At 44.9% G+C, this 143,022-nt stretch overlaps 3 protein-coding genes and 1 non-coding gene across 5 annotated transcripts; 1 reads left to right on the top strand and 3 right to left on the bottom strand.

Annotated features, from left to right (window-relative positions):
- The first annotated feature begins 214 nt into the window (after positions 1–214).
- CCDC60 (coiled-coil domain containing 60) lies at positions 215–65,094 on the top strand. Of its 2 annotated transcripts, XM_060249386.1 has the most exons (16): positions 215–555; positions 21,735–21,821; positions 24,883–24,962; positions 45,305–45,496; positions 46,582–46,701; positions 48,784–48,888; positions 49,657–49,747; positions 51,344–51,608; positions 53,254–53,341; positions 53,848–53,901; positions 55,141–55,221; positions 56,525–56,614; positions 58,896–59,006; positions 60,366–60,497; positions 62,764–62,953; positions 64,490–65,094. In XM_060249386.1, the coding sequence occupies exons 1-16, from the start codon at positions 271–273 to the stop codon at positions 64,592–64,594; spliced, it is 2,076 nt and encodes a 691-aa protein (XP_060105369.1). In that variant the 5' UTR covers positions 215–270; the 3' UTR covers positions 64,595–65,094. The 2 variants fall into 2 exon arrangements, with proteins under 2 accessions (XP_060105369.1, XP_060105370.1); XM_060249387.1 differs by lacking the exons at positions 58,896–59,006; positions 60,366–60,497.
- A 1,840-nt stretch (positions 65,095–66,934) lies between these two features.
- GCN1 (GCN1 activator of EIF2AK4) lies at positions 66,935–133,838 on the bottom strand. Its single transcript, XM_060250400.1, has 58 exons — positions 133,708–133,838; positions 131,032–131,134; positions 129,618–129,681; positions 128,844–128,975; positions 127,290–127,398; positions 126,639–126,737; positions 126,406–126,540; positions 126,130–126,198; positions 123,602–123,710; positions 123,208–123,282; positions 121,843–121,971; positions 120,392–120,442; positions 119,984–120,082; positions 119,680–119,853; positions 118,817–118,969; positions 116,115–116,207; positions 115,443–115,518; positions 113,930–114,089; positions 111,499–111,688; positions 111,259–111,383; positions 110,482–110,660; positions 110,000–110,093; positions 108,950–109,063; positions 106,676–106,874; positions 105,257–105,415; positions 104,016–104,197; positions 102,799–102,879; positions 100,922–101,065; positions 100,072–100,199; positions 99,206–99,395; positions 99,021–99,091; positions 98,737–98,902; positions 96,598–96,792; positions 93,362–93,608; positions 92,850–92,971; positions 91,787–91,901; positions 90,774–90,953; positions 89,183–89,403; positions 88,520–88,588; positions 87,995–88,133; positions 87,297–87,493; positions 86,987–87,129; positions 86,440–86,557; positions 86,066–86,281; positions 85,098–85,262; positions 84,335–84,496; positions 83,700–83,792; positions 82,525–82,668; positions 80,179–80,448; positions 78,496–78,609; positions 75,938–76,168; positions 74,625–74,818; positions 72,865–72,979; positions 72,071–72,167; positions 71,607–71,755; positions 70,310–70,417; positions 68,704–68,922; positions 66,935–67,582 (listed from the first exon to the last, which is right to left on the bottom strand). The coding sequence occupies exons 1-58, from the start codon at positions 133,723–133,725 to the stop codon at positions 67,457–67,459; spliced, it is 8,019 nt and encodes a 2,672-aa protein (XP_060106383.1). The 5' UTR covers positions 133,726–133,838; the 3' UTR covers positions 66,935–67,456.
- Positions 122,753–122,819, bottom strand: TRNAM-CAU (transfer RNA methionine (anticodon CAU)). The gene has a single exon. It is a non-coding gene; the product is annotated as a tRNA-Met (tRNA).
- A 3,219-nt stretch (positions 133,839–137,057) lies between the features above and the next one.
- On the bottom strand, positions 137,058–141,449 carry RPLP0 (ribosomal protein lateral stalk subunit P0). Its single transcript, XM_060250278.1, has 8 exons — positions 141,342–141,449; positions 141,101–141,208; positions 140,232–140,407; positions 139,801–139,888; positions 139,417–139,563; positions 139,024–139,209; positions 138,392–138,532; positions 137,058–137,282 (listed from the first exon to the last, which is right to left on the bottom strand). Exons 2-8 carry the CDS (start codon positions 141,152–141,154, stop codon positions 137,127–137,129), a joined length of 948 nt encoding a protein of 315 aa, XP_060106261.1. The 5' UTR covers positions 141,155–141,208; positions 141,342–141,449; the 3' UTR covers positions 137,058–137,126.
- Positions 141,450–143,022: the final 1,573 nt, after the last annotated feature.

The following is a 143,022-nucleotide window of genomic DNA, read 5'->3' as shown; positions in this document are numbered from 1 at the left end:
GATGATGTGGTTTTATTCCCCTCTTGCTTGTCAGAGCTAGGTGTGCAAAGAACATACATCTTTGCACTAATCCTTGTTGGCCAAAAGATATTATGAATGAAGTTTGCTTTTTAAAAAATGCTTTCCCCCTAGTTGTCTAAAGTAAGCAAAAAAAAAAAGAGAGAGCTATTCTGCCTTAGCAGCTGCATGGGGACAGGATTGGCAATAGCAACTGAAGCTGGGGCCTGTTGAAAGAGCTGTTTGACAAGACAGCTGAGCGGCGACGCAAAGATGCCAGCGAACCCAAAGACAGACCCTCGTTACTTTGTCCTGATCAAGCCTTTGCCCATCCCTACCCAGAAAGGTCTGAAAGTCCAGGCACGAAGCAGCACCGTCTACAATTGCTGGGACAACACAAGAGAGCATGTTTTCCGGGAGAACTATCACAGGAGGGTCAAGCAGGTCACGCAGCAAGGCTACTTTACCCCCAGCTGGAGACCTTATCAAGATTTTGGAGAGCCTCTTTACCTTGAACCTAAAAGACTCACTCTCCATGGCCTGGGACAACTGCCCCCGGTAGGTGTGCTGCTCTTCCAATATTTTTCCATTTGGAGGTGTTTTCTATTATAATTATTGGGCCTCCTTGTGGCAAGGATGTTTTGTTGGAAAGTCTCTGACCGTGATTATTAAAAGACAGAACAAAGGAAACAGGCCCTCTGTTGCTAAGATGGTGGTGATCGCACCTTTGTAGTATACTAGCATCCTCTGCTGGTAGCCACTTCCTCCTGTGAAGATGCTTTAGGAAGGGGGGAATTTCATACAAATGTTCCCTTGCACCCTGATTCCACTTACTTTTCCAGACTTCAACCTTATTGAGACCTCAAGGCTTCAGGGCAGAACCTGATGGCTTGAGGCTGTGACCTAGTCTGGTGAGTTGTCTGTGCGTGCTTGGGCCTCAAAGTTCTCTTTAGGTGTAGAGGAAGTAATAGCCTTAGCTACTGTGAGTAACAGGCAGTATGAAGCCTCTGGATTGGTCAACCCTGGAATAAATAGTAGGAGCATGGCCTTCTCTCGTCAATGGAACAGGACCTTCTGCTTCTAGCCTTGTGAATCTCTTGGGTGGCCCTTCAGCGAGGAAGGATGAACTTTGATATGGTTACCACTGGTGCCAGCTGGCCATGATCAGCAGAGTTGGAATGCTTTTCAGAACACAGCATTTCCAGTCTTTGAGTGTTTTCTTGGGCAATAACTTTCTGTTATACCTCCCTCCTTGCTATTCTGAGGCTGCCCCAAAATGGTCCAACTGAGCAATCTGCGCATTTGTTTAAGAAGTATGAAATGTCCCAGTTTAGTTTTGGTATCATGCCTCCTTCTCTGCAGAGATGTGCACATGTAAAGCAGGCAGTTCTGATTCATTGCAAGTCAACGAATGCTGCTTCTCAAACAGCATTTTGGTTACCTGATTGTTTCCAAGCGCTGTGTTAAAAAGGTCTGATCTGATTCCTTAGCAGACCTCTGTGTGTGTGTTTGGAGAGTTAATTGCCATGGCAAATTCATCTGCCAAACCCACAGGGGTGGCTTGTTGACTTAAAGAAAAGAGACCTTTTTATTTTGAACACTCAAAACAATTCTGTCCTTTCCAATGTGTACTTTCACCATTGCTCCTGCCCTGCTTTGTATTTATAATAGGATTCTCTTGGGTAATTATGTGCTGTACATAAAGCAGATGTGCAGTGAGATGGATAACTGCATCCACCCACAAAGAAACTGTAGAAGAAAACGAAGCCATTGCTGTTGTCAACATTAGCATTATGTGACTCCTGTAGTTAAAGAGCTACAGGGGCTGCTGTTAAAAATTGCATAGATATGTCCCTGAAGACTCCTTGCTGGCAGCTAATGTATGTGGAAGGGCCAGCAACAGGAGCTTCACTTCTTAGAAGCCCGTAAGACACTATTATTGATGTATGTCACCCAGAGCCCGGCACTAGCTGGGGTGGAGCGATTAATTAAATCAAATAAATAGTAAAAATGATAATAATAAAAAGACATTTTAACTCATTTCTCCCTAGTGCAATAGCAACAGAAGTGCCTCAATTGTGTTTTCTCTTAATGCACTTTAGGTGCTTGCACATCCCTTTACTTCCTTTTTACTTGCATAGGGAAGTGAGCAGCTAAGGTGCATATAATGCTGAGAGCTTTGCCCAAAGCTTTTGCTGCAGGTCCTTGGCCTCACTCTGAGCTCACACTGGAGAAAGATGGCAAGCTATTTAAGGGGTAGTGATCTAGGGGTCAAGTGCTTTGACAGGGGCCCTGATAAGAAGACCTTGTGGACAAGGAAATTAAAGTAGGTAGAAACTGGGTTTTAAAACTTTTGTTGGTTTCATGCACCTTTCTTGGTTACTGTTCTAGAGGGGGAGCTACCATGCATAGGAAAAAGGTCAGCCACCCAGAATTCTTCCCGAAAGACTGACACCGCTTTCACACGTTAGCTAATGCGCTTTAACTCTTGTTTGCAGCCACTTGCAAATGGTTGCTAAAGTGCATTTGAATGGAAAGCAGCTGAGTCACAGGGAGGAGTTGTGGCTTTTATCAGTGATAAAATGCCTGTTTTGCATGCAGTTCCCAACAGTTAAAAGCAGGCTGTGAGTGAAGTGCAAGATCTCTGTGTGATAATCTGGAGAGCCGCTGCCAGTCAGAGTGGACACTACTGACCTTGATAGACAGTGACCTGATTTGGTATAAGGGCACTTCATGTGGCTTAGAAGCTCACTTGTATTCTCCAAATGTCAGTTTTCAGCTTGGTGAGGGTTTTGCTTATATCTTTGTTATAAACCCACTGGCTGGCTTGGGCGTGTCTCCCTCAGGCTCAGTTTCCTGGTCTGTTGAGAGGAAATAACTGTGTTTCTCTCATATGTTTCTTATGTGGATTAATGCAACCCCCCCCACCTGTTAAGCACTTCTCTGAATATGGAGTTGAAGAACCCTTGTTCTATGGTAGACAAGCGCTCTGGGGATCCTTGGCTGTTGCCATGGCTCCATGGGAGATGTAACTGAGCATAGCTGCTGCAAATGTATCAGTTGGTTTTATATCAGTTTCACACTGCCTTATAAATGGACAAGTTCCTACTCTCCAGCATTGGATTCAGAATTCCTTCTGAGCAACCAGGCAGGGGGGGAAAGTTTCTGTGATTTCAAGGAGGTGTTTCTTTTTAACTTTCAGACCACCAATATATTCACAAATGTAATTTCAAGAGGATGCTTTTTTCTTTCAGGCCACTAATGTATCTCACGTAAGCATGTGGAAGGTGGGAGACAGACTGATTAAAAGCTACCCCCCCCCTTTTTTTTTGCAAGGCTAAGGATGACAGCTTTCTACAGAGAATTCTGGGGATGGTAGTTTGTTATGAGTGTTTAGACTAGTTCACTCTTGGCTAAATATAATCATCTGTACAGAACTGCAGTTCCTAGAGTTCCTTTGAAGAAGAGAGTGGCTGTTACACCAGCTTTAAATTAAGTACAGGGCTTTTTTTGTAGCAGGAACTCCTTTGCTTATTAGGCCATACACCCCTGATGTTGCCAATCCTCCAAGAATTTACAGGGTTCTTAGTACACCACCTACTGTAAGCTCCAGGAGGACTGGCTACATCAGAGGGGTTTGGCCTAATATGCAAGGGAGTTCCTGCTACAAAAAAAAAAAAAGCTTTGAGTACAGGTTATGATCAAAGGCCTTGTATTCAGCAGCACTAAATCCTAAATCAGAAGCACAGGAGGTTTTTTTTGGGGGGGGGAAGGGCTTATTTTCATTCACAGAGTCATTAGTCTCATGTTTCAGTGTCTTCTTATTATGACGTCTTCCGTGCTTTGTGATATGAGGCTAGAAATGTGATGCTTGGAGCTGGTGACCAGCCAACTGCCAGATCAGTGCTCTTTCAGTCACTCATTGCAGTTGAGCTCTGCACAACTGGCATAATTTTCCCCTTGACACTTTTGATCATTTGCCGTGTTTGATTAAAAGCCCACAGTTGTCTGTGGGTGAAGTTTAGAAGTGGACAGGGAAAATGAACTAATTTTTATACTATCACCAGAGCTATTTTTGTGGATGGCCTTGTCCTCCACTATTATCATGCAGCAAGCTAAGGAGTTAGCAATGACAGTTAATGATAAAAATGAGGAATCAGGGATTCCTTATCCAAGTTCACAAAATCCGTGCCTGGGTTTGCTTTTTTCTTCTTTGACCGTTTTTAAACTATTGCTCAGTATTTTCTACCATCTGACCTCTGATTAACTTTTCGTCTCAGTTCCAGCATTGTCATCTAAAGGCATGCAGGCCCTTTAGATCCTTCTGGATCTATCAATGGCCTTTGATACAGTTGACCATTTGCTGCTGATCAACCAACTTGCCTTTCTGGGGGAAAGGGGCACTGCACTTGGTTCTCCTTGTTCCTCCAGAGACTCTCTCCGAGAGTTCTGAATTGTGGGGCCCCTTAGGGTTTGATTCTCTTTCCGATGTTATTTAACACACACACACCCTCTTGCTGAGACTGTCATGAGGTTTGGAGCTGCTGATGACACTCAGTTCTTCCTCCTTCTGGATAAGCTGCTGGAGGCAGGACTCTTGGCACTATCCCAGTGCCTTGATGCAATAGTCCAGTAGTTAAGGGGGGAGCTGCCTGAAGTTGAATCTCTCCAAAACAGAGGTCACATGGCTGGGAAGGACTGAGAGGCTAGCTGGAAGCTCTCTCCCAAGATTCCATGCCAGCTGCACACTCTGTAAAGATCCTCGTGGTGTGGTTGGATTCTGCCTCATCTTTGGATAACAAAACAGGAGAGACCATGAGTGAATTGTAATTAAAGCTAATAGCAAAAGTAAATACAAACTTTAAATAACATCACACATAAATATACAGTAGAAACAATATAGCCAAACCATTTATAGTCCAATAGTCAAAAATCTTCCAAGGCATCCACTCCATCAGAGGTAAGTCTTCATAGATAAAGTCCTAGGTACAGTCTTCTAACAGTATTTCTTTAGGTACCCCAGGACTTCAACAGACTAGGAGACATGCATCCAGAAAAGCCAGAACTAAGACCATAAACCCAACCATCGTTTCAATTCAGATTATTTGTGGTCCTTGCTCTAGTATGGTGATAGCCATATATTTCAATATTATAATGTTATTTGTTTTTATATTGTTTTTATTTTATTAGTTTTAATGTTGTAAGTCACCACAAGACCCTTCGGGTGACTGGCAACTAAAAAAAGGCAATAAATGAATAAATATTGGGGAGAAATAACTTTTTCCCAAGTAGCCAGCCACTTATCAACTCATTAGAACTTTTAAAAAAGAATGTGTATTTTCAGGTGTCCACATATGTTTTTCTGGCCAGCTCTGCCCTTTGTTCTGTTGCACGGGTACAAGAGATTCTGGGTCTGTAACAGCACATGCAGTGTGACAAGCTGGAGCCATATTGAGTTGCTGACAACCTTCAGCTGCAGAAAGGATGATATCATCAGATCTCTGGCATGAACTGGGTAGCCCCAACTTTAGTCAGTTTTTCAAATGGAAAACTCAAGGGGAAGGTTTCTACAGCTTTCTCTTCTCCACCAGCAGATGGAATTCAGTCTCAGAATGGGTTCAGTTACATTCTGTTGGTATGTTTAAGTTATTTCAAAGGTTCCCGTTCTTGCTTTATCCCAGGCCAGACCATTTTGTCGCAACTGAGAAGTTAGAATGCCAGTTACAGCTGACACAAATTTTGTACTTGGAAATAGGTTTCTCAGTACAGAAAGTCATGTCTGACGCACAGAAACTTACCATTCTAAATTTCTTGCCTGTCCTTTATCTTCCCTGCCTAATTTACTTTAGGTGTTGGATTGTTTGCTGTTGCTTTTTGTCTCTTTATGTGGTTTCATAACCACCATCAGGTCTACTGTTCCGGTACTGAGTTTTCTGTCTTTTTTAAATGTGCAAATGAACACCTCAGAGTATAGATTTGTACATTCTATGGCTTTCTGGCAGTCCTTCTGCCTTGTCCTCAGTTCCTGTGATATTACTCAGTTGGTTTTCCCAGTATTGGCTTGTCAGTTCAGGGTCTGGGCCTATCCCGATTGTCCCTGCATAGCTCATGGAAGTGTTCAGGGCTGAGAACAACTTGCTCAAGGCTATGCAATAATCCTGTAGCAGAGTTGGGACTTACATCTCATTCTACCTGTGGGAGGGTGGCTTTTGCCCTAAGTTCCTGCTCCCTCTATTTTTGGCCTCCCCTGAAAGTATCTGCCTCCTCTTGTTTATTTATCTATCCCATCTGCATTTGTTATTTCCCCCAGGATGCTCAGGCAGGCGTATTTCCCAGCGGCCCTTGTTTAGGCTGGCAGCTAGTGACTTGCTGCCCATAATTTGCAGCTGAGTGGAGATTGGAACCAGTCCGTGCCCAGCACTCTGTCCACTGAACAAAACTGGCATAACGCTGCCCATTCCATTGCCTCCTTTCCCCTTGTTGTTCTTGCTGTGTCCTTAGTTTCCTTAGCAACTCAACAGGGAGGCAGCAATGCAGCATCTTCTTTGGGGGCTCCCTTCAGGCAACCGACCCTCTTCGCCAGCTCGAGGAGCCGCAGCCTGTCACTTTGAAGCCCATAGGGAACAAGTGGGAGCTGCCCAGTCATGGATGCCTGACATTGCAGTGCCACTTTTGAGCATGGCTGCATTAGAATGGCCAGTTGCCCCCACTGTGAATTTTAAGAAACTTGTAATTTTTTCCCCTTCCCTGCGGGGGTTTGCTAAAGATGATACTGTCAGTGAAAACAATGTTTTAATGGCTGTGTGACATGAAAGCCCTGAGACTAATGGAACACAGCCTAGAAATCGAAGCTGAGTGAATGTTTAAGGCTTCTAGACTGCAATTATGATATAGTCTCTGCCTGCAGCTGTCATTACAATCACCAAATGTCAGCAGCGATTAGTTCTCTTTCGGAAGGTCAAATAACAATGGCGAGGACGTCGGAACAACGATAGTGAGCTCTACTGGCAGGCAAAGCATGGGCAGCCCTTTGTTTCTCCCCTAATGCTTTAAACTTGAACTTAGTAAAAATATTGTTCTTTGAGTGTGTTGGTAGACCCTTTCCAGGTTCAAGAAGCAAGAAGTTACTTCCGGCAGAGTTCTTTGAGATTGTTCTCTACTGGAGCTCCACTTTCAGGACTGGCTCCAAATTCTTTCCCCCTGGGTCAAGATTTGTCAACAGGCTATGCTAATGAGCATGAAATGGAGATGGATGAAGCTTACAAACCAAAGGAGAGCTTTAAATTGCTCCCTGCCACCCCCAGCTCTTCAGTGTTCTCCTGGTACTTCACCACCACATGCATCAGGTCCTGGTCCCAGAACAGCATAGTGACTGATCCCACTGCTTCAGCTCACTACTGCTTGAATGGAGGTCTCTCCATCTGGCAAACTGGCCAAAGCTACAGGTGTCCCAACTCAAGAAGCTGACCTCTCTGAAGTAAGACTGGCAAAACCTGAGACAAAGTTTTCAGTCCGTGGCACTGAAACTAAGGAATATCTGTCACCTGAAATCCTTGTATCCCTTTCCATTTTGACGTTCTGGTGGAGAGTTAAGACCTTTGGATGGCCTTCTAGCTGCACATGAAGCTGTTTTATACTGAATCATATATATTATACTGATGGACTCTTGGTCCAGGAAGGTCAGTATTGTCTAAAACAGGCAGCAGCTTTCCAGAGCCTTAAGCAGAGGTCTTTCATATCACTGACTACCTGATCCTTTTAAGTGGTGGTGTCAAGTATTGAACCTGGGAGCCAGCGTGGGGTAGTGGTTAAAAGCAATAGACTGTTATCTGGAGAAATGAGTTTGATTCCCCACTCCTCCGCTTGAAACCAGCTGGGTAACCTTGGGCCAGTTACAGTTCTCTCAGAACTCTCTCAGTCCCACCTACCTCACAGGGTGTCTATTGTGGGGAGAGGAAGAGAAAGCAATTGTAAGCTGCTCTGAGACTCCTTCGGGTAGTGAAGGGCAAGGTATAAATCCAACTATTCTTTTTCTGCATGCAAAGTAAAGACTCTTCCATTAAGCCACAGGCCCTCCTCTAGGTTGATGGATTTTTACAATGATGTTATGCTGAGTTCATATTTATTTATCCCGCCCCTTCTTCACAGGCACTCAGAAAATACAAGAACTGCATTGCTGAATCAGACGAAAACACCATTATTCCAGCATCCTTTTATCAACAACAGCCAGCAAAGGAGCTTCTGGATGCCCACAAGCAGGAGAATAAGCATCTTCTCCTATGGTCTAATATTCAGAGGTGTACTTGGAGATTCCAGTTAACTGTCTTGACTGACTGCTGTTGATTAGGCCTCACAGTGAATTTATTTAATCTTTTTTTTTTCTCTAATACCATCTAAGCTAGTAGCCATCCTCACATTTTGTGGTGTGCGTGCTCCATAATCTCACAAACCCAAATATATGGTGCCGTCTCATGAATATTTCAGTGAAGTCAGTCCGTGTCCATAATCATTCCTACCATCCTCCCACTCTTCAATCCTTTCATTCAGTTTTGGTGAATTTCATATGTTTTCTGCCCTCTTTGCATTTGTCACTTGTGTACATGCTAAGGTTTTTCTTTGCATGAAAGGGTTCTTAAAATCTGCCAGAACCAATCTCCAGAAACCCATTTCCAAGAACCAAAATCAGGCAAACCTCTTTTTTCTTGGTTCAGTCTGCAAATCTCTGGCTCCTTGTTTTCTAAATATTTCAGGCAGTTGTTGTACCTGTCTGGGTGCCAACTTGCAAGTGGGCATAAAGTATGGCTTCTATGATTTGGCTCCTTGTGTGACATTTTAAAAAATCAGCAGGCCAATGTTTTTGTTCTTCTGAGGCTGGACCAGCTGTTGTGTGAGGAATTAGTGCCAAGAGGCTTGTCATGTTGCATTTTTCAAGTTGTCAGGATTTATAGTGTATTTATTTCTTACACTAGAAGCTAGTGTGACACTTGTACATTGAGGTTCTCAAAGTATTACATAACCCCCTTTGGGATGAATTTGGAGGTTGCTGGCCAAATGCTTTGTTCATGATTGCTTTTGAAATTCTCAGTGAAGGCTTAATTTGAGCAAGGTTTAGCCCCGGACCTGTCTGAATTCTACAGTTTAATCCTGGAATTCTAGGAGGAGAGGTTGTGGCTCAGTGATAGTGTTGCTATGAAGAAGATTTCAGGTTCAGTCCTTGACATCTGCAGCTAAAGAGATCAGGAAGAAGATATTGGCTTTATACCCCACCCTATACTCTGTAACCCACTCTGAGAATCAATCTCCTTTATCTTCCCCGCCACCCCACACAACAGACAGCCTGTGAGATAGGTGTGGCTGAGAGAGCTCTCCTGGAAGCTGCCCTTTCAAGGACAACTCTGCAATCGCTATGGCTGACCCAAGGCCATTCTAGCAGCTGCAAGTGGAGGAGTGGGGAATCAAACCTGGTTCTCCCAAATAAGAGTCCGCACGCTTAACCACTATGCCAAACTGGTAGGTAATGTGAAAGACCTGCCCCTAAGACCCTGGAGAGCCACTGTCGCATCTAAGGCCCTGAAGAGCCCTGGAGATAGGACTGACTTTGATGTGTCAGTGGTCTGATTCAGTATAAGGCAGCTTCATGTGTGTTCAGCATGTGAAGGGAATGGTCATCGATCACATGCATCTCAGCCCTTCCGCTGAGGAACTCACAACTACAACTGTTCCTTCAAGCAGTAGGTTGCATGTTTGAGTGGATGATCATAGATAAAATGTCTATCCCTCAAATAAGCTTTAAACACTTTTTTCAAATATCTATAGATCGAGAGCTAGAAAAGATCTCTCTTTTGTCCCAGAATATACTTTTATCTGAGAATCCCACTATATCCTGTTACCTGTTGCTATGGGTGAGGCCAATAAAAGGAGGGCATTGTCCAGCATTGCCTGGATCCAGCTTCTGCTGAGAATCCCTGTCCCAAGGAATGTCTTATATTAAATCGTAATTGTAGTTTGTAATAGATTTTGATTGCTGTGAGCTGTTTCAGGAGTCAAATTTTAGCAGAAAAGTTTTATAAAGAAATATTCCAAGACTTAAGTCTACGTGGGAATCATAACTTCTAACCTACTAACCCACTTCTTACAATCAGGTTTGGGTTAAGAACATAAGAGAAGCCATGTTGGATCAGGCCAATGGCCCATCCAGTCCAACACTCTGTGTCACACAGTGACCAAATATCTATATGTGTGTGTGTCTATGTATATAAATATATATACATAGACACACACACACACACACACTGTGACTAATAGCCACTGATGGACCTCTGCTCCATATTTTTATCCAATCCCCTCTTGAAGCTGGCTATGCTTATAGCTGCCACCACCTCCTGTGGCAGTGAATTCCACATGTTAATCACCCTTTGGGTGAAGAAGTACTTCCTTTTATCCATTTTAACCTGACTGCTCAGCAAGGGCTGGAGCACTTTCCCTATGAAGAAAGGTTGAAACGCTTGGGACTCTTTAGCTTGGAGAAACGTCGACTGCGGGGTGACATGATAGAGGTTTACAAGATAATGCATGGGATGGAGAAAGTAGAGAAAGAAGTACTTTTCTCCCTTTCTCACAATACAAGAACTCGTGGGCATTCGATGAAATTGCTGAGCAGACAGGTTAAAACGGATAAAAGGAAGTACTTCTTCACCCAAAGGGTGATTAACATGTGGAATTCACTGCCACAGGAGGAGGTGGCGGCCACAAGTATAGCAACCTTCAAGAAGGGTTTAGATAAAAATATGGAGCACAGGTCCATCAGTGGCTATTAGCCACAGTGTATGTGTGTATATAAAATTTTTGCCACTGTGTGACACAGAGTGTTGGACTTGATGGGCCGTTGGCCTGATCCAACATGGCTTCTCTTGTGTTCTTAAATCATTAATGAACAAGTTAAAGAGCATGGGACCCAGCACTGAGCCCTGCGGCACCCCACTGTTTACCGTCTTCCACTGCGAAGACTGCCCATTTATACCCACTCTCTGCTTCCTATTAATTAGCCAGTTTTTGATCCACAAGAGGACCTGTCCTTTTACTCCATGACTCTCAAGCTTACTAAGGAGCCTTTGATGAGAAAGTTTATCAAAAGCTTTCTGGAAGTGAAGGTAAACAACATCTATTTGGTCCCCTTTGTCCACATGTTTGTTCACCCCTTCAAAGAACTGTAACAGGTTAGTTGATTTCAAACAATTTTTATTAGTAACATATGGCAATATATTCAATTTCTTATATCATTAATAACTACTTTTTAAAATCCCATATATTACTTTCTACCTACCCCTCCCCCCTTTACTTGACCCCTGCTGGTGTACTAAATTCAAAACATCATTTTAAAAGGTACCCCTAATTAAAAAGAACCCAAGTTCATATCTTCCCCCCACTTATACTTAATCATTATCAAAGATTGTCCAATGTCCTTTTATTTTCCATTCTTTTTCTCCGTATCTTCTGAACTTCTTCCACTCCATCTTAAATACTTCTAAATCATAGTCTCTTAAAGTTCTTGTTAACTTATTCATTTCACTCCATGTCATAACTTTAACAATCCAATCCCAAGAACTGTAACAGGTTAGTGAGGCAAGATCTTCCCTTACAGAACCCATTCTGAGTCTTCCTCAACAACTTGTGTTCATCAATGCGCTTACTCATTCTGTCCTTGATAATGGTTTCTACCAACTTTCCTGAAGTCAGACTGACAGGCCTGTAATTCTCCTCTGGAGCCCTTTTTAAAGATGGGAGGGACATTTGCTACCTTCCAGTCCTCAGGAACGGAGGCAGATTTCAATGAAAGATTATATATTTTTGTCAGGAGATCCACAAGTTCAATTTTGAGTTCTTTCAGAACTCTTGGATGTATGCCATCCGGACCTGGTGACTTATGAGAGCCAGTTTGGTGTAGTGGTTAAGTGCATGGACTCATATCTGGGAAAACTGGGTTTGATTCCCCACTCCTCCACTTGCACCTGCTGGAATGGCCTTGGGTCAGCCATAGCTCTGGCAGAGGTTGTCCTTGAAAGGGCAGCTGCTGTGAGAGTCCTCTCAGCCCCACCCACCTCACAGGGTGTTTGTTTGGGAGGAAGATAAAGGAGATTGTGAGCCACTCTGAGTGGAGGGCGGAATATAAATCCAATGTCATCTTATTAGTTTTTAATTCGTCAATCAGTTGTAGGATCTCCTCTCTTGTCACCTCAATCTGACTCAGGTTTTTCAACACCCCTTCCAAAATTAGTGGTTCTGGAGTGGGCAAACCCTTCTCATCTTCCACAGTGAAGACGAGGCAAAAAATGCATTCAGATTCTCAGCCATTTTCCTATCCTCCTTCAGTAATCCTTTTACTCCTTGGTCATCCAAGGGCCCCACTGCCTCCCTGGCTGGTTTCCTGCTACTATTATATTTGAAGAAATTTTTATTGTTGGTCTTTATATTTTTTGCAATATGCTCCTCATAGTCCCTTTTTGCCTGCCTGATCACAGTCTTGCATTTGATTTGCCACAGCCTGTGTTCCCTTTTATTAATCTCACTTGGACTAGCTTTCCACCGCTTAAAGGAGTTCTTCTTACCTTTTACAGCTTCCATTACTTTGTTTGTTAACCATGCAGGCCTTTTCTTATACCTGTTTGTGCCTTTCCTAACTTGTGGTATATATTTTATCTGAGCTTCTAGGATTGTAGTTTTAAATAGCCTCCAAGCTTCCCCAAGAGTTTTGACTGTATTTACCTTTCCTTTCAGTTTCCTCTTCACATGCCTCCTCATCTCAGAGAATTTACCCCTTTTAAAGTTAAACATGGTTGTGCTGGTCTTTTGGGGCAACTCCCTATTTATACAAATGGTAAAATCAATAGTATTATGGTCACTGCTCCCAAGCAGTGCAATCACTTTTACATCTCTCACCAAGTTTTGGGCATTACTTAGGACCAAATCCAGGATCACCCCACCCCTGGTAGGTTCTATGACCATCTGCTCCATAGCACAGACATTGAGAGCATCTAGAAACTCAATCTCTTTCTTTCGACCTGAACACATATTGATCCAATCAATCTGCGGGTAGTTAAAATCACCTATTACAACACAGTTTTTACGTTTAGCCACCATCTTTAATCCTTCCATCATATTATAATCGTCTTCTATCTTTTGATTGGTGGGCGATAACAAACTCCCATAGTTAAATTTCCTTTTGGGCCCTCTATTTCGACACAAAGCATTTCTAGAAGGGAATCTAATTCTCTGACCTCAGTCTTACTGGACTGTATACCCTCTCTGACATACAGAGCCTCCCCACCTCCATCCCTTCCCTTCCCTATCCTTCCGATATAACTTGTATCCAGGAATCACCGTGTCCCAATGATTCTCCTCATTCCACCAAGTTTCTGAAATTCCCACAATGTCTATGTTTTTCCCCAGCACTAAATATTCCAACTCACCAATTTTACTTTGAACACTTGGTAAGCTTGGGTTGGTAAGCTGTGCTCAATACACACTCAGAGATGCCTTGTTCATAAGTTCTCTGAAGTAGTATAGTTTGGAGCTGGTGCAACTTAGTGGCTAAGCTTGTGAACCCTGAACTGGGAATTCTTATCCTTCCATCTACAATAGCGGGATAGTAAGACTGATCTACCTTAATGGCACATTATCTGAGAAAGTTAGTTTTTAAATACCTGGGCAATCAAAAAGGCTGGTTGCTTCCAAGGTTTGTTACATCTGATGAAGTGGACTGCGGCCTATTAAAGCTTCATGTTGCAGTACATTTGCTTTGCCTTTATAGTCCCACAAAAAACTTCTAGGTTTATTGAGATAATATCTAGTAAGTTACAAAAAGTTATTTGTAAATGATAAATATTGCTATATTATAGTTTCCAAATATATACTCATTATGTTTTATTCTGACCTAGGTTTTCCTCCCCCTTCAGCAGTCTCTCATCTAAGAGATCAGTCTGTTTGACACTTACCCAGCCTCATCAGTTCTGCAACACCAGATGTTCCCAAATGGGCACCATTATTAATGGCACTGAAAAAAGCTTATGGGGCCAAGGCCTGCCTGGAATTAAGTCCTTACTCTGGCTGTAGTTTACGTGGTCAACAGTGACTTTGTGAACATGTACCTGACATATTTTTATACTAACCATACTGTGGTGAGGGCTGATTACTTCTAGGTAAATACTTTGCAGAAAGGAAATATCTCCAGTTTCCTCTTGAATGGGGGTGGATGGAAAATGAAACACTGAATGGGATAGATAAAGACCCTAGGAATGGAACCGTTTTGTTGGCAATGTTCAACAAACAAGATTTGGGGAGGGTTGTGGGAAGCAAAAATCTTTGGCGTTCATTCTAACAGCCATGGAAATGGAATGAACAAAGCAAAAGGAATCTGAGAAGCAGAAATAGAGATACTGTGTACAATAGAATATTTTTTATAAAAAAAAATACAAAAAAGGAAAGCGTTAGCTCATGTGGCTACATTTGAAAAACGCTGTGCTTTTCAGATACCCTGGCTGGGAAGAGAACCAAGACTGACCAAAATAACACAGGGATTCTAAGGCTGTCTGTAAGAATGGCATTAATTGGATTTACATCAGAAATTGCTTTTGCATTTTAATTCCGAAAGGCAGCAATCCAGAACTAATTTACTGCAGAGCAGTCCTGTTAAAGCCATTTGGACTGCTCCGGAAGGAAGAGGGTTGTGGATTTATAGTGGATGGCGTGCAACATTTTCTCAAGAGGCAAGGAAATGGAAAAGGGACCTGGGTGGAAGTGAGAATATAATGGAAGAAAATGAGACCATTGGGTAGCTCTTTTATTTTTCCTAACAGGGGTCCCACCTGAAATTTCCATGCTTCGGCGGGGAGGGCGGGATATAAATACGAAAAATAAATAAATAAATAAGTGTACATAAGCTGAGAAAAGAAGCCTAATACAAGACATTAAGGGCACATGCCCACCAAAGTCAGCAGAGCCTGCTTTGGCAGGGAGGGCGGGATATAAATCAAATCAAATAAATAAAGTTAGGCACTTCAAAGTCCCAGTGATTTCACTGGGCAAGTTCAGCCAGAAAAATAAGAATGCGCTTATGTCTCTCATGCTTTCCAATGTTTCACAAGTGAAAACAGGGACAAATTTATAATACACTTATTTTTGTATCAAGGATTGCTGCCTGAATTGCCTCTCAACACACATCATTACCCCATGCAGAAGGTGCCTGTTATATGTCGATGTTGTAACTGGTTATTCTTCAGTAGCATCTGGATGGGGACCCGTGGTAGTCTGCAGCTACAAAATAAAACTAGTCCATTGGCACCTTAAAGATTAAACAAAATTTGTTTCAGCGGATGCTTTCATGAAACAGAGCTCACTTCATCAGATGCATAAGAGTGCAGATCCATCAGGTCCAATTTATATAGAAAACAGAAAGGGGAGGAGGTATGTTTCAGTTATCTGATAATGAATACTAGATTCGAGGCATCTTTGCTGTTAAAATTATACTACAAAATCATGATTCTTACAGTATGTTAGCTGTTTGAAATACATTTAAGCAACTTCAATGCATGAAATGGCAAACTGTGCTCAGCCTGGTGTCATGTTTTTACCCACATGGGCATTGGGACCAGTTGTGTCCAGTTCCCAGAGATTTAATTTCCAGAGATCCTTAGGGTGACTGGTGAACATTTAAGGAGGACAAACCTAAGTTTCTTGCATGAATAACATTTTAACATGGAATCCACAGAAGGCAAAAATAGGGGCAGCTTACAAAGATCAGATACCAGAAAACAGTAGCTGTCTATTGTGGATGGAAATAGCATGTGCTCTCTCCTACTGAAATCCATGGGATTTACAAAACACACCACTCAGATGTTATGTCTCACAGTCATTGTTGGAGCTTGTTCCCCAGTAAATGTGTTTAGGAGTTGTAACTGAGTTGGGTCTTGTTCCAACTCTTTAGCTGAAGACCATCAGGATTTTTTTTTTCCTTAAGATTAATTCATATCCTATTTGTTCTGCTTTAATTAAGATTCCTTATTTCCAGGGAGATGAGAATTTAGTAAAAATAAATGTGAAACTGAGGGGGAAATGAAAGGGAAACATTAGCAGTTCACATTAATAATGCATACATTAAAAGACTCTTGGGAAAACATGCAGTGTAAGTTTAAAACCTCTTTCTAAAATGGCAAAATATGAAGTGTTCCCCCATCCCAGTTAATAAGCCCCAGTGTGGAATAGTATCTGTGCTGTGGAATTAAGCTTCCTGAGAATTTCAGTCTTCATGTCTTTTAAGAAGACTGCAGATTTATACCCTGCCCTTCTCTCTGAATCAGAGACTCAGAGTGGCTTACAATCTCCTATATCTTCTCCCCCCACAACAGACACCCTGTGAGGTGGGTGGGGCTGAGAGGGTTCTCACGACAGCTGCCCTTTTAAAGACAACTCCTACGAGAGCTATGGCTAACCCAAGGCCATTCCAGCAGCTGTAAGTGGAGGAGTGGGGAATCAAATCCAGTTCTCCCAGATAAGAGTCCACACACTTAACCACTACACTAAATTGGCTCTTTAAAAAAAATTGCAGACTCTTAGTCTTCAAGGATGCATGGAGATTTGTTGCTGGTACAGAGACTCTAGTTTACACATGTGCAGAGGCTCCTTTGCACATCATAAGAACTTATTTGTTCACTTCAATGGAGGGGATGATATAATCCATGCACAGGGAAGCAAATTCATGGAAGTGAATGGGGAAACCACACCTGCACGAGAGTTCCATGTAGGTAACATGGTAAGATGAGGCCCTGAATCAAGATGAGCAAGCAGAAAAGCCTGTCTTGTTCTGAAGATGTAGCAGGGAAAGACTTCTGTGTGGGCTCAGGCATGGATGGATGAAGGCTCAGGATAAAGAGTTTGTATGCCATCTCTGCTGTGAGCCCTCAAGATACAAGTAGGAGAAAATTAAAATAAAGAAAATGGGCAACATTGGGTGCTGAACCTTACAGGTCCCTAATCATTCTGTTTTTACAGTCTGCTGTAACTGGACGAGCTATCTTATAGACACTCTGGACTTGCAATTCATAGCTGTTGTAGAGTTGCGGCGGGTATGTTCTAGGTTACACTCAGTGTGTAAGGGGCTGTGATGAGGCCCAACAATGCTGGTCAGGAACTTTTGCATACAGTGTATATTTAAAACACTTTAAAAGTCCTGCTCATCTTATCAAGTGTCTTGTTTCCCCATGGTCAGCTGGATGTGTCTCTGAATCCCACAAGGAGGGTATGAAAGCAGTAGCCATTTTTACTGATGCCTATACTCCAGAAGTGGTGTTCAGGTGTTTGCTGCCTCTGATTGTGGAAGTTCTGTTTAAATGGCTACTAACTACTGATAGGCTACTCTTCCATGAATCCCCTTTTCAATTAAGCCAGTTGCCATCACTGTGACCCATCGCAGCAAGTCTCACTTAACTATTTTTGTTTTGGGAAGGGGTACAATTCTCTGTCCCAAACCTACTTCCAGTCCCTCCCAGAATCCTCTGTATTCTGCAACAAGCAAAGCTTCGGGGGAGGAGGAGAGAGTTCAGTGTGCCAGAAGTTCCATGAAAGTAGAAAATTTGAAAGCCAACACACAACGGTAGAGAGAAGGATCTAGCTTTCCAGTTCTCCATGTGGAATCATGTTGCACATAATGACTTTTATGTTTGGTTCAGTTTTGTATTGATTTGTTGCAATTGCTTTGGGCAGTGGTGTCACTTTGCTTGAACTTGGCATTAGAATGGTAAAATACGGATGAATCAAGATAATATTTTAAACTGGGATTTCATCCCAACTTTGCATGCTTACTTTTTTGTGAATGTGCCAATGGACACAGGTGGATCCAGATGAATTTGGAGGGCACCCTCGGCCTCAGAGCATATCCCCAGTGTCCTGGTCACGAATGTTCCTGCTTATTGGGGGGAAAATGTTTTTGCTTGTGCAAGTTTGGCTTCATCTTCTGCAACCTTAATAGAGGTTTTGCTTTGATGAGTCGGAACATGAATCCTTTCTCCTGTTCTTTCTTGTTCAAGGCTGCATGAAAAAGGGCTGTACCTTAAGCAATTGCTGAGGGTGGGGGAGAGAAGGGAAGCGTAAAAACCAACGACTGCCCTGGGATTCCATCTAATGCCGCCTATAAAAAGCAGCGTTTCAATCGCAATCTGAGAAGACAAGCAGAGGTCTGCCAGACTCGAAGTGTTTCAAGAGAACTGATTGCTTGTATTTATAGAAAGACAATTCATTTTTACCAGGCAGATTGTTCGTTTGCTGCTGCCCTATTAAGTCTGTCGTACGGCTAATAACTACTCTGCAATGCACACTACCCAGATTCATTTTGATAGCACATTTTAATCTTTTGCGGCTAAGGCCTTTGCAACAGCTCAATTAGGAGGTTTCAGGCTCCCCCTAGTGCCGTTTCCCTGCTTCTGGTGTGGGCTCTATAGTAGATGCATTTGAGTCTGTACTGGATACCGGCAGCACGAGATTTGGCGGGCTGTTTTAGAACGCCGCCACTGGTGCCTGCTTTAGACCTCTTTGTCAAAATTCACTTCTTCTTAGTACAACACATGTACTGCACTGTCTCCCAGGGCTTACAAGCTTACCTTTAGGATTTCCAGGTTCAGGACTGGATATGGTGATCCACTTGTGCAAGGAGTATGGCTATTTTCTTCTGCCCTGGCAGCCCCTTCCAACTCTGGGGAAACTGATTTCTGGTGTCAGAGGACCCACATGGAGTGATAGTTGTCAAAATTGCTTTTCCTGCCTCTTCCATTGGCTGAGCTTCACGGAAGATGGGGAAGGAGGCAATTTTTCTCACTGACCCACATGGCTATTGTTCTTTGCAGGTCCCACAATGCTGGGAATCCACTTTTCTGGGGTTGGAAAGGACTGCTGGGGAGAGGGGAAGGCTGGGGAAAGTGTCTTCCACTGACATGTCATTGGATCCAACCTCCAGAGTTTGAGAGTCAGACTGATCTAACATGTACCCAGGACTTTTTTGTAGAAAAAGTCCAGCAGGAACTAATTTGCATATTAAGCCATGCCCCCAGAACCAGATTAACAATTAGGCCAAGTAGGCACTGGCCTATGGGCCCCCATACCTTTAGGGTCCCCGGACCAGCCCCCCCCCCGTTTCCCCCCTGCTTGCCATCCTCCCGGCCTGCACGCACAGCCAGCAACTGAGCTGCTCTTTGCCCAACTTGTTTGGTGCGGCTGCTGCTGGTGTTGTCAGCAAGTTTGCCCCTCTCTGCCTCTCCCTTGCAGCTTAGTAAAAGGGGCTTTTAAGAAGGTGGCTGCAGCGGGGTCTGTGGGTGGCATGATCAGCACTCAGACTCAAATAATTTGTGAGGGGGGGGGGCAAGATTTCAACTGCCTAGGGGCCTCCACAGGGTTTAATCCGGCACTGCATGTCCCCTGACACCAGGCCAGCCAGAACTGCATTTCTGTGTGTTCCTGCTAAAAAAAAAGCCCTCCATGTACCACTTAAAAGTGTTGTTGAGCCTGATTCCTGCTGTCTCTGTGAACATGTGGAAAACAGAGGTACAGATTTAAATGCATTTGGTCTGTTTTTTTTTTAAATCAACTTGATGGCCATAAAGAAGGTTTAAAATTGTATAATCTCAGCCTAGCTGTGGTTTCTGTGATACCTATGAAATATATAATTTGAGGATATATTTTTTATTTGCCCTTCCTCCAGGGTGATTAACTGGGGAAATCATATCTTGCATATGTTGGCTATAGGGACAATTCCCAAGTGCTTTGAAATGGCCCAAATGAGGAGACGAACCCCTCACTTCTGTTCTTGTGAGCAGTTCTCCATGTTCTCTTGCGCACAAAAGTGAAGCCTTTGAGTTATCGGTTGTTTGTGGAAATAGGCAGCTGATGGATTGTAAGAATCAGTTCTGAGAGAAAGGCGATAATGATTTGTTGCTCGTTTGGAGTCATATAGTGCCCTCTCCTAAGGTCTCAGGGCAACTTTCTGCAGTTTAGTTGTATGTGTGGATCTGTATTTCTTAAATGGCTTACTAAAAATTGACCACATAGACCTTGGGAGGGAGAGGAACAGCGAGGAAAGCATCAGCCATCCCATACATGGAGAATGCTGAATTCCCCTGTAAGTGGATGAGTGGATCTGCAGGAGCAATGGAGAAGTGATCCATGAGCAAGTGTGTCACTTTTCTTTGCCTTTGTCCCTCGTACAGGCAGGAAATATTGTCTCAACACCCCTGTTTTCCTCCTTCTATCTCTTGGCTGTCCTGTCTAAAGCGGTTAGTCTCATGTTCTTAGTTAAACCAGGCCAGAACACTTGCCATCCTGCCATGTTGCAACTTCAGCGTGCAAGCACAATGCCTGCCTTGGCTATGAATATCTGGGGTTTTCTCATGGCCACCCTTTATTGTTAGCCCTTCCCCCCCCCCCTCCTCTGCTCTCCTTTGCCTGAAGTAAGCTACACTTTCTTCATGTGGGTTTTCCTTTTCTGGTCCACAGCTTCCTCTGTCACCTTCCTCTAGCCTAGCTCTGGTTTGCTTCTTACTTCCTAGAACTCTTCATGCTGAGCTGATCAGCCTTCCTTTCCAGAAAAAGATAACATTTCGTATCCCTAGGGCAGGGGTGGGGAACCATTTTTCTGCCAAGGGCCATGTGGATATTTATAACATCATTTGCGGGCCATAAAAATTTATCAACTTAAAAAACAGTGCTCCGCTGAGGAAGAATGATTCAGGCCAGCAAAATTAATGCAAATAATTGTTTTTCTATTTGAAGTCATGTGAGGAGAGCGTAATCTGGCACACACCCACACGGCCCGCTACCCTAGGCAAATTCATAGGTCCAGGGCTTTTTTGTAGAAAAAGCCCAGCAGGAACTCAGTAGCATATTAGACCACATCCCCTAATATTAGCATATTAGGTAACACACTCATTAGCATATTAGGCTACACCATCTGGGATAATCAAGTGCAAACTGAACTGGGACAGTAACTTTTCCAGGTCCTGCAGCAATTTTGGCCGGCCAGCCAGGCCCCAGGGAGGCTACCACACAGTACATCTGGGCCCTGTGATTCCTTGCCTGGCCCTGGGGAGGCTGCCACATGACTCAGTTCAGCTCAGCAATCCTCGAGGGCCACACCAAGTGACTTCGAGTGCCGTATATGGCCCTCGGGATGGAGGTTCCCCACCCCTGCCCTAGGGCATTGTGTGGGTTTGCTCAAGCCAAGTTGACCCTTAGCTCTGGGCTTTTTCTGGCATTACCATTAGTGGCACAGGAGCAGCTGCACATTGGCCAGCTCAGAGGACCCCATATTGTGGCTCCCCCCCCCCACTTCAGTGTTGTTCCCGTTTATGGAAGGGGCAACACTGATGTGGGAAGGAGCCATGGCATGGATTCCTCCTATGTGACTGTAGACTTCTGGCTTGCCCATTAAAGGTAATACCAAAAAGGGCTCTTCAGTCCACGGTGGTAGAATTTTGCAAACATTCCATTGCTGACAGCTCCCCTCAGAAGATAGATGTTGATGAACGGCTTCAGCCAAACCAAAAGGTGAGAGAGGCTTCAGTCCCATTATATGCCTTAGCATATTGAAGCATACATATTAAAGGATGAACAAGCTACTCCTGGAAGTTTTCCCTCCCTGGATTCCATAGGTGCTTGGCAGTGGCACAATGTACTGATCACATGTTCTGCTCATTTTATAGGAGCTCCTCAGAGATGACGTCTGCTCTGCTCTGGAAGAAGTAGTGGAACTTGAGGAGCCATCAAGTGTTAAGCAGATTCCGACAAAGGTAAATGTAATGTCTCCACTAAGTACCTGTTACTCCCATCCCAATGCACTTAAATCAGTACCTCCCAGCATGGTGTTGCATGTTGGCATGGGAGCAGTGTATTTGTTGCTATGTTTCTTTGGAGTGTAGCTTGAATTTCCTGTGTTATGTCTTCTTGGCCCAAAGGCAGGGCTTAAGCCATATCTGCTATACTCGGTCCATTGGTCTGCAGTGGCTCTGTATGGAAAGCCTTCCTCCCATGTGATTTCTGTTAGAGGTATCTTCCTTTCCAAATTCCATATTGTGTTATTTGGAGCTTGTCAGGCCAATATTTTAATTTGATTTTGTTGGTATTTTGTATGTGCCCTGTAGCATATTAAGCTTGTGCAAATGAAGTGTCCAGTGCTTTGCTTTTTAAATATTTATATTATGGAATTTTAACTTTTCCCCTCATTCTGGACAAATTTCAAGAGAGGCATATTTGAAGATATTTATTCTGATTTTAATATTTGGTTGTAGTGGTGATGAAACAGGCAGGTCTAAAAGTTGAGAAGTATGAAGCTCCTTTGAGTAATTTACTGGATCTGTCCAGATGCTTTTGGCTTTCCTTCATCAGATATTTTTCTTGAGCAGTATCATCCCCAAATTTATTTTGGTGTTGACTTTACTGACAACCTTGGAATCTATAGAATGCCCTGTCAGAAAATCAATCAATTAAAACTTTTGGCCTCACTCAAAATCAATTAATCTCTGCCCAGAAATAGTTGCTAAACTCTTTTTGGCTTTTGGCTTTAGTTATTTGCTCTATCTATTACGAATAAAGCTTTGTTGCACTGTTTACAGCATATGGTGACTTTATGAGAGGGACCATGGTGATTGGTCCATTCACCAACAAATCTAAGTGTTGTAATAATGGCTTTCTTCAACTGCTCTCAGATTGGCCGGGAAAATGTGTGTTAAGGTGATGACTAAGGGACTGAATTCCTAGACACCATAAATGGGTGTGCCTTATAAGAGTTAAATCATGGAAGAGGTTAGATGGAGGATCCTGGACTGGGAGCATGACCTAATGCTAGATGTGAGTTTTGCTGGAACAATGACCCCAGTGCAGCTGTTCAGCATTTGTGTAAATGGAAAGGTGCCCAACACAACAAAGCCATGTTTGTAGAAAACTTCAACAGCCTTTTGGGGTTGATTGAGAGCATTTGCAAGCATGTGAATAAGGGTGGAAAAGCAGACATTATATTCTTGGAATTCCAAATGAGTTTTTGGCAAGGTCCCAAGTTTTTGCCAAAAGCTCCCAAGTAAGCAATCATGGAATAAGATAATAAGTCTTCTCATGTATTAGAAACTCATTAAATGGCAGGAAGCAGAGAGAGCTAAATAGTTCTTGCAGTGGAGGGAATAAGCAGTGAGGTTCTGCAAGTATCCATAAAGGATCGGTGCTATTTAATGAGTTTATAAATGTTCTAGTATCAAGTGTGAGCAGTGAAGGGGCCAAGTTTTCAGATGATACCGAATTATTCTGGGTGGTGAAAATCAAAAGGAAATGCAATATAAGGATTGCTCTAAACCGGGTGTGGACAATGAAGTTCAATGTAAATAAGTTTAGAATGACACCCAATGAGGCAAAAAAATCCTAGTTGTGTGAAATGTACTATTGGGGTCTAGACTGGCAATAGCTGACCATAAAAGAGATGTCCAAATTGTAGTACAGTAGACAGCTCAGTGAAGATGGGTGAACTTAATGTGTGGCAGCTGTGAAAAAGCAAATTCTATTCTAGGTCTTAGGTCCAAGATTGAAAACAAAACTGCCAGGATTGTAATGACATTGTATAGGTCTGTTCTGGTCCAGGTGGTAGCCTGCATCATGAAAGGGAAGAAAGGCAAGCCAAAATAGCTTATGCAGTCCTTAGTCAATTCCTTCCCTCAGTAGCCTTTACCACTGCTGCCAGGTCGTCTGTTTTTCTCTTCTTTGCTTCCAGCCAACAGCCTTTTCTTTATAATATTATAAGTTTCTTAAACAACCCAGTAATATTACAACTACCAGACAGCAAGGTGGCTTTAGGCATAGGGTATGAAAACAAAGCCTCAGAAACGTACTGATTTTTATTTTAAGCATGAAATAACACACACACACACACACACACACACACAAGTTCTTAAGCAACATATTCAAAACCACAGGAGCATTCAGGGTAAGAAAATTAGATTGTTCCCTGTGTTGCTAGATTCTAAAATAAAAAGTCTTTTAGCTCCATCTGGTTCACTCTTTGCTCTTCTTGCTGTAGCAATGTCCTTATTTCCATGCTTGCTTTGTGGCCTTTAGTTCTTCTTGTTGATATTAATATAGATCAGGGATCCTCAGCCTCTTGAAGCCTGCAGGCACCTTTGCAATTCTGGCACAAGGTGCTGAGCACGACCACAGAGTGGCTGCCGCAAGGAGGCGGAGCCAGCCACCAAATGTCAGAGAGTGAGGTTATGCATAATGGTAATAGTAATTCTCCAACATTTCAGGCAAAAACTTGGTTTAACAGGTTTAACGCATTATAAAATGAACATATTGTTGAAAATTATTTTATTGCATGGAGACATTTTACCTTCTTTGTGCTGTGGTGGCAGTGGCTGCCAAGGTAACTTTTAAAAAACAACACTTGCATAGCCAATCACCTCTTTAGTGGCCAAAAAAGAAGCCTTGCTGGGCAAAAGCCCCACCTGGCCCTATCCATCTTCCAAAAACATTTGGCAAGTGTCGGGGTGCCACAGTCCCTATAGATGCCACGTTGGCAACCCCTGACTTAGATCTTGTACTTCGTCCCAGATCTTGACAGTCAGTGAAGGTATCACTGAATGTCAGTTTCACTTCTCAAAAACTTGCTTTTTAAGTCACTGGGTGACCTTGGGCCAGTTTCTGTCAGACTATCTTGCCTCTTATGGTAATTGTAAGGATGAAACAGAGGAAAGGTGTCACATGTACACCAGCCCGAGCCCCTAGAAGAGAGGGCGAGATTAAATTGTGATTGATTGGTATTGATGACAGTCATTTCCTTTATGCCAGATCATTTCTGTTTTTTTCCTGCAGGAGCCTGAGAAGAAACCTGTACATTTTAGATACCTAGAAAAGGATCTGAGGAGCCTCCATAAAGACCTTGTACACACAAGGTAAGAACAATGATGTTGCAGCACGTGATAATAGGGAAAAGTCTGAAGGAACGCAATAAAGCATCCATTCTGAAGCTAAGTATGCTAAGTGTGGTCAGTTCTGAAATAGGAGGTACCATAGAAAGCCTGTGCCTTGAAAGCCAAAGAAATTTCTTTGACAGAAATAAACGGCTTTTGTGAAGAAAGTGAAGGAGTGTAGATGCCATTTAGAGTAGGTGATAACCCTGCTTCCTAGCCTTGATGATCCCATTATCAAGCCCACGGGCTGATTTTTTTTTTCCCCTTGATTGCAGCTTCTTTGTTCCATAGAACTCAGCATGAGCGTCCTGAAAACTGAGCCAGAAACTACCTATGTGGCCTCACCATTTGGGGGGGAAAGGCTGTGGTTCAGTAACAGCATATCTTTTTTGCTACATAGAAGGTCCCAGATTCAGTCTCTGGCAGCCTCACTTGAAAGATCTCAGGCATACTGACCAGATAACACTGAACTGAGTAGAACAATGGTCTGTTTTAGAAGAAGACCTCAGATTTATATCTCGTCCTTCTCTCTGAATCAGAGTCTCAAAGCGATTTACAATCTCCTTTATCTTCTCCCCCTCAACAGATACTCAGTGAGGTGGGTTGGGCTGAGAGAGCTGCTTGGCCCCTCCCTGGCTTATGTTTTTTTACATGTGATAATAGCATGTAATATCTTTCAAACTGCTGTTGCTCATTAATGTCATCTCAGTAGGAATAATTTCTTTCTACATAGGATCCTTTGAGCCTCCTGGTGTTTGGTTAGGTAGTGGGTTTGCCATAATAATATATGGAATAGCTTTTGTTGAATCAGGCCAAAGGTCCTAGACTTGTACACCAGACTGTCTTGAATCTGACCTCAGCCCAAGGTTAACTTTAAATAGAGCTCCTTCTAAGTAATACATCCCAAGCTACTTTTCCTCTGACCTGTCATGTTCCGTCCTAGAATCAGAGCACTGGTGTTGGAAAGAGCACCAGAAATGAAACTATCAACTAAGCAGCATGGAGCAAAACTGCTAAATCCTTGTTTAAAAATGTAGAGTAGATCTTTTTGTGTCCTGGGTCTTCTAGGGAATGCATAAGCTCCTTTGCAGCAGCCAGCAAGCTGTTGGTGGGCCATGAGCTACTGAATCCACTTACTCAAAGGTCTTCATAGCTGTTGGAATTTAAACCTATGGATATGGAAGTGCAGCAGACACTACGTATTCCCACTTTATTTATCTGTACTTTTCAGCCCAGTCTTCCCAGAGCTGCTTGCAGCTATTAAAATGAAAAATCGCAGATAAAACAGGAATATGTGACTTGAGTATGGCAAGCTCTTCTGGCTCCTGACAGTTGTCGTCACAGTCCAGGTTGCAGTCCCTTCCTTCCAGAGGGCAGCAGCAGAAGGACTTGCAGGTGGACTGACAGTCGAGATGACGCCTCACAGGCTGGTCGATGAGAACGATGCCAGCCCTCAGGAGCCGCCTTTCCATTGCTGTGCATGTTTTCCCTCATGACACAGTGAAATGATAATGTAGGAAAAGTGTCACGTATCAAGTGGCCCTCAGGGACGATGCTTTAAAGCTGAGTTAGAGGTAGCTTAACATTCATTTGTATTCTCTTTGGAGGGGGACAACTCTTTTGGTGTTTCTGCAGTCTTTAATTTGAATATTAGTCTAACACTCTTACAGCACAAGCATCAAACCGCACTACAAATGTCATGATTTACTACTGCTGTGGTTTGGTAACAGCCTTCTGCAAATAAACACTGACAAATTGCCACTGCCAGCAACAGAAGGGCACACATTATAACACAAGTGTTTCCACGTAGAGTAACTCAGTTTAAAATGTTTACAAGGCATTCTGCAGAGAACAATCCAAGTAAGCAAAACAAAGAAGGCTGATACGAATCATTCTTAGAGGAACTGTGATCTTTGACCTGCACAGATACTGTAGCCTAATTCTCCAGAATGGCTAGCTCAGGTTTCCTTATATTAACTTTACTCAGGAGATGTGTGTATGTGGGGAAAGTATTTGAATACTGGGCAGGCACTGAGGTCAGAAGCAAAACAGGAACGTTTTAGTTCTATTAGGTGCTGCCATTTCCCAGAGAATAGGTTGGATTCAATCAACTTTTCTCGTGATGCAAAAAAGAAGGGCCTTTGACCACTAGGGATCATGGGAACAGCATGGATAAAAAACATGTGGGGTAGGGGCTGTAGCAAGGAAGGAAATTAGGTGAGATTGAGTAAAAAACCTGGCTGGATTTAAGCTGATGACTGAAGAAATTCCTGGCTTTCCAGAGGATGCTAGCTTTCCTAACAACAACTAGGAAAACTGATGTGTGGAAATAGAAATGTAAATACACCGTGTAACTGAATCTCAGTAAATACAATATTTAACTACTGTTCTCTGAAGTCCTCTTTACCTTGTGCATAAGCGCTCAAGTATCAGTGAAGTCCATAAACACTATAGTTAAACAATACAAAAATTAAAGTGTAACCCAAGGTCTAAAAGAGTCCACACCCGTCTCAAGAATAATTCAACAGGTGGACCACAGTTCTGCAGGCCGAAGTTCAGTCCAAACATGACAACATGCTTCCTACATTAAATTGCATGTTTCAAAAACATACATCTTCCTCTGGTTATGATTTAGTCTGGAACCACTGGTCACAGAAACATTCACATAACAAGGTTGCTTCCACAGTAATTGTGGAAGCAACCTTGTTATGTGAATGTTTCTGTGAGCAGTAGTTCCAGACTAAATCATGACCAGAGGATGATGCATATTTTTGAAATATGCAATTTAATCTAGGAAGCATGTTGTTGCGTTTTGATTGAGCTTTCCTGTTAAGGCAACCCCAGGCTAATAAACAAGTGCTTGACTGTCTTTAAGACATTTCTCGTGACCCCTTGTGAAGAGTGTTCTGTGGAACTACATGGGACCCAGAGAGCTGTGTGTGCATGTCTGGTGGTGTTCGTGGGAAGTGGGTTTCCAGGTCCCTCCAGGCATCTGGTGAGGGATAGGGGGTGAGCTTACTGGGAGCTGGGAATTTCTTTGCGTATTTCAGCGATGTGCCCACGCGACTTCCAGTGTGACCTGGAAGTGACATCGGGGATATCAGGGCGATGCTCTTGGTTTTGGGCAAAAATTCTATGGTAGAAGCTAATTCTACCATAAAGTTTTTGCCCCAAAACCCTGATATGCCTGTGTCACTTCTAGGTCATGTTGAAGTCACATATGCACATCGCTGGAATGCTGGGTGAGAGCCAGCTTGGTATGGTGGTTAAGAGCAGTAGACTCTAATCTGGAGAACTGGGTTTGATTCTCCAGTCCTCCACATGAAACCAGCTGGGTGACCTTGGGTCAGCCACAGTTCTCTCAGAACTCTTTCAGCCCCACCTACCTCACAGAGTATTGTGAGGAGAGGAAGGGCAGGTGATTGTATGCTGCTTTGAGCAGTGAAGAGTGGGGTGTAGAACCAACTCTTCTTTTTCTTCCTCTTCTGCTTCATTTTTTGGGTAATTTCCTCCCACTAGCCAGCTGATCCAGGGTGGAGAGGTGGGGCCTGATAGTAGGGGAACTCCACTCCCACCGGGGGTCAGGCACTATGGGGAATGTCAACACATTTACAGCAGGTCCAAGGTCCTAGTTCTTGATTTTTATAGTTCAGGCTCATGGATGATTTCTGGAATACATTGTATGATTTCACACTAGCTGTTTAGTGTGGAATTGTCACTCCATTTTTAAAGACAATCCAGATGAAGATGATGATGTCAGTCTTCTGTTGCATTCTTCACTCTCTCCAAGGTTTTTCAGACCTGATTTATGGTGATTATTCTGCCAGGCACTGCCAGCCATTGGAGAGTCAAAGAGTTGTAGAAGATTCTCAGGGCTCCTCTCCATTCAAAATTGTGTCCCTTCTTGTCCTTCCAGTATAATTAATTACTTCCTGTTTTATCCTGGCTGTTGGTGACTGTAAATTATAAGCTCCTGTTTGGGATGGGAGTCGATTGGGAATTTAAGTACCGGTTTTCATTTTGTGGGCTGATCCAAACCTTTGCAAATTTTTAACTTTATCTTTATGATAATTATTTCATAGCCATGCTGTTATGATCACAAGTAATAAATGCAAAAAACCCCCCAAAACCTTCAGACTTAGGCTTGATCCTCAGACAGCGAGAATGCCAGAACCTCAGAGATTTTTTAACATTAAAACATCAGCACACCTGCCTTGCGGAAGGAGCACCCGTTTCTGTTGTAGATGCTGCCTATGGTTTTAATTGATACAAATCCGGTGTGATCACAGGCTATTAAACTTGAGTACTAGTGCTATCTGAATCAGTAGAAATTACATTTAATTGCTTTCTTATCACAACACACACAATTACAAACTACAAACAGTAGGGAGTTGTCAGGTACAGATTTAAGGCAAGATAATTAAAGTCGGGTTTCTCAGTGAAATGGAGCACAGAAGAGTGCAGAATGTTGTTGGCCTGTCCAGTTGTACAGACTTTTAGCAGGGAGTCAGCAGTGGGAGGCAAACTCACATATTTTTGGTAGATGCACAGCCCCCTCCGTCTCAAGCACAGGGTAAATTTGATCTTCCCGTGTAGAGCCAGAGAGTCTGTGCCCCAGGGCTGTACCTCCCACTAGGCGGCTTAGGCAATCACCTAGGCTAGAGTGCTGCGGGTCCAGGGTGCAGAATTGGACTGAGAGAACTTCTCAACCCAGAATTGGCAACGCTGTGTGTTAGTACAGGATTTGGAACACAAATGAGGAGCTAAACTGGGGGGAAGCCAGGCTGAATCCATAACAGAAAAGAACCACATCAGCTCTTGTTTGTAGGTATGTCTGCATCTAGCAAATGGACAGAAGGAACTTTAGGACCAAACTACATCCAGAAGCAGAAGAGAGAGAAACATAGATGGTGGCTGTGACTCAGCAGGTTTAACCCATTCCCCCCCCCCCATGCTGTTTTTTCAATCTATTGCCTTCCCCAGAGCTGTTCTTTGCCATTTGGGTTGGCATTTGAGAGCCCTGGGGCTATTTCTACCACTTAAAACATGCAGGAGATACGATCACAGTTCTGCTAAAGCTATGTTTAGTAGCCCACCATTTGACCTGAGGGACAGAGGAAGGAAGAAAGGCAGCACCAGATATGCTGGAGTGGTACCGAGGACCTCAACACAGAATGTAAGATAAGGAGCCTCTTCGAGAAGTACCCACAGGAAAAATTTATCTTCATACCTTTAAACTCAAAAGCATCTTGAATTTTAAATTGTTCTCTTTTTCTAAAGAAAATCCACAAGCCATTTTAAGCCCTGGAATGTGCGTGTTCCCCATATCTGAAAACACATCTGTGCTGAAGAGGCTGAGCACAGGAAGTTCACTGGGCGAGACCTGGTGTCATGATAGCTAACACCAGATTTTTGCTAGGCTAGTCCTCATGCTATCTATTGCTATTGGACACTTGCCTGGAGCTTCTGATGCTTCTTTCCCGCTGGTCTGATACAGAAATCGCAAACTTCTACACACAGCATTTCTGATGTAAGGCTTGTGTCATGTTGAAGCAGCTGGGCTGAACAGTTCAGGCAGGGGAGAAAGAAAAATAGGTCAGCTAAAGTTCCTAACTGTTTCATCTCCCTTTTCCATACAGTGGAAACACATAAGGATTTATGAATGTGACATATGTCAGCTAAAGTTCCTGTTTCATCTCCAATTTCCATACAGGGGAAACACGTAAGGATTCATGAATGTGATATATGGGCCATAGCTAACATGCTCAGGGCTTCCCACCCCTCCACCCCCGCTCACAACTACACCCTGGTGTCGCTTCTGTGCCTTAATGGGATATATCCTTCCAAGATGGATTAGCGGCCTTGGTGGTTGTTCCCATCCCAGAGTGGGGATTGCTCAGACCTGGTCATCGGCTGTGTCAATGAATGTAGGCTTGCCTGTCACCTCCTCCCACACCAGCCACCAGTCAGGTCTGAGCTGAGTATTAATCTATTATTCATTTATACCCCACCTTTCTTCCCAGTGGGGACCCAAAGTGGCTTACATCATTCTCCTCCATTCCATTTTGTCCTAGCTTCAATCCCATGAGCTAAAATAGACTTAGCATATGTGACTGTCCCAAGGTCACCCAGCAAGCTTCCACTGGGGTTGGAACCTGGGTCTCTGTGATCTTAGTGTGACACTCTAACCCCTGTACCAAACCGACCCTTGTAGGGCTTATACATGGGAGGGAGGAGCAACAAACCATCCTGACTATGCCCATCAATGCTGCTTTTGGCTATATCCAAGCTGAGAAGCTTCTATACACTGGGGCTCAGTTAGGCTTGCTCCAGGCTCCTAATAGTCCACCGGGAATTTTCATGGTGTCCTGTATAGGTGTCAGGGCCACCTCCCAGGGCCAGAGCAGGGGGGCATGGTATCCTCTTGTACTATCCCTAGGAGACCTGGGTGAAACTCAGCTGGTGCTTTCAAGCACAGAATACCAGTATAAAGTCTAGCAGTGCTGCAGAAGCATCAGTGCAGACCTAGGATTCAGCAGGAGCTCACAGGAGTGCAGCTTCTGAACCTTTCCTCCTCCCCACCTACCTTGTTCATTGAATAGTAGGTGCAGCTGCATAACAATCACTGGATTAGGAGATCAGGCAACCAGCTAGGCACCAGGGGCTTTGCCACACCCACAGCAGCCCTGTTTAGTCCTTGGAGAAACCCGTGCCACCCTTTCTCCACTTCTTATATGATTTTGGGCGGCAGGTGGCTTGCTGGCCTTTTGATTGGGGTGGGGTGGCCCAGGAGAGCCCCAGGAGAGTGAGGCCTGCTTGGGCTGGCTGGATTTCTAGCCATCCCAAACAGACCTCGCTCGCCTGGGGCTCTCCTTTTTTGCATCAGGTTGCTTTTGGGTGGGGGGGCATATGCTGATGAACTCCGCCACCTATTTTTCTACAAAACGACCCCTGCATCAGTGTATCATCATTATAAGTTTTAAAAGCTTCATTAAAAAAAACTCACTATCCTCAAGATTTTGTCAATGGAAACTTAGGGGGAGGAGTGCTTTGTTTTCTAAAAAGGGAGGCACTGCATGGGAATCCTGGAAGAGAAGGCCTGCTCCAAGTGTATTGGGATAGGGAGTAGTGGTTCATTGGTGAAGGATAGGTCCTCTGCAAAAATTAGACTGTGATCCTGTTCCTTTGAAGAAGCAACATAGCCAAAGGTTTGTTGCTAAATTAGCGCATTTAGAGAAGAGTGGGGAGCTACAAGATGGACCTGAAAGAAGGATATGCACACTTATGAAACTGCTGCTTCACTAACTTTTGCTGCCTACTGCAGTGCAGATGAACAGGAGTTCATTCTGTAAACCAGTTGTATCCAGTTTATGCCAGAGGGCTTTGTTTAGCAGGATTGTGTAGGGTGAGGGTCATCGTTTTTCCTTTCAGCAGTTTCTGCAGTGTACCGGAGAAAGTGCTGTGGTGAAGCTTAAGCGCCAAGAGTCAGCCGCAAAACCAGACACTCTGCTCAATGTCCTTGAAGTCTTGTTACTACTCTGTACCTGTAGAGTATTGGAATCAGCACAGCGCCGCGCAACCCGAGCCGCCCGCGGGTCGCCTTGCGCAGCGCGGGAAAGCCACCCCAATCAGCTCCAAGGGCGGGAAGTTCAACTGGCCAGGATTGGGCTGGCCAGCAAAGGGGATGTTCCGGGATGCTTGTATATATTAGCGGACCCGACCGCGTGTTAACCAGTTCGGTAGTGTGCTAGCTATTAAATACTTATGCCTTCACCACGACTCGTCTCTCAGTACACTACACTGGCGACGAGGATGGGATCTAGCTAGGCCAGGCCACCCCGCGGGGAACCAGCCCTGGCCGGAGACGAGGAAGGCGAGAGACCGACGACCGAGCAGCCCGCCGCCACCATGGCGAACTCTAGCGTAACGACGGGCCACCTTGCTGAATTCAACCCAGAGCACCCCGAGAGATGGGAGACCTACACCGAACGGGTCGAGTGCTACCTGAGGGCGAACTTGATCACTGATGATGACCGGAAGAGAGACGTCCTGCTGAGCGTCTGTGGGGAAGAGACTTTCGAAATCGCACGAAACCTCTCCGCTCCAGAAAGGCTGACCGAGAGATCCTACGGGGAGATCGTGAGACTCCTCACGGGCCACTTTGCGCCCCAACCCTCCATCGTCGCCCGCCGATTCCTCTTCCACAAGAGGGACCAGAAGTCGGGGGAGACAGCGGCGGTCTACCTGGCGGCACTTCGGCAAATCGCCGGGAACTGCAGTTTTGATAAGAGGGACGAAGCCCTGAGGGACCGTTTCGTCTGGGGCCTCCGAGACGAACGGCTGCAACAGAAGCTCTTCGCAAAAGAAGAGCTCACCCTACAACAAGCCTTCAACGAGGCGACGGCGTTTGAGAGGGCCACCAAGGCGTACGGCCAGCAACGCGGGGAGGCAGTACACCAGGGTGAAGCAGAGCCAGAGGTCCGAGCAGAGGGAGACGCGTTCCAGCTCCGACGACCGCAAAGAACCGACACACGGGCCCCCGCGAGGCCACGAGCAACGGAGAGGCCCACCGCCACCACCGGTTCCAGGTGCGCCAGCTGCGGCGACCCCCACGAGCGAAGGGACTGCCCGTACCGCCACCTGGACTGCCGCAGCTGTGGGAAGACGGGCCACATCGCCCGGGCTTGCCGGGCCAAAAACAGCCGCCGCCAACCGTCAGCGCATCACGACTCCTTGGATGCCTACACGACGGCTTCCACCAGTCTACAGGTACTGAACCTGCCCCTTGCAGCCCCCGACAAGGTCAAAATGTCGGTCCTGATCGAGGGCGCCCCATGCCTCATGGAAGTAGACTCGGGTTCCTCCATCTCGATCATTTCGGAGGAAACCCTCAAGAGACTATGCCCCCGCCGCCGCCTCCATACGAGGCCAGCGGACTTCGTATTAAGGGACTTTCAAAAAAACCCGGTACACATCGTGGGGTGGGCCCGGGTGAATGTGGAACGAGGGAGTTTTAGAGGACCCCTAGACATCCTGGTGGTCAAGCGCCAACTGACCACACTCCTAGGGCTGGCTTGGTTCCAGCCTCTGGGAATCCAGCTAGTGGGGGTAGACCACATGCGGACCAGCAATTTCGACGGGGTCTGCCGGGAGTTCCCAGAGGTCTTCGACGGGTCCCTGGGGAGCTACAAGGGGCCGCCCATCACCCTACCGATCGACCCAACGGTCCGGCCCATAAGGCTCAAGGCGAGACACGTCCCGTTCGCCCTAAAACCGAAAATAGAGGCGGAACTGGACCGCCTCACGGCCCAAGGCGTCCTAGAGCCAGTCACATACGCCGACTGGGAGACCCCTATAGTGACACCCGTAAAACCCAACGGGGAGGTGAGGATCTGCGCTGATTACAAGTGCACGATCAACAAGGCTCTACAGGACAATCCCTACCCAGTCCCGGTGGTCAGCCATGTCCTCGCAGCGCTAGCCGGGGCGAAGGTTTTTGGGAAGCTGGACTTAGCTCAGGCATACCAGCAACTGCCGGTCGACGCTAAGACAGCAGAGGCACAGACAATCGTGACCCACAGGGGGGCGTTCAGGGTTAAACGGCTGCAGTTCGGGGTGAGCGTGGCTCCGGGGATTTTCCAAAGCATAATGGACTCTCTCCTTAAAGGGATCCCCGGAGTCCAGCCCTTCTTCGACGACGTTTTGATCGCCGCCCCCACCGAAGGAGAGTTCAGCCGCCGCCTGCGAGAGGTCCTCAGACGGTTCCAGGCGGCGGGGCTGAAGGTGAAAAAAGAAAAATGCTTGTTGGGTGTTCCGCGAGTGGAGTTCCTGGGCTTCGCAGTGGACGCAGCGGGAATCCACCCAACCGCGGACAAGACCAAGGCCATTGTCCAGGCCCCTGCCCCCAAATGCAAAGCAGAACTACAGAGTTTTCTCGGATTGTTGAATTTTTACCACTCATTCCTGCCGCACAAAGCCGCGGTGGCGGAACCATTACACCGTTTGCTCGATAAACAAGCCCCATGGGTCTGGGGAAAGCGCCAAGCCGCGGCGTTCCAGGCGGTCAAAGACCTCTTAGTCTCAAACGCGGTTCTTCATCACTACGATGAAAACCTTCCCCTGATCCTGGCTTGCGACGCCTCTCCCTACGGGGTGGGAGCGGTCCTGGGGCACCAACTCCCGGACGGGAGGGAAGTGCCGGTCGCCTATTACTCCAGGACTCTGTCCCCAGCCGAGAGGAACTACGCCCAGATCGATAAAGAGGCCCTGGCGATCGTGGCGGGAGTCCACAAGTTCAACGACTACCTCTACGGTAGGCGCTTCACCATTGCCACGGACCACAAGCCACTCCTCGGCCTCCTAGCCCCCGACCGGCAAACCCCCCAAATCCTTTCACAGAGGGTTTTACGGTGGAACCAGTTCCTGAACTCGTACACCTACACGTTGGTCCACCGCCCAGGGAAAGCAATGGGGCACGCCGATGCCCTCAGCCGCCTGCCGCTGCCCGCCACAGACCCAGATCCCGCCCCGGCCCACGGGGTGATGCTTATAGAGTCCCTCCCCGAGCGCCCACTACACGCCGAAGAGGTGGCTCGAGCTACGGGCAGAGACCGCATCCTAGCGCGGGTCAGGGACTGGGTGGGAAGGGGGTGGCCAGCGGGCAAGGTGGAAGATGCATTCAGGCCATTCACGTCCAGGAAGGACGAGCTATCGACCCACAAGGGGTGCATACTCTGGGGGAGCCGGGTGGTGGTTCCCCCCCCCTTGCGCAGACAGGTGTTGGAAGATCTCCACGAGACCCACCCGGGCATCGTGAGGATGAAAGCCCTGGCCCGGAGTTACGTGTGGTGGCCAGGCATGGACGAGGAAATAGAGGGGTGGGTTAGGAGGTGCCAACCCTGCCAGGAGTCCAGGCCCAATCCGCCGTCCGCCCCGGTCCACAGGTGGGAGTCAAACGGGCGGCCGTGGTCCCGCCTCCATTTAGACTTCGCGGGGCCGCATCAGGGGCAACTCTTCTTTATACTGGTAGATGCTCACACAAAATGGTTGGAGGTGATCCCGGTCACCTCGACCTCCACCGCAGCAGCCGTCCGGGCGCTCAGAAGGGTTCTCTGCACACACGGGATCCCTGACACCCTAGTGACGGACAACGGCACGGCCTTCACCTCCCGGGAATTCCGAGAGTTCACCGAGAGGTACCTGATAAGGCACATAAGGTCCGCTCCCTTCCATCCAGCCACCAACGGCCAGGCGGAGCGGATGGTGCGGACCACCAAGGAAGCCCTAGGGCGCATTGTCCAGGGGGATTGGGACCACCGCCTCTCCGCGTTCCTGTTCCACAACAGGATCACCCCAAACCCCACAACTGGTTTCAGCCCCGCCGAGCTGCTCATGGGGAGGAAACTGACCACCCGGTTAGATAGGCTCCACCCGGACAGGGCGCCGGAGGTCCGCGGGTCCCCCGAGGTTCGCGAGGCAGTAAGGGGATTCTTTCCGGGCGACCCGGTGTACGCGAAAAACTTCGCAAGCGGCCCGGAGTGGGTAGCCGGGAGGGTCCTGAGAGTAACCGGCTCCCGATCCTACGAAGTGACCACAGCAGGGGGCCAAGTACTGCGGCGACACATCGATCAGCTGCGCCGCCGCACCCTGCCCGAAGAGCCGGAGGCAGCCGGGATCAGGGAACTGCCGGAAACGGAGTCCCCAGAAGGGGCCCCGCCGACTCAAGAACAGCCCATATACGAGGTCCCCGGGGCCGCGGAACCCGTACCAGAGCCGCTACCCGACCCGGACCATCCACCGCCAGAAACGGAGCCACCCGCAGCTGGGTCGGGCTCCACACCAATAGCAACCCCGAGGAGATCAACCCGGGAACGCAGGGCACCAACGTACCTACAGGATTATGTAGTTTAAACTAGGAGGGGAGGAGTGTAGAGTATTGGAATCAGCACAGCGCCGCGCAACCCGAGCCGCCCGCGGGTCGCCTTGCGCAGCGCGGGAAAGCCACCCCAATCAGCTCCAAGGGCGGGAAGTTCAACTGGCCAGGATTGGGCTGGCCAGCAAAGGGGATGTTCCGGGATGCTTGTATATATTAGCGGACCCGACCGCGTGTTAACCAGTTCGGTAGTGTGCTAGCTATTAAATACTTATGCCTTCACCACGACTCGTCTCTCAGTACACTACAGTACCGATTACCACAGTAATGCATTTTTTATTGCTTTGGTGTGCCAGGTCACTTGAACTGGAATTCTGCCAGGCTTAAATCACTTTGTTTGCTTTCTTCTCTTTCTTTGCAGCCACTGCCCCTCTAAAAACACACCAGCTGAGTCTATAGAAGATAGCCCATTTTCTCCATTTGAATGCTGTCAAGTCTCGGATGCTTTATGTCCCCTATCTCTTCTCTGCAAATCCATTGCATAACTCTCTCTCTCTCCCCCCCCCCTCCCCAATCTTCTGCCTCCCATCCCACACAAACCAGCCTGATGGATCAAGCTGTTTGTGTAGCAGTGATCATGGTAGGGGGGATGATTGGAGTTCAGAGAGAATAAGGGGAACAATCGAGCCGCCGCTTGGGAAGGTGGTATTATCCGCCAATTCTAGTTTCCACTGTAGCTAATGCTTAGTAATGTTAGTTGCTTGGAAACAGATATTCTGTTGCCTTCTTTTACGGTTTGGCGGCCAACACTCTAATTGGCATGCTTCTTGCACTGTCACGGCTGGAGGTTTGCAAAATTCTTTTCCAGAAGAAGAAAAACTTTTCTTTCCCCCCACAAATGACAGCTCACATTAATTAGACAGCAGACAGGAACAGGCAGCTACTGCAGTGTATGGATGGTTGAAATATTATCTATACCATCAGTCATGGAAGGAAACTATTATTTTCGGTACCTGTCAACATCTCCGCCTTCCCTGGTTGTTTTCTTGAGTCTCAATGTCTGCATTTTCCTGCGGTAGAACTCTGTTCTAATTTCATACTAAGGAGCCATTTGTCACTTCTTGGATTTTGCCATCTGTGTAAGGGTTTTACAAAGAGTAATACACCATGATTGACATGTGTGTGCTGCTCTACTGGTGGTTGAACCCAGTGGTAGATGTAAGTCTAGGTTTTAGGCTGAGTAAATTCACATGATTTCCTGATTCTGTCACAGTGTCGGCCTGATTAGGTTGTGCCCTTGTGGCAGTTTTTCTTTAAAATGGCATAGGTGGCTACAGGTTGGACCTGTGATCAGGCCAGTGTAGTTTGGCTCTTAGTCCACTCATGTGGCTATAATCTAGTCATCCAGACCATCTCCTTCCATATGTCACTGTGCGTCAACTATGGTAATCAGGTAGCTACGCATCTGTTGGCTGTCCTACCACTTAGGGTGGCCCATCTGGCTTCAACCAGATCCTGGACCTTTTTCGTTAGAGATCTGGCTTTGTGGAATGGGCTCCTTGAAGGGGGAGCCCCCCCCCATCCCTGGAGATGCTTCAATTCCTGCCTGTTTGCCAGGGCTTTTGAAAAGGTGTGAATGGTAGGTGTCTTTTAAGGGTGGAGGTGGGGGGACAGAGATCTGAGGTGTGTCGTTTTATTTTGGTTTTAATTGAAAATGTTTTCAAATTGTTGTTTTAAGCGGTCTTGAAGCATGAGGAAAAGAGGGGTCTAAATGTTAGTATTTATTTTGATTTATTATAAACATATTATACCACTTTCCACCCAATTGGGGCACCCAAGGCAGTGTACATTAAAACATTTGAACAGCTTAAAACAGAATTTTTATTATTAAAATGTAATTCAGTAAAACACAGACAATACCAGAAGCAGTGGGGAGGGCCAATAATGGTTACTGGGGGTATGCCAAACAAAACAGAAAAGAAAACAGAAAATGTATTGGTGGGTAGTTTTAATAAATACATGCATGAGCTCTCTTTTTGCTTTTAGAATGGGCAAAAATTGGAGACAGTAGACAAACATGATAATTGTAGTCTTATCAAGCTTCTATCATTCCTATTATGGTGTTCTCTTGACATCAGATCAATGTCCAGGAAGTCCTTGTACAGTGAAAGCCTATATGTGTTTGCTTGGAAGTAAGTGCTGAGTTCAGTAACGCTTGCTCCCAAAATAGTACACATAGGACCATCGCTGCATCTACTCACGGTACCAGGATGCTTTCATCTTGGAGGCAAAAACCTGACTTTAATTCATTTGTCATCCTGTATTACAGTTAATGAATTGCTCAGGGGAAAATAAAAGGGTTTAAAGAATAATTAAATTCACATGATGTTACATTAAGCCCTAAAAATGTGCTTATAGTCAACTCGCTGTATACTTTGTTTGCTGCTAGGTCATTTTTATTTTGGTACAACATGAGACTGACCTTTATCTATATTAATGTAATCTTATAAAACAGCTGGAGCTTTCTGCTGAAAATGATTAGCACTCCAAAATCTCTCTTAATTTCCCTACTAACAAAGATATTAGTTTACAAAAAAGGCACGGCCTTTGTCTGGAAGGTGGCGGAAAATCCGTGTTGTGACTTACAGTCGGCTGGAGCTCAATTACTGTAATAAATGTGTTCCAAAGTTCATCTCTAATGCATTTGCATTTTAATGAATGATTCTTACCTCCCCCCCTGTCAAGTTGGTAGCAAAGACTAATTTTATTAAGTTGCTATATAAATGAGACTGTTTGAAGTTGGAATATTAACATGCAAATATATTTGCTTTGCCCCATGAAAATGAGCTACTCAAAACAGGTAGGATGATCCTTTTATTTGTACTGCTTCAAATGGCACAGAACAGACTTCCACTCGTTATGGCTTGCCTATGATCCACCAGTCAGAGAAACAATTGCCATTTGTCTGGGATTGCACAGGGCGCGCATATGTGTGTGATTCTATTTCAGTTTATGAACAAATTTGGCTTTGTTCATGATGAGCAGTACCCTGGTTGATTGTCAGGCTCAAACTCACCCTCCCCTTGTACAGTGCGCCCAAGTTCTGTCTTCACTTTTATTCCCATTTGTCGTGATGTCTGGCCACATCACAAACTGACATGTTTTTCTTTCCCTGTGCCTTGGAATTCTTAACCACATTTTGAATTCAGTTAAGAATCCCAGCTATTTCAATAGATGGGACCTGGAGGGAAGGCATTCTTCCAAAGCACCCTGTCCTTGCCACTGCCCACAGTGAGAAGGCATGGATGGCCACAACTGGAGCTGCTGGGTAGAAGCAGCTTGCTAGGAGCAGTGGGGAACCTTCTCAGCCCAAGGATGCTGATCTTGGCCCTGGTCAGAGCGCTTGGAAAGTAAGATCTCAGCCTGAAATTTTGCCGGTCCAGCTTTAAACCTGAGAGCCCTGAACTGATGCATCTCAGCAGCCCCTTGTTTTCTCACAGAGCTTCTCTAAGGCTTCACAGAGAGGCTAAACTTTCTGTAAGAACTGTAGGAACTGAGGTTTGCAGTTTTTCAACCTGAAAATGGTTCCTTGAGAAATGGTGTGTGACACACAAGGGCAAGGTGAAAAAAGGTTCACCTTGAACTTGAGAAGCCCCCCAAAGTCTGTGTCATTTGTTAAGTGTCTCACCCTCGTGGATTTAATGCATTGCTAGTACAAAAGAGGATGGTTCGAACTTGGCACAACCATTACTTTAGGAGGCATGTTACATGCCACAAGATGGATGCGCTTGTCTGATTTGGACAGGATAGCAACGTGTTTTACACACAGGCTGCCGAGCATTCTGTTCTGATGGATCCATTTTGCTGCCATCGTGCATCCTCATTTGTCCATCTCATCTGTCATTCCACAAAAGGCTTTGTTTTAAATAAGAAGGGGGGGGGGAGAAACCCTTCTACTGGAGACCCACAGCCATAGCAACAGTGGAGCCAATTCTTTTGAATCACGGTGTGAAATTCAAATTGATCCTCTTTTTTTATACTGAAGCCCTTCATTTTTATTTTTTTAGGCTCTAGGTGATATTCTCTTCCTTATTCCCCTTATAGCAAAGGTCAGAAATGTTGTGACTATTGGTGTTCACCAGGCAGAATTAACAATCCCAGATGGGTTTTTGTGTGTGTGTGTTTGGATGTCAGTGTTCACTGGTTTATTCTTATCAGCAAGGAGATCATAGATCTCATTTTGAATACAGCATACTTTCCCTAAGTCTCTTCTCCTAGCTTCTAGGCAGGCCCTGCGTGAGGGAATTCTTTCCACCCAACTGACTTTCCACTTCCCTCACAGCAGTTGGATTGATCTGTTATTTTACAAAATTCCTGTCAGTCCACATCACAAAAATGATGAAACACACCTGCCCTTGTCTGAATCAGTAGGTCAAACTGCAACGTGTTTGGAAATAAAATTACAAAAAGCAGATATGTATATGGTAAAAAGTCTCTAGGAGGGTTCCTCAGACTTTCCAGGTATGAATGCTAGCATCAAGCTGAGACCTTGGAAAGCTCTCCTGGGTGGTTTTGACTTTCAAGCCTGTAAAATATATCCACAGGGAAAAGCTGTATGGCAGGGGTGGCCAACGGTAGCTCTCCAGATGTTTTTTGCCTACAACTCCCATCAGCCCCAGCCAGCATGGCCAATGGCTGGGGCTGATGGGAGTTGTAGGCAAAAACATCTGGAGAGCTACCGTTGGCCACCCCTGCTGTATGGTGTTTGGTCTCCTTTTGTTGGTCGTCTCCCTCAAATTCATTATTTAATGAGTAGCAATACAGATACGTGTGACATAAATATTTACGTCACCAAAATGCCCATGCCTGTCTCATATACAAATGGCAGGACAATTTGCAGGGCCACTTTGCTTATACAGAGCACTGAAAGCATATTGTAGGGTTTGGGGGGAAGGGAGAACAGATTTCTGCCTTCCTCACTGTCTATACTCTGACCAAACTGTTTCTTCAGTTTTCTCTAAATCTTGGAAGCAGCTATTATGGTCAGTCCAGGGAAACCCTATTGAACAGGTCAAAACTACCAAATATCTGGGGATTAATTTTTCCTATAATGGGAGCTGGGCAACACATCACAAGTGCGCTCTAACAGTGGCAAGAACTAGTGCCTTGGCTATTGCCCATTTCTTTTATCTGAAAGGGAACCGATATGTCCCTTTGGCACTAAGAGCTTTTAATGCGAAATCTAGCCCCCAACTTTTATACGGTGCCCCCATATGGATCAGTGCCTTCGATCACACCACTGAAGGCCTACAATCCTTCTTTTTGAGGAAAATTCTGGGACTACCCAACTGTGTTCCTTATGCTGCAGTTTGCATGGAAACTGGACTGTTGCTGCTGGAAACTTGCGCCTGGCTTTTGACCTTTAAGTTTTGGCTGCGCCTTTTATTTAATTCTGATCAGAATTCTTTCACCTTTTTGATGCTGATGAACCATTATGCATCCAAATGGTTGACTCTGATCCAAAAGAAAATCACATCAATAGGAATTTCCTTGGATGCATTTTATCTATCCTCTGCTTCTGCGGTATTTCAATCCATCAAACGTAGACTACTAGATATCCAGATGCAACGTCTAACTGAGGCAGCTCGGAAAACTTGCTCCCCAAGCTATCTGGGTTTATCCCAGATTCCTGGCCTTTTAGCTCCCTATTTCCTCTTTTTAACTGATCCTCACCAAAGAAGAGCATTCATGCTGGCTAGATTTAATGCATTACCATTGGCCATCCTTTTCGGAAGATACCACAGAATCCCCCGCAGTCTTAGACGATGCCCTTTTAGTCAAGGAGTCATCAAAACGGTCCCTCATGTTCTTTTGGACTGCCCTTTTTATAGCAGTCCACGTGCAAGATACCTAGATGCACTGCTTTCTGACCATCAAGGCCTTTCTGACAATGCCAAGGTTCGTTTTTTACTCCATGGGAAACACAACTTTGTCATTACTCACGTTGCTTGCTTTTTACAGGTTGCGATCCAAATCAGAGAGGCTTTTACTCATGCATAGCCTACTGCTATTTTATGTCATTTAACTTTTGTAGGTTTTTTAAGGTTTTATTATATTTTCTAGTGTCACTGTTGGTTTTTAAGTATACTGTATTCTTGTATTAATGCCAATAAAGGTCTATGGTATGGAGTAGCAATACAGATACGTGTGACATAAATATTTACGTCACCAAAATGCCCATGCCTGTCTCATATACAAATGGCAGGACAATTTGCAGGGCCACTTTGCTTATACAGAGCACTGAAGGCATATTGTAGGGTTTGGGGGAAAAAAGGGGGAACAGATTTCTGCCTTCCTCACTATCTATACTCTGACCAAACTTTTTCTTCAGAGACCCGTTGTAAGGCAGGCAGGGGTCATGTAGGTGGCTGCTAGCCCTTGGCCATCATTTCTTACAATTTTCATTTTTAATCCTACCCTGCTTTCAAGAAGCTTTGAGTGGCTTATGTTGTTCTTTCTCTCCCCTCCCCCATCTTTTGCCTCACCTTGTGAGAAAAGTGCAGCTGAGAGATTAGCAACTAGTCCTGTATCATCCTGTGAGCTGTGTGGGGACTTGAACCCAGATCTTCCCCTATCCTAGTTTGGCACTCCATCAGTCATCACTAAAGAAAGACATTTAGCTATTAGCTATACAAAAGCCGGAAGAGAAGGTAATTTTTGCATGTTATTGTGGCCATTAGGATGTTTTTGGGCCTAGGAAAGATGCCCAGTGCTTGCAGCTGCTTTCAGGGACACCTGATAAATCAGAAAGCTACAAAGCCTTGTCCACTTGCTAACAAGATTCTTCCATTATTAAGTCCTTTCCTCAAACACTGTACCCCTTAATGGTAGACGAACAACTGGGGACGTTACTTGGGCAATTTGAATGCCATTAGCCGTGTTGCACAAGCAAGTCTCAGACCCAATTTGTTTTCATTGTTTGACCATCAAGAAACAGCTCTTGACACAGGCACGTTTTACAGTGATGGGCTTACAAAGAGGATGTCAGCTAGCCCCTCATGGCTAATCCCTCTGTTCTTCCTGCCTTCTGTTGCAGCGACTGTTAAGAGGCGGTGGGTGCAGTGTTGCAGACAGTTACACTTGAGGAGAATTAGGTTCAAATGTTTCCTCAGCAGTGGACTCGCTGGATGAGATTTAGCAGGTCAGGGCCAAACAGCACATTATATTGGGAATCTTTGATCAGATTGGCTTTTAATTAAGGGGTTGATCCATGGTTTTATGGTCTTCAGCCTGAGGGCCATCTTCTGCGTTTAATGGCTTCCCTTCCCCACTCTGCCTTATAGTTAATGGCCTTTTTAAAGGCCCTGGCTTGTTTTTAATGGGAGTGTGGTTTTATGGTATTGTTCTGGTAGAAGCACCTCAAAGCAGGTCTCTAGAGAGCCAGCATATACATTTTCTAAATAAATAATTCCTTAACAAGAGGGTTAACTTTAAAAAGCAGTCACAGGGGATTCCAGTTTTGATTGGAGTTGCAGTACTTTGGGGGGGGGGGTGTCGAGGCCCTAACTCCTTCCTCTCTACTGAACTCCTCTTCCTCCCTGTGGTTGCTGTTAAACGAAAAGGCAAGAAAACAGGGCTGGCCCTAGACTGTCTGGCACCCTAGGCAAGGCTAACTTCTGTCACACACACACACCCCGGACTGATAATGTCACTGAATCACATGGGGGGTGCCCAGTTTGGTGCCCCCTGAAGGCTGGCACCCTAGACAGCTGCCTAGTTTGCCTAGTGGTAGGGCCGGCCCTGCAAGCAAAGCTTGTCTCCATCCCCACTGGGGCTAATAGCAGCCACAGTTTGTGCTTTTTTGAGGGGTAATCATGTGGGAGAGAAAGCCATACTTCTGCAACATTGTGCCCCCCTTTCAAATCACAGGGCCCTGAAACTGCTTTTTGTGGATGTCAGTGTTCACTGGTTTATTCTTATCAGTAAGGAAATCACAGATCTCATTTTGAACACAGCATACTTCCCCCAAGTCTCCTCTTGTCCTGGCTTCCAGGCAGGCCTTGTGTGAGGGAATTCTTTCCACCCAACTGACTTTTAAAAATCCTTCTGTCTTTCGTAAATGCTGTAAAATAAATGTCTGAGGCTGCTCCAGAGCTGGGGGAGGCTGGGGAACTGTATTTAGAAGAACGAAGGCATCTTGAGTCTCCCTTTACATGCATCAGAGAACAAAATCTTCAGCGCACACTGGCTGTTTCTGGTAGAAATCAAAGAGAGATAATTATTCCTGAGGAAAAAAAAGAATACCTCTCTATCATATTGCCTTATTTATATACATAAATAAATCTCTATCATTTTACTTTTCATATACTCAAATAAGTACATCAGACATAACATAGTGTGTTACTCAGTTTTTTTCTCCCATCAATGTTTGGTCTCTTGTAATTTTTAACAGGCATTTAATAAACTCTGTGAAGATGGGACGAGGGTATTTCCACATGATTCACAGAGAAACGCTGGAGAGGAAGAACATGTTTATGTTAGAGCAGGAGAAAGAAGACCAGAGGCGGAGAACTGAATTCCAGCCCCCCAAATATCCAGGATCCTCGTCATCTGAAGAGGACATATCCGATGAAGAAATAACTGAGTAAATTGTTTTCAAGACTTCTCATATGGTGTTCATTTATTGGCATTTTCTTTTCCAAATGCAATGGCACAGCTAGTATCTTTAGGTGTGACTGAGGCTGGGTAAAATTTTCAGCCTAAAGATCCCATGTGGTCCTCTGTCTGTTTTTGAGGGCTCCATGTTGGATACCAGTTCTGAAAAGAAAAGCTATTGCCCAACTTGGAGCCCACAAAAGCACGTGGAGACTTAGCTGTTTCTGTTCTTTCCCACTCTGCTGCTGTAGGCACCCTCATTTTCAAGTGGTTTAATACTTTTTTGGGAGTGTCAGCCGCTAGCTAATGCTGCAGCCTAGTAGGCTGACACTCCTGACAAATTGTTAAGCAACCTGAGGACCAGAGGAATGGTTCCCACAAGCCGGATTTGTCCCTAGGCTGCAATTTATCCAACATAGAAGGCAGAAGCTGGCAGCAGTCAGTAGGGGAGTTATAACCTATGGGCCAGGATTGTACAAAGACCATCAGTCCTCCAGTTTGTCAGATAGCTTAACCAGTCTTCTGCCAAATTCACTTCTTCCATGCAAGAGAAATGGCAGTGCAATGCACCTGAACGTAATAGGCATGTCCAGACCAGGCAGCGGCTTGCCTTCCTAAAACAAAAACTACAATACTCAGGCTTCTGCCTCCCATGCACAGTACCTTCCCTCTACTGCACTGTTCCTCCATCTCCGTCCAAAGGGGTGGGGTATTGTCCAGCAACTAGTAGCCACCAATTGCCAACAACTATTAATGTCCACTTAAGAAAGTATCTTCCAGTCACCACTGTACATTAAAGAAACACCCTTAAATATTAACTATTGAATAACCTAAGAAAAGGTCAAAGACATTCCTTCTCCACTCAACAGATGCTGTTTGTAACTATATCAGCTCAAACTGGTTGAGAAGGTCCCACGCTCCTCTTTGTTTCTGTAGGTCAAGATACCCTTGAGAATGGAGAGTGCACAGAGGCAGATGGAAAAGTTCAATCAATAATGCCAGAAAAGCACATGCTGCACTTTCGTCTTCTAACAGTTGTCTTTCTCTCTCCCCCCCCCCGCCCCCCATTCTTAGCTTTTTTTTAACAGAATGTCCCCTTCTGAGGGAGTCGGAGAAAAAGAAGAAGAAAATTATCCGACCTTTCACTCCTGTCCATAACGGATTGATAGCTTCAAAGCATCCGGAAGCGCATTTGTATGTTCTAAGCCGCATCTCCTATGTACAAGAGGAAAATGAGACTTGAGTGGTTAATGCCTCTGCTTCATGGATTTTAGTGTGTGAAAGGGCTAACCATCTTAAAATGTTAAGAGGCCAAATTTTGACTTCAAGCAAGCCAAAAGTAGGACTTCTGTTTGCTGAAGTTGGTCCTTTTATGTTACATACATCTGGACGGTCATGCATCTTTGGCGGCACATAAGCTAATTGCAGCAGCATCTCTCAGGATGTGGCTGTGAAATTCCATTTTTACAGATGCTGGCCTGAATCAAAGCTCTTCAGCAACTCCAAGGCACTCGGGGGAGATCTGTGCAAGCAGAAACTGTCCTTTCAAAATTTGGGGGAAGCTCACATTTATTTCTCTGATATGGGGTGAGGGGTGGGATGGGTTGAGGTGCGGCTGCCTGAGCAGACTTGTGTGCACTTATGTGTGCACACACCAGAGCTTCTGGCAGCACTAGACTGAGCTACATGTCCACTTCTCAAACTCATTATTTCAGCTGGTGTTAAGGAGAACATTCATGAGGAAGTAACTTGAGGGTTTTAAAGGCATGGAAACTTCTTGTACTCCCAGCATGCTGCTTTAGTGCAAAACTAGTGGTGCAGAAAGCAGGAAATGGGAAAGACTGCTGTCATTGTTACTCCATTAGTGTGCATGGCACTTTACTGAGTAACAGGCAAGACAACTCCCTGCCCTAAGGAGCGTACAATCTAGTTTTTGTCACAGGAGGGTGCCAGTGAAGGTAAAAAGAACATGCGTTCAGTAGTCTTACAGAGACTTAGATATAGTTTCAATTGTGAGTGTGGATAAAGGGATTGTGGTAAAGATTTCACTGGAAGGATGGGCTCTAAGGAGGAAGGGGTGGAATCAAAGATACCGTATAAATCCATACAGGGAGCATCCTGCCATCAACTCAATCCTCTGGCCATCTGCTTAGCCTTCCTTTCTTCTTCTTCAGGCAGTATTAGATATGGGAATGTCTGCTCTTGGAAATTCGCTTCTGACACCATGGTAACCTTGACCCACATCATATCTTCTCTTTTGTGCCTCTGTACAATGTTCATACTTTCCTACCCATTGCAAGAATACAGAGATCTATGCTAGATGTGCCTAAGGGCTTGTTGACTTTTGGAACATGTCTTTTCCCCCTTTCAGTATCACTGACTGCATTTGAAACTTCTTTAGGTAGCTCAGTGTAGGCAGAGGCTGCTATTTTGGATTGGAGGGGAAAGTGATCACTGATAGATTAGGGCTGTCATAAAATTGAGCAATAGAATAAATACATCACTATACAATTTTTGAAGTTCAAAAAAAAGTTTTGTTCCATGTTCCTGTTGCCATGGGCAATGGGGACTGTGTTTAGTTTTGAGAAAGTGGTATGCTGGGGTTCTGGCTAAGGCACTCCTGCCACTTCATAGCTGTTACTTCAAAGAAGGGGAAGATGGAAGGAGGTGGTGCAAAATAGGTGCAATTAAAGAAGTGGGAAATGGTTTGTCATATAACACCACACTGGATGCCATTCTTTCTCTATTTCTAACTTGGGAGTTAGTTGGGTGTCTATCACAGGGCCTTCTCTGTGGTTGCACCCCATTTAAGGATCTCCCTCCCAAAGAAACTTTGCCTGTTGCTGCCTTCAGCCTCCCTGGGTGGAGTTTCTTCTGTTTACCTGAGACTTTGGTGCCTCTGTGTGTGTGTGTGTGTGTCTTGAGCTGTTTGTTTTATTTAGGAATATGCTGCTTTTCTCCTGAAGAACCCAGTGGTTTACAGAAATGTTCAAGTTGAATTAAACAATATAAATCAAATAACCATCTTAACAAAAAATAAGTATGTCCTGTTGGTGGTGTTTTATGGGAAAGTGGACAGAGAAAATTGTGCCTTTCCCTTCCATATTTGGAGAGTTCCCCATGGCATTGATGGGCAAGAAAATTCTAGACCAACAGGAGAGAGTATTTCACATAAATCACAATAAATTTGTGAGGCTTACTGCATTCTGTGGAATGCAGTCTGTTTGTGCCTTTCTCTGTCAAATGAGCCCATCTGTCTTCCTTTGTTTTTGACAGTGAGTCCCTGTTTCGGCAGCTCTGCGCTCTCCATTGGTTCTTGGAAGCCTTGACTGTTGAGCCCAATATCAGCATGAAGCCTCTGATCACCTGCTGGAATGCAAAGTGAGCTTGGGTGCAAGTGGGAATGACAGTGGTGGGGAGGTTGAGTCTGGAAAACGGGAGTGGTTGACATGGTAAAAATCTCAGAAGGGGACAAAGTTATGCTTCCATCCTATGGGAGCAGGTGGATTTCACTGCCTTCAACATCTGAGTTTCATCAGACATTGCCACACACATTCAGGTGTAGCTTTGGAGCTTTAAGGGTGTTCAATGAAAGCTAGCTTCTACTGCCAGTACCACCTTGTATTGTTTTCTGCACTCCTGCAGAACTGAAGGACACTCCTAACCCTACCTATAGATACTCCAGGAAGGAATTTTTTTTCCAGTGCTTCTCAAAGACACTTGGTATTTGGACAAAGACAAGCAGCAATACCTAGTCTTCCTGGAGCTACAAGCTCCCCTTTGTTCATTCATTGAAGCTCAGAATGGTAGTTCTCCAGAGCATTTCACAGAAAGAGTTTTTCCAAGACCTTAGATGGTTTTTAGGCTGGAGGTGGCAGGAATTGGACCTAGTGCCTTTCTTGCACACAAAACATTTGCTCTGCCACTGAGCTACAGCCCCTCCCTTGGAAGAAGAAAGGCATTCTATAGATACTCAGCAAAAAGTTCATGCACAGATGTGCTGTGCACATTCAAAAAATGGGCTTTGCTGTGAAACATAGTGCCTGTGGCAAACCCCAGGAGGAAATCCAGCAAAAATGGGGTCAAAGCTACCCCTAACAAAAGTGCAGCTGGGAAAATGGAAATCATTATGTTTCCCCCCTCACTTAGGGATTATGGTGGAGGCAGAAATTCCTTCAAGGTGGTCAATAAAGAAAAGAATGTGAAGGCTCGATGGGAGCACTTCCTCACCCACACAAAGGTAACCTGGAAAAGCGTCATTCAATGAGTTTGTTTCCTTTTTGTGCTTTATCTGGTGCTTTGAAAAACTTGGAGCATCTCTGCTCTCACAGATTTTTAATTGGTTTAATAGCCATCCCCTCTTCTGAAGGGAGTCCTTGGAACTGTAGTTCTGTGTGGGAAGCTGTGTGGAAATTCTCAGCAAGCTTGTGCTTTCCCTCCATTTTCCTCCTCAGATGTTAGTTTTCTCTATTCCTCGGGCTGCCAACCTTAAGGTGGGCCCTGGAGTCCCCCTGGTCTATAGAGATCAGTTCCATGGAGAGAGGAAATGACAGCTTTCGAGGGCAGATTCTGTGACATCTTATTCCTTCTGAGTTCCCTCCTAACCCCGCCTCTAAACTCCAGGAATTTCCCAAGCCATACCGCCTCCCTTTGCAGGGCTGCCCTCGATGAAACCTTATGCCTGCACTGATGTTTATGTTAATCATGGTTAACTTCAGACTCAGGTTTGCAATCCGAATCTGAGGCGGACTTATAAACCCTGCTTATAGCTTGCCGTGGTTAAGGTGAACATGGGTATAGACATGATGCTGCTCCCTGGTTAGTTCGGAAAAGGGGGTGAGGAATTCACACCTGAGAGGGGAGGAGAAAGGACAAGGAAGCGCACAAGCTCATAGCAGACGGGCACACTGATCTGTTGACTCTCAGCAACTGGGGCAGACCTTAGTGCATTTGTCTGTGCCTCTTTGGTGACTTCTATTAATTGTCAGATATTTGGCAGAGAAGTAGCAGTTCAGTGGAGTCCAGCCCTCACTTTACACAAAAACGATTCGGAAATTGTTTGGCGCCTGCATGCATTTTATAGCCCACGATCATATCTTAAAGTTTTCCTATTTTAAGACCTATACTCCAGCCAACTGCTTCCTGGTGCAGACAGCACTCCAAAACCCAGCAGGAGAGTTCAGGTGGGATGGGTCATTACAGCAAAGACAGCAGTTGGCCTCCAATAACACCCAGCTTTCAGATTGCACCTCTTCAGGGGAACCAGACCTTTTGTGAATCCAAAAGATACATGTCTGGGTGCTGTTTTCTTTGTTTGTTTGTTTGTTTTAAATTAAATTGTCTGTTTCCCTGATTACTAACTACATCGTTGCAAGTTTTAAAAAGAAAAATATGTGGGAATAGGTGTTCTCTGTATCAATAATTATAATTATAATACTTGACAGGCACTAAATAGTGTTCAGCATGCTGAGCAACTGTTATTTGAATCGTGCTTACAACACCCATGTAAGCTAGCTAGGTATAATTATCCCCATATTGTAGTGAAGGAGGCTGGGTCTAAGGGAGCAGTGGCTTGCCTGGGCTCACCAAACAAGTTTGTGACTCAGATGCAATTTAGACTGGAGACTCCCCGGGGCTCACAGTGGTAGCCACAGTACCAAGGACAGACGGTATTACTGTTTGAGAGAGGGTAAGGCTTGCAGGCAAAGGGGGCAGCTCACACAGTCAGCCACTGCATACCAGTTGTTTTTTCTGGTGAAAAACAGCCCTTGACCCTGATGCACAACAGGCCACCCTCTCTGGATACTTCCCTAAGGCTTCCCACTGTTCCTTCCAGGGTAGAAGATACACCCAGAAAACATTCCGTGGTCTGGGCCCCAAGAAGTTGTCCAAAAAGGCATCCACCATGAGTCTCTCCAAAATGAGCGGGCTGTCTTCCCCACACAGCAAGACTACTCTGGGCAGCACCAGTTCCCTGACACCTGGTTCTGAAGAGGTGGTCCAGCATTCTTCAGATGGTGCCAAGGAAGGAGAAGAGATGGATTCTAGTTACGGCAAGCCAACTAAGGAAGTGAAGGAAGAGGAAGAGCCTATGAGTTACTGTGAGTTCATTACCACAACCCAGGAGGGGAGGAATGCTACGATGCAGCTTCTCAGCAGAGAGCACATTCCCATGGAGCAAGACTTGTCCTGACTTTGGGTAGTCCTGCAGCTGCTCTGTTTCTCTTCCTTTTCCATTGCAGCGGGTCAGCATAGACATCATAGCACTGATCCTGGAATGTTATTCAACCTCCTGGGCAACATTTAAGTCTTTTGTGCCCCACCCCCACTTCTGATTCAGCATCAAAGTTCTAGATGAGCAAAACTTTTGATGTGACCATACTTAGAGGAGCTTTTCCACAGTTTGCTCAAGTTCACAGTCCATTCCAGACCCAACAGTCATCTCTGTTGGGCCCAGCACTTTTGTTCATTTCAGTGGGGAAAGAAGGTGTAAGTGCCTGTGGATCTACTCTTTCTCTGTTGCAAGAGGTTGAAGTAGCCTGGCCATGTGGCAGAGGCTGGGCTGATGGGTATGCAAGATGATCAGGAGGGAAAAGAACTCAGATTGGCAAAAGGGAAGTTGTGAGAGCAGCGGTAAACCAATGTCACCCACAAGAAGGTATTTTATATACTTCTAAAAGGGAGTTGAACAGATGGATGGAGGATAGGTCTGTCATTGGCTGATAGCTCAACAGGGGCTCTGGGTTCACAGGTGAAATGCTTCTGATTGTCAGATGCTAAGGAGCAGTCAGGGGTGGGATGAAGTCTGTGTGTGCTGTCGTCTGTTGTTGGATTCTCCTGTGGGCAACTGACTTGCAAACGGGATGCTGGACTAGATGGATCATTGGCCTGGTCCAGCATGGCTAGTCTTATGTTTTTATAAGTTACAAGTTTTTTAAGGTTTGGGCTATATCTCCAGGATTGTGTCATATGAAAGGGCAGCAGTGTTTAATTTTTAAAAGGGTGCAAGAAACATGGCCTCTGTGAGAACCTTTGCCCTAGAAAGAAGCCCTTCTTAGTTTGGAACATGTATCTATACTACCAAACTGAAACTAATATAAGCTCCCAGAGCTTATAGGGAAGTACAGGGCCTACTGTAAGGAGGATTGGCTACATCAGGGGTGTGTGGCCTCTTATGCAAAGGAGTTCCTGCTACAAAAAAAGCCCTGAAAATATATAGTGTCACATGAAACATACGCTGAGTGTGACAGGTCAGGTGTTCAATGCTTGGCAGTAAAGGGGAAACTCTTTGTACCTGTTCAAAAGTACTTTTCCTTATTACAAGGCAACTAAGAACATATTTAATGTCTTAATCTGGAAGTTGCCACAAGTCTCCTTCTTGCTTTTGGGGCTACAGACTAACACAGCTGTTCTTCTGGAATGTCTTTATCCTCTCTGGAAAGTGTGTGGCCAAGTGAGCATGACTAGAAGAGGAGACGTGGCTAGAAAGGCCAACACCAGTCCAGACTTGCAAGAGGTTTGCTCTGCTTAACTCCATAAGAACATAAGAAAAGCCATGTTGGATCAGGCCAATGGCCCATTCAGCCTGGCACTCTGTGTCACACAGTGGCCAGAAAAACCAGGTGCCATCAGGAGGTCTATCAGTGGGGCCAGGACACTAGAAGCTCTCCACTCCAAATAGACGAGGTGGCAAAGCTGAAGAAATGGTGGGCTTGGATTTTTAAAATTTATTTTGTTCTTCTCCAGATCTGCAGACATTGCTCCAGATGATCCATGAAGATGTGGCAAAGAATTTTAGTAAAGAATATTTGATCTCACACCCCAAACCACCCTCGTACGTCACATAACTGGCTTTCATGGAAACGGAAGTATTCCACTGTTTACAAAGCTCTGTGTTTTTTTTATATTCAGGGGAGTAGCAAATTAAATCTAGCATCCCAAATATTTGAGGGTTGCTGTATCACTTTCCATTTTGTTTGCCTTTTTTCCTTTCCATCCTGCTGATTTGTACATGCAGGTATAAATCTGGGACACTGGTGCTGGCCCCAGTCTGTGGGGTGACAATAGTGTCATTGGCAGATCTACAATTACTTTAATGCCGGGATGGCTCCCTGTGATTTTAGAAATGGGTGGCAAGCCCCTAAGCCTGCCCTTCTCCAGCCAGCTAGTAATGCCTCTGACTCCAGGGAGTCCCAAGGGGGCTACTCTACACTATAGCACCAATTAAGGTTTGGGAGAATGTGTACGCTGCTTGTAAGGCCAAATCTGGGGCTTCTTCTCACATCTTTGATTGGAGCTCGGGGCATGTGCATGATTCAAATCACCTTCCTTGCTTTGCAGCATGCTGAGATCCGATCCAGAGAGTGACTTGTCAATCGGACAAAGAGTTAAAAGGTAGGAGTGATGCCATACATGCAGCGATGTGATGGAGCTGTTTGTGACCTCATTCATTCATCCACTTCTTGGGGTCGCGGTTCAGACAAATGCCTTTCCGCATTTCATGCAGGAGTTGTTCCGTGTGAATGTCACAGGAGAACTGTTGGTTCTGCCTCACTGGCAGGACTCTGTGAAATTGTTTCCAGGCCCTTTAAGTACCATGATCCCCATCCTTTAAGGACTTTAAGAGTAATAATCAGCACTTTATATAGTGCTCATAAGCGAACAGGCAGCCAGTGCAGGCTTTTCATTGCCACAGATACACCCTTCATAGCTACCTCTGGATCGTAATGAAGCTGCCGTATTTTGTACCATTGAAGCTTCTGAGAGTCTTCAGAAGCAGCCCCACAAAGGGCATATGGTGCAGCAGTCCAGTCTGGATATGCTCTGAACATAGATAACTAGCTAGACCAGGGGTGTCAGACTCATTTGTTATGAGGGTGAGAGCTGACATTTATACCCTATTGGGTCGGGCCGGGTCATGTGTGTACCTATTTAAGATTAGGTAGCAGAGATATAAACTTTTTAAAGGACACAGACAAACATGACTAAAGATTTATTTTTTTTTAAAAACCCATTAAAATAAAACATGCTTAAAACATTAGCACTTGTTGGTCTTAAAGGTGCTTTCTTTGTATTTCTCCCATGGGATCCAGAGACTGGGCAAAGGAAGCTCTAGCTCTTTCCCTGCCTCTCCAGGGGACCAGAGGGGGAGGCGTCTCAACCAATGGAGAAAATCGAGGTTTTTGCTCGGTAGTTCCTGTGCAATTGAGCAAGCCTTGCAAAACAAGTTGAGATGCAAAAGGAAGCAAGAGAGAGAGAGGAGGAGGCAGACAAAAGCCAGTTGCTTGGGGGCTTGATTTGGCCCCCAGGCCACATGTTTGACACCTCTGAGCTACAGCCTGCTTGTCAGGGCTGAGGGCACTCCAACCAGAGTTGGGCAAAGGCCCTGCATGCCACAGAGAAGCCCTCTCCCTCCATCTGCAGGGCACTAGAACTATGGGGACAGCAGCAAATCTGTTTATATGAAAGGCAGAGGGAAGCTGAGCTCACCCCACTGGACAGTTTGGGCATTTTTTAAAGCAAAAATATGTGATCTGCCATTTCAGTGTACATCCTGCTTTACCTTCAGTCATTGCTGAGTGACTCCCTGGACTGCATTCCTGATGCAGTATCTTGCTTTGTCTTTCTGTTCAGCTCACATTCGTCTTCAAAGGAGGAGAGAAACAGCTCGGGATTAATGAGAGAAGAAACCCCAGTGGAGCAAAAGCCAAAGAGGTAGAGAGCATCTTGAATTGTGCTTTTCTTAGAGAAGATCAAGGCTTTTTTTTCTGCAGGAGCCCACAGGAGCGGAGCTCTGCCTGGGCTAGCCAGGGCTTTAGCCAGCCCAACCCACCATGCAGCAGCCATGTGCTCCCAGGCCAGGCAGTGTGGCCTAATATGCAAATGAGCTCCTGCTGGACTTTTTCTACAAAAAAAAAAGCACTGGAGAGAATCACATAGTGTGCAAGGGTGGGTAAGCAGGGAGGGCTGTGAGGGAGGCAGTTGTCACTCTACAGAAGAGACATGCCACAAAGAGCTCAGTGTTGGATAGGAAAGTTTGCCAGTGTGAATGGGCACAGAAGTAATCTTCAGCAGGCCATTTCTGCTCAGTTGGGAATTTCATGGCAGGCAAGAGAAGCCCAGTTCTGCATCCATCGCAGTGTCACAGTGTTTCAGATCCATTCCACAAGCCAGTGGGTAGCTTGCCTGTCAAACAAATTGTTGACTGAGATGAGAGTTGTACAGCCATCATTTGATGTTGCCAATAAATACTTGGTCCTCAATTTTCCTATGAAGATAGGTTAAAACGCTTGGAACTCTTTAGCTTGGAGAAACGTCGACTGAAGGATGACATGATAGAGGTTTACAAGATTTTGTATGGGATAGAGAAGGTAGAGAAAGTACTTTTCTCCCTTTCTCACAGTATGAGAACTCATGGACATTCAATGAAATTGCTGAGCATTCGGGTTAGAACTGATAAAAGAAAGTACTTCTTCACCCAAAGGTTGATTAACACATGGAATTCACTGTCTCAGGAAGTGGTGGGGCTACAAGCATAGACAGCTTCAAGAGGGGATTGGATAAGCATATGGAGCAGAGGTCCATCAGTGGCTATTAGCCACAGCGTATTGTTGGAATTCTTTGTCTGGGGCAGTGATGCTCTGTATTCTTGGTGCTTGGGGGGGCACAGTGGGATGGCTTCTAGTGTCCTGGCCCCAGTGGTGGACCTCCTGATGGCACTTGTTTTTTTTGGCCACTGTGTGACGCAGAATGTTGGACTGGATGTGCCATTGGCCTGATCCAACATGACTTCTCTTATGTTCTTAATTCAGGACAATGATAAGGAAGAGACTAGCACCAAAGGGGAGTGGCATGAAGCCATACTCCAAAATAGCAAACTCTAGTATTCTTGAACCTGTACATTAAAGCTGTCCTGTCAGCTTAACTTAGCTCACTGGGCTTTGTCTGGTTTTCTTTTTGCATAGCATTAATTAAAAATGTTGCTGGGTTTCTTTTATTTGCTTTCATCATATTCTAGTTCACTGGCAGTGCAGGTGAGAGAAGATAAAACGACAACAGCAACGTACAAGAAGGAGGACAGCGCAGAAAACCTTGGTAGACCTCACAGGTAGCCATGCCAGACACAAGAGGCTTGCCCTAGTGTCAGTCTGATTGTGAGCAGACTCCTCCCACAAACTGTGACATCATCGAGAAGGCGGAGTTCACACAGTCTCTCAGTTCTCACTTGTACCCAGCATTGAACTTTTTTTGATTCGTATGTGCCACTGGACTCAAACCTCATTCCCATATCTGTTCATTAACTCTTGTATTTGTATGTTAATTTATTGCCATTCCTGAATCTTTCTTGCATCCATTCTCAGTTACAGTCACCCAGCATTTACCCATCTTTATTCTAAGTGGCCCTTCCCGACAGCAAGTTAGGATTTCTGCCTATCCTGTGAGCAGGGATAAGGCAGACAATCTGATAAGGGTTTGTTTGTCAACCTGTCCTCCAGATGGTGTTGCCATTCATGGTGGAAGTCAGTGTTTTGATCTCCTTCTCCTGCTGTGGGAACGAATAGTTCTGCATACTGCAGACAGTACCAGAATACAGATGGTTCTCTGCTCCTACCTTCCTGATGGACAGGGGACTGAGGGGAGCTCCCTGCTGCTGCTGTGAAAGTCAAGCTACCCGCTCCATTCTAGCAGATTATAATTAATTTGTACCCCACCCTTCATTCGGAGTCTCAGAGTGGCTTAGAATCTCCTTTCCCTTCCTCTCCCCACAACAGACATCCTGTGAGGCAGGAGGGGCTGAGAGAGTTCTTTCAAGAACTGCTCTTGAGAGAGCAGCTCTGAGAAAACCGTGACTGGCCCAGGGTCACCCAGTAGCTGTATGTGGAAGAGTGGGGAACCAAACCCAGTTCTCCAGATTAGAGTCCACCACTCTTAACAAAAACTGGCTCAAACTGGAAGTTTGTCAAGATTGCAGTGATGTGAAGGACTGGGTGACTGAAGAGCCTGCGGCAATGCAAGCCATCCTCATCACCTATATCTTCTATTTTTATCCTACCCTCTCTCCAAGGGGTGGGGGTCCATGGTTCTCCCTCCCCCTCCATTTGATCTGTGAGATAGAGTAGGCTGAGGGAAAGTGATAGTGCCTGGGTCACCCAGTGAGTCTTATGGCATAGTCACAATTTGAACCCAGATCTCCCTCATCCTTAGACAGCACTCTCACCACTACCCCACATGGGAGACGCTGGCAGTGATCTGGCCTGACTCAGAGCAGCGTTTTTTCCATAAATGTTTCCAGCGTCTTATTGTTTCTGTAGAAAAAGTTCCCTTTCTAAAGGCTTCATTGTTTTATGAAATGAGTAGCAATGAATGGATGCCATTGTCAATTCAGTACTAGGCAAGTTTCACAGTTTCAAAGTTATAGTTAATTTTTTTTTTTACATGATTGTCCCTAGAAATTGTGTGACAAGTCCATGCACGTTTCATTGACTGGTAAATTGCAGTGGGGTGGACGGGGGAGAGAATAAAACTGCAGTTCCATAAAATCTGAATTTAAAAAATCAAATTCACCTGATTGGCTGTGAAGGTCAAATCAAAACCAACACAGCATTTCTTATTTATGTTTCCTATCATGTGATGGAAGGGATGGAACTAACCAGTAAGGGAAGGGAAGCTACAGAGACTGACAGTGAAAATGAGCTGCCCTGCAGTAACAGAGTTACACTTCTCTAAGTCCATGTGATTCTGCTTAGGATGGCACTGCCAATGACCGTGGAAGAAAATTAAATTCTGTGGAAACAGGGGAGTGGACAGCCACACCCACAGCATTCTCTGCACAGGTCTTTGGTTGCACTAAAATTAGTGGCAACGGTTTTCAGTAACTTCAAGGTTTGTTCTTCAAGTTGAATAACATAAGGAACGGAAAGGAGATTGTAAGCTGCTTCGAGGCTTCTTAAAAGGTCCCTTCGTCCCATGGTCTAGTCATGCACCTTTCCCCCCCCCCTTCTTCCGGTTTCTCAACAGATGCTTATAAGACCTGGCTAGGGTGATTCCAGTCCATGTTTGTGAAGCTGTGCAAAAGCAGGAGGTGGGGTGAGTGGGAGGGATTGCTTTTCGAGATTAACCAAGACAGGCTGTGCAGGGTTGTGATTTGGTAGATGTGTAGCACATGGTTCCCACTAGCAGGACGCCCCATGCCAGCTGTTCTTGTTTTCAGACCTAAGGCCCGATTCTGTTCATTATCCCCATGTGGTTTCCCACGGACAGGGCGATCTGTTTCAAAACTGGCATCAGTACATCACTCAGGCGAAGCTTGTCTCTCCCTTGCTCCAGCAGCCCTTGTAGAGATACCTGACTGTTGCCTTTGTGTCTCCCTGCTATGCCTCCTTCTCCAGCTCTTTCATCAGGCGAAAGGTGAACCTGTGCAATGAGATGAGGGAGCTGTTTTATGATGTGACCCTGGAATCTGCTTTCAGGCTGCACGACCAGCTGGACATCCTGGAGAGGTACAGGCTTAACACTGTCTTCTTTTTCAAGACCTGTTTGCCCCTCAGATTCATCACAGTCCTCTAGTATCCTTCTCCTACTGCAAGGGTCACTTTCCAGAAAGTACCAGCCATTTGTGTGGCTGTTCTGCTCATTATAACCACACAAAGCTCCCTTTTGTCAAATGAATCTTGCTGTCCCACCGCAACAAATGGACTCAGGCTGCTTCCATGCAGCAGTGAGCCTCCGTGTGGCTCGCATGGCTGCAAATACAGCAGAACTCTCGCAAGGCAGTTTCCCCAATGCTTCCTTTGCCTCAGCCATCTGTGCCTGCCATTTCCCCCTTGACATAATAGGGCTTTTTTAAAAATCAGGAGTTACTAAGTCACTGTAGTATAATAATGTTATAATGATCTACTGGCACAATTTACTACCTCCTCTGAATTCCCAGCTTTCATTTTTTAAAGTATGTATTTAGTCCTTTTCCTTGTAAAGATGTAAGAGGAACTGTACCAGAGTCAAGGCTAAGAAAGTGGTACCCATGTGGAGTACCATCAAATAGGCTCTTGTGATCTTTCAGAAAAGATTGTATCAAACACAAGTTTGGGAAAGATGGTAGCAAAGCAAGGAGAAATCCAGGAAACAAACAACTGGGGACAACATTGTGTGAGTGATTAACAAAAAACCCCCACCATAGTTTGAATGCTGAACTGGAACAAAACTTTTGCATGGAAGCAGCCAGATTGTGTGCTGCCTTGCCACCATTAAAATTAGAAATTCTGCAGAACATGGCCCTGCTCACAGAACTCAGCTTCCTAAAGATTCCAGGAATAATATATATATTTAAAAATTTCAAGGTCTCTCAGAGCAGCATAGGTACATTTGGAAGGTTGTAGTGATGCCCAGTAAAATCTTCAAGAGAGACAACAAGATTCGGCAGTCTTTAGCTAAATGGGGCAGTGGCCTGATCAGGTAGAAGGCAGCTTCATATGTTTATAAATAAATACTGTCCCCCTCCCCCCAAAAAATAATAACCCCCGGCCAGATTTCTAGTCCTTTTGGTTGCAGTGCAAACATGTGCTTGAATGTTTGGGCATTGCTAATAACATCTCAGAAGATTAAAAGGTGATGCGAAAATTTAGACTTTTAGGACATGCCCATTGGGGGAAAGTGGCACTTTTGAACAGTTGGCTCATAGTGATTTTTGTGGGTGATAATTAAGACAGAAGGTAGTTTAATGCTGTTTCTAACCAAGTCAGCTCCCTTCCTTCTCTTCAGAATTCTTTTGAACTCTTATCCAAAAGGAGCACTAGGGCCATTCCTTTTTAAAACCTCGCTCGAAGGTTTATTTTTTTAAAGTATACAAGCTGAATTGGCAGGAGGCGAGAAGAGAAGAGCGTACAGAAATACCGGTGTCTGAAGCAAATAACAAAGTTGCGGAAAGACCTCGAGAGAATGAGGCAGGCAGCCCTGGAGCATGAACCAAAGCAGGATGCAGAGGAGGAGAACTGGTAAGAAAGAGCTACAGTCAGCATCCTGGCCAGGCCAAGGTTTTGCAGGACAAAGCGTAGAAGAAGAGGTTGACTACCGATAGTCAGCTTTCCTTTAAAAAATAAAAATAAAGCAAGTTTCTAGACCTTGGGCTTGTAAGGATTGAGAAGGTAGCTGTTGCCAGGTGAAATCTCAGAAGGCCCCATAGCTAACAGGTTTTTTTGGGGGGAGAGGCCTCAACCCCCATCCCAGGGCCCACCCCTCCCACACAATTTATATCATGCAGGAGGGGTGCCCAGGAGCAGCTGTTGCCCATCCTGCACAATTTAAAGGGGCTGCCAGTCAGCTGATTGACAGACTGTAAATCATACTGGAGGGGCTGCAGGAACAAGTGTTGGCCTCCCGCACAATTTAAAGGGCCCATCTACTGCATGGGAGGGGTAGCAGCTGCTCCTGCATGCCCTTCCCATGCGATTTAAATAGTGCAAGATAGGCCCCTGGCCTCTCCAACTTCCTGCTCTCACCCCTGTGGCCCCCTCCCCCCATGGCCCTTAGCTACAGAGCTGAATCTCAGAAGCCAAAGGATTTGCTGTATGTGACTCTACTCAGAAGGGAGAGGAGTTTTCCAGCAGAACAAGATGAGAAACGTTTTTTTAAAAACCTGCAGAACTAACAAGATAAAATAAGAGAAACTGTGCAAAACGTGGTTAATTTGCACAGGTTAACTAGCATGGCTTCTACGGAGCAATGAATGAGCCTGATGTATCTCTTGTTACAACTGAGAATGCCTGATCTGCAGCTGCAATGGAGAATTCACAGGGAAGTTTCCCCGCCACATTCCCTGCCAGAACCCCACTCCCATGGCCATTGTCCTTCTCCCCTCCTCCGTGCCACTGGAGGGCTTGTTCAGCCTTTTGAAAAAAAAATCAGTACTTGCTAGATCTCTATAGAATTATAATCTGTATACACTACCTACTAGTTCCTCTGAATCACCAACTTTGATTTTTTAAAAGAAGTTACTAGCTCACTTGTTGTTCAGATACTTTTCTCCTATATCTGCAACAAACAGGACTAGAATCTTCTGTTTTAAAAAAGTTGGAGCTTCAGAGGAATCAGTAAATTGTGGCAATTTGACTTCATTTAAATTGCATGTTTTTTGCCAATGGGGTCCCAGAGTGACTTCTTCCATTGTTCTCCTCTCTTCCGTCTACTCAGCAAGCTTCCATGTCAGAATGGGATTTGAACCTAGGTCTCCCAGATCCTAGTCCAGCTCTCTAACCCTGGCTCTACACTGGCTTGTTAAAATGTTATAAAATCAACTCCTGATAAAAAATAAAACGCTAAAACTTGCCCTTGGGGTGGGGACACAGCAGGGAAAACAGAATTTCTGTGTGGCTCAGGGAAGGAAAATGGCAGTGATGCGGCAGGACCTTAGATTATGCACACCTTCTTGTCCAGACCACTTGATAATGCATTTGGATTGCGCTATTCCCCAGGGTTTTCTTTAAAAAAGCAGGCTTGGAAGAGTGTATAGCAAGGCCAAGCAAAAGAAAATTGGACCATGACATGGTGTGGCTGCCCTAACCCCATCTCAAAACACCGCATTTAGGTAGCTGAAAGACAAAAAAAACTTCTTGTGAAAGAAGTCCAGGGTACCAAAACTTCTACCCAGAGAAAAGCGAGAGGTTTTCCCTGTAAAGATTTGGGCTCAGCTATGGCTCCTGAGACTTCCCGTAAAGCGATTCTGTCTGTGCCAGGTCTTGTGCGCCGTGTGTACTCACAGGGAAAGCTTTGAACCCTGCATAGGTACAGAATCTGAAGTATCGGGAATTTCAGGTCTGATCTACACTTGCAGCAAAATGGGATGGCTGCACCACTTTGGTGGTGGTAGAGAGGGACACATTCTGAAACATTCTACTATGTGATGAGAGCGAGAGAAAGTAGAAAAACAGCACAGGTGGCAGAGACCTTAGCAAAACCCTTTCTTCTTGCTGTACTAGTTAGATTTTACATTGATTGCCAGTATCCAGATGGGGCCTGGAGTCCTTTTGAAATTACAGCTGATCTCCAGGTGACAAAGATCAGCTCCCCTGGAGGAAATGGCTGCTTTGGAGGGTGGACTGCATGGCACTGTACCCCACTGAGGTCCCTCACCTCCCCAAATCCCACCCTCGTCAGGCTCCACTCCCTAATCTCCAGAAATTTCCCAGCCAGGAGTTGGCAACCCTAGTTCTACATCAGGTGCATTAAAAACAATAACCCTCAGTCATCTGGTGTTGCTTCAAGGTTTGTTACCCTTCTGGACAAGATCCCCGATGATGTCATGGCAGACCACCGGACCCAAAAAGTCCTGAAGAAGCTGGAAAAGTTTGCCAGAAATCCAGACTTACGAATCCGACCCCCCACCTTCCTGAAAGTCTTGGGGGAACTCCGTGTTTGGGAAATCTGTTCTCCAGACATCTGTGCAGCTATACAGGTAAGAGTCATGCAAGGAAATTGCCCACCTCTTGTTCAGCATTCAGTGATCCAAGGCTAAGTGCTGTTTCTTAAGACCCCCAAATAAAACTCCCATAAAGAATGACATTAGGGTCTGCTGCCAGGGTCTTTGGCTCCACGGCAGGCATTATGTATGGGCATTGGCATCTGCCTGGAAGACTGCACATACTGCCTAGCACTGGCATAGAGCTTTAGAGTGTTCAGAGCGCTTCACAAACGTGATTTGAGCAACCTGCATCTGAACTCTAGGGCAGATCCCAACACTGTTGTGAAGTTCACTAGGCACTCAATCACTGTCTTGCCATAGCCTACTTCAGAGGGTTGTTGTGAGGATAAAAGAAGTCAAGGATGAACCATTATGTCACTGTGTGCTCCTTGGGGGAAGGGTGGGGGGGAATATTTACCAGATTGGGCATAGTACTCAAGTCAACTACATGCCCAAGAAGACACCCTTCATTTTGTTTCCAAGTTGGCTAGATGTGCTCCAACCCAGGGGTTCCTTATTGCCATATCACTCCTACTACATAAGTAGAACTCTTGTGAAATATTCACATGGCACCAGCAGCGGGACTGGAAAACCCAGGCAGTGCAACATATGAGTGAATGACACAGAAGAGTCTTGCATCCTCTGAGCCTCAGTTAAGTATCATGGCAGCTCTAGCGCAAGTCCAGGTGATGAGTCTTGCCCGCATAGAGGCCATCCAAACCCACAAAAAAGCAGTGGAGTGGGAAGGTGATCTCCTTGACATGTGACGGGTTCATACCTCCCTTTGAGAAGCAAACTGAAGCATAGGTTTTTTCCCTTTACCTCTTTCAGGTTTGCATATACAGAGAGCAGTTGGGGAGACACATCTAAACACTGCTCCCCAACAAGAACTCTGAAGATTCATTTCCTTATTTACTTCATTTTTACCCACCTTTCCTCCAAATGGGGCCCCAAAGCAGCTGACCTAGTTCTCCTCTCCTCTGTTTTAGCCACACAACAGCCCTGCTAGGTGGTTTAGACTGAGAGCATGTGAATGACTGACAGTCACCCAGCAGGCTTCCTAGGCAGAGTGGGGATTTGAATGTGGGTCTTCCAGATCCTAGGACAAAATGGGCAGTTGTGTTAGTCTGTAGCAGTAGAAAAGAGCAAGAGTCCAGTAGCACCTTAAAGACTAACAAAATGTGTTAGGCTATGAGCTTTCCTGAGTCACTGCTCATTTCTTCAGTTATAACTAGAATGTGAGTCCAGCTGACCTGTATAATGGAAAGCACACCCACATTCTAGCTGTATCTGAAGAAGTGAGCAATGCCTCAAGAAAGCTCCTATCCTGCCACAAATTTTGATAGTCTTTAAGGTGTTACTGAACTCTTTTCTACAGATTCTCAGCTGACATGCTAATTACTACACTGCTTTGTTAGAACTTCAGCATTAACAGACATTGTTTTTGAAGCAAGTTCAGCTGCACTGTTAATATACACATTCTCTTCTGCTGTCAAAATAAATATTTCCCCTCCCCCATGGCTTTTGCAGTTTTTGCGGGAAAATATTGTGGGGATGCCTGAGGAGGATTACAGACAATGGCTGCAGAGTCGAGTTCCAATCCAGAAACGAGCCCGCAGTGCCCCACCAGTATGATCTTGGAGGTACACGGGGATAGCAACATTTTTGAAAGAGATGACGCACTTGCTGTTCAAGAGCTGCAACAGAAGAGCGCAGGGGCAGCCACTGAGATGGCAGGTGCTGAAAAATACATTTCGCTGCTCCTAGGAGATGTGAGGGGGGGGGGAGACATCTTCTGAGTGCAGGAACTGCTCATTCTCGAAGGTTGAGAATTGCAAATTCCCTGCAAATTCAGAACCAGAGAGAATTTGAAACAGCCAAAGCCTGTTTCAAGTTCTTGCTTTGAATTTTTCAATACTATGTTTTTGTTTAAAGTTGTTCATGTTCTACATTTAATTTTTCTAGATTTGGGGGAGGGAGTGAGAAAGGAGCAATCTTATGGAATCGTCTCTGCAACCGTTTTGGGTCAGTGACAGAAACTGGCTGATTAACTTTCTCCATTGTAAAGACTTTGGCACAGTAGAACTGTTGCATCTGTGCTGCATATTTTTCAAATTAAAACTCTGCTTAAACATGTGTTCTTGCAAACTTAATATAATTAGCTTGAGACTCTGGAGAGCCACTGCCAGTCTGAGTACACATTACTGACTTTGATGGACTGAGGGTCTGATTCAGTATAAGGCAGCTTCATATGTTCTATAGCTTCCAGTTGGGGCTTCATTAACATTCTAGTGTTTACTATGTCTGCCCCATCACTGCCACCAAATAGAGGTTACAACTAAATAATCACCAGCAAAATGTTTCAAACAAGAAAAAATTGGGTATGTAATAGTGGTTATTGGGGATAAAAGTATTTGGAGACAATTTCAGCTGCCTGTCTTATGGCAGCTAGAACCAAATCTAGAGCTCAGTGAGATGGTAACCGTGTACCTGAGCTCAAACCATTTGAGCGAGTCCATCTTCATACTACAAAAAAATCCTACATCCTGAAAAATAGCATGTCTGAGATTGCTCTAGCCTAGATTTTTGTTGCAAATATGGAAGTGTTCAGTCATCTGAACTATCACTTCACTGCCTTAGTGAGGGCCAAACTGCACCTATCACTGTTCTATGGCTGTAGCACTAGATGCGTTATTTGCAACCCCGCACGAGCCAGCAGAGCGGGATCACAGCAAAGGTATTCCTGCTCCCCCTCCCCTACCCACAACATCTTCTCGTCTTGAGGCCAACCTGGGTTTGAGACTTCAGTTTGGCAATGTTGTGGTACACAAAGGCCTATTTGTCATGTGATGCTAAAATGGTAGGGTGAATGCTTCAGGGGGGGGGGAGGATATTGAGCTGCTGGTGTGTATGTTTAATAGAGAAGTCTGAAGGTGGGTGTAGAGGGAGAACAGCCTTTGAAAGGCCTTAAGATAAAAATCTCTTTTCTAACCCTGAAACTTGGAGATGTGGCCCAGGTGAATACCACCACAAATGAATTATAGAATTTTAAGTACTCACTGAATGGAGAGTTCCTTTTGCCCATCAGTTTCTTTGGCTGCTCCTAAATTCCTGTTATCACAGGAAAACAAGAGGATGTGTATATATTTAAAAAACTTATCTCATATCTCCCCTTAGTTGTCCTTTTTCTAAACTGCAAAAGCCCCAGACTCTTTGGCCTTTTCTCACAGGAAAGGTACATCAGTCCCTTAATCATCCTGATTGTCCTCTTCCAAACTTTTTTCTACCTCTGCAACACCTGTTTTGAGATATGGGGACCAGGCCTGTAGACAGTACTCCACATAAGGCTTTCACCATAGATCTTTATAGATCAACATTGGCCATTTTATTTTCAGTCCTTTCCCTAATAATCTCCAGCATGAAGTTTGCCCTTTTCACTGCTGTGGCACAATGAACTGACGTTTTTATCAAGCTAGCCACGACAACCCCAAAGATCTGTCTACCTACCTATCTGTCTTGGCCAGTTCAGACCCCATCAGCATATATTTAAAGTTAGAATTTATAAAAAAAATCACTCCAGTGTGCATCACCTCACATTTCATTTGCCTCCATGTGTCAAAGTGTCACTAGAAAGGAGAAAATTGGAGAACTTCCTGAGAGGAGATTACAGCTGCATTCAACAGTGTCAGTCAAAGACACTCAGAGAATTATGTGTTTCTAGGAGCTCAGTAGCCAGAAGGTCACACACTGAACAGCCTCATAGATCAGGGTGAGGGTGCTGAACAGCCTCTTAGATCAGAGCGAGACCTAATCTAATTAAAATCTTTTAGAGGTCAATGCTGAATATGGTGTAATTATCAAGAAAAGGGGAGTGTCTTCTGACCTCAGATACACATCACTGAATTCTAGCAGTTGTTAAGTGAGGCAATCTATTTCATTTTGTAAAAGAAAGGGAAAAAAACTTTGCCACCAAGGTTCAGTTCAAAGCTTTTTATTAATTAAACTGCCATTTAAACAGCCTGGTTTCCACCCTCCTCCAATGCTAAGGCTCTTCAAATATTTTCACTTACAGTTTTCAGGACTGTAACCGTGAGCAAATCAGCAGTACATCAAAACACCACCGCTTGGCTTTCTGTGAGTTCTAATTCTCATGGACACACACACACATGTTGAGTGGAAATGGCTCCTGTAACACATGGGGGGGGGGGATTCACCGCAGCAGCAGCTACCAACTGATAGGATTCTCTCTCTTTGCTGTGCATTCTGTATTCCAAAACAAAGGGGCAAATTCTGAATTTATTTTTTTTTAACTAACAGAACTTTAAGTAAGGCTATTCTGGTATATTCCTTGTATTAAAATACTCCGGAAGCCCTTTTCGTCAGCTCCCATCAGACTTAGCATTTTCAAAAACGAAAACGTTTCCATTGGCTTCGGGTTGAAATGCTGATGCGGTGATGTGCCCCCAGGGGCCACCTTTCCCTTCTGCATCTCCCAAATCACGTCAGGATAGTGTCATCGATCTGTTCGACAGAGTCGGCTTGGCTGGCGAGCTTCTTCAGAGATCGCCGGCAACTCTCGTTCAGCAATTCCAAGCTGGCAGCATCTAGGATCTTGGAGATGGACTGCAAGGAGTAATGCAAAAGGAGAAGTCATTGCTTTCTATTACTCAGCATTAGCATCTATGTTAAACCAGACAAACAACCCATCTAGTTCAGCACTCTGCCTAAGAACAGCTAGCCAAACCCTGCATAGCTTTTTCCCCAGGCACAGCACATTGGCAAAATCCAGTCCCTTACATGAGGGTCTGTTTTTCTGACTGTAGCCCAGCTTAGCTATTCTACATTCCACTTCTTTCTCTTGTTTTTCATCTTGCTCTCCAACCTCTCTGCCCTCATATCCTGTTCTTCTTCTACCTTTACTCCTCCAGCTTCTGGCCACCTGGGAGTCCCTCCCCTTATGATGACACTTATGTCCTGCCTGCCCTTCCTACCACCACTTATGCATGAAGCCTTTGAAATTTTGCCCAGGCAAACACTGGCTTTAATTCATCCCTTGTTACCCTTGTGCTCCAACCTCCCTCAATAGAAGGGAACAACCACTGGTGCCCAACCATACTAGGGGGGAGCTGAAGATCACTGGCTACAATACCTGCAGTCTCCACTATACCAAGTCAATCTGTTCAATCAGTAATGCCCACCTCAGTGGTTGTCAGACACTAGGTCAGGTGCAAAAACTGGGTCACAGCTATTGCAGGTGTGCTATGAAGGCCAAGAGAGAGCAGGTAGAACAGAGTGGGCTAGGATAAAAGCAAGCTTGGGTTTGCCTCTGTATAATGACCATAAATAGCCATTAAAAAACATAAATGGTTTTTTAATGGCTGAGGAAATGAATATGGGGCATTTATGTTCTACATATAGATCAGGCTTCACTAAGTGTCCTACTCCTGTTGCAAAAAACAAACAAAAACACCTTTTGAAACGCACACATACCCCTCCTGCCATGTGAAAGGCATTCATTCCTATACCAACACAGAACCTGAGGATGGTTCCTCTCGGCTCTTCCAGTATGTTACACCCACCCTACCTGCCACTATCCTAGCACTGGCGTAGGCAGTGGACAAGAATGCACAAGCTTCAGCCTCTAAGACTGAAGCAGCAGCAGAAACCTCCCAGTGCTTTATGACTGCAGAATACAGGAGTAAATGAAAGGGAAGGCAACTCCCCCACCCAGAATCCAGAAATACCTGAAGCACTTCCTCGCCTTCTCTCATCTTCAGGAGGTTAACAATGGCTTGGTCACTGTAGGCCCTCACGCTGGTGTTCTTGTCTTTTGTGTTGTCCAGAAGGGCTTTGAGGATAGGCTTAGCAGTCTGAGGGTCCAGGGCAGGGAGGGGATTTTTATTTGCCCACCAGATCATCTTTTCTGCAACTAATTTTATATCGCTGGATGGATTCTGGAGACACTGTAGGAAACAAAATAATTACCTTGGTAGGATATAGGACTGGCAAGTCTTATGGATATGGGGGGTGTCAGGGGAAGGAGGAGAAGACCTGGATTATCTTCTGAACTCTTCTATGAAAACCAGCAGCCTCTCCTCTGGGGCTGTGCATTTTAGGCAATGGGTAGGGCAGCTGCCTCTCAGGAAAGACTGTCTACCACTGGCAGTTCTCTCACTGGAGAGACCTCAGTAAGCTTTCAAGCAAACTCATGTCTATTGTAAAGAGTCCAATAGCACCCTTTAAGACTAACATATTTTGTTGTAGCATAAGCTTTCGAGAAACACAGCTCTGTTTGTCAGATGCCGCTCTCTTCATCAGAGCTGTGTTTCTCAAAAGCTTATGCTGCAGCAAAATTTGTTGGTCTTAATGGTGCTACTGGATTCTTTACTATTTTGCAGGAACAGACTAACACAGCTAACTCCTCTGGATCTATGATTATGTCTATTGTGGCATTCCTGCTGTACTTCAGTTTTCTCTTTCTCTTTTTTGGCATGCTAATTACCCATTCTACAGTAGGTTTCATTTTTGCTTCCACTTGACAGTATGCAAACACCAGGAGACAACAGGAATCATGCAGGCTGTTAGCTCATGTGGAGGCACCCTCTCCAAGAATGCACCCTCAAGGAGACACAAAACACAACTGACTCCTCCATGTCTGCTGGGCAGAAGAGGCAAAAAATGTAGGGAGATTGATGTAGAAGGGTCTGTTCTACTGGCCCAGGATAATAGAGGCATACAGAAATAAATGATTTGAACGCTGATTTATCTGAGCTTGGAGCTCAGGAGACCTGCAGGCACTAGATTCCCAGCCCAGAAGTAGAGTGTATCCAAGGACTGAGAGCACCACTCTGCCCCTTGCAGAGTATATCTGCCTCCAGAGAAAGGAACAGGAATGAACCCAACTGTGGAGGTTGTCCACTGCAGCAAGAAGAATTGACTATGCTGACCAAGAGCCATTTGATTCCATCTTACAATAACGGGCATGCTCGGGTGGTTTTGTTTGAGGAGTCCTCACTAGCGTGGGTGTTTCAACCCAGATAGGTCCCCAAATTGTCCGTGTGACAGAGTTACTCGTCTATGGATATCTGAAGCTTCTACAAGACTTCCACTGTATGAGAGGAGCAGCTCATCCCAAGATGTCTTCACTCCCATCTGATGGAGAACCTTTGCTTCCTGTACTCCAACACTCCACAAGGAGAGCAGAAAGCCTCCAAAAGGATATGCTCCAAGTTACAGAAGTTGCACACTCATATCAGGCATACCTAGGGCTGCCTATCAGGAAACAGCTATCTGGTCACCAATCGGTCAATTTGCTGTGGAAACCAGCAATCCCACATCTGAAACACTTACCTTAATGAAGAGGTTGGAGAGTTTGGGTGGCAAGTTTCCTGCATTGGCCTCTATGTGGTGTTTCATGAGGAAGCCCATCCCTCTGATGCCGCTGATAGCAATTGGGATCTGCAGTGTCAGGAAGAAAGCAAGAAAGTGAACTGTTGGGGTTGTCTGTAGCAGGCTCTTCTGAGCCAAGCAGGCTTGAGAATTCTGAGCAAATTCCAGTAGCGGGCTGCAATTCAGAGATGTATTCAAACACTGTTCTCAAAATGTGGCCTGATTCACTTGGCTGTCAACTTATTTACTGCTCAGCTGAATACATTACATTGTTTATTTACAGCCCACCTTTCCAACAGGCACTCAAGGCAGATTACTCATAGTGAGTCAGTACAATCAAGAAAATACACAACTTCCTTCCCATTATGAGTATTCTACCCAAGATAACGGGATAATGAAGGCCGTGTCTGCAGGGGCTCATTCACAAATGCTTGTGTGAACGCTGTCTCCCCTCAAGCAGATTTCAGTGCTTGCTTAAGAAACAATTCAAAGCCAATTCCCTTGACAGTTACTTTCAGTACTAAAAGAACAAAGTCCAAGCCTAGTGGCACCTTTAAGAACTATAAAGTTTTATTCAAAGTATGAACTATCATTCTGCTGCTTCGGACCAACACGGCCAATCACCTGAATCGACCTTTCAGTACTATGCTAAAAGTACTGGGGACAATAAACAAAACAAACTGGAGCCCTACTCTGGAGCTCCACAGTCCACACCTTAATCTAACATTCCATTTCCTCCACTGCCTTTGATCTGCCTCTTCTGTACAGAGAGGCCACAGAAGAATCTGTCAAGCTGCTCTTTGTCTCCTTGAGCCTGAGGCAATTAAATCCTGTATTCCTTGAGCCTGGGGGACTCTGCCCAGGCAAACTCTGAGCACTGATCAACCCAGTCAGAAGAATAACATGCACCACACTCTTAGGAACACTTTGACTGCAAACTGGGGAGGGGGGGGTGTTTGCTATATGTTTCACCTCCAAGTGAAACCTCCCCACATGCAGAAAATCAGGGGGGTTCAAGCTTAGTACTCTTTCTGATGTCCTAGACTCTCCACATTCAGTGAGATATTTTTTAAATGTCTAAAACAATCAAACATGCAACGTCCAGCTTCAATTGGAAGCAGGCCACTTCTAAGAATCCAAGTGGTATGATTTTGTTTATTTACTGTGTTTCTTGCTTCTGAGAAAACCCAACTGAAAACCTTACAAGGAGCCCCTAAGAAAAATTTCTCCCAGCCACACCAAGTATGGAGATGCTTACCCGATCAGCGGTGGCATTGCTGAAGATCATTTCATGGACACTGCTACAGTATTTGGGGTCACACACTTTGCCAGAAGCCACGTTGACGGCCACAGAAAGTGCCAAGCTGCGCCCGTGCCTCACCATCCAGTCGATGCCAGAGACATCAGCTGCAAAGGAGGAGCAAGATCCTAAGTGCATCCCCAGCTCAGAAAAGGATCCTTTACGCTGCAATCTCAGTTCTCAAATATCGATATAATTGGACTCGGTGAGGAGGCTCATTTATGTGTAACGTGCCAATGCCGCCTTTTCAACCATAACCATCAAATTTAAGCACTTAACTAGACCAGGCAAAGAAAACCAACCTCTGGCATACTGGCCAATTTGATGTCCGCTATCATAGACACTTAGAAAACCTTGATCAGGATTAAGCATACTTTTCCCCATCTCATGGGAATCACTGTTCACAGTCTGCCAAAGCATACCTAATAAATGATTGAGGAGAACGTGGCTCAGTTCTTCTTCAGTCAGAAATGCACATAGCTCCCCCAGGCAGCCAGCTGAGGCCGTGCGGGTGGCATCCTGATAAGGAAAGGAAATGGAACCTTTGAGAAGAAAGGTCGCCCCCGAGATCGCACAGCTGGTTCACACATGCATCTGTCCCTGGATCATGGCAAGCTAGATTTTTTGGCCTCTCCATGAGTTTTCAGTTCTATACTTGAAGCTATTAATGCTGTATATTGAATTAATTTTTTCCCCTCTCCAGGTACAAATTGTAAGTCATGTTGTTTATTTTAATTTTATGCAAAGTTGTTTATTTTTATCAACCAACCAGATGTATAACTTCTTTTTATTGTCTTGAATTGTTATACTTACTCTACTACAGCTTAGGATGGATATGATTATTTTCCTCTTTTCTTGGAATTGTTATAATGTGTTTTTGGTACTTAATAAAAGTTTGAAAAGTGAAGGGGGGGGGAGGAAAAGAAAAGAAATTCTACCTGGCATCGGTTCTGCAAGGACTCATTTACATTTGCTCATCATCAAGGGATGAACACACATGCACAGACCAGCCCAAAGTTGAGAGAGAATGAGTAAGATTTTTTTCCCTGCTCTCTCAGCTTGCAGGCCTGAAAGCCAAACTCTGTACTGATGGCTTTATCTGGAGGAGGTTACAAAACTGCCTACAAAAGACAAAAAACTTCTAGGCCTGCAATGCTCCTGCTCTGGTCCCTCACAATGACCCAGCATCAGGCTGGATTCTCCTGCCAATCGGTACCTCATCATGTCCCAGCATGCCTAGAAGCACTGTGGTGATATTCTTCCGGACTGCTGCATCCACTTTGGCCCCAGCTCCCTGAGTCACGAAGCGCAGGGCCTGCAGCATCGTGTCCCTGAAAAGCAAGTGCAAATGTCTGTCAGAGGAGCTCCTCCACCTAGTCCCCACCTCAGAAAAAGGGGGAAGAAAGTCAAATTCCTGTCAGGACCCAGCCCCCTCCCACAGCCAACTCTACCATGAGCCAACCCCTTCAGGAGGTGGATGGGGGCGGGGGGGGGCAGGTGAACAGATCCATTTGGTTACAGTCCATTTGGCTGTTCTGCACAAGTCCCAATCCCCCTTCTTGCTCAAGACGGCCTTTTTTAGGGGCTGCAGAAGGGGAAACGAGAGGAGGACATCAGCAAGCTGCCATGTGAAGCATCTGTCACTGATGCCAAAAAGTCTTTGCTCACAGCAGGCGAGACCAAGCTAAGTGTCATGAATAGCACATCAGCTCTCTGAAACCCGGAGTTTCTGAAGGCCTCAGGAGAGTATGAAGATGAGAGCAGCTTTGTGCCAAGGAAAGCAAAGAATGTGTTGCTTTTCCAGCAGCAATGGAAGGGTGAGGGGAAAAGCCAAAGGCAAAGAGGTGATTATGTGATGCCCCATCAGAACTGATAAAAAAAACCTCTGCCACATTTGCTGAGGAGAAGCTATTTTGGAAGCAACTGCTAGAGGCGGAGGAAAGCACCGTCATGTCATCGACAACTTTAATGGCAACCCCAGAGGGTTTCCAAGGCAAGAGACAAACAGGTGGTTTGTGATTCGCTGCCTCTGCACAGCAACCCTGCAATGACTTGGTGGTCAACCATCCAAGTACTCATCAGGGCAGACTCTACTTGGCTTCCGAGATCAAGCTAATCTGGGCCATGCTGGAGACAACCTGAGGATGGACACCACTCAGACCCGGACTGGTCAGGCCCTCCCTTTGTATATGGTGGAACAGCAATAAAATTCTGCCTCTAATGACATGAAGACCCCAGTTGCAGAAACTCTCCTCTGAAGCAGGAAGAAGGCTCCAGAAGGTGGGAACTTTGGGAAGCGGGGTGAAATTCCAATCCCATCTCTACAGGCCTATACTGGCTCTGAGGTTGGAAGAAGACGGGGCTGGATCCGGAGAATAACTTCAGCTGGGGTCTTCCTCAATGATGCCCCTTGGTGCAAATCTCACCATTTGCTGAGGGGGTCCAGGCTATTTTGGGTGCGTGTGTGTGTGTGTGTGTGTGTGTGTGAAAAAAGCCTCTAAACCCTTCAGAGGGAAACAGCCTGTCCTCAACAGAGGTGGGAGTTTCTCTCAACCAAAGTTCCAGAAACTTCTAGAAGTGGGAGGGAAAGTTGCCTGTAACAGGCTGCTGTTCTACACTTTCCACAGCTGTGCATAATGAACAGGCTATAGGCAAAATCAAAACTTTTGGGGCTGAGAGGTGGAAACATAGCCTTTTAAATAAAGCCTTTGTTGGCTCAGCTTCGTTTGAACCCCAGAATGCTAGTCTTGGGGAAAGAGGGTTGAAGTTGTTTTAGCCACACCATTTGACGCTAGCAATGAAACAGCAGCAGCTCAAAAAGAATGCCCAGCACTGCCAAGCAAGCAGGACAGGGTGGGGGGAGAAATGCTACAAGGATTCCTTTTTCCTTTGCATGGCCCTGCCTCCCAGCATCCCCTTTTCCACTGACAAAGCCAAAGGGGCATTTTCTGCAGCTGCTTTGACTGCCCGACTCACCTGACTCCAGAATCTTCACTGGTGCGGATGCCGTTCAAGAGTTCTGTAAAGAGTGGATCAACTTTGGCATGGATAGTAATCAGCTTGCCGAGGGCATCTGCAGCCTTGAGACGGACCACCCGGTTGGGGTCCTGCAATGCTTTTGTGAAGGTTGTTTGCAGCTGAGGTAAAAAGGGCTTCAAGGCAATGCCCACCTGCACAGGTTGGGGGGGGGGGAAGCAGAGCTGCTAGAAGAGGGTGTGTGGGCCTTTGCAAATGGCACCATGCATGCAGCAACCCATCAAGCCCACATTTCAGTTCAAGCAAATTTAATTCCCAAACAGAAGTCTCTGAAATACAGCAAAAGGCAAGCTGCAAGGAATTTTTGCTCTAAGGAGACCACTGGCTCTCTTAGGAAACATGAAATCACCAGTTTGTTTTTATGGGTAAAATTCCAAGCCTCAGTCTCAGTGGCCAGTGTGAAAAGGTGATGGTGAAACATCCCCCACCCCAAATCAACATTGAGCAACTAAAAGGAAAAAAATAAATTTGAATTCCCCTCCAAATTCCTTGCTTGCAAACTTTCATTCTTCTCCTCTCCCCGTCACTGCACTCAGGTGTAGGGAAAAATTCCCGTTTCAAAAACAGAACATTGCTGGATAAGCATAAAAAAGATAACCAACTGTAGTGTGGAATCTGTAATGTGACATCCAAAACGAGGTTAAATATATGCAACTAAAGCCTGGTGGGCACAGGGACTCTTGTAGGTCAACAAGACTGGCCTGTGTTGAACAAGCTTGCTGAGGGCCGTAGCAGAGTTTCAGAGTTCTTTTAAACCATATATTCTGAAATTGGTGCTTTCGCTAGTATCTTCTACAGCAACATTTCATCCCACACGTACACACACGCAAGATTAAATATTCATATTGGACCAAGACCAGGTTACCAGTCTTACCAGGTTTTCCACTTTTAAAAGCCACAGCTTTTAAAAGCTTGGAAACAGCCACTTTTGTGTTTGCCTTTGGGGAGTAAACATCTTCTCCAGATGATTAGGCACAGAAGATTTTTTTTTAAACTGGGTTTCTATTTTCTTTTAGGGCACAAACGGGCATACTGTGGCCATGCTGGCTAGTTTACATGTCCATTGGCTTGTGCTGAAAAGGTTCAGTGAGACTTCCCCACAGGGTTGGGAACTGCATGCTTGATCTGCCACAAGTAATATATATTTCAAGTAGCTGAATTCCTGAAGGCACGGATCAAAGTGACTTGACAGCGAGAGCTTGTGTTTCAAGGTGCTCAGAAATGCTTTCCGCCCCAACCATTTCCCCGCTTACCTTGGCCAGCAGAAGGCTGAGGGTTTCCAGAAGAGCCACCTTGACGTTCCAGCTGAACCTGTCTCCCAGAATGCGGATGAGCGGCCCCGTAATGCTCACGACAGAAGGCTTCAGGGCATCCGCGGAGGTCAGTTTAATCACCAGCCCCAAAGCCTTGGCGGCTTCTTCCTTCTGCTCGGAACTGCCCGTCAGGACGCCCTCCCGCAGCACGGGAAGAATAGAAGTCACTCCCTGCGGAAGAAATCAAAGCAGGCAAGCTGGAGGCGGAAAGGGAAATTGGGCTAATGCTGCAGTTGCTTCCTGTTCAGCTGAGAGGGGAGGCAAGCAGCAAAGGGTCACGTCCAACTCCTCCATCCCAGAAGGCAGGCCCAGCAGACAAATCCTGTCCTCCCTTCCTGGGGTCAGCTCTGCTTTCTGACCTCCAGCCAGCTGAGTGATCTGCCTGCCTTTTCACCCTTAAGCCTCCCCCTCACTTTGCATTCTCTCCTTCTCCCATTGGATTAGATGGCCAGAAAAGGGAAAGAAAGAGCTGGGAGCCATCCGCTAAGGCCAGAGGGTCTCAGACTGGGGGCTGCAACTTTCTCACAGACGGGTCAAGAGGCAAGCAGGGAAGAGAAGGAACAGGGTAAGCTGGAGTTAAGAGGGTGCAGAAGGCTCGATGGGAAATTTGGGGTTGCCTCTGCATGACATGCAAAACGGCAATAAAAGGAAACATTACTATTTATAAATGCTAAACTTGAAACATACAGCATCAACTTGGATTCTTGTGTCTCAGGCTGCAGAGGGGGAAAGCAGAATGGATTTAAGTTTGCAAGTGGAGCCCAAAATGTCCGGCACATTTAGAAGTGGGTTCTACTTCAGAAAGTTTGAGAGCCACTAACATAGGCCAAGGTGTCCCCCAGTGTACTATGCCCAATTTCTAACTTGTTTCCTTCTGCCTTTGCTCCCTTCCCCAATTCTCAGAAAGGAAGGAGCACAGCAGACACGTATTTTCCAGCAGGGCACCTTCCCCCCTTCTCATGGAGGGGTCCAGCAGCCAAGCTCTGGGCCTGCCTACCTCTTTGCTCACCATCCCCAGAGGGAAGGTAGACAGGTGGATCTGCAGCGGCCAGGGAAAGGAGCTCCTCCTATCAATGCAGTGGGGAGGAAAGACAGATGGGCCAAAACACACCTGAAAAGAAAGAATCTTCTCTTGCTAACACCCTGCCCCTTTGGCCTTTCCCTGAGGGAAGCATGGAGAAACAAAAAAGGAAGGGTATGGCTCAGTGCTAGAGCATCTGCCTGTCATGTAGAAGATCCCTGGTATCTCTAGTTAAAAGAACTAGATAGGAAGTGATGTGAACACCCTCTGATTGTAACATTGGAGAGCTGCTGCCAGTCTGAGTAAAACTACAGTGACTTTAAAGAATCAAGGATTCAGAGCTGCTGCCAGCCTGAGTAGACAATACTGACTTTAACAGACCAAGGGCCTGATTCAGTAGAAAGCAGGTTCATGTGTAGAACTATCCTCTTGCCCCTTAGTGTGATATTCCAGCTGCCATCTGTCTTCCACTTTTCCCCCCTCCGTCCAAAGTGCAGAGAGACAAACAAAGCGGGCTGTGTTGTTGAGCAGAAAGATCTCCCAAATGCTGGAGAGCTCTGGTTTCTGCTTCCCACCAACCTCCCCAAGGAAGAGGTGAAGCAGTATCTGGAGATATTCCTGGGGAAGAGGCTTGGCCCACCGCTCCACCATTGAAAACAAGTTATTGCATCATGGAGATAAAGTCTGCTTTCAGTCTGGCTGAAGCACACAGGAAGCCCAAGTCCTTGGTTCAATTAGAACAGATCCTGAGTCCCTGGAACAACTGACAAGCCCATAAGAACATAAGAGAAGCCATGTTGGATCAGGCCAATGGCCCATCCAGTCCAACACTCTGTGTCACACAGTGGCCAATATATGTGTGTGTGTGTATATTCCTTCTTGGGAATGCAGAATCCAGGCACGTGCTCTCCAGCGGCCTCATTCTCCACCATGCGAATACACACACACACACATATATAATGTGGCTAATAGCCACTGATGGACCTCTGCTCCATATTTTTATCCAATCCAATCTTAAAGCTGGCTATGCTTGTAGCTGCCACCACCTCCTGTGGCAGTGAATTCCACATGTTAATCACCCATTGGGAGAAGAAGTACTTCCTTTTATCCGTTTTAACCTGACTGCTCAGCAATTTCATCGAACGCCCATGAGTTCTTGTATTGTGAGAAAGGGAGAAAAGTACTTCTTTCTCTACTTTCTCCAACCCATGCATAATCCCATCTGCCATGGAACTAAATGAGTGGCATACACCATTTTTTGGGGGGGAGTCAGGAGGTTCTTTGCCTTTGACTCTGCAAAAAGCAGAAGCCAGCCCTAGTAGACTAGTAGGCCTCAAAGTAAGTTTGGTAGGTGCTGGCAAGATGCTTATACAGAACTGCACCAGCACTGTGTCAACAGGTTGACCCTCCTGACTTAGTCAGGAACTGCTGTGATGAGCCAAGACCTCGCATGCCCACTTTACCCTGCAACAATTACCTTCTTGGGAATGCAGAATCCAGGCACGTGCTCTCCAGCGGCCTCGTTCCCCACCATGCGAATATCCCTGTGGAGATCCTCGATGAGAGCCAGCTGGTTTCCAGCGTCCAATTTCTGCAGAAGGAAGCAGAAACAAGTCCTTATTGTGTGGATGCCCCACAACAAGCAATACTCCCTTGAACTTTCATTAGGAAGGTGACTGCATGCAGGCAGCGGTGAGTTTTCTTTTCATATGTGGTTACTCCAATATAGGGACTGCTTAATGGCACAATCTCCGGCTACAGAGGAAAAACATGTACAGCTTGGAACATGCGTGAACTCATGAGATCCAGGACTTTTTTTGAGCAGGAACGCATAGGAACACAGTTCCAGCTGGCTTGGTGCTGGGAGTGTGGCCTAATATGCAAATGAGTACCTGCTGGGCTTTTTCCACAAAAAAAGCCCTGATGGAATCTGTGCATCTCGCTTGAATGGTAGAGAGGAAGTATATTTTGCCACAGTTTGAGCTAGCTCAGCATTAAGAATGTAGTCCTAAGAGTTGAAATTAAAAAACTAAATTGGCATGGGAACTTCTTGTTAGAGTCCAAAGTGGGTATTTGTGTTGTACTAACTGGTCACAAAAGCAAGGTCACTTCCCATGTTTTATTTGGAGAGAAAAGCAGGCCCTAAAGGTTTTAAGCCATCATACTTGCCCCAAACACTTTTATGTCCTGTCTTTGAATCCAAGTAATGCCATGAATAATATACATATTTGAGGAAGTGTCAAACCTTGAATAGAACTTTTTTTGTCTTTTTCCCCATCATGTTTGTTGATTTCAAAGGTCCTACTAGACTCAAACTTTGTTCTAAGGCATAACCATAAACAGCTTATCTTATCTCTGATCCCTAACAAGATATTCTAAAACTCTACAAATGAAGTGAACAATCTGCAACCAGAATAAAGCAACTATGACTTCAGAGGAAATACATCCTGCTCCTAATTTTCTTCATGAACTCCAGTGGCAGAATCTGTAATTTGTAGGGGCAGAGTTTGAACTAGGCTACATGATAGTTTTGGAGGCAAGCCGTATTGATCTGCAATAGAATAGTTAGACTCAAGTCCAGAATTACTTTAATGTCCAGCAAGGTTTTCAAGGTGTAAACATTTGAGAATGAAAGCTGCCTTTGCCAGCTTACAACCCTGGTCTCTAAGGCCCTACTGTACACAAATCTAGCTAGGCTAGATGAAGATCTCAAACCTACATAAAGCTTTCAATAGTGTCCCAGTACCAGTGAGGGTGGGGATGTTTGCCAGCAGAAACTTAGAGGGGGAAAGCAAGAGAAACTGCTCCCTTCCATCCAGTATTACAAAAATACCACGGAGGCAAATCCAGTGAAGGACTTACAATCACACAAGAGAACATCTTTCAGAGAACATCTTTCTGTTCTAATTAGTGAGAGTAGGACCTTCTTTGATTGGCTCTGCCATGCTATATCTGATACTGATTTCAAAACAATCATTTACATTAAACTTTGTAATAATATATTTATTACATGAACTCATTCGGTTTGATTTTTTTAAAAGAACTGTTTTGGGGCGCTCTCCTGGTTTCTCAGATCCCATCTCGAGGACAGCAGTCCACCAAGCCTGACCTCCCAGTCACTCCCTCCCAGAAACAGCCTGCCCTCCCTCCCCCGTCCTACCTTGGTGATGGCGTTGAGCGCATCCCAGCTTTCACTCAGAACCATGGGGTTGGTGTCATTGAAGAGCTGGATCAAGCCCAAAACCAGGTTCCGCAGATGGGCCGTGTAGTCGGCCTTTGTCTTGGAACAGTATATGTTCAGGATGGCAGCTGCCGCCTGCCGCAACCCCACCTCTGGGCTGCGAGTGGCCTCCAGCAGGTCTTCGATGATAATCCTCTGCCCAGCCTCGTCTTCCACGGACAGGATGACAGCCTGGCAATTGGCCATCTCCTGAAATGTCAGGGCAGACAAAGCCTTAAGTTTTGGGCCAGGATTTTACCCACCCACAGTAATCTCTCAGAGACAGATGGCCATTCAGTGAGAAGATCGAGAATCCCTTTAAACAGCCTAGACCATGGGTGTCAAACTCATTTGTTAGGAGGGCCAGATCTGACACAAATGGAGCTTTGTGGGGCTGGGCCATGAGTGTCAAAAAAATGCAAGTTGTGGAGATACAAACTTTATAATGGACACAGACAATTAAAGACATTTTTTTAACTTAGTTTAAGTTAGAAAGGTGGGGGAATAGTGGAATTTCGCAGTGCAATTTTTAAAATAAAATATCAAGAAAAAGCACAAGGCTCTGACTCTGTGGAAACAATGAAATGGCATTGTAAACTTCTCCCAACCCCCAGTCTACTCAGATTATCCCCCATTCAGCAGAGATAAACTGGCTGAAAGCATGAACCCTTTGTGTGCAAGGACACAAGTCCAGAAAGTGTAAGTTTAGGTAAGCTGAAAATGTAACCATCTCTGGTCCATTTGAAACCATTGCAGAGCACTGTGCTTACAATCCACCCCACATTTTCCTTGCAGCAGCCAGCAAAGAAAGACAGGAAGCGCTGGGGAGCTGAGATTCAGCCTTGGAGCTTCAAAGGCTGGGACTGAAAGAGACTCAGCTTCAAAGGGTAAGAACAGGAGGGGGAGGGGGGGAGAAAAGAGCCCCGCAAGCCTGATCAAAGCCGTGGGCGGGCTGGTTCTGGCCTGCGGGATGGATGTTTGACACCCCTGGCCGAGACTGAATCATCAAATTTCTTACCATTTACCATTTATTTCTGTTGTTCAAGACCAAAAGACAGCAGATCAATGTATTCAAAAGATACAGAAAGATGAATAAAATCTTTTTACCACCAGCTTTGGCCCATGGGCTGCACTTGCTTCACGCTGGTGTTTTCTGCACTCACCTCCTCCTACCCTACTCGTGACACTTTTCACATATCCTCTGGTGGCTTCTCACCTGGCAAGAACCCCACTGAGCAGGAAATCTGACCCTCTGAGCACACTGACTTGCCTCAGCCAGGCTTTCTCTGGCCAAGCTTAAAAAACGATAAGGACCAATCATGCGCTGCTTCATCCCATGCCGCAGGGCAGCCCTGCTGTCAGGAAAAGGGAGATTGTGCCTCTAGAAAGATTTCCCATTTCCCCATCCCTCCAGAGAGAAGCCATGCCTTTTATGTGGCTCCTCGGCCAGCCAGCCGACCTGCTCTCTTCAGTGTGGGAGATACACCTCCCTGTCTGAAGAAGAGCTGGACTCCCTTCACTTGGGAGTCTCAGAGCAGCTTACAATCTCCTTCCCTTCTTCTCCTCACAAAAGACACCCTGTGAGGGAGGTGGGGTTCTTTCAAAAATTGCTCTTGAGAGAACAGCTCTGAGAGAACTGCGACTGACCCAAGGCCACCCAGCTGGCTGCATGTGGAGGAGTGAGGAATCAAGTCCACTTCTCCAGATCAGAGTCTACCGCTCTTAACCACTACACCAAACTGGCTCTCACCAAGGCTGGATATACTCATCAGTGGGGCTGAAGAAGTCTGCCATCCTCATTTCTATAAAAGAGAGGTAGCTAACAGTAGGCCCCACAAAGCAGCCCATGTTCGTTGTGGCCTGGCTACCTTCATGTCTACAAAGCCCCATCCAGCTGCCACTTGGTTTCCACGGATCACTGTGCTGTGCACAAGGGGGCGGTGCCCTGCCATACAGAGAGTTCCATGACATCATATCTTCATAGGGGTTCCTCCACTTGGGAAGCCACATGTGAGTAGCAACTTCCCACATGGTTCTATTAATGCCATACAGTTAACGGTACTCCCTCTGTGGTAGCACAAAACAAACAGGTAGCCTACAGTCCACTGCACACACGTGATTTCCCCTCTTGTGGAACTGCTACTGTGCTGATGGAATTCTGGTTGGCTTCTACACAGCAGCTATTTCATAAGAAGGTGGCCTTGGTGACCAAGCTACTAAAAATCTCCTCAGTCCGAGCCAAAGAAAGAACTTTGCCTCTGCTAAATTCCCTCTCTGAGGACCTACCTGCTGCTCTTCACCTGTCCCAAGCTTCTCCTTCAGTGCTGACATCATGGCAGGCAAGATTACGCCAAGGTGCCGGGTGAGAGCATCCCCAGCCACTGTTGAGAGGAATGCCAGGACCCTCGTGTTCACAGGAGGGGAAATGAGCTAAGGGGGGAAAGACAAGGCTACATTATTGCATATCTTGAATCCATGGCCCTTACGCTGCACTAGCATTAAGCTCTGTTTTGGGGGAACCAAACAAATAATCCTTACTTTGAACTGTGACCAGTGTTCCCTCTCAGCTGAGTTAGTGTGAGCCAGCTCATAATTTTTTAGCCCCGAGCTCATGCATTTTTGTCTTAGCTCAGGAAATATTACCTCAGAGCAAACTAATTTATGCAGCAGCTCACAAAGTCGAATTTTTGCTCATAAGACTCCACAGCTTAGAGGGAGTATTGACAGTGTCCCCAATTTCTAAGGGCCATTTCATACAAATCCGAAGATACTGGTATTGGATTTATATCCCACTCTATACTCTGAATCTCAGAGCGGTCACAATCTCCTTTTACCTTCTCCCCCCACAACAGACACCCTGTGAGGTGGGTGGGGCTGAGAGAGCTCTTACAGCAGCTGCCCTTTCAAGGACAACTCCTGCCAGAGCTATGGCTTACCCACGGCCATTCCAGCAGCTGCAAGGATGCCATTAGTTGGACGCTCACCCAGCCACAGTGTTTGGATGACTGAACCTGTGTGATGCACTTGTTTTTTGGGCAGTTTTAAACTTCATATTCATACTTTACATTTGTAAAGGGTAGGCCATGTCTCAGAGATGGAACATATGTCTGCATTGCAAGGAGTTCCAGATTCAATCCCTGGCACCTCCTCTTAAGAAACATCTCTGGGGAAGCCTTGGGAGAGCGGATGCCAGCCAGAGTAGACAATACAGGGTGAGAAGATCAATCACCGGACCCAGCAGGAAGCAGGTTTTGTATATTCAATGCAATCCTAAGCAGAGTTACACCCTTCTGAGCTCAGTGAAGACAAAGATTTTGAGAGGTGTTGTTCTATTTAGGACTGCATGGTTAGACATCTGGATGCGGTGCATGAACAGGTCCCTTAAGAACAACAGCTTCAACAACGGAGACAGTGTAAAGAGATGACCTTTCAATGATCTAAGAAACTGTTTGCTGCTATACCTTCGGCACCAGGTAAGGCAGCACCACTCGGCTCTTCACAGCCATAACCTGCTTAAGGCCATCCAGAGCAAACTCAGATGTTTCTCTGTCATCCTAGAGAGGGAGGGAGAAAAACAAAGATCAGGCTTCTAGATGGAATGCCAACACAGCCATGAGCGCTGGCGGTCCAAAAGCGACACAGTGAAGCTCTTCACAAACATGGGATCGAATTTACTTTGCTACCACCACAGAAGTCCAGATACCTATAACCCTTGGTTCCTGTTACTGCAAGAATCTCTACTCTTAACTGCCCCAAAGGAAAGTAAATGAGGACACAAGAATCATCTTGCTGGATCAGATCAGTCCCAGAATTCATTTCCAAGACCCAGATGCCTCCAGGAAGCTCATAAGCAGGGCCTGCAACTGATATTACCATCCTCAACACCTGAAGCTCAGAAGTCAACTGCATCAGAACATGGAGGTTTCATTTTGCTACAAGAACTCCTAATAAACTCATCTTCCATGAGGTCCCCCAAATTGTCAGTTTTGGTCACTGTTACATTTCCCCCAGTTGCTACCAATCCCGTCCTCCTAAATCTGCCAGTGATACAGAATTTTGTAAACACTCTGAACCCAGCAACATCTCAGTGATTTACCAGCTGCTTCAGCAAGAAGGGCAGGATGTCTTCAAGAGCCTGATATCCAATGGTGGAGTGCAGCTGTTCAAATGTTTTGGCTGCTGCTTCTCTAACCTCTTCTAGGGGGTCGCACAGAGCCTTCCTCACTGTTGGCACCAAGGACTCGGAGAAACACAGCACCTGAAGGGACAACGATTACTCTAGAGGGAATTTGGGAGATGTATCCAAACACCTGAGAAACCAAACAACTTTAACATTTAATTCGCATTAAATTACAACAGATTATTCAGAATAGCTTCATCTTGTAGGGAAAGCTAATCTTAATGCAATATTTTCTATATTCCATTTAAAAAGGAAGCATTCCATTCTTTGTCTCCACAATCTGCAGACAAAACCAAGTCCTTCTAGAGTTGCAAGAGTATTTTCATTTGTCAGAAAGAGGTAGCATGCAAGCCCAATCCCACATCGAACAACATAATCCCAAAACGGCAATGGGTAGAAGAATAATTGGCGGGGGGCAGGGAAGAGAGGGGGAGAGAGAGAGTGAGAGAGAGACGGCAAAAAAAAGCTTCATTCCCTACATTTCTCAATATGGAAATTAAATGCCACATTGAAAGGGGCAGTGAATAAGGAAAGCACAGAGACAAATAAGCAGAGGATACACTGCCCTCTGGTACCAAGTCCTAAATATATACTCTACCCTGAGATTTGTAGGAATCACACAGCCGTTAAGAGGCTCAAGACCCACCAGACTCCCTGCTGTAAAGGGAAGCAAACTTACTGCATCCCTGCTGGTGGACTTCATGATCTCACTCAGCCCAATGCAGACTCCTTGCCTCTTGTCGCTCATCTCAGACCTCAAGCCCTCTTCCAAAATGGGGATGATTTCAGGGAGGATCTTTTCACCCAGTTTTCGGACAAGGTCTCCCAACGTCCGTGCTGCAATCTGCCACCACAGAACAAGAGAGTCAGGGTGAGTTCATCGGGACAGATACAGTTGCAGTTGTTCTAACCCCTGACTTTCCATGTGGAAGAGATTAAAGCCCTATTCTATGTGGCTCTACCTGGTTATACATGGCTCTGCCTTTACACCCTGCTCCTGCTCTCCTCCAGGGTCTACAACATTCAGTGCACTGGATGTCAGATGGACTAGAGGAGCCTTTATGCATCAAGTCCAAAATACACAGGCCTGAGCCATGTGATCCCTATTCCTGCTCCACATCCCCAGTTTGGTGCAGTGGTTAAGTGTGCGGACTCTAAACTGGGAGAACCAGGTTTGATTCCCCACTCCTCCACTTGCACCTGCTGGAATGGCCTGGAGTCAGCCATAGCTCTCGCAGGAGTTGTCCTTGAAAGGGCAGCTGCTGTGAGAGCCCTCTCAGCCCCACCCACCTTACAGGATGTCTGTTGTGGGGGGAGAAGATATAAGAGACTGTAAGCCGCTCTGAGTCTCTGGTTCAGAGAGAAGGGCAGGGTATAAATCTGAGTCTTCTTATTCTCCCAGTTGAGGGAGAAGGACCAGGTTTATACATGCTGGATTCCATATTTCAGCATGACGTACATATTTCAACGTGATGTATAATCCCAGAAATATTAGGATTGCACAACATCACTCCTACACCCATAGCAGGTAGAGCCAAATGGGAGCAGGGCTCCTCACAAGTAAGTTCAAAAATAGCATACATTTACTAACAATGCCAAAATGGCTCCTACGTGGTGGGAACAGACCCATCGGTCCAAATACTTAACTGTTCTCTTGTCAGCACAAGTACTGGCCAAGAATCCCAAAAGGAGGCCAAAGAGCGTTGGCAGAATCTCCCGGAGCGTGCGGGGTGTGTTTGAGACAACAATCTTCCAAACGTGCAAGGACGCTTGGCGAACAACCAGCTGGGTATCCGAGCGGCCCATGTACAGCCCTGCTAGGACTCTGTTCCTTCGCTCCACGCCAAGCACATGAATGATGGCCTGGAAAAACAAAATTAACACAAAAAAGGAAGTTAACAAGGAAACAGCTATTGGGGGGGGTTGCCAATGGAGGACCAGGCAAGAACCCTCTGCCACCTTCTTTTTCTTGTAAATTATTCTGTGGCAGTGGCAGACACAGAAGAATAAACAGCTCTTACTTTATTGGACTGGGCTGTGCCAAAGTTGTCATCCTCAGAGGCAGTTTCTGTGGTCATTTTTCCTGTGACTCCAGAGATGTGGAACAAGAGGTCTCCAAGCAACTGAACAGAGCTAAACCTGAGAAAAAGGAATAAAGACAGCGGGATAAAATCAACCCAGCTGTTACACTTGAACATGCATATACATGGCCAGACCAATTCAGGATCTCTGTTTCCAATTGCACATCTCAGCAGCAAAGCAGGTACGTGCCTCTCCATTTCCAGTGTAGGGCTTACATGCTGCTTAAGATATGGATTGTTCACACGTATGACTGTAAAAAGGAGCACCTGAAGGGCCTTCTCAGATAGATGCCCTGAGAACAGCTGATAGACTAACCCTCCGAGAATTGTTCAACCATTTTAAAAAATCTTCCTAGTGGCCCCAATTGCATCTTGTAGTATAGAATTCTGTCCTGTGTAGCTCTCAGAAGTCCTAGGCCCACATCCATCCCACTGGCTGCTGTAGGAAGACAGAGACTACCCGCCTACCTGAAAATCAGCATCTCACCTGATGCGCCAAAGGTCGTCAAAGAGACCCTGCTCCAGCTGAGGCAGCAGCAGCGCAATGGCCGTCTCGGCGTACATGCTTATAATCCTCTGTCCGGCACGCAAGGCTGTGTCTCGCACAAACTCATTCTCATCTGCCAGTGCCTAAGGAAGTGGATATGAATTATGGGGTGGTACCTTTTGAGGTACAAGACAGAAGCCCCAGGAAAAGTGCAACTACCCATGTCCAGCAGACACAGCTCCCGATAAGCTTAGAAAAAAGCCTCTAACCCCCCTAAAAAAAGGATTCAAACTTCCAAACTGCTTCCTACCTTAAGGATACAGGGTATGATGGGTCCAACGTAAGGTATAAACTTCTCCCCGAAGGTAATGGGCAGGTAGTTGAACATCATAATATAACCATCCCGGACATGTGGAGCAATGTCCACTTTGCTTGCTGTAGCCACAATTTCTGGCATCAGTTTCTCCAGTTTTTCTACCCCTAAGCCTGCCATGACTTCAGCCAGACCTATATTGGTAGAAGGAGAGGAGATGGAAACAGTTCAGTGTTATAAAGATGAAGTTATTATAATCAGGGCTGCATGTGTGTTATGTTCCCACAGAAAAGCTGCAGAACGTAGTACTACCCGGAGAATCCAGCTTCCTAACTACCTCAACTTTTATCTCTTTAATATGCATTTATTTTAGCGTGGACCTCTTGTGGCTTTGATAATTATTCATCATTCCTATGGCACATTTCAATTAAGAAATATTTGGTAACCTTTACTGAATTAACCTCCGAACAATCTTGAGAGGTCGGGCGATGTAGATGGAACGCCAAGGCAATTGGTTTCTTGCCCCTGGCTGCCTGGCATGCTCATGGTCCATCACTGACTCTCTCGCACCTCAATTCAGTACTTAACCAAGAAGACGGCAACAGTCCCTATCATCCCATGCACAATCTGCCAGATGACGTGAAGGGAAAAGGAGAAGAGAACTCCAAGCATTGCACAAAGCCAGTCATTCTTACCTTGTGCAGCACCAGATCGATCCACCGAGCTCTGCTCATAGGTCAGGGTCTCCATCAACCAAGGCAGCAAGTCCTCAAAGCAGGACTCACCCATCCCCTTCACCATAGCGCCCAGTGCCTTTGCAGATACCGTGCGCACCTGCAGATTCAAAGAAAGGGGTAATGAGAACTGGAGAGAAGCAAGGAGCCAATAACTCAATGGCAAGCATGCCTTTTGCCCGCACAAGGTTCAACGGCTGCCGTAAGGCTGGGATTCTGGAGAGCTGCTGCCATTCAGAATAGATAGCCCTCCTGAGGGAGATGGGCCGAGAGTTCCTCCTTGGTGCTGCTGGCTCAGTCAGTAAAGCACACGGTTTGTATGCAGATGGTCCCAGGTTCATTCCTAGCACCTCCAATTAACAGGATCTAGGGGAGGGAACTTGTGGGCCTGTCAGAATAAGCAATGCTGTGGTAAATGAGCCACTATTCTGACTCGCTGTAAGGCAGCTTCAGAGGTCTAACAGTAGACTTGTCAGGGAGACATACCTCAGGCACCGGGTCCAACAAAGACGCTTTCAGTCCAGGAGTCACACTGGGCAAATAAGGAGCCAGATCCTGAAACGTGATAATGGGTGAGTTGGAACAATTGCGTGGGGAAAAACTGGACAGGGAAGCAAGGTGGTTGTACCATAAAAAGATACGCTTGGGGACAGCTCTGAAACAAAATGCATCTGCTGAAGACTCACTCTCAGTTCACTCCCACTGGGTACCACCACCTCCCCAATGCCTATGTGAAGTATGATAAAGGGAAAGGGCAGCAGGTAAGCCTGCCATCCTTGGAGCATGACAGGTCAAAGTTGTGAAACTGCAATTGACTATGCTAGCTTGAAGGAGTGATGTGATCTGCTGCAGCTATGAGGCAGAACCTTTAAATGGCAACACAGGGACAGAGTACAAGACAGGCAACTCTGCTTAGCAGGAGATACTCCCAGAGAGAACTAACCCAGGAGAACTGTTGCCAGGCTGAGCAGACAATGCTAACCTTAATGGACGAAGGGCCTGGTTCAGTAAAAAGCAGCTTCATGAGTGTTTATGGGTGTGTTCATAATGTACTATATTCCCAGTATGGTACATTACAGTTCCTTAACTGGATCTGCCTGCCCTTCTACAAGGAGCCTACAGCGGAAGAGTCTGTCCTCAGCAGCATACCTTCTGATCCGTCAGTGAATACATATTCCCAATTATCTGGGCTGCCATCTTCCTGGTGTCGGTGGAACGATCTTGGAAAGCTCTCTGGACAATCGGCATGATGAGGGCTAGAGAAGGCGCATCGATGAAATGGACAAATTTGGTGTCCAGCAGAGTCTGCAGACACTTCTGAGTCTTCCTGGAGGGATCCGTCAAGGCATCCAGGAGAACCGGCGCAATTGCTGAGGGGTGGGAAGGAGATGGAACAAGGTCACCGAAAGAGGCCACTGTTGTGCTCACTGCAATGGGAACCCTCTTGATAAAAGGTCTCTTCCACTATGAGAACGACCGTCTTGGATCAGATCAACAATCCATCACGTCTATCATCCTCTTGCAAACAAAGACCAGCAAGATGTCTCTGAGTACTCAGAAACTAGGACCGATTCCACACTTAGCGCTTGCCTCCCTTCTGTGTGTGAGAGCCAGTTTGGTGTAGTGGTTTAGTGTGTGGACTCTTATCTGGGAGAACCAGGTTTGATTCCCCACTCCTCCACTTGCACCTCCTAGCATGGCCTTGGGTCAGCCATAGCTCTGGCAGAGGTTGTCCTTGAAAGGGCAGCTGCTGTGAGAGCCCTCTCCAGCCCCACCCACCTCACAGGGTGTCTGTTGTGGGGGAGGAAGGTAAAGGAGATTGTGAGCTGCTCTGAGACTCTTCGGAGTGGAGGGCGGGATATAAATCCAATATCTTCTTCTTCTTCTTCTTCTTCTCTTTTTCCTGGATTCTGCATTGGCAACTCTGGAGCGGGGCTGCATGCTCCCTGCTTGCTCCCTGTCCCGTGCAAACTCGAGAGCCAAGAACAAGACTTAGACAAAGGCTAATGTGGAATCAGTGTAGGTTCATCCCTCGAGGAGGCTAACCTGGTATGCGTAAGGGTCACAACTAAATAAATTTGATTGTACCATTGGCTTCTTACCCATTTTTTTCTTGCTCATGAACAGGACATAAAAGTCCACCCCACTGAGCAGCTGGTATTCAAAAGTATACTATCTCGGAACACAGATGTTCTAGTTAGGCATCATGACTGGCAGCCACTGATAGAATTACATTCACAGAGAACAGATCTTTTCCAAAAGCTGTTCAAGCTAGTAGCCCTCACCATGCCTCATTACAGCAAACTCCACAGTTCTGCATGATGTGAGGTTCTTTCTTTTGTCAGCCCTAAACCTACTGATGGCAGCAAGACACAACGCAACCATCTCCTCAAAAACCTACAACAGGGGGAACCCACCGGGGACTCAAATTGGAGGCCCCAGAATTGCTTCTTCCTAGCTTGCTACACCTTCAAGCCCCAAATGGCACACACAGTCCCACAGTGTCTGGCTCCCCATCCATCCTTATCTGCAGTATGTGCTTATATTCTACCCACCTATTTTGGACATAAAAATCCACAGATATTTACTCCAGCCTAATCAAATGGTTCTGGGGTGTGCCCAGAGATTCCAAAGCTAATGGAAAGGTCCTGTGCTCTCCATGTTTCAATGCTATTATTACACTTATGAGCGGAAATGCTGATGTCCTTGGTCTGAAATATTCTGCATGACAGACGCTTACCTAAAATCTCAGGATTTCTGATAACCGACCCAATCTGCCGGAGCGCCTGCTGCCCTGCCTTCTGGACCTTCACGTGGGAGTCTGTGAGGACTTCGGTGAGTTTTGGCACAATGTTTGGCAAACAGGACGAGAGCTGCTTGGGAGCGCAGTAGGCCATGGCCCCCAGCAATTCCACAGAGCCTGAGGGAGGCAGGAAGTAGGACATTAGCAAACTCACTGGAGCAAAGGTAAAAGTCAACTAACTCAGAAGGTTTGGGTGACATTAACTCAGAAGGTTTGTGGACTGTGAGGCTGGGAGTTCTTAACATAGAAAGTCAACTGCATCTGACAGGAAAAGAAAGTTCGTACAGAACTGACAGGATTCTCCATTCGCAGGACTGTTTAAGCCTCCTAACTCTTCTTTGCAGAAATAAGACAGATAAAATAAATGTCATGCATTTCAGAAAACACAATTCCAAGATTGTTAATCTGCCATCTGTGTGACTGTCTGTGGTGAAGAGGATGACCCTCCAGCAACTAAGCACAGAAACCTGACAACAGCAGGAGGTTTGTTTCTTTTAATCTGTCAATAACTAACTATAGCCATGCACAAAGACAGCTAATGCATTTTTTGTAGGCTGGTAATTTCAGTGGACTTCTTCTCAGTGCTGTGCAAGCTCTGGAGTTATGGAGAGTTATGCATAAAATAGGAAAGAGATTTAAGAAAACAAGTTGCACATACACAAACTTCTTTCCACCCAACCATTGAGCAGAACCTTTTTTGCAAACATTGTTTAAAAATCTGGATTGTTTCTGCTACAAGGACTAGAAACTTATTTAATCTCGCACACGCACAAATGCACACAGAGAACCTTTGACTCCAAGCCTGTTTCCCCAATTCCACACTGCAGAGGCACAAACTCCCAGCCTGTTGGCAGCATGAAGCACAAAAGAAAGCAGTTTCCAGATAAAGCCTGGCTGAAGAGGTCAGCCCTCTTGACAACAAGTCTAGGACATCTGACCAAAGATCATACCAGCTTTGGTTCTCCAGGACTCCTCCTCTAGAGCAGCCAACAATGATGGCAGGACCAGCTTCACACCATGGGCACTCAAGTTGCTCATCACTGCTTTGGCACAGTCGTCTGCAGCCTGGAGGAACAGAAGACTGGGTTTAGGATCTGCCTTCCATTTTTGTCACGATCCAACCGTCAAACATAATTCTAACTTGCATTGGAGCAGGATGAGGCTGGCTTCTAGCAATGGCAGTATAAGTGCAGAGGTGGTGCAGGGGAAGGGGAGTGAGGATGAAAACCACAGCCACAGACTCAAGGATAAGAACAGTAACAGTCATGAGTATTCACTCTCATCAGGAGTCAGACTGGATCCTGCTGCTCCCACCCCATTAGGCAGGAACACTCTGGGGGGTTTTGGTGGTGGTGTTGTTCAGGGAGTTTTTTTGTATCTTTGTATTTCTGTGTGGCTGCATGTGTGTGCACACCTGGAAGTCATGGCGACCTCTTGCAATTGATCCCTATTTGGGGGCATGGAGGCTATTCAGAGAGGTGGTTGAAAAAAGTCTGCCCCTGCCTCCAGCTCTGGTATTCTAAGGAGCCAAGGTCAGCCCTGCTTAGCTTCCAAGATCTGATGGGATTGGGCTTGCCTGGGCTATCCAGGTCAGGGCTGATCACTCTGGTTTTTGAAAGTGTTTTATTCTTCTACTGGCAAAAGAAGCTAATCAAACTTGGGTCTCCTAGTTCTTAGTGCAATACACTAATCGGTACACAGTGTTGCATACTGTCTGACAGGTCCTGCTCCCTGGCCATGGAGCAACGTAATACCAGGGAGAGGGAGAAACGGGAAGATCCATGGAAAGAAAAGGCAGATTTTGCAAGAGATGCTTATGACCCAATGCATGCAAAGCAGGTGGTCTACCACTGATCTGTGTTCCACCCCATTCTCAATTATGACCCCTTTCCTTTCAGTAGCAGGAAGCCTATCCTTCTCACTCAGATTCCATGCCATGGAAAAGCAGGTGGAAAGGTTACAGCTCTTTGTCGAACTGCCTGCCTGCTTTCTTGGGAACACCATGCCCCTTACCTCTCGGACGTATTGATTTCCATCTCCAAAGCAGAGCAGCAAGTGGGGTAACACGTGAACCACATAGGGCTCAAAGAGCTTCCCGAGCATGATGCAGAGCATCTCAAAAGCAAACAAGGCCCCTAATGAGAGACAGAACAGTCAACAAGGACAACATATCAGCCAGCCCGCAGCTGAATCATTTGTCTATGCTAATTCTCAGATACTGAACCAGCACACAGCTAATTGAAGGAACACACCCTTAATAATTAAGAGCAATGTAAAGTCGACTTGAGTCCTCTGGAGTCAAGCTGCAACCTGACGTCCATAGGCTATGTTCAAATTGCAGCATCTCAGCAGCAGAACCAAGACAAAGTCAGGGATAGCTGCTTTATACCTTCGCTGGAAGCAATGCAGCTCTAAATGGCCATATTCAAACTTGCAGCGCCAATCGGACTGCACTAACAGTACCCCTGGTCTAAGCTATGTAAGCAGAGCAGCCCAGGTCGAGGAGAAAAGCATGCTCAACTCACCTTCTCGCCGCCGGAAGTTCTTCTTATCCTGGATGGCATCGGTCAGAGTGGCCATCATTTCCTGCTGCTTCAGGGAGAGGATGCCGAGGCCTTTTACCAGGCCAGCTAGCCCATAGGCTGCCCCTTTCCTTTCAGCGTACTTATCTGATTCCAGCAGCAGCTGCATCAGTTTCTGGATCATTCCTCCCGCATCTTCTTTGATTGCAGGCACAAGAGGTGGAAGGCAGCCGGCCACAGACTCCTGAACCTATGAGAAGTAGCCCTTGATAGGTCACTGGATGTATGCCAACTGACCTAATGCAAAGCTCTGATCTCTACACTCCTAGTAGCTGCAAAAATGGTGATTGCTTTTCATTGGAAACGTCCTGGTCCTCTCCAATTAAAATCTTGGTATGCAAAAATCTGGGAAATCTATGCAATGGACACAATCTCTGATTATGTCACCTCTACAGTAAATTCTAATTCCTCGATAACCTACTATATAAATGGCTTCCCTTCTCTTCCTAGAGAGCCACTATGGTGTAGTGGTTAAGTGTGCCGACTCTTATTTGGAAGAACCGGCTTTGATTCCCCACTCCTCCACTTGCACCTGCTGGAATGGCCTTGGGTCAGCCATAGCAATCGCAGGAATTGTCCTTGAAAGGGCAGCTGCTGGGAGAGCCCTCTCAGCCCCACCCACCTCACAGGGTGTCTGTTGTGGGGGGAGATGACATAGGAGACTGTAAGCCGCTCTGAGTCTCTGATTCAGGGAGAAGGGCGGGGTATAAATCTGCAATTCTTCTTCTTCTTCCTTGAAGCCTTTTACTATCAGCAGTGTATGGCTAGCTCATTTATTCCTAGTCAGTTTTGTGATGTTATTAACTGCATGTGAAATGTGGTAATAATTTAAATATTAGTTACATTCCTTGTTAATTGTAATTAAGTCCTTAATATCTACTTATATGCTTAATTTATTTCATTTTATACAGCTCTATGTCTGTAATCTGCCTTTTTAGCTCAATGGGATGGTAGCTCAGTGGTAGAACATCTGCTTGGGAAGCAGAAGGTCCCACGTTCAATCCCTGGCATCTCCAAAAAATGGTCCAGGCAAACAGGTGTGAAAAACCTCAGCTTGAGACCCTGGAGAATCGCTGCCAGTCTGAGAAGACAATACTGACTTTGATGGACCAAAGGTCTGATTCAGTATAAGGCAGCTTCATATGTTCATGTTCAATGCTGCATTTGTTGACATTTACTGTTTTTTCTTAATTTCAAATAAAAGTTAAAATTAAAAAAATGAACTTCTGATAACTGAAGAATATTATTCCAACACGAATCTCTCCTAATCACATAAGTAGCAGTTCACTGCTCAGTTATCTACATCAAACAGATCTCCAATAGGGTCACACTTCTTTTCTTTTTTAAAAAAAGTAAAGATGTTTTGACAATTGCTCAGTCTTAAAATATAAAAATGGATTACTGTTTATTGTAAAGGGAAGGTGTTTGTTCCTGTTGGGTCTCTTAGACTTGTGCAATTTTCTGTCCAACTAAAATCTTCCAGAAGGAAAAGTATAAAATACATATAGTTTTTACTGCCTTAACTGTTTTGTTAAATGAGGCTTCATCCTACTGAGAGCATTCAGAAGACAAGGGCGCTCTCAAGTGGCCAACTGTGGATATGCAGCATTTCACTTTTCCCTGGTTTGGATCTAACAGGTTCCACTGCCATTTTAAAGAAACCCTCCAAATTAAAACACACAACAACCCTTTTTACTAAAGGAGAATACTTGAAGCATGACATAGCACCAATCTGAAAGGAAGTTTTACATGTTTTTTACTCCTTCCCCTTGGGGTCTGTTCTAAGCCCTGCTGTGCAGAGGAGGAAGGGCTAGAAATCAAATAAATAAATAAATCCAGCTAACTTCACAAATAGGCTGCCTTTCCCCAAATTTGCCAAAAAATCTACACAGCAAACCTCCAAGACCCCTAAGAAATACAGCTGCATCCTGGTTTTAATACTCCAGTTCAAACTCTGTATGATCCCAGTGCATACTTGTCTACCAATTTCATTATGCCCATCTATGGAACGTGAATTATTACTGCCATTACTTGTTCTTTGTCTATTGTTGGACTTTTGCTTTCTTCAGGTTGTATGTGTACTGTGATACATTACTGTTATTATTTACAAAATTTGTAGATAAATAGTATTATATATAAAGTGCCCTAAAAGGTAAAGGTAATCCCCTGCGCAAGCACCAGTCATTTCCAACTCTGGGGTGACACTGCTTTCACAATGTTTTAATGGCAGACTTTTTTATGGGGTGGTTTGCCATTGCCTTCCCCAGTCATTTACATTTTACCCCCAGCAAGCTGGGTGCTCATTTCACCGACCTTAGAAGGATGGAAGGCTGAGTCAACCTTGAGCTGGCTACCTGAACCCAGCTTCCGCTGGGATCGAACTCAGGTTGTGAGCAGAACTTGGACTGCAGTACTGCAGCTGTACCACTCTGTGTCACAGGGCTCAAGAAAATGCCCTACTGAACCACAATAAAATTCAGCCCACTGGGAAAACCATTTGAAACAGCCAAGAAAACTAAACCAAAGTAGGGCCAAAGCAACTTCTTTCCATTAGGACAATGCCTCAATGGAGGAGCCATCAAAGGCAGACCTCTGCTATGCCTTAGTGCGGAAGGGAGGCAAAAGAGAAGGAAGGACTGCAGGGCATTTAAGTCTTTAAAAATAATAACAGGCACCACTGAAAAAACTGAGGCAGCAGATGCCCAATACCATTTGGCCCCTCCTGCTCAACCCCCCCCCCCCGCCTGGCTGGGAAATTGCTTTATTTCATTGTTACTGGCAGGGAATTTGTTTACCTGGGAACCCTTGGACCTGATTATACCCAAATATCTACAACTTTGACACAGACCAGGGATGTCATGTTTTTGTAGACAGCCATCTTTATTGCTTTGGATTGGATTCTTTAAAAAGTTTTAAGCTGATTATTGTTATAGTTTTTATGTTGTGATCCACCCTGAGCCCATTCGCAGGGAGGGCAGGATAGAAATTAAATAAATAAATGTTTCAAAATAACAGAACATTTTTGTAGGTGAGCGAGACTTTGCTTAGTATGCTCCCTACAATGGCTTCTTGTGTTTGTACTTGCAAGTTATTGCATGAAGTGGGGACTTGTGCGTATTCTTCATGGGAAGGTCTTCAAATTTGTTCTGCCATTGTGGGAAGAAAGCAGAATACACTACCTGTTGGGATGGAGTGGAGAGTGCCGCTATCAGTTTGGCAACGATTGGTTTCACTTTAGGGTCGCTCTTGTCCAAATGTTTGGCCAGAGATCCCATCAGAATAACCACACTCTGCCTGACGGCATCATAGCTGGCATCGTTCGGTGCGTTCTTCAGGAACTCTTCAAACACTGGCAGCAGGGAGTTAACACTGTCCTGAAAGTCGTCAAGATATTGTTACCCATGACCAGAAGAAAACCCACTTAAGCACAGCTGGGTACTGGAGGTGGAGCCTCTAATCCACAATTAAATCTAAAATTACCCCACAGAAAAATCTGTTCTTTTGTATTTCTGGGAAGGGGGGGGGGCGACTATTTGAGAGACTATAATTGCAGGCATTGTTTCCTGCGCTCTCAATTGTTGCAATGGGAGGAGCACAATAAAAGTACCACCAGAAGTAATTCTGAGGGCAGGGGGTCATGGCGGCAGAACAATCTTTTTGCATAAAGAAAGTCCCAGGTTCAATCCCTTCCGTCTCCAGTTGAAAAGAATAGTGGATGTTTGGAATGACAAACTTTTCTCTGCCAGAAAAAGGAATGCAGGTTTTTCTGGGAAGATTTTTCGGTTCAAACTGAAATAATGTTAGCAAAATTTAGGTAATATTAGCAAAAGAAGACAAACACACCACTTAGAAGCACTGGGTTTATCCATTTCCTATCCCATGCTTAACCCTTCTACCATGACTGATATGCAGCATAACAGATTGTATTTATATACATGAAGTGGAATTTTTTCCTTATGACCAAGCAAAGAGGTCAGTGTTATTCCAACAGTACAGATGGGAAACTGAGGCTGAGACAATAATGGCTTGTCATTACCAGACCACTTACCAAAGGCTAAGGTGAATCTGAAACTGGGACTTCCTGGTTCAGAGCTCCTGACTTCTACACCATACACGCTTGGGAATGTATTTTCTAAACACTTTTTAACGACCTGGGTTTCAACACTGCACTTCATTCCCTTCTCAGACATCCTATATCGAATAGTGACGTGTGGGCCCATCTATAGATCAGGATTAGGCTCATTTACATAAAAGGAAATTTTTTCTACAAACTTGGGTAATGCCCCAGGACTGCAGAAAAATCTGAAAACCAGGAGGAAAAAAAAGATGAATGGACAAAACAGACAAGTTTACAGGGGGAAAAATCCAGGATCTTAAAAAAAAAATACACAGGAGGGTTAAAAACTCAAAACGATAGCAGCACCTGTAGCGTTAAGAAAAAGATGCCCTTGGTGGCTGTTGCTAGGCAACCACAACAGTTTTGCCAGCATTCCATTCTGTTACTAAAATGTAGGGAAAGAGAGGAGGGCCCTTTCAAGGCTCTTTTAGCCTTTGAGAAAGGACTCAGTGGGGGCCAGGCCCATCAGCAGCCACTGGGTGACTTGATACCATGCAGTCTGCTTAACTCACGCAGGTCCAGCTGCTTGCTATTGTGCAAAAGCAGTTGACGCACTAAAGCCAGAGTGTGGTGTAGTGGTTAAAGTTTCAAACTGTGCTTTGGGAAACTCAGGTTTGAATTCCCACTCTACTGTGGAATCTCAGTAGATGACCTTGAATCACTCACACATTCTCAGCCTAACCAACCTCACAGGGTTGTTGTGAGAATAAAATGCAGGAGAGGGAAATCATGTAAGCTGCTTTGGGTCCCAACTGTGGAGAAAGGTAGCATATAATTGAAGTAAATAATATAGTTGAAGATGGGGGGCAGATAAAAGGTGGATGAATTCAAAAGAGAGGAAAAAGCAGGGAAAAGTAAGGATATGGGAGTTGCTAGGAGGTGGGAAAGAGGAAAGTGGAGTAATGGTAGTCCTTGCAGGTTCCCCCCAGTGCAGAACTGGACCAGAGTTTCCAAGGGAAAGGCTGCTGGGGGAGGGAAGGAAGGAAAGCTCAAGGTAGGGAAGCAGATAAAGGTAGGTTGGCTGGTGGCTGGAAAGGAGAGACGCAAGCAGGAAAAGAGGAGAGGGGAATGGAATGGGGGCTTTCAGGAAAGGAAAAGAAAACAGAGCAGAATAGGGGAAACTGGATGGACCCCATAAGTCCTTGCAGGTCTCTCATTTGTACCTACTTGAATGTTAAACAAGAGCTCAAATCCAACTTGCCTTGCCGTGGGTATTGAGCGCAGAGAGGGCTGCATCCAGCATGCATTTTCGGACCTCAGGATTGCGATCATTAAGGGCATCGGGGACAAAGAACTGGAAAAGAGGCTTCACCTGTGAGCTATCAAGATGCTGAGAAAGTTTGTTCAGGGCCAAAGCAATGCCACACCTGTGAGGATGACATGCTAGTTATTATAATTTCATCTCACACTATATTTTTTTTAGAGAAGAGAAAGCTTGGAATGTTTTGTTTAGATTAAGAGTGTCGGAATTTAAACAGGGAGTACCTGGCTTCCCACTGGTCAGGTGGAGATTCCGATATCACACGTCCAAGAGCATCCAGAACTGGAGGGGGCCTCTGGTGAGAAAGAAAGAGGTAGGAGTCCATCAGTGGGGGGAACTGCTCAGGCACCATGTGAAGCAGAAACAGCAGTTTCCATCTGCACAGGTAACGTTATTCCTTGGAACTTACATAGAGTTTCTCCTGATAAATCTCCATCAGTTTGGTCATGACTTCCCTGGTTTGGCTTCGGTACTGTTCAACGCCCTTGGAAAGCGCCTCGGCACCTGCCTGCCGCACGGCTTCCTCGTAGTGGATGACATCTTTAATCAGCACCGAACAGATATCCGGCTGCAGCTCCAGCCCCATCGACTCCCACAGCCTGCAAGTAACCAAGGAAGTGAAATGGCCATCCTCCATCTTGCATTGAGACAACAACAATACAGAAAACTTTTTTCAGGGCAGTGTACAACATTCTAATACAGTTCTAAAACATTTACCAGAACTTTTAAGCGTAAAAGTCGCAAGCACTGTATTAAGTTGGGGAAATCACTAATTGGGATTTTATTGTTTTTTTCATGTTTTTAATTATACATTGTAAGTCACCTTGGGCCATGGGGAAAGATGGAATAAACTTCATAGGGAACGTAAAACCTACATTCTAGAGTTTTTGCATTGGATGTGGGAGAAGGGGGAATGACACATGTGAAAACTGAGTATTTTAGAAAAACATGTTCTGGTCCTCCACCACAGCAGAAGATCAAAATACACCACAACTCAGTGGTTCAGCATGCACTTTGCATGAGGACTGCCCAATTCCTGGCAACTCCAGTTATAAAGTCATCTTAGATAGCAGGTGCTGCGAAAGACATTTCTCTGCCTGGGACTCTGAAGATCTGCTGGCAGTAAAAGTGGGCAAATGCTCCAATTCAGCCAAAGGCAACTTGGTTTGTTCACAGGTCATGAACATACTACTTCAGGTCCCAGAGAAACGATAACCACTCGCCATTTGAACTATTTTCCTGAGGGAGAAAAAAAGGCCAAAAATTATACCTCACCTCTCTGCCAACTTTCTAATTTCTTCTTCCTTGTCAAAGTTCACCACCCAGAGACGGCGCAAGAGGTTGAGCCCATTCTTCTCATCGCTATCTGGAGTTGGCAGCACCATCTGTAACTCCATCAATCCCTGAACAGAAATCAACCAGACAAATCAGCTCAAAGCTTATCTTCCGTTTCCCCACTGCTTGGCATCTCAAGGCTTCCATCTGTCTGGAGAAAGCTAAACTAGGAAGTGGCTGAACTCTCTCTTCCAGCGCTTGCAATTTGCATGTTGAGCTGTTCACCCATTGCTCCACATGAGCAGCATCATACTCCTATGTGTTGCCCTTTTCACTGCCTTTCTTACTATGGCAGACAGCCACAACCACAGGATGCTGCAAAGAATGCAAGGAAATTTTGACAGTGGCCAGACTATGCAATGTTCACAATCAAGGAATTAAGACAATGGCTCTCCCCTTTTTTTGTTCCCCGGTACCTGGCATCCCCCTTGATCCTGAACACTGGATTTAATAGTCCCGGTCATCCTTCCATATTCATAATCCCCTAGGGGAGTTGTCCACCTGCCCCCTCATCACTGTTTTCCATCAGCAAACAAAGTCCCTTCTGTTTTGTCTGGTGTACCCTCATTGACTGACCTGTCTTCTTTGTTCTTTGCTTATTTATATGATGTTTGTTATATAACATTTTTTAAAATGGTGCCACCTCAAGGGCCCTAATTCAGCCCAAAAGCAGCACACTTTTGGTTTAGGTAAATAAATTTAGCATAAACTTCAAGACATGAGGAGGCGTGAAGGATGGTAGCAAGCAAAGAACCCCTCCTGTCCAAGAGAGGATGTGATTCCAACGGACCCGGAGAGCTGCATCGCGAACGTTCATGCACGGAGACTGAAGGGCTTGGAGGAGCACATCGATTTCCTCTTGCTCTGCATAGGCACAACCGTCCTCTCCACTGCTGCTGGCGCACAAAGCTGTCAGTGCATTCGAAGCCAAAACCTGAGAAATGTCGACAGATTTAGAATGACTACCCAAAATTCACTTTCACAACTTGAAGATTTATTTGAGTTATTCATATGCTGCCTTCTGAAGTTTGAGAACTGCCCAGAATAGAGATCATATAAATGAGCTAACCCCAGCACTATTCTAAGTGAATTCTTTGCTATACAACTTCTCTCAAAGCTATCCCTGGCCAAGGAAAACCTGCCCACTCCCCATCCCAACTAGTAAGAAAAAACAGCATATTCTCATGAGATCAAAAGTTCTACAGGGATCCTTGAACCAAAGAAATTCTAATCCAGGGTTGGCCAAATGTAAGAGCCACATAGAATAAATGTCAGATGTTTGAAGAAGAAGAAGATGATGATATTGGATTTATATCCTGCCCTCCACTCCAAAGAGTCTCAGAGCGGCTCACAATCTCCTTTACCTTCCTCCCCCACAACAGACACCCTGTGAGGTGGGTGGGGCTGGAGAGGGCTCTCACAGCAGCTGCCCTTTCAAGGACAACCTCTTCCAGGGCTATGGCTGACCCAAGGCCATGCTAGCAGGTGCAAGTGGAGGAGTGGGGAATCAAACCCGGTTCTCCCAGATAAGAGTCCGCACACTTAACCACTACACCAAACTGGCTTGAGAGCCAAACTGTTTGAGAGCCGCAAGACATGAAAATTACACACGTCTTTATTAAAACTCTTAATACTTCCTTTGCACAGAAAGATAAAATACATATGTATGCACTTTACAACATGACCACACTAGAAGGAGATTTTTAAAAAAACAAAAGCTGGACATAACGGTCCCCATAAGACCAGCATAGGGAAAGGTTAGGGAATTATTTTTTGTGGGAAAAGAAAACACACCTGTACCATATAAATCACTGTAAATAACAACTCCAACAAGAGCTATGAAATTAAGGTGGAACCATGCACAGCACTCTAATTCCACCCCTCCTTCTAGTGGCTCCCTTGGCTCTTGTGCTTTCTTCCCCTGTTCTAGGTCTCCAGGCGACCTCCAGGCAACCTCTGTGGTGGAGAAGAGCTTGCAAGCCTGCCCATTTCCCTCTCCTTCCCAATTCACACATGGCACTCAGAGGCTGACTGAGGTCCTGATGCTAAGCACACTTATTTGAGAGTAAGCCCGCATTAAGTTCCTCCTCAACCTCTGTGAGACACATAATATGTGTGAAAAAGCTGCATGTGGCTCCCAAGTCACAGCTTGACTATCCCTATTCTAATTAATGGATTATGAAGTACATTAACGGTGGGCAACTAGCCACCTTGCCAAGTACTGCCTGTTTAAGAATGGCATCTGATTCCCCCAAGGTCTCATGAAGAAGTCCTCCCTACCCTGCCTAACAGATATTTCTGGAGTTATTGGCCAAGTGCACAACTACTCAGCACCACAGGGCCATCCATGCACTAGAACTGGGATGGCCAATGTCTATAATCCTGAGCACTTCTCCATAGTCCCAGACAAGGGCTGGAAGGGGCCAACTCCATGATGAAGTTGGCACCACATTGCAGAAAGGGCTTCCCAGTGAGTGGAATGCTTGTGCTCACAGAACATCCAAAAGAGATATTATGTAGTGTTAGAAGTACAGAATTCCTATTGCTAACAATTCGAAAACATTAGTGAGGTCATCAGGGACAAAGGGGCAGTAACTCCGATAGCCTGCATTTGACCCACAGGCTACCTGTTGGCCATACCTACACTGAAATAACTGGCCAATTCACCTGCAATCGTGGAGAGCCGGTTCCAATCACTTTAGTCAGGAGCAGCAGCATATCTGTACGAGGCAGTAACTCAGGACCGTTCTGACGAGCATTGAAAAAACACAAAAAAGCAAAGCATGAACATTTGTCATGAAAATGCCTTCATCTTATTACTGAGAGCAGTAGCACAACCCACAGGGAACAGACAGCTCGCATTCAAAGTTAAGTGCTCCTCTGTCCAGGACCTGGGACTTAACATAAGAACATATATATATATACACACACACATACACACTGTGGCTAATAGCCACTGATGGACCTCTGCTTCATATTTTTATCTAACCCCCTCTTGAAGGTGGCCATGCTTGTGGCCGCCACCACCTCCTGTGGCAGTGAATTCCACATGTTAATCACCCTTTGGGTGAAGAAGTACTTCCTTTTATCCGTTTTAACCTGTCTGCTCAGCAATTTCATCGAATGCCCACGAGTTCTCGTATTGTGAGAAAGGGAGAAAAGTACTTCTTTCTCTACTTTCTCCATCCCATGCATTATCTTGTAAACCTCTATCATGGCAACTATTGTATTTCCCTCCATAAGCAATATATATATATATATACAAAAAAGGGAGGAAGAAAGAACTCTCTGGGGTATAAGTCAAGGAAATCAAAAGGACTTTTTTGCCATCTGGTCGCAGCCAACTTACAGACACCCTGTAGGATTTTTGAGACAAGTGATTAGGCTGAGGTGGTTTGCCACTGCCCGCCTCTGCGTAGCATTCCTGGACTTCCTTAGCCATCTCCCATCCGAGTACTAATCAGGGCTGACCCTCTTTAAGCTTTGAAGAGGTCAGGTCATCCAAGCCGGTCAAATGGATGGGGAAGAATTTAAAAGTGCCCTGGTGTGCCTGAATGACAATAACTTAGGAAGAAGATGATTGGGGACCATGATGCTGGAGGAGGCCTGGGAGTAGCTCTCAAACCAAGAAGTGCCAGATGGGAAAGAGAGTGAGTGTGCAGACCAGTAAGTTTCCCATTTTAGATTTTCTTTCCCAAACTTCACATATTTTTGGTTTACCTTTTTTAACCATATGTTTAATAATGGTTTCTGTTTATCATACGTTGGTTAACATTCTGTTTACCAGGACTCACTCAGAGCCTGCGGGAACGAGAAGGTTTCAAAAGCACAAAAAAGGGTAAAGATGCCTCTGCACATTTCTGGAAGACAGAACCAACTCTAACCTCATCAACCAGCAAACTCTGGTTATTTGTAGATGACCGAAGCTGTGCATGCACTGTGATGGTCTGCAGAACCTTGACCAGAAGTTCTTCTTTCTCTTCACTATCATTGGGAGTTTCCAGCAGCACCATCTTTAGAAGAGGAAAAACTAAGGAAAATGCTGGAGCCGATAATGGTACAGGGCCTGCAAGGAGAAGAAAACCAAGAAATGTCAGTGAGGAAAGCAGCTTCCACACATGCTGTGGGGCAGGCAGAATGCTTTGGCTTGTTGCATCAGAGTGCTGGGCAAGGACAACAGTTTTAACCTAGCCCTCTCCTCACTAAGCTAGTTGTCTTTCATGTTGAGGAACCATTCAAAATGAAGGGCAGGACCATGGTTCATTTGGCTTTGCAAGCAGAAGGCCTCAGGCTCAATCCATGCCTTCTTCACATAAACGATCCCATGGAGCAGGTGTTTGGAAAGGCCCTTCTCTGTCTGGGTCCATTGGAAAGCCAGTGATGATCAGTCCACTAACAATACTCCCTCTAAGCTGTGGAGTCTTGCGAGCAAAAATTGAACATATGAAGCTGCCTTATACTGAATCAGACCTTTGGTCTATCAAAGTCAGTATTGTCTTCTCAGACTGGCAACGGCTCTCCAGGGTCTCAAGCTGAGGTTTTTCACACCTATTTGCCTGGACCCTTTTTTGGAGATGCCAGGGATTGAACCTGGGACCTTCTGCTTCCCAAGCAGATGCTCTACCACTGAGCCACCATCCCTCCAGAATCCCTCAAAAATTCTACTTTGTGAGCTACTGGCATTAAAGCTGTGAGTTAGCCATTTGGCTACTGCATAAATTAGTTTGCTCTGGAGCCACTTTTCCTGAGCTAAGCCAAAAATGTGTGAGCTGGAGATTAAAAAACTGTGAGCTAGCTCACACTAACTCAGTTCAAAGGGAAGACTGAGACCACACAATACCAAGCTAGAAAGACCAATGTTCTGGTCTAGAAAAGTCAGCTCCCTTTGAGATCTGCCACCTATAGTCACAAGTGATGAGGAGCACTCTGCCACCCCCGGATGGTACTGCCTCAATCTGCTGAATGTATAGACAAGGCCAAAGCTACCTCTGTAACAAAGTTTGGGGCTTGACTAGCACGTGGAGGATCTTTTTCTGTTTCAGTTGAAAGCAAGCAAGCAAACAAAAAAGACTCAAGAGATGAAAGCAAAGTTTCCACAAATTGAAGAATCTGAAAGTTGCCTCACCAGCTGCCTCCCCCTTGCTCATCCGGCCAGGAACAGTGTTTGCATGAAGCAAGTTAACCACTCGATGGACAGCAGTGGGCAGGTCTTCCTGGCACCAGGATTCTTCCAAATCACACTCCGGCTTCATCAACCGCAGAGTCACATGACTCACTAAGGTCCCTGCAAAAAGGGGAAGAACAGCAGGATCTTGGGATTTGGCTTGCTGCAAGGGTAGTCTTACAGATGCAGACAAGAAGCCAACAACAACAAAAGAATGTTAGAAAGCTGCACTGCTGTGGCAGTACCACTGAATAAAGAACACAAACTGTGCTCTGGCACATTTGGTTAAAGCTCCATATTCTTGACTTTCTTTTAAAATGCAGTGGGGCCATTTTTATTCTTGGGGGCCAGAACAGGGTTGGGGAAGAAGACAAGAGACCTCTTCAAGAAAGGCACCAGCTGAAACAAAAGTTATGAGAGAGGGTACTCAGGTTATGAAAGTTATGTGAAAGGTTTAGAAAGCTATGTGAGAGGGTACTTAGCAGCTCAGGGTACTCTTTTCCTCTAGGTGAAAACAAGGAACTCCCTCTTATCAGCAGGGGGCTAAACACACAACTCAGAGCTCTGCCTACATAGCTGCTCCCTCCAGGGAGAAAACAATGCTTGCGGGCTGAGCTTGGACCATAAGTGGCCAGCTGACTTGTTTTGTTTGGCACACAGACTATGTGATCAATAACTTCAGGGATGGGAGTGCAGATGCATACTGGAGCCAAGGTGGATGAGTGGAGAGGAGACTTCACACGTCAAGGTTTCTGCCCCTTTACTCTTATGAACACGTCTGCAGAGCACCACCATAAAAACATTACTCCTGCTATAAATTGCCAGTCAAGGGCTGGCAACCCCAAAGCACTATGGAGGGTGGGGCTTACCCAAATGGCATCCACTGATGTTGCAGTGCCACATCCTGCTGTGTAACCAATGAGACAATGTCGCCTGGGTTACACAGCAGAAAGTGATGTCACAGCACCAACAGATGCAATTGTTGCTCCTGTTTTTCTCCCACTCCCTATGGAGCAGCAGCAGGAGGCAGAGGTGATTGATGGGCAGCCTTGCTATGCTTTGTGTGCAGGGACAGGATTTTGCCTTTTCTCTGGCTCTGCTCATGCTGCAAAACTAACGCAGCTGGCCTTTTTTGCCCTTGCTCAGATCACAGCAAGGCTCCTGTTAAAACACTGGCTGTCAAGTAGGGCCCACCTTAGCAGCTTTCTTATTCTAAACGAAAATCTGCAGACAACATTGATGTCTTAATTGCTGTTAAGTCATATGCCCTGTTAGTTTTTCATGATAACATTCTAGTGAGCTTTATTTCATGTAAGCCATTTTGAGCCTCTTGGGAAAAGTACCGTAGTTTAATAAAACCGAAGCTTTATCAACACTAACCAAAAGTCTTCAAGTGAGCAGGCATCACACAAGACGCCAAAGAAAGGAAAGGGGTCTTAATCCGTGGAGCAGCCAATGGTGATTTTAAGAGAGGCAGGAAGGAGCCAACGAGAGCAGGGATGTACTGAGAGAGACCAGGTGGGTTCCTCTTTAGAACGGCATCTAGAAGACCCAACATGAATTCCAATTCATCATCGAGCTGCAAGAAGACACAACAGAGGTTACTTTCGAAACATGATCTAAAGAGAAAGCCAGCATGTTCTGAATGAGAACATACACATAAATGCACTCCTGTATTTTGTCAGGGCAAACACAGAACAAACCATCAAAGAGTCCCATGGCATACATTTTTATCCTGTCCTTCCCCCAAAGAACTCACAGCAGCATACATCGTTGCTTATTTCACATTTTATCTTTACATCATCTCATGAGGTAAGCTAGGCTGGGACAGTATAACTGGACCCAAGATCACCCCATGAGTTCCTGGTAGGGTTGCCAGGTCCAATTCAAGGAATATCAGGGCACTCTGGGAGTGCGGCCAGGAGTAAGGATGTGACAAGCAGAACTGAATTCCAATGTGAGTTCTGGCCATCACAGTTAAAGGGACTGCACACCTTTTAAATGCCTTCCCTCCATTGGAAATAATGAAGGGTAGGGGCACCTTCTTTTGGGGTTCATAGAACTGGACCCCCTGGTCCAATCTTTTTGAAACTTGGAGGATGTTTTGAGGAGAGGTACCGGATGCTATGCTGCAAATTTGGTGCCTCTACCTCAAAAAACAGCCCTCACCCCAAGCCCCAGATACCCACAGATAAATTCTCCATTATACCCTATGGGAATTAGACTCCATAGGGAATAATGGAATGCCCAGCAGACATTTCCCTCCCTCCACCACTTTCAGACAGCCTTGAAGCAGGGGGAGGGCCTCCAAACCGGGGGATCCCCTAACCCCACCTGGAGATTGGCAGCCCTAGTTCCTGCCCCATTTCTACAACCCAGGTGCTGGGTGGAAACATTCAGCTATCACTGACAGGAATGGGGTGCCTGCCTGTGTTCCTGCGCTCCTGTGACAGAAATCCTAAAGCTTGCTAAGCTTAAGTGCCATTGCCAGGTGCTTGACGAAGGTGGGGCTACATTGTATATGGCTCTGATCAATAAAAGGAGCCTCTGACATCAGAGGCGGCGATTTGCACAGGATTGGAGAAATCAGTTTGTCATTCTTGGAAGGGAGGCTGGTTTAGGTCCAACTTAATTTAGCATAAATATATATGGGCATCTGGGATTTTCCCTTGTTTTTAGTCTCCAGCGAAACTGGGTCCACAGGAAGTTGGGAAGGAGTTATGGACTCCTTTGACTTCTAGTTACTGCAACAAACTTTGCATATGCTCTAAGAAGTCATCTACAGCATAGGTAATGTAACTTTAGCTTAGTAAGTTCAGCTGTATTGCTTTTCATTTTAATATATCTGTGCTGTTGTTGCTATGTGCTTTTCTTTGTATTCTGTTTTGCCTTTTCGACCCCCTTTAGATCCAACTACCTTTCCCCTTTTCCCCTTTCTTTTATGATAAACCCTTGTATAAATACTTTTTTTTTGCTTTGCTTAGATCAATCTATTGCGATGAGATATTTCTCTTAATATCTCCCCCATGACTTTGCTAGACTGCAAAGATTGGTTATAAATTATTGTTATTGCTCTACTACTGTGCTAGAAGACTACCCTCAGCAGGTCAGTCTACAGGTTCTCAGAAGGACCTGAGTGATAGCAGCTGGTTACCAGCGGACTTTCCAAGGAACCTTTGGTCTAACGAGTTCCAAGCAAGGGAAGACACCACTTTCCCCTTCCTACTGTAACAGTCTCAAGCCTTCATCTAAACCAACATCATTCTCTCCAGAATGATGAAGAAACAAAATCCAGGAGAGGATTATGTGAAGGATTCCTTCTATGCAATTTGCCAAGGGCAGGAAGTCAACTGGAGGAAATTGGGAGGTCAACCAAGTGCTTCTCCTGACTCTTTTACTTCCCCAAGAAAAATAAAGCACTACATTAGCGACACAATTGCAGTGAGGGATGAATCTGCTGTCCAACCTGACAGTGAAGTGGGGGAATGCAACACATCTGTTAACAAAACATGCAGAGACACCACAATCCCCAGGTATCCTTGCAGCACAGAGATCCTTTCTGAACCTATTCTGCCTGTCATCACAGCAAGCATTTTGCTGGAATTGTGAATGCCCAACCAGGGTCTGGGTTAGGCCAACTCTGTCCCCACTTGCCTCTTTCAGTTCCTTCCTGGTACGGGATTCTTTTTCCAACTGGGCATTCAGCATCTCCTTCTGCTTGCTTGTGAGCTGGACCTCTTCCTTAATCCCTTTCTTCTTCTTTATCTCCTGCAGAAGACCAGTCAAGTTATTTTGTTAATAGGGAAACCACCTTCAGAAATGTGAATCTCATGAATAAGCATGAGAAACAAAAGGAGACTTAAAGACAGGCCTAAGGTGGATGCAGCAGCAAAATGTGTTTGGGGAGAATCTGGTGCCTTACGGGGCTTGTTGGGAGTAGCCTGGGGCCCTAAGGGGCTTACTGCTAGCCCTGGGCTTTTCCCATGCAGTAGAAGCACAGCCACCCACTGGAATTAACCCATTCCTGGAACATATTAATGACTCCTCCCTGGATCACACTCCACCTGTACTTAGTGAAAACGCCTAATAAATTTGGATCATATACAATCATGGCATCTTGGAAACCATTGCATTCCACTGTTCTTCAACTACTGTTTTATCTCTGTTTGTCTTTCCACCTCTCAGGTTATTTGTTGTTTTCACAAAGCCACCCAAAGTCGGTGCTCAGACTTAAGAGAGCAAAGATAACAAGCTTCAAAGACTGCCTGTGCTATATATATATATATATATATATATATATATATATATATATATATATATATATATATATATATATATATATATATATATATGTGTGTGTGTGTGTGTGTGTGTGTGTGTGTGTATGTATATACACACACACACATATATTGGCCACTGTGTGACACAGAGTGTTGGACTGGATGGGCCATTGGCCTGATCAAACATGGATTCTCTTATGTTCTTCTGCTCATTCCCCCTTAGGGAAAAGCAAACTGACTCAGACATTATCTGAAATTGTCACTGAAATTGTTTTACTGTTTTTAACATTTTTAAATTTGACTATGTTTGTTATTTTGAAAGTTGTACACCACCCTACACCCTGAGCCCCAAGTAAGGGGAAGGGTGGTCTAAACATCTAACAAATCAGCTCTCCGTTAATTTCTGCAGCACATAAAGCCTCACCTCCTTCAGCTCCAGCTCAATGATCTGTTCCTTGAAAGAATAGGCCTTGTTCTCCCGTTTCATGTTGGCCTTTTTCAGGCTATCTTGTTGTGCACTGACACAGAAAAATACAGAGGAACATGAACTACAGGAGCAATTTCAAAAAATCAATTCTGCTACAGTCACTCATCCACCCACCCCTTGGCACAGTAACGTCTCTGAACACCCCAAAAATGTTACACATCAAATCAAATCAAATTTTATTCTTATATCCCGCCCTCCCCCGCCAAAAGGCGGGCTCAGGGCGGCTCACAGACATGGCGCGCCATGATTTAGTTAAAACAGATAAACAATACTTTAAATATGGTACAGTTACAAAAATTAATTAAAATAAATAAAAATAGGTGCTATAAATTCTATCAATCCCAGTTACATCGTATCATACATCAGTTTCAATTATACATAAGATGGCTAAAGTTGCAATAATTTAATCCATTTTTCACCTTTGCAAGATGGATTTGTCATACAGCTCCCCTTCAGGGGTCTTCATGATGGCAAACTCCTCTAGCGTCACCTGACCCAGAGCGGGGTTTTCCAGAGAGGTGGAAATAGTGCTGATCACTTGAGGGAGCACCCTGCCAGGAGACAGGGTGGAGAGCAAGCCCACTGCATTCAGAGAGGACTATCAAAGAAAAGAGGTAGATTAAAACTCCCATCACAATTCCATAATGCAGTACCATTTCAGCGTGCTAGTGCCCAGGGCTGAGTGCCCTCAGGGGAAAAACATTACAATTCTACAGAACAACAAACCACAAGGAGCTACATACTTCACCCTTGTGTAAATATGCATCAAGGTATTTCTTATCCTGCAGAGTAAGACTGCAGGTTAAAGTATTCTGCATAACTTGCTTGGGTTTTGCTCGTCTTGGGGTAGCAATGGAGCTGTGGTTCCCAGTGCAGCAGGCACTACTGCTTATTTAGAAGCAGATTTTTGAAGTCAAAATCTATTTACTGAAATGCAGCAGGGAGTCATTTGGAGAGGGGCCATCCAGGGCACATGCTATACATCCACAGATCCAAATTCTGATAGCTCAAACGGGAAGACTCTTGCTCAAGGCTCTGAAGAGCTACAGCATGTTTCACCATATGACTGACCTAGAAAGAGCAATAGTCTCCCTCATCCTGAGGTAGCCTCATACCTTCCCAGCCGTCCCACTCCCAAACACATGCTTGCTCAAAGATATCCCTGGAAACCATTCCCAAAGAATGAAACTGGTTACCTTATTCATGGGTCTTTGAGCCACGATTCGGTCAAAAATGTTCCCTAGATGTTTGGTGACGAAATCTTCGGGGCTGAGCTTCATCTTGATCAGGAGGGCTGGCCATAGACCAGACTGCCCTGCCACTGGAAGAGAGAAATGGCTAAAAGTGACTTAGAGGAGATTCCAATGCACACCCACCCTGGCCTCTGAGAAGACAAGACAAGCCCACGTCCAATGGCAGTTTCCCAAAAAACTCACCTAAGGAAGGATGATTGCTTACAAGTAGCATCTCCAAGGCCAGCTGCTCCTTCTCCTCAGGATCTGCATCCAGCCCTGCCACGCACGAGACCACGCACAACATCTCCCGAAGGACTCGAGGGGGGATGTATGTTCTCCCCTGTTCAGACAGTTCCCCAGACTCTGTCACCAGCGCCTCGGCTGGAAGCACCTTGGGGAGGACAAGAGCCAGTTTAAGGCCTCGTGGAATGACACAAGGACCACTGCTACTGCAGTGTATGAGCTGGGGGGAGGTACCACTCCTAAAAATGGAGCCCCTAAACCCCTTGGGTGCAGAGAGGGCATAACAGGATAGAGATAGGAAGGAAAAATACAGTGCAGCAGAAGGTGGAGGTTGAGCGAGTATGATGCATCAAGACAGGTAGCCATGTTAGTCTGTCTGGAGCAGTAGAAAAGAGCAAGAGTCCAGGAGCACCTTAAAGACTAACAACATTTGTGGCAGGGGAGGAGCTTTCGTTAGTCACAGCTCACTTCTTCAGATATAGCCCATTACCAATGCTGATTTCTCCATGCCTACTACCCCTCTGCATGTGACGCCTAATCCAATCATGCCTTCTACCATCAATCACCTTCAATTGTCATTTGGCATCTGAAATCACTCCACTCTCCAAGATATAAGGATAGACGGATTCACACGCTAGCTGTACCCGGAGAAGTGAGCACCTTAAAGACTAACAAAATTTGTGACACGGTATGATCATTCCAATTCCATAATTCTATGTGGGTGGTTCATGAGTAGGGAAAGAACACATGGGGAGGTGGTGGGGAAGGGACCCCCAATCCTCCTTTGCTAAGAGAGCAGGGAATGCAACTTCTAAAACAAAGCTTGCTTTTTACCACTTTATATGGATTTCTATTACAAATCATCTACTGCCTAATTAACTGGGGGCAAATCAATTCCTGTTACTCACTTGTCTTCAACCCTTGGGTCAGAGCCTCAAATGGGTCACAAGGCCTCAGTATCTGGGCTGCAAAGCCCTCGTACTTGTGGTTGCCGCTTTCTGAAAGGACCTGCTGCTGGTGCACACGCTTAGAGAGCAAGGGCTACTAGATGTCCTGTTCCTTAGCATATATACTGAGGATAGTGAGAAAAGGTCACACATTGATGTAGAGGCTTCCTTCAGGACTCTGCCCCTTGGCTTGCTTCTGACTATACTACAGTTTTGGATACTGGGTTTATACTTTATTTCCCTAGCTCTCTTTGAGCCAAACTATACATTACCTTTCTCCAAGCATTTTCACATTCCCTGCAACCACACACCACCAGCAGACTCCCCCCTCAGGCAGTTACCTCATGCAAAACTATGCTGGGGGGGGGGATACTCTCCATGGAGCAGCAAAATTACACCCCCCCTCCAGTGTGGTTATTGTTTAAGAAAACTGCTAGAGGGGGGAGGCAGGAACCCTTCTTCCCTCTTTCTGCGGCATCATTCCAAATCTGTTTGGGCCCTCGTCTTTTCTTTTTAAAAAAAAGCAGTTCCCCACAGCTGCTGGCTGACTATGGGGAAACACATGAAAAAGATCATGCATAAATTGACGCTCTGTCTGCTGTGAATGGTTCTTGCCTGGACACCAGTGAGGACTTGTGTGGCAAAAAAATAATCTAATGCCAAGTCGTTATTATAACAAGATTGCATTTGTAACAACAATCATTCATACATCAATGACAATACAATGTCATAACAATTCACATATCTTATTCATATATTCATAGTCCATACTAAAAAAACACCTCATGAGTCGTCTGAGAAATCCTGCCAGCAAATCCTCCGTGACATGCTGATATAGCAATTTTGAGTTTATTTATTATATCAGCATGCCAAGCCTCTGGCTGAAGAAGGTTTAAATACCAAAACCAGTGCCTTTGCTTCTACTTCTGCTTCAAATGTCTCACGGAGGACTTGCTGGCAAGATTTCTCAGATGACTCATGAGGTGTTTTTCCTAATATGGACTATGACTATATGTGTAAGAGACTGACACATGAGTTCTTATGACATTATTTATTGTCACTGATGTATGAATGATTGTTGTTACAAGTACAATCTTCTTACAATAATAAGCATTCGATTATTTTTTGCCACACAGTTGTCATTCGTATTGCATTTACACTTTAAACCGTGTTTCTGTTTTTGTTATATGGAAACCAGTGAGGCCATAACTCTGGCTCCTTGTCTTCCTGTCATGTGACCATGATGTCAACTTCTTGCAAAGAGTTCCTGGGACTTAAAGGTGGGGCTCAGCATTTTCCAGGCCTCAGTGAATGAACATTGATTAAACACTGCAGCCCTGCTAACATTATCTTGCCACTTCCAGTTAACCGACCCATCCTGCACAGCAAGTCCAAGAAGCTGGAGAAACATTAAACTTCCAGCTAGACCAGGGAACATTTACCTTATGAGAACTGAGAACTGCTTTCAGCTCTTCTAAGAGCCCGTAAGCCAACTTGAAACCTCCAGGCAAGGCCAAGAGCTTTCTTGCAGTCTGTTGGGCAAGCCTCCGGACACACCACGGCCGACTGAGAAGGACTGCGGCCAAGGCTTTGTGATACTGTCTGAAACGAGAGAGCACAAGGTAGCAAGGGGAAGGGGCAGATGGCTGGCAGAACGGCCAAGTGAAAAAAGGATCCTGGTTGTAGTTTTGACAGTGTCTTCACTTAAAAAGCTCAGTTCAAGTTTATGCTGCCCAAGCTCCTTATCCCTCCCTTAAACCCTCCTTCCTTCTGTGCCGAAGGTGTCTCTGTTGCCCAAACCCCCAGGGTGCTGGTAGGAAGGTTCAGTCAGGAAGGGAGTTATATTACTGTCTGGAAAGACTGTCATACTCCTCCCATAATCTGACCATTCTGACAGGTACATAATAAGCCTGGCCTGTCAACAGAATTACCTGTGCATGGTCTCCCCTACACCTCTAGATTGGCCATAAACCCTCATACGATTGCATGAGGGGAAGAACTCCCCTTGTTTCCCACTTGAATTAAGACACTGAGATGTCTAGGCTCCAGGTTTCAAATTACCTATAAAAAGAGCTCCCAGCCACTGTTCTTTGTTTTGTTTTGTTCAGTTCAGTGATTTAATCCATGTGCTGTTCTGACTAGGGAAGAGACCCGACCCATGGCCAACACTATTAGGAAATACATCCAGTTAGCTAAATGATTTATATTCTTGTTTCCTTCTTGCCTTTGTGAGTTTTATCTGCATTCTTCATGGCTTCTCAGTTAGAGCTATACTAATTCTACCACCACTCATCCACTTCCTTTTTTGTACTCAAATAATCTTCTGCTTTTGCTTGAACTAAATTGCTGCCATTTTTTTTTTACATAGCTTTCTATACATGCCCTGGAAATTCCTCGACACTGCACTACTATTTTGGGGGAGCAAGGAAAGGGCTACCTTTCCATCACAGGGATGTTAGCACAAACGGATTCCTGTTCAGAGTCCTGAATCAAGAAATATAGCCATAGACACATTTCTTTCTGTAGCATTCCATGACTGGTGGCAATAGGGGAAAAAATATCCCCCCCCCCTCTTGCCAGGTATTTGGGCTTCCTATACCAGCCTGAGGAATAATCCTGAGTGCAACCAGAAGCATTTCTAGTGAAGAAAGAAAGCAGAAAACACCTGTACAGCAAACAGATGAGATCAGAGCTAAGCATCTATTACTCCTGCATTTGAAAGCATTCAGTCTGATCATGGACAGATGTGTAAGCTTAAAGGGCAAGATTCAAAGAGTAGCAGATTCACATCTAGCCCAGGAACTTGTGTATTGCACTGTTTTTAATTTTGTAAGATATTCTGAGTTCCTAACGGAGACAAGAGCAGAGTTACAAATTCTCAAGTAAATAAACCCCTTTCCTTAGGCCACCATAAAGGTATTGGACTGAAGGGAAAGCAAACCAAACAATACATACTGGACTTTAGCACCAGGCAGCCGATGCTCATGGTCCAAGAGGAGGCGCTCTGTCAGCTGCAGGACAGTACACATTGCTGCAGAAAACAACAACATAGAATGATGTGGGTTTGGCCAGGGCTGCAAGTGTTACATGTTGCCACAGGACCACAGAATCTGTCTTCCTAAAAATCCAAATGTTCATGTTACTTCTCAAAACTTTAAATGAGCAAGTTTCAGTTTGCTTCTGTTTTTTTAAGGACAACTTCCTAGCCTGTGGCTGCTGAGCATCACACAAGAGAGGCAATGCATTTTCTTGGAAAGATCTTTTAAGACATTGAGAAGTAAGGTTCTTCAGGTATGCAGAGGTCTTTTGGGAGCTTCAGCATTCAAAGCACAGATGACATGTGGGTCAAGCTGATGGGTGACCTAAACAAGTGTGCAGTTTTTGCCCAGAAAAGAAGCCATGGGAAAGCTTGTGGTTAATAAGCCTTTTAAATCAAAGGGGGATGGGTGTCTTAATCCACTGTACAAGTATGCTTGAAACAAAGGATTGGAGAGATCTTTCACTTTGCCCCATCCTTTAAACTTATAGTTTCACCCAACTATAGCATGCCCCAAGCAGAGGAAGATGGAGATACAATCACATGACAAAAGGAAATCTGAGGGCAACTTCTGAAATATTACAACTCACCTTCTTCAGATGCAGATTGCAGGAATTTCTCTGAAGTGAAAATCTGCTTTTTCTCATCCAGAATCAGTTGCCAGAAGCTATTTAGTTTGTTTTCTGAGAAGCAAAGTAAGGGAAGAGTGTTGTGTGAGCAAGACAAGAAGAGAGTCCTTTGCAAGGATCTCTGGCAGACCAGGCTGCTCTTGTCAATTGGGGTACTTCTTACTATTCCATATTAAAACTGAGTTTCTGGGAATTACCATGAAACAGGATCTAACATGGGGGGCAAATACTTTAGCTCTAGAGAAAAAGGCCCAGCAACGACTATACTACTTAAGACTCTTAAGATCACTACAACTGTCAGGGAGTCTGCTGGTTGCCTTTTATCGTAGTTCCATTGAGAGCATTTTATCTTATTGCCTCTGCGCGTGGTTTGGGAGCTGCACGGAAGCAGAGAGAAGGGTGCTCCAAAGAGTGACGAGAAGAGCACAAAAGATTTGTGGATGTTCTCTCCCCTCATTGGTGGATCTGTATAATATGGCATGTAAAAGGAAGATACAAATGATCCTAAGATACAAATGATCCTAAGGGACCATACACATCTGGGCCATTTGCTTTTTGAGATCTTACCGTCAGGTAGACGATATAGAGTGTTGAAGGCTAGGACAAACAGATTTAAGGACAGTTTCTATCCAAGTGCTGTGGTTAGGTTAAATGCAGGGTTATGAAGGATTATCTGTTTTAGATGTATTTAATGGTTTAAATGGTTTTAATGGTTTTATGTATTTAATGGTTTAAATGGTTTTAATGGTTTTATGAATGTTTAATGGTTTTATGAATGTTTTTATGTATTTAATGGTTTAAATGGTTTTAATGGTTTTATGAATGTTTAATGGTTTTATGAATGTTTATTTAATGGTTTAAATGGTTTTAATGGTTTTATGAATGTTTATCCGTTTTAGATGTATTTAAATGGTTTTAATGGTTTAAATGGTTTAATGGTTTCAGATGTATTTAAATGGTTTATGAATATGTGTGTTTGATGTGTTGGTATGTTTGTGGAAGAGCACCTCATTTCGTTGCTCTCTTTTTGTTGAGAACAATGACAATAAATTCATCTATCTATCTATCTATCTATCTATCTTAAAACTGATACCTTTTATTAACTAAGATTAAAAACCCTTTGATTTACCCAAACAAGCACCCTCCCTCACTGGCCTAATTTAAATGGGTGTTTGCAGGAGTTTGCTTTTCTTGTTGTAAAATGTGTGTCACTTTGGCGCAAAATTATTTCAGAGCACGAAATTCACACCCACCTGAAGCTTAACAGGTCAAATAAAAAAGTCTGGAAGTGTTTTCATACACAGCCCAATTTAGGCTTTTACAAAGCCTGCAAGAGGAATGAACTCCATTGCTCAAGAGCAGACACTCCTCTCTCCAATCACATGCTATCCATAGCACATTTATTTAAAAGCATTTATGTGTCCCCTGTCCACTCAATAGGGTCCCCAAGGCGGCAAATTATCAAAGCATTAAAGCATTTCAACACTGCAGAGGTATTGGTTAAAGAGCATGCTTGTGATCAAAATTCCATGATGTAATTCTGGTCCAATAAGGATGTAACGTTCCAGAGACTATGTACTTTCCTCTCTGCTTAACACGATTGTATATGGATCTGCATTTAAGGTCAGCATTTATTGTAGAACTGTCCTATAGTTCTCTAAGAAATGGATAACAGTTGTTTCATTTATCCTTTCAAAAGGAAGGAACCCAGAACTGGCAGTCCTGCACACCAGACTATAAAAAGGTTTACCCCTTAGCATTTTCCAACCAGTACTAACCTGCATAGTTTTAATGAAAATCTGAAGCCTGTATCTATGCTTTGGGCGAGAGTGAACCTTGGTAAGCATTAACTATGTTCAATGGCCAGGCCCACACAATTTTTTACATTACTTATTGCCAATGAGCGGGGAGGGAACATTCAAATGGAAAAGACTGTGTATCTCTGGAGTTTGTGTGTGTGTATGTGTAAAGCGCCATCATTTTGTGTTTCTGCAGCTTGTGTATAAAGCACCACCAAGCTGCAGCTGACTCACAACAACCTCAAAGTGTTTTCAAGGCAAGAAACATTCAGACGAGGTTTCCTATTACCTGTCTCTGCATAGCAACCCTGGTATTCCTTATAGGTCTCCCATTCAAATACTAACCAGGACCAACCCTGCTTAGCTTCTGAGATCTAGTTAGCCTGGGCCATCCTGCAGTTTAACCCCTTTCCAATTTCTTCATCATGGCTAACTGGTGGGCACAAAGTATTGTGGGCTTAGGGCAAGACTCAACAAATTCCAGGTTACCAGGTCTCCATGGTGCCTTGAAATTCCTCTGCAGCATCTAGCAAGCTGCTTTGGATCTCCACTGGGGAGAAAGGCAGGATATAAATTAAATAATTAAATAAATTGCAGGGAGCATCATATGGAAGCGGGCACATGTTGTTTAGGGCTTTGTGAAAAGCTAAAACCAGCACCTTGAGATTGGCTTGGAAACATATAAAACAGGGCAACTGCATTACAACAGAAGGGCTTCTGAATGATGCAGCCAGCTTAACACAAGTTCATCTCTGCCTATTCTTCCTAAGCGATCACATCACAAAGAAAACTTCAGAGTCAAAAGGAAAACTCTTAAAAACGAAGAACCATTTCAGGCCTCCAGGGATCTGCTCAAAAGATTACCTATTTGTGCGTCAGTCACAGACAGCCTGCAAATCAGCAAAGCTGCTGCAACGCCTTCCGTTACGAGGGGAACCTGAGTGCTCTGCGCCGCTGCTTTCTCGACGGTCTGGATCAGCAAAGGCAGCAAGTCTAGTCCCTGAAAAAGTACATTTCCTGTAGGGAATAAGGAGGAGGAAAGCAGCACATCAGGAATCCTTTTTCCAGAACTGCACTGAAACAGGATGTTAAAAAGATCCATTGTTACCATAATGGGCAGAACATCCCAGAAAGACTCTCTACAGTATTTGGATTTCTCTAAAGTCAGTGGTTTTCAAACTGTGTTCTCAGGTCAGTGGTGCTCAACCAGAGGTATGCAGAAACAATCTTGGCAGGATGCAGGGTCTTCATAACAGTTACTAAGAATTTGCTCTCCCTCAATCCTGGTAATACTACTTCAGGTTTTTTATCTTTTGTATTTTACATTGTATTATCTTTGCATTTTACAGTTCTACAGCATCCTGGCAGCCATTAAACACTGAGGAGGAGGAGTATGCAAACTAGTTAAACAATGAAGATCACCCTGTTTATGATGTCTCTATGCAGTCTTGTTTGTTTATACCATAACAGGAGACAGTTCATCATCAGGAAAAAAAGGGGAGGCTGACTTTGAGAAATCTAACACATCATGGCTGTGCCTTAAAATGTGTGCAATTCTTCTGTAGTTTGAGAGAAAACAATTATAAGCTAACACAGCTGACAATCAGCGTGATCTGTACTTGCAATCAAAGTACCATAAGTATCAGAAAATATAACTTGCAGATGGTTAGGAGAAACCAACTATGTCTGAATTATGAGTACCTTCAGCGAACAAGGAGAAACCTTACCTTTGAAAGATGACAGCATGCACTGGAGATAGGCATGTCTCACAGCTGAAGTACAGGTTTTAAGGCTGAAGGCTTTCTTGAACCATTCAATCAGCTGCTTGGGCACCTCAGTGGTGAAACGGGTACACCAGAGAGCAAGGACAGAGATGGCATGAACCAGGGTACCTTCATGGACTGATGAGAGAGGAAAAAACAACACAAGACTTGGGTTGCATCCAGATGCAACGAACAAATCGTATCAAACAACAGTCGCACTTTAGAATTGTGCACTTAAAGGAAGAGAGAAAAATGAAGAGATGCTGACCTTCCTGCTGTAGGAATGGGATGAAAAGTTCTGCCATAGCTGTGCTTAAAGCTTGGTTGGATGACCCAGAAACTGCATGATGGCTACAGCTGCCAATCCCTAGAAGCAAAAAGGGAAAAAAATGAATTCTAGATTAAAGTTTCTTCTCTTGTTTGTGGTAACACGTTATACTGGCCGCAAAGTTCAGAAAGACTATGGACAGCCATTGCTTATCAAAGTAGCTAGCGTTGTACTAGACAGACCAACGGTCAGATTTGCTGCAAGGCAACTAGCAAGATCTCTCCCTGCAATCACAAGGATCAAAAAGGCATCAATGAAAAAAAATGCCTGGGTTCCACATCTGGTCTCACAGAAGACATACCAGCTGGGATTACCAGATTATCTGGAGCACCCACACAGAATTCGTACCTGAGAGGACACTGATCTTCTGTGCCACAACCGTCAGCTTCCCTTCAGCACCTATCAACAAATATTAGGGGAGAATTGGAGACTCAGAGTTGGAAGAGAGACATGACAACCATCAAAATTGACCCTGCACACTGGAACTGCCCACTGTTCAAACAGATTCAGTGGCTAAAGAGAGGGCAGTTTCTGCTCATATGTGCAAAGCATGAGATGGAACAAAAGAATGAACACAGGAAAGGCAATGGAGTCCAGTTTTTAATGCTCCTTCACATTAAAAACTCCATGAAAACAGAGAGCTAGTACAGCAGGAAGAAAAATTCTGCCCACTTTTCCCTTGCTTTGCTTGTTTTCTGTTTGCGGTTGGGGGGCAGGGTCATATGTAGAGAAGCATTTTGAAATGCAAGTGAAGCAGTACAGTCCATACACTATATCATTCTACCACTTCATTTCCCTGCATGTATGAACCAGGCAGGGAAGGGGAATGCCAGAAAAGCCTGAACTGACTACACAGAAGTCACTGCAAGGAATGATATGGGCCAAAAACATAATTTATTATTTTATTTATTTCATTTACTTCAGTTATAGCCTCCCTTGTTCACTGAGACTCAAGGCAGATTATGGAAAATAAAGCAACCAGACAGAAAAGAACTCCAATTAGCAGTGCAAAAGGACTAGGATTACAAAACTGAACAACAATGCAAAACAACTGTTTAAAGCATGAAATACCATAATAGAGAAAGCAGGTATTAAAAGGTGTAAAACAATGCATTAAAGGGAAAGAGTTATATACAAAAGACATTGCAACTGGTTGCACACCTATCCCTAAATTTATACTGTAATTTAAATTTTAAATTTTAATATAATCGCTGTTTTAGGAAATGTATTTTAATGGTTATGTTGTATTTATTGTTATATCATGGTGTGACCCACCATGTCCTGTAAGCCGCCCTGAGCCTGCTTCGGCAGGGAGGGCAGGGTATAAATAAAAATGTATTATTATTATTATGAGGCAATCCCATATGCTATTCCAATATACTACAGTTCTAATCCCTTTACAAAAAAGCCCTCCTGAACATGTCTGTTTTGCACATTCTGCAGAATGACAGAAGTGGGGGAGGGGGCTTGCTGACCCTTCCTACAAGGGGGGAGCCACCACTGCACATGAACAAGCAGTTGCTGGACCATTTGCCGGTTGGCGCCTTCAGAAGGTTTTGCTCATATGCCCCAAAAGTAAATACTGCTGCATTTTCAGCCCTCCCCATTACCTGATCAACTCACACAATCCAGCTCCACGGTACCCCAAAATCAGAAATTAGGTACTTTGCAGGAGAGGTCTCCTACAAAGTAAGATAGCTGCAGGAGCCACCAGCAGGCCAGTCAAAAGAACTATAACAATAACTAACTCCCCAAGGAAGGAATGTTAAAATCCTTGCCCCAAGGAAAGAGCCACTCACCTCCCAGAATGGCAAAGAGGTGCCTCCCAAGTGACTCCACCGTTGATGGGTCACTGCACTGCCGAGCCAAATTCTTTAATGCGACTATAGCTTCGTCCATCAGCTGAGAACTGTTGGATTTCAACTGGCCTAAAATCAAACACAAAAACAGCAAATCTCACAAATATATAGCGTGTAAATTACTTTTCTGAAAGGGGGCTTGGGGAATAGAAGACAAGAGCATAAGTGCAATCTGGTTGATTTCTAAAAAATATTAAAGGCTGCTATTTTGATGTAATATATGTGATGAAACCAAGGCTGATAATGCAAGAAGGAGTTTCTTAAACCGATGGATCATATGCCTTTTAATAAAAAAAAAAACCCTGATTCATTTAATTAAAGTTGGGAATCACCAAAACTTCTATATATGCCATTATGAGATACTGGGGCTGTGCTGGAGATCACTAACAATTTAATAAAAGTTATCACTGTTAGCTGGAAGGAAGTGCAAGTAACAAGCCAGAACAAAAACAGACACAAAACAAAAAGAAAACAATCAACAGCATCATCTTTTAAAATTCATCCTCACAGATTAGCACTGGCCTCTGACTAATTAATAAAACTGTAAAGCAACTGCACCAGTTAAATGTTGCTGTTCTATTTTAGTTTGATCAAAAGCAGGTATGTCAATGCACAAGGGTGGTAGGGAGAGGATGGACATTCATGCATGCCTCCAGTAGAAGTCTCAGATCTATATGGGAACACCGTCACTAATCTCAAAGCATCCATATGACATATGGATATATGTAGCTGCCTTATACTGAATCAGACCCTTGGTCCATCAAAGTCAGTATTGTCTACTCAGACTGGCAGCGGCTCTCCAGGGTCTCAAGCTGAGGTTTTTCACACCTATTTGCCTGGACCCTTTTTTTGGAGATGCCAGGGATTGAACCTGAGACCTTCTGCTTATGAAGCAGATGCTCTACCACTGAGCCACCGTCCCTCCCCAATCCATGGTCACCCAGCAAGCTTCATGGCAGGCAAGCCTTCAAATATGCTGCCGTAAGCCATTTAGGGGTTTTTAGGAAACATCTATGAACTGGGACTAGAAGCAAACTGGCAATCAAGTGTATATTTTGTTTCAATGGCAAGATTTGTTCTCAATCAATCACATGAACTGTTCCATCTTTCCACAAAGCAACTGTCTTCTGTGTGAAATGGGTGCCGAGCATCAAAGGCTTGGAGGAACAATTCCATTTCTGTTAAAACAAAATTATTCTCCTCCTTCCTCCCAATGCTAAGCAGTGCAGGGATGGTGCAAACAGTGCTGCAGTAACTGGGGGGAATTTCCTGCGGGGTTCCACATTTGCAAACGACATAACTTACTGGCCAAGCCTTTCACTAGGTCCAGAGCATACTGGCTGAGGTCAAGGGTTACAGATGCCAACAGACAGGAGATCGCTGAAGAAAGAGGACAGAAAAAGGCATTAAAGTTGTTGGTTTCCTGGCATGGCCTATGAGGCTACCAAAGTCAGCTGCAACATGAGCACTTCCCATATGCCCAGAGTAGCCAGATAAGGCAGCCTAGCAGACAACAGTTCAGATGCTGCCTAATCCAATGAATAACCAGGCTTCACTCTTGCCCAGGCACTCAAGCACCAAGGATAAAAATAAAATCTGCAAGGTGGCCAGAAGCACTGAAATCCCAAGGAGATAAAAAAAACCCTGGTCACAGATCTTAACTCAGCTGAACCCACTGTGAGAAATCACAGCCACTCACTTTCAATGGCATTCTCAGGGCTCCGCAGCAGGGACTTTTGCAAGGCTGGTAACATGAGGTCCTTAAATTCAGAATGAGACATGTATCGAAGCAGAGGAGCACAGCTGTCCTGCAAGAAACCCAGAGTTGATAATATGGAATACAACGTACACAGCTATAGGAAGAAGTAGGAGCCAGTCAACCCCAGACAAAACATTTTTCCTTGGAGGATAAGAAAAAAAATCACGTCTGCCTTCCTAACAAACAGAGAAGCCAACTGGACTATTGGATGGAGTCAAGCAGGGAGAATAATAATTTGCCTGGCCGCATGGGGAAGATAGGAACCCTCCCTTCCACACACAGTGAGTGGGCGTTCACTCCGCTGCAAAAGAACTGCCTTGCCAGATCAAGCAAGTTTTGTCTCATTCAGCCTTTTCTTGCCAACAGTGACTAGCCAGGCAGCTTAAAAAAAAAAAAGGGGTAAAGGTAGTCCCCTGTGCAAGCACCAGTCATTTCCAACTCTGGGGTGATATCGCATCATGACATTTTCATGGCAGACTTTTTACGGGGTGGTTTGCCGTTGCCTTCCCCAGTCATCTACACTTTCCCCCCAGCAAGCTGGGTACTCATTTTACCGACCTCAGAAGTATGGAAGGCTGAGTCAACCTTGAGCCGGATACCTGAACCCAGCTTCCACCGGGATTGAACTCAGGTTGTGAGCAGAGTTTGACTGCAGTACTGCAGCTTTACCACTCTGCGCCACGGGGCTCTTCCCAGATAGTTGTGCGAGCTCACAAACTGGGAACAGAGGTGATGGGCAATGGCTGTTTCTCCCCACATGCACACACCTTGAGTACTGAACCCAAATAAACCTTTGGTTTGGAGGTGAAGTTCAGCTGAACACATTCAGTCAACCATCACCATGGAACAACCCTGGAGTAGGGAAGTTTCATTTGGGTTCAGGGGAAACATGGTATTTTGCCCCTGGAAGCACAGATACAGCAAGGAACTCAGCTGTTTAATGTGCATACTGCTAGAAATCTGTGTAAGCGAGAAGCAGGTAATCTGTGCTATAATACGCACACACTTCTCTCTTTTCTCAGATGGTTTAACAACTAATGTGCCTCAACTAACTGCAAAAAAAAGCAGGGGGAAACAGACCAAAAGTTTTCCCCTGATAAACCCTACAGTTCTGTAGCAGGCTTTGAGGGTTTCTAGATTCCAACTTATTTGACATCTGCACTATCACCACCACACACACCAAGAGCATCAAGCTATTTTCATATTAGGTTCAGGGAATTCAAATAGATATAATACACTTAAAGAAAAGTCTAATGAAAAACTAGTGGGGAATTCAAATAGATATAATACACATAAAAGAAAAGTCTAATGAAAAACTAGTGGCATGACATTTGATATATGAGCACCATTACTAATGTTTTAGAGGAAAGCCAGGTGATTTTTTTAAAAAGTCTGAAATTGACTATTATACTTGACATTTATAACAATATAAACTGCGTAGATAAGTGGGGAGAAAGAAAAACTCTCCAGCTGCATTAGAACTTAGATTACCCAATGAAAATGACCAGCAGTAGTATCAGGACAGAAGTGGGGGATGGAGTTCTTCTTTTATATAGTTAACTTATGGAGTCTGCTGCTACAAAAACTGGTAATGGCCATTGGCTTAGGTGGTTTTAAACAAAATCATGGAGGGCAAATCCATCAACGCCTACTAGCCACAACAGCTAAAGAGATTAAATATACTTAAGAACATAAGAGAAGTCATGTTGGATCAGGCCAATGGCCCATCCAGTCCAACACTCTGTGTCACACAGTGGCCAAAAAAACCCAAGTGCCATCAGGAGGTTCACATGGGGCTAGAAGACCTTCCACTTTGCCCCCCCCCCCCAAGTACCAAGAATACAGAGCATCACTGCCCCAGACAGTTCCAACAATATGCTCTGGCTAATAGCCACTGATGGACGTCTACTCCATATTTTTATCCAGTCCCCTCAAGCGCCCCAAGCGTTTTAACCTTTCTTCATAGGGAAAGTGTTCCAAACCTTTAATCATTCTAGTTGCCCCTTTCTGAACTTTTTTCAATGCTATAATATCCTTTTTGAGGTGCGGTGACCAGAATTGTACACAATGTTCCAAATGAGACTGCACCATCGATTTATACAGGAGCATTATGATACTGGCTAATTTGTTTTCAATTCCCTTCCTAATAATTCCCAGCATGGCATTGGCCTTTTTTTTTTTGCAATCACACACTGTCTTGACATTTTCAGTGAGTTATCTACCACGACCTCAAAATATCACCTGCTGAGCAGGGAAGAGGAGTTAGAAAACGAGAAAACCATGTTCATGGGCTTTGCAGAAGCATCTGGCTGGTCACTGCTGGAGAAAAGGATACTGCAGTAGACAGGCCTTTGGTCAGATCAAGCAGGACTTTGCTTAGGCAATGCTTGTTCAGACAAGATAGGTTTAGAGCTTTTTGTGGAGTAATTCTTGGACTTAGTTGCCAGCTGTGACTCTCTCTTTCTCACCAGTAGATGCTTCTGAGGCTTTGTCTTGCTCATCAGGATGGTCTTCATGTAGAAATCAAGGAGGGAACTCTGAAGAAGCAGAAACACTCCAGTTACGTACCTACAACAACACACACTATGCACTTTGCAGAAAAGCCAGAGAATAAGGAGTCTCAAATTGCTTACCATAACTACTCTGCTCTGGTCCCAACTGCAGGTTTTCCCCTTGAGTGAAAGCTCAGCCTCTAGTGACGTGCTGTAACTTTCTCACATCCCAAGCCCACCTTCCATACTCACCTTGTATCTGTTAATGATGCCGAGCTCTTTCTGGCTGGTACAAAACTGCACCAGCAGCCCCAACATGGCTGCATAGCCCTGGTTGGCTTCCAGGCCAAGAATGACAGAGAGGTACTTATCCACCAGCCCAGGGTTCTAAGGAGAAAACCAAGTAAAAGATCAAAAAAGTTAGTCCAAGACAGGCCCAAACCATCCAATTAATGTGAGCTAGACTTTCAGAAGCTGGACTTCACCTCTTTCCAAAGCCTGTTCAGTTTCTTTACAGCCCCATCCACCACAGGCTTGCGAGAGCCACCCAGTACCTCCAACAGCAGCACACACTGGACTTCCACCTGTTAAGAAAGAATGGGCCAGTGTAAGCCAGTGATACAAAATGGTTTCAAAGCCACATCTGGTTCCTTGACATGCTACTTGTGGCGTATCAGGGAAGCCAGAATACCATCTAGAGAACTGATTAGCAGATCTGAGTTTCATCACAGAAAAAAAAGAAAACCAGTCTTGTATGCTAGCGTATACGTATGCAGCTGTACAACCATATACTCCTTTTTAAGACCACTGTGCAAAAGGTTCTGAAGGTTGGATACAGCAGGATATATCAAAAGCCACAACAGTCTAATAATAAAGACTCCCTCTGGAGGTGGGTAGAATCCCACCTCTTCCCAACCCTAGATGAACTTCACATTCTGTATCATGGAGCCTACACATACAGGGCTAAATTGCACAGATTTCCTCCTCCACCACTCCTTGCCTCCAAGCATCAATCCCTTGAAGATGAGAAAGTCCAACAACCCAGACAAAAGTTATAGCAGCATGCAAAGAAGAAAGCCCCAACCAAGAAAAGCCGATTACACCAAAGCTGAGCATATCAAAATCAAGATCCTTACCAGCTTCTCCCAGGTTTCTCCTTGCCTCTTGTCATGTGTGGGGAAGACTATGCGAACCAGCAGACAAGTCCAGGATAAGGCCAGTGAAGCTGCAGATCCATTGCTCTTACTGTCACACAAGGAGGATGAAGGGAATGAGCCTATGACTGCAATGACACTATTCGGGGCCACAAATCGAGGCCAATCGTGTTTCTCAGACTGCTGCTTCTTTTATTAGGTTCTAAAAACTGTCCACCTCTGAACAAAGAAAACCAAAAAGTCTTCAGTTGTGCTCTGCATGTGTGGGGAAGGGCTGAAAGAGAGCAGGATCGTAAGAATTAACCAGGTTCATAAGAATTAACCAGGTTCATGTCTGCTGCAATTAGACAAACAGTTCATCACATCTGAAGAGTTATGAATTGTTTGTGGGCATGGATCTGGTTAATGACTATGACCATGCCCTCCCTGCCTCCGTCTCTTCATGTGCAGAGCATAACTGAAGACTTCCTGGGTTTTCAAAGTCTTCTATCTAATTCCAGTTTGCCTTGATCTAAAAATGCCAGCTCTCAGATACACCAGAGATCTCTGGACTGGAATCCTAAACTATGGTTTTCTCAGTAGAAAGAGCAAGAGTTTGGTAGCACCTTAAAGACTAACAAAATTTGTGGCAGGGTATGAACTTTTGAGAGTCATGAGTGACTCATGAAAATTCATACTCTGCCATAAATATTGTTAGTCTTTAAGGTGCTACTGGACTGAAGTTAGTCTTTATGGGGCCACTGGACTGAAGTAAGCAGTGACTCGTGAAAACTCATACCCTGCCACAAATTTTGTTAGTCTTTAAGGTGCTACTGGACTCTTGCTTGTTTCTGCTGCTTCAGACAGACTAACAAAGCTACTCATCTTGAGCTATGGTTTTCTCAGATATCAAAACAAAATGCATTTAAAGTTGAAAACTTCCAAATGTAAGGATCCTTCACAAGCAGAGAGGGGGCGTGCAAACACAGCAACCCATCACATCTGTGCTCATCCCAAACAAACAGAAGCTTAAGACGTCTAGATGTAGCCTCTTGGTTTTTAACCTTGCTGTCATGAGTATTCTCTCATTTTTTTTCCATACAAAGGCCAGTGCAGTTATAACTGTGAGCCACAATTTAGGGAGCAGACTACAGGACCACATGCACACTCCCCCAACTGCTCTCCTTTTTCACAAGAATTCTCCTCGTGACCATCTTCCACGGTTTGGTGATATCCTGGGCCTTTGCAAAACCCAGTTAAAAGCACAGCAGACCTCAATTAAGGATGTACTAAGAGTTTAAATTCCAAGCCTTTCAGAAGCAGCCCCATTCAACCTGTGCTGGCAAACAGGCAGACACGCACAATGCTAAACCATGGAAGAGAAAGAAGTTTGAGTGATTCTTACCACTATGCAATTGTCCTTCCAGTACTGTCAAAACAAGTCAGCAGCCCTCTCACAAAAATAAAGTTTACATTTCAAGCTAAGACTCAGAAGGTGACCATCAACTTTCCTGCAAACGGCTCTCCAGTGCCACAAGCAATGCATTCAGCTCTCACCTGGGTCCTCCAGCCTTGCTGCTGATTCCCGAGGACTGCAGGGACTGCAGGAGGTTCTTTGCGGTTGCTTCTGGTTGGCTTTCAGCAAGTTGCTGAAGGGCAGACTGTAGGGCTCTGTGGGATGCTGCATCTCTAGTGTGAGAAACTGAAATGAGGGGCTGCAGAACTCATCAGCTGCTCATGCTCACAAAATAACCATTCCAAGGACTTCGTCACCCATCTGGTCAAAAGCTCTTTTCTCCTTGCCACTTCAATGCTGAACGTTTACCAGTCATCCCAGGTCTCAACTAATCTACAGAAGCTCAGCTGCACAGAGCAAGGCATCAATACCACCAAGACTTACAGACTGCTCAAGGAAAGCAGCAGCTTTCCAAATATTTCTTGAACAAGTCCCTAAAACTTATATTTTGAAAAGGATGTGGCTGTGCTCCCAAAGAGAACCTGGAAACTGCTAGGAAAGGCAGATCCAGCACAATGAATCATATCATCATCTCAGAACTCTCTGGTGTGAGCTTTAAGGAAAAGCACAGGATGTATGAATGGACAAATGTCTAGCCCATCAAGTCTGTCTTCCACGGCAACCAGCCATAAACCTTCAGAATGTTCACAAGCAGAACTTGAAAGCAATGCTCTTCCCCATTCACAAATATATACTGACAAGCTGACCCAAAAATCTAAGATCATCTATCTCTTTATGGAACATCTTGAATTCCAGCAAGTACAAAGCAACTTAGTTTGGATAGGATGGCAGACTCTGCAATCCTAACCTCTCACCTGTATCGATGAAGAGTGAGGCAGAACAGCTTACAGAGGCCTTTCACTGCACCTTCTGGCAGATCTGAAATAGATTAGATCCCCAAGAGTTATTTGTCAATCTGTATTATCTGGTACATGAACATATGAAATTGCCTTATACAGATTCAGAAAATGGGTCCCTCTAATCCATTACTGTCTGACTAGCAGAAGCCCTACAGGATCTCAAGCACAGAGAAGTCTTTCCCAGCCTCACTACCTTTGATTCTGTTTTAACCGAGGATGTCAGAAATTGAACCTGGAGCCTTGTGCATGAAAAGCATGTACTTTGCCACTAAGCCAAGGCTCTTCCTTCGGATTGTTAAATTTTTTTCAAAGTATCACCAATAACTACACTTCAGTCACTATCACAGGGATGCAGAAGTGGGCACAGTCCTTCTTCCATTATACAGCTCAAGGCACTGTACATGGGATTTCCAGGAGGTGACCCATCTAGGTACTGTCCACAAGCAGCCCTGCTCAGATTTAGCAAGAATGTTGAAAGATCTCCCAGCTATCAGCATCCATCTTAGCTCTTAGTTACAGTTGCCTTCTTATGAACTCCCAAAGAGCTACTGGCAAAATGGGAAGGGGGAAATTTCATCTTGGCTAGGGTTCCCAAGTCAATACTACCTTGTTGACAAGTGTGAGTCAGACATCTTCTCATCCCCAGCCCTGACAATATAAAACAACATACTACTCATTGATACAGCGAACAATTAACAAAAAACCCTTAAATGTCACCACTTCAGAAAACCCAGAATACCAGTCCTTAAAATAAATCTCTGGAATTTACTTCATTCCTTGAGACTAAATTGATTCCCTTGGTCAGAACCCAGGTTTCTGGAAGCAAATGGAGGGGGGCGGGCCCAATGTTTCAACTTGTATGACTTTTTGAAAGAGCCCAACAGTCATTCCTGATGCAGCTTCCTCCACACTTCTTTTGCCTCCATGTAGGCAAGGAACAGCCAACTGACATGCATCAATCAAGGGTCTGGTTTTGGCCCAGTGGCCTCCAATCACTAAACCAATTATATATATTGGTGATTTCAAGGAGGAGGAAGAGACTGACTTTATACCCCACCCTTCACTCGGAGTGGCTTACAATCTCCTTTCCCTTCCCCACAACAGACACCCTGTGAGGTAAGTGGACCTGAGAGAGCTCTTTCAAGAACTGCTCCTGAGAAAGAAGCTCTTTCAAGAACTCTGACTGACCCAAGATCACTCAGCAGGTTCTTGTGGAGGAGTGTGGAATCAAACGTGGTTTTCCCAGATTAGAGTCTGCGCACTTAACCACCACTCCAAACTAGATCTAAGCCACCTCAAGCAGGATTCTGAAGAGGCTGCACAGAAATAAAAATAATAATTTACTGCTTTTATAGCAAAACAAATATACCTTTTCCAGTGATGCATCTTCCAAGTTCACTGAGGATTTCTCTTCGTTCCTTCACACTGGATGTGGTCACTTTCACTGCAAACCTCTTCAGGGTTTCAGAAACCTAAAGTAAACAATTGAAAAGCAGGGTGGAATGAACAACCAAAGTAAGAGGAGTCCACGATCAGACCAGAAGTCTATGCAGATCAACATTCTGTTTCTTCACAGTGGTTAACTAGATAGCCACAAGCAGGGAAGTTACTCTGGAATCCTCCCCTACAACTATCTTTGAGCACAGAGTTTCATTTAATCATCATGGCTAATAACTTCTGACAAATCTATTTTCCATGAGTTTGTCTACTCCCTTTAAAACCAGCTAAGTTAGTCACCATTGGTACATCTGGACAACAACATAGAACTAAATTACACTCTGTACAAAGAAGTGCTTTCTGTTGTCTGTCTTGAATTTACTGCCTATCCACTTCATTAAATTTGAATTCTAGTGTCATGGAACAGACAGAAAAAGTACCCAAGGACAAAATAGGCAAAGAGATCCAAGCTGATGCATCTATACCAGCCTGAAAAGAACTGCTAACCTGGCTGTCTGAAGTGTATAAGAAGGGCCTACAGAGAAATGATGGTTCTTGCATATGATGGTTCTTACCACAAATGACTAAAATAAGTATGCGTGGACAAAACAGGTAGTACAAAATGTGGGCGTATTTGTAAAATTGGCCCACAAGTAGCTTTATTCAGTGACACCACACAACCTGAGATAGCACAAGATTAAAACTTCCAGCTGATGGATAGTACTAATGAGTTTGCCTGCACAGACTTTCTGCCTCATTTGTATATCACATGGATCACCTGCAAGATCACCTCAGGGAGATAAGAATCCAAACAACCAGAAATCCTGCTACTTCCTGGCTATGGTGTGTTCTTGTTTGTTGTCTCTCCTGTTCTTTGTGAACTGGGAGAGGGGGGAATCTACATGTACAGCAAGTTGTAGATATAATACATTTAAGAGCAACTATAAAATCAGGCAAAAGGGGAGTGGTTTGGGATATAGAATTATAAAATGGTGCCACTGACATGAAGTACTGAAAGCCATAAGGCTTGTGCATAAGAAAATAATTGGGATCAAAGTACAGTGCTAGCAGGGATAAACCCAGAAAATAAAACCAGAGATAACTAGGGAAGCATGTGGAGGAGGCTAGGTTATGACAACAAGAACTCCAGTTTCCCATACATATTTTAATAATCCTTACAGCAACATTTTAAGATAGTTCTAGCCTCTTGCCATATTACAGATGAAGAGGCTGAAAAGATAATAGCTTGACAAAGACAACCGACTGAGTTCATTGCCAGAGCAGGGTTTGAATTAGGTCCTTTTCTCATCTTAGCTATTTCTAACTTTCCATAGTACAATAAAAAAGTAATTCCATAGCATGAAGCACTGCATTTTAAACAGTCAAATTACCGTTATACTATTATTATATACTGCTTTTTAATTTTATCTGGCACAAGACTCAGGGGAGCATATGTAGCTCCTGCACCACCACACATACACACAAAAAAACCCAACATGCAAAGTAGGTCTTCCTGCGTCTGGCAGTCTATCCAATACATCAAATATGTACCACCACTACTGATATAATATTTTAATGTATTCAGTTTCAGGACATCCCCAGCCTAACTTACATCACCAAGTTGATGTGAGGATAAAATGGAGGCAAGGAAAACCATGCAAGCCACTTTGGGTTGCCACTGAGAAGAAAGACAGGACATAAAGGAAGGAAGCCATCATAATCCCTGTTTTACAGTTGACTGTGAATATCAATTCTACTGAAGGTCAAAAAATGGACACATAACCCATCAATGATAGTGGACATAACCACTAGAACCAACATGGCTTCTAAGATATAACATTAATTGACAGGAATGTTATTTCAGGGGGTAGTCAAGTAGGTTGGCAATAGAAAACAGCTAGATCCAAGTCCAGTAGCACCTTAAAGACCAACAAGATTTTTCAAAGTATGTATCTTGAAAGCGTTATGTACTTTTATAAAATTACATATGATTCAGGAGGGAAAAGCATAATGACAGAATGACTATCCCTGGTTTTAACACTTGAACTCAGGGCCAGTCATTGAAACTAATGTGCAGTAGATTTGGGGTAAACAAATTCCCAGCCACAAGTGACAGCTCGCCTTACAAGGAAAGGAGTCAGATTCCTGGCTTATTTAATACCTTATTTAAAGGTAGCATATCCCTAATACAATCTGCTGAGACAATACCAGAGGTTGGACTCTACACCCTGCTCGTGGGCTTCTCAAAGGCAGCTGATTAAACACTGTGGAAAAGCAGTAGAATGAACTTCGGTCAGACCTGCCAGGTCTCTTGCGTCCTTAAAACAAACTAGGCGGCCACAGTTCTCAACCCTAAAGGAAACCCGCTTTCTTTTCCCTCCTCCTCCTCTATTAAAACAAGGACTCTTCAAGCAGACTGAACTACCCCTCCCCACCCTGTCAAAGGACCGTGAACCTCCTCGTGACAGGTTAGCAGGAAAGAAGGGGGACAGACAGAAGCCGTTTCAAGCCCAAGAAAAGGAGGTCGAGGGAGCCAACCGCCCTCGCCTGCTCAACCTGGGCTCCGTTCGCCCCTCTCCTCTTGCCAGCCCCCCACCGCAGCACCCACCTGCGTGTCAGCCGCCATAGCGCCGGCTCCGACCCGGAAACAGTATCAACATCGCATGCCGTGTGGTTGGCGCAGTGTGCTTACGTCAAAAGCCCGTCAGCGTACGAAAGAACGAGAAAGGCCTGCGCCGCCTGCCACGCCCTCAGACTTTCCTCTCCCTTTCTACAGTTGCTAAGCGACAAGGCGGGGTGGGGACAGGGAGAGGGTCCTTTTAACAATATTCGATTAGGCTATAAGTGTATCTTTCCTATACAGAAGTCCTGATGCGCGAAGCGGGGCGCTGCTGGACTGCTGTTTTATTTTACTACAGTAGACTAACACTCTTACCCCCCTGGTAACCTCACCATACAGATATTTTGTGTAGGGTTATAAAAATAAACAGCAAGAATCGTGGGATGTAGGAAACACTGTGAAATGTTGTTATGTAAAAATTAAAATCTAATTCATTAGTTAGGTGAACAATGTTCCCTCTAAGCTGCAGTCTTGTGAGCAAAAATTCTACTGAGCTACTGACATTAAAGTTGTGAGCTACTGCATAAATTAGTATGCTCTGGGGTCATTCTTCCTGAGCTAAGACAAAAATGTGTGAGCTGGATGCTAAGAATCTGTGAGCTAGCTCACACTAACTCAGCTTAGAACAGGGGGTGTAGAACTCATTTGTTATGAGGGACGGAGCTGACATAAATGAGACCTTGTTGGGCCAAGCCATGTCGGGCGGGGCCATGTGTGTACCTATTTAAGATTAGGTAGCAGAGATATACATTTTATAAAGAACACAAACATATATGTATATTTATTTATAAAATTTCTCTTTGCTATATATATTTTAATTTTTTAAAAAACAACTTAAAACATGCTTAAAACGTTAGCACTCATTGGTCTTAAAGAGCTCTGGCTTTTTCCTTCCTTCCCCAGGTGACTGGTAGGGGAGGAGCCTCAGCCAACAGAAGGAAGAGAGGCTTGGCTCAGCTCTGCTGTGCAATTGAGAGCCTGGCAAAGCAAGCTCTTCCTCCTTAAGGGAGGAGCCTCAGCCAATGGAGAAAAGAGGTTTTGCTCTGTAGCTGCTGTGCAATTGAGCAAGCCTTGCAAAGCAAGCTGTTATGCAGAAGGAAGAGATAGGGAAAAGGAAGATGACAGCCAGTTGCTCAGGGGCCTGATAGGAGCCCTCCAAGGGCCTGACTCAGCCCCCGAATTGCATATTTGACACCCCTGGCTTAGAGAGAACACTGTAGGTAGGTGAACATCTGTAACGGGGAGGTCCCTGGTTTTATTAAGAGAATTGGGGTAGTAGTTAGATAAAAACCCTATATTCCAGTTCAAATTTGTGGGAGTGTGGAAACTTTGCTAGATCAGACTGACACAGCTGCTTCTTTCCAGTGACATTACATTTAATTACTGATTTGTGTCCCCTATGAGGATCCAAAGCAGCTTCCTGTATTCCTGGTTCTCCCTTTTAACCAGCCAATAACTCAGTGAGGTAGGTGACTGTCCCAGGGTCACCCAGAACACTTCTAATGGCAACCTGGGTTTCCCAGATCCTCATCTACCACGCTAACCACACCTACTCTCTTTAGAACGAACTACTTACAACTACTTCTAAAAGTCATAGAACAGTGATCTACTTTTCAGGTTTCTCGGATCTCTGAGGCAGCCGAAATGTCCACCACCACAAAATGGTGGACTGGGGGGGGGGCGGTGTTGTATTGTGTCTTTAATGAAGGCAACAGAAAATACTTCTCCACACCATTCACTAACTTTTCAAATTTACAAGTTGCTATGAAGGCTTCTAAAATATGTGCCTTCAAAGATTACAGTTCCTACGGTTATCAATAGAACTGTGGGGAATTCCTGGAGATCTGGGGTAGCACTGGGAAGGCTTGTATTTGTGGAATGGAGTTCAGCAGTGATGTAATTCCACATAATAAAATAATAATCATATGGCACTGTGTATGGTATAGCCAGGAGATCCAAGTTCTGGCAGCCAAGTTCTAACTCTCTTGCAGCAAGCTAGACTTATTTGGGGGGACTGAGAGAGCTCTGAACTGTGACTGACTCCAAGGTCACCTTCATGTGGAGGGCAGACTCTTACCCAGTTCCCCAGATTAGAGTCTGCCACTCAACCACCAGATGTTTATCAAGTAAGCATATAATGTAAATCAATCTTTTTGTTAATGCAAGAATTTCATGTCCACTGTTCTTGGTCTTCTAGGGTGCCTTCTTTTGGTGCTTTGTACTTAATTAACTGCTGGTTTTTACTCTCAAATGGACACCATCTTTCCTCCTTCTTAAAGGCTAAAGTGAAACCCACTCCCAATTTATCAAATCACGTTTGTTGTCCACACAAAGGAGGCAGAAAACAAACCTCAAGCATAGCATTAAACACTTCTCCTCCACTGGGGCTTTCATACACGTCATATTTTAGATGGTCCTAAGAAGGCACTAAATGAGTTACTTTTTGCTTGCTTAGGTGGAGTATGGTACTGTAATACCTTTTCCCCAACAGTCTGGACCGGACATGTAAATTGAAGTCTACAAATATCAAAAAGGACAGATTGTTGTGTTAGTCTTTACATCAAAATTATACAGGAGCCTAGTAAACATCTTGCAGCATAAAGTTGCATCTCATAAACTCCAACTCACAAATGCTATGCTGGAATTTTAGCTTTTAAGGTGGTATTGACTTTGTCAGATTCAACACAGGCACCTCTATCAAACTTGCCCACTGTTATGTATCATTTGGTTGGTCTTAATAAAAGGTATTATGTGAACTGGTGTTTATCAAAGGCCAGGCAAAAGTTAGAACTCAAATTTATAGAAATTTACGAAATCTATCCAAATACTTTCAATGACGCTTGCAGTGTTGAAGTTGTTCCATGCAATACACTCCAGTCTACATGCAGCAATCTCCTTCAAGCCACTGTACAAGAATGAGTTGAGGTTAGAAGTGCTACAAGTAATCATTGATACTGACAAATCTGAGTTCTGGCAGATAATATTGGCATTGTCAGAAATGCTGCAGTGAGCTATAAACCTCTCTAAAAGGGCCTTTGCAAAATAAACTGAAAGTGGTTTTGTTTTTTTACATTTTTATCAGGGGGAAGTATATTTATTACACAATAACACTGGAATCAAGCAGTTTATTCCCAAACCCCACCCAAGACTGAGCAGATTGTGAGGTTTTTTCCTCCCTCTGTTCAGTTCAGAGAACAGCAGCCCAAGGAAAACCTGCTCTGTAACCCACAAAATCTGGTCATCACTCAATCCAGATCCCAAGGTTAGAACTTAAATCATAGGCAAGACCATTACATGCCTCATCTTCTGAAAGCAGACACTGCAATATGACACAGGTGTATAGAGAAGTAATCTTTATTCTTATTCTTTCGCTCTGCTCTGGTTGGCACATGACACAAACCAGCAGTTTAGTCAAATAGACCAAATCCCATGTCTTCATCAGACTCTTCAGATTCTTCTTTCACTTCTTCCTTGGCTGGGGCTGCTGCAGCGGGAGCAGCAGTCTCAGCTGCCACTGGGGCAGCCGCCACAAAAGCTGAAGGATCAGCCAGGAAGGCCTTCACCTATTAAGGGGGCAAAAGGCACCAATTAGTTTCAAACAAAGATGAAGTGGATCCACTTAGTATCCTCCACAGGATCCATCAAAAATGACATTTGTGTCCCTTGTAAGGAAGCCATTTGCTTTCTAAAGATCCAAGTGGAAATGACTTAAGGCAAAACACAGACAGATTGAAAACAAGATCTGAGCCTTGGAAACCTCATACACTCAGGGCTGAACATGTGACATAATCCCATTAACACAATAAAAAGTCACTGGGTGTGGTAACTGCCAAAATGCAGCTTCTTCCAAAATCTTAAGCCACATTCATTTAAGCTTCTAGTCCTTCTGTTTGCAGAGGTGAATATATGAAAGATGTGGACAGTGCCTGAGGCAATCTCAGAAGCCAGAAGTTACTAAACGTGTTTTCCACTAGTTAAGAATAAGGCTTCAGTCCTCTGTATTAAAAGAGTGCCCTGCTCATGAGCAGACAAAAGCAGATTACATATCATAATGCTAACGTGCTGCATTATAATGACCGCTGCTGGTTGAAAGTGTTGTCACAGCTGATTTATGGCAACCCTGTAGGGTTTCCAAGGCAAGAGATCTTCAGAGGTAGTTTGCCATTGCCTGCCTCTGCATCACAATCCTGGTATTCCTTGGAGGTCTCTCATCCATTTACTTGCCAGCGCCAACCCTGCTTAGCTTCCAAGATCTGGCAAGATCAGCTTAGCCTGTGATTATAATTATTAGCTTCCTCCACTGCAAATATTTGGATTACTCTCACAATTTGAAAAAATGGAGTGTTCAAAGCACTTTACAAATACAACAAGTAAGCCTTACAATGCTCCTGTATGATGGGCCACTATAATCCTCACCAAGCAGATAGAGAAGCTTGCTTTAAGTCTACCCAGTTTGTCTGTAGCTCCAATCAATTAACTGAATAGGGGACTTTGTAAATACACACCCCGCACACATTCCACAGGACTCTAAATGCCAGTTCTCACATAGTTCTGGTCATAGGACAGTTTAAAGTTCAACAACCTGCACCCCAGAACCAAGCTTAATCAAATCAGTTAGGAGCTGTGCTATAAGCATTAGAACTACTTCAAAACTTCTATTCAGGCTTTTTACCTTTTCAGCCAATGGGAAAGAGTAATCAGTTTCCACAGCCACAGCCAAGACTCGTTTGTACCCATTGATGATGGAGTGGGGCACAGAAGCAACAGTTGGGTAGCCAATTTGCAGGCAGACACTGGCAACATTACGGACACCCTAAAAGAGGCAAAACGTGTTGAGTCTCAGGATGCAATTCCCAGCTCTACAATGGTAATTGCAACATGGTGGGCCACAATTCACAATACAAATGAAAGAAGGATCTGTTTCCAAAAATGCCACTTGTTATACAACCTCTCTACAGTCAATTGGCCGTCATCGAACCAGCCAGTTTTAACTAGGGGCTATTAGACAAAACTGCAAATTTTGCTCAACTGCTTCTAAAAACTTGCAAATACAAATGTATCTCGCTTATGCTAAATCAAATCATAGTTCCAACTAGCACAGCAACTCTTCTAGGCCCCAGGAAGAGGTCTTTCCCTGCCCCCTACACTCCTGGATCCTTCCAAACTGGAAACTGCTGGAACTGAGCCTGACAGCTCACACAATCAAAGCAAGTTTTTTACCACGGACCCACACAAGCGCCATCAACAGTCCTGTGTTTTGCACCCTACACACCAACATATGCACATGAGAGAAGCATCTCTTACTTCCAGGAAACGCTTGTGTAAGGCCTCCTCAGTGATGTCCAAAACTTCAGGGTTGTAAATGCTGCCATTGTCAAACACCTGCTGGATGACGAGCCCAAAGGAGAAGGGTGAGATGTTCAACATGTTCAGCAGTGTGGCTTCACTGGCACCCACTTTGTCTCCAGTCTTGATCAGCTGCACATCACTCTAAGAAATGACACAAAAGACATGTGATTCCACCACCACAGTACACAGCCCCAACAGTCTGGAAAAAAATATTTTAGGAACGCCCCTAAAATAAACAAGCACTGCCCAGCAAATGATTCTAGATAAGCACCAGCTCATTCTACATGTTGTCCAAAACAACAAGAAAGCTGATGCCCAATCGAGAGATGGTATCATCATGGGCCTTACCAGGATTTCAATGGTGCCCCTGGAGATCTTGGTGGTGATGCCCAAAGCTTGGAAGAAGGAGGTCTTCTCAGGACCCAGCCCTGTGTTCTGGGCTGGCACAGTAACATCACAAGGCGCAATAGCACCAGCACGAGCAGCAGCTGGCACCTAAAGAAAAAAAAACAGAAAATCCATTGGTTTTTGTAGTCCTGCAAAAGTTACAGCCATTTCTTTTTAAAATCACTGAGCAAATCAGGACACTGCCCCAATGGCTCAAGCTGCAAGATCCATCCATCACAGACTCTTATAGAGGTGCTCCCACCCTCACAGGATGAACACTCTGACACTCTTTCCTTACAGCTCATTATTAATGGCACTTTAAATTACAGCTGATTTGTCCTTTACCTTATTGGCCAACAACATGTCCCGGATTTCCGTCAGATCCTCCTTTGTGAACACAAACCCCACGTTGCCACGAATATGAGGAAGAAGCCTAAAAAAGCAGGAAAGATGGTATTTGCATAGTCAACACACTGCATCATCCCACCTAGAATAATTGTCAAAAGGTAAACCAGTACTAGCCCTGCACAACAGATTAAAGAACGAGTATCAGGCTAGTCTACAACATCCTTGTGAGTTTATTGAAGGCAAGATTCAAACTCAGAATTATACCAGCTGATAGAATGACTAGGTATAAAATATTTGGTCTCAGCAAGTCAGCAGGAGACCCTGTCATCTTTCTCAGTCCTCCCACCAGTCAGAAAGTGAGCTGGCCAACTAGGATATGCTATTCAACATCAGAGACCCTCTTTCACCAAAAGACCAGAACTGCTCACTTCTCCAGAGCAGGATTGTTTTCCAGGTGTCCTCGGATAGCCTTGCGCATCATGGTGTTCTTCCCCATCAGGACGACAGCCTTCCCACGCAAAGACATACGGATTTGTTGCATTTGTTTGGAACCAACATTGTCTGCTCCCACGATGAAACATTTTGGATAATCATCCAAGAGTTGCTACAGAAGCAAACGACAACAAAAAAGCCATGAAGAATTTCAGACTTGAGACCAGCACTTTGTGGTCTGGTAAAGAAGGTGCATTTTTTTCATGACAACTGTCACCACTAGGGGTTCTTACATGGAACTTAAGGCTTCAAACTTGATCCACTATCAGCACTCTATAAGTGTCTTAAAATGAAGTCACTCCTTCAACAGCAGGTAACTACAAAGGAAAAAATATTTCCTACACATCCAATGCATGCTTCTGAAGCATTCAAATCAACTTCTGAAAGTGACATCTCAAAGTCAGAAGTTGGTACTTGTGCAGTTTTTTCCCCACAGGCCTATTTCTTAAAGTTCAACCGATACTGAGAATTATTCTATCACATCACGAAATAAGTACTACCACCTGAACAGTCTATCGTGCGCTGTAAGAGCTCAGTATGCTATCAGTAATGGGCTTCCATTGTTAACGCTGTCTAACTTTGAGACAAAAACACACTCTACACATGCTCAAGAAACCTTCACTTAACGCTATGGACCACATTGCATAAAGCCGTTCCTTCGGAGCACTCCGCAAGTATTTGCAAACCCCCACTATTAATACCCTCAGCCTGACTACTGGCTCTGGTTATAAGAAAGCACTCTATGCGTGCTCAGAAGAACCCTGTCCCTTCCCGCCTCCAATGACGCCCCTCGCGGAGAACTCACGATAATCTTAAGGAAGTAGTTGGACTTCCACGTGGCTCGGTCTTCCCTGGGCATCGCGGTGACCCAAGGATCGCGCAGCGGCGGCGGTTTAAAGACAAGGGATGTTACCTGGATAAGGGAGAGGAAAATGAGTCAGCACCATTGACCTGAGCTGCAGCCACGGCCGCCCCACCATCGGCCTTGCCTAACCCAATTTCTCCTAGGCCGCAGCCTAAAGGCCCAACGGGCCTCCTACACTCACCTCACTCACGAGGCCTCCGTGGAACAAAAGGGCGAACGCCGCCACCTCCCTCCTTTATATACTCGGCGCGCCGCAACCAATCAGCAACAAGCACGAACTTCCTTTCCGCCTCGCAGTTAATTGGGCGAGCGGAGATGGCCAATAAAAGGGGAGGGAAAGAGAAGGCGACTGTTGTATGTGATTGGCTTTGGAAACTATCCTTCCAACAGGAGCTCCACCTCTTAAAAGTAGAAGCCAGAAACACCGACATAGCGTCTTGCAGGCGCGCCCTGCTGGTGGGCGTACTTAAACGCTCGCTGAGTTGTGGAAAACTTTTCAAAACTGCAGTCTTGTGAAGTTCCGTAGGAGTTAGCGATTAAGTGGGACTTGCTTTTCAACAAACATGGAAAGGGTTAGGCGGCTAGTGCAGCAGCTTTGCTGTTAATATGCATACTGCAACGTTATTATTAAATATAATACCGTTTTCGCACACAACTTACCTCGCAGTCACAATCCTGTTCCCTCTGCAGCATCCAGCCGGATTTCCCACCATCTGTGCCGGAGTTACAGTTAGTGCCGCGGCTTTTGCATAGCAAACGTAAACCGCTAAAACCCAATAAATAATGCACTTAGAAAAAAACTTTCAGCGAATGTTCCAATTTGATTTTGCCAGTCACACAGTAAAACCCAGTTGGAATGTGGTTTGAAAAGTGCATTATTTAGTGTCTTAAACCTTCAAGGGCTACAAGCTTCCTGCATATTTTTACATTTATATTGTTTTGTGTATGTATTTAAATTAGCAGACTGAGTGGAAGTCACTATCAAATCTTAAATTGTTTCCCAGTACCTCATTTAAGTCTCAAATCAGCAGACTTCTTTAAAACAAGTGACTGATCCCTCAAATAAGCTGTGAAACACCCTGTATCCTACATCCCCATGATCTGCTGACTGCCCCCTGCAAAACACAATTATAACTAGTCCAAAATTTTATTTGGCAACTCATTTTAATATGCGATGCCTCCTGCAAAACCCTGGTTCCTTATTCATGGGTGCAAGGGTGGCTGGGAATACCCTTATTTTAAAACAATACTTTGGATCAGACAGAATGGAGGATTATTTCATAGGGGACAGAAACTCTTCTGTGAGGGTGTCTCAATTGGCATGGCTAGAATGACTGGGGTTCAAAACTAGTAATCCTTATTCATAGGTATACCGGCAAGGAAAATGCTGAATCTTAAGTGAGAATGAAGCTGCAGTCGGTTCTGTTTCTACTGCAAATAATGTAAAAAAAAAAATTCTCTTTTGCTTCCATTGTACAAGAGGAGCAGGGGAGCTATGAATCTGAGTGGCAAGGCCAACAAGACAGAGAGCACCTTCCCCTTGTAGGTTGCCTCAGTTCTCTAATGGACCCAGTTCCTCCCTTTGGCTCTTATGGTTTTCTGCCCATCAACACTGCTACCGAGCACTTTTTTGGTAGAAAAAAAAACAGCAGAAGCTTCCCCATGTCTTTCCAGTGCTGAAGCCATTGGAAAGGTGTTTAAAGAAGCCTCCCCACGCCTTCCTCAGCATGCCAGCTGGAGCCTTGGTCAGCCGAGACGGAGCTCTGCTCCTGCGTGCTCCTGCCCAAAAAAAGCCCTGCTGCAAAGAGCAGAGGGCCATCCCAAGAGAGAGAACTTATCATTATCTCTTGCCCAAAGCTTCA

The sequence above is a fragment of the Heteronotia binoei genome, chromosome 11, assembly GCF_032191835.1.
Source record: "Heteronotia binoei isolate CCM8104 ecotype False Entrance Well chromosome 11, APGP_CSIRO_Hbin_v1, whole genome shotgun sequence".
Lineage (NCBI taxonomy): Eukaryota > Metazoa > Chordata > Lepidosauria > Squamata > Gekkonidae > Heteronotia > Heteronotia binoei.
The sequence above is the reverse complement of the archived record's forward strand: the minus strand, read 5'-3'. Positions and strand labels throughout refer to the sequence as shown.

What these genes read in the sequence shown, in the direction of transcription:
- CCDC60 (XM_060249386.1), top strand. Translation starts at nt 271, where the DNA reads ATGCCAGCGAACCCAAAGACAGACCCTCGTTACTTTGTCCTGATCAAG. An exon ending in AAAGACCTTGTACACACAAG is followed by an intron (nt 24,963 to 45,304) that starts GTAAGAACAATG and finishes AATTTTTAACAG; the next exon opens with GCATTTAATAAACTCTGTGA. An exon ending in TCACACCCCAAACCACCCTC is followed by an intron (nt 53,342 to 53,847) that starts GTACGTCACATA and finishes CTTGCTTTGCAG; the next exon opens with CATGCTGAGATCCGATCCAG.
- RPLP0 (XM_060250278.1), bottom strand. Translation starts at nt 141,154, where the DNA reads ATGCCCAGGGAAGACCGAGCCACGTGGAAGTCCAACTACTTCCTTAAG. An exon ending in ACTACTTCCTTAAGATTATC is followed by an intron (nt 140,408 to 141,100) that starts GTGAGTTCTCCG and finishes TTGCTTCTGTAG; the next exon opens with CAACTCTTGGATGATTATCC. An exon ending in GGGGCACCATTGAAATCCTG is followed by an intron (nt 139,210 to 139,416) that starts GTAAGGCCCATG and finishes GTCATTTCTTAG; the next exon opens with AGTGATGTGCAGCTGATCAA.
- GCN1 (XM_060250400.1), bottom strand. An exon ending in ATTCACTGACGGATCAGAAG is followed by an intron (nt 88,589 to 89,182) that starts GTATGCTGCTGA and finishes ATCACGTTTCAG; the next exon opens with GATCTGGCTCCTTATTTGCC. An exon ending in TCTCCTCAATCATTTATTAG is followed by an intron (nt 71,756 to 72,070) that starts GTATGCTTTGGC and finishes CCTCCTTTGCAG; the next exon opens with CTGATGTCTCTGGCATCGAC.